This window comes from Bos grunniens, chromosome 19 (assembly GCF_055505025.1).
Source record: "Bos grunniens cultivar Pamir isolate PY7600 chromosome 19, Bosgru_T2T1.0, whole genome shotgun sequence".
NCBI lineage: Eukaryota > Metazoa > Chordata > Mammalia > Artiodactyla > Bovidae > Bos > Bos grunniens.
Genome location: NC_141183.1, coordinates 47901368 through 48043797, shown reverse-complemented (window position 1 = coordinate 48043797; position 142430 = coordinate 47901368). Strand labels below are relative to the sequence as shown.

Sequence of the window (142430 nt, the reverse complement as noted above, 5' to 3'; positions counted from 1 at the left end):
GCCTGTATAATCCAAGAGCAGGAAGATGCCAGCTAATTCTGTGCTGGGCCCGCCGATTCCCAGTGGAAGATGTTGAATAAACGTCAATGTCTCTTAGCCCTGTGCATCTTGGGGTTGTGTGAGGGGCTTGGGGAGAATGAATCCTTCCAGCCTTGGAGGAGGCAGGTGGCAAAGACTCAAGTGAACCGAGGGACAGACAGTTTCACAGGACAGGACTGTGGCCGCCTTCTCCCCCACCATCTCCGCCCCCCTCCCTCCCTTTAGCTTGAACCTGCCTCTACAGCAGCCACAGTCAGGCTGAGCCAGGTAATGCTGAGCATCTGGACGAAAAGCAGAATCAGCCAGCCCATCACCCAGATGTTTCTTCTAAATACCTAGAGCTTTGTGCAGAGAAAAATAAAACACTCTGACAATGATGATCTTTCACTTTTCATCCAGATGTTGGATGTCAAGTAAATACAGCCTGGGGGGGCTCTTAATTGCTCTTTCCTAGAATCTCCATATTAACTCAGGTCCCACAGCCCCTGTGAGGGATTTACTAGAAGGGAGAAGGCAGTTGTTCTTGCTGGCATATACCCCTTGGGTACCATGGGTCTGTGGCTGCCAGTTGACTCTGAATATGTTCTGCTAAAAATTTCTCTCGTCTCCCTCTCCCTCTCCCTCTCTGTCTCCCCTCCATTCTCTCTCTCCCTCCCTTCTTCTTTCCCTCCTCTCCCCCCTCTCTCTCTGTCTCTCTTTCTGTTACACACACACACACACCCCCTCAGTGTTGGTCTAGACCCTCTGAATAGAAGCATATGCTGCGATGGAGAGAAACATGAGGCTATAATTACCGTGATAATTGGGACCACCCGATGGAAATTTCCCTCCTGCCCTGGCCTGCCTCCCACCACCCTCCCTCACACTCTCTTGTTCACAGTTGGGTGATCTTACAGGTGCTTGGATGTGACAAGTGGTTGGTGTTGGGAAGCGGTTGGTGTTTGCCGCTTCCAAACACCAACTCAGACTGTGGCCCAGGTGACGCTGGCTCCTGCCTTCAGAAAGCTGAAGACCTCATTCAAGGGCTGTGCGGCTATGCGCCAGATACTGTTGGAAACTCCAAGAATGGAACAAAATGGATGAAAGCCCTGCCCTCGCAAAGCTTGTTTTGGGACAGACAAACAAATGCACGCATCCGTTAGAACAAAATATACTTGATGGCCATAGATATTAAGGAGAAAAGGCAAGAAAGGGTGGTCGGGCAACTGTGGGCTGACTTGCGATTCTAGATTGTGTTCCGGACGAGAAGAGGTGAATCAGCGTGTGAGGTCTGGAGGAGGTGCAGGAAGAGGGAACTGCAATTGTGGAGGCCCAAGGGCAGAACTGGGCCTGGGGTACCTGAGGAATAGTGAGGTGGCAGATGTGGCTGGGAGGAGCAAGCACCGGGGACAGAACAGGGCATGAGGTCAGCGAGGTCACAGGGCCCTGACGGTCATCTCAAGATAGTGGGCTTTCACTTGGATGAGCACCAGTCCCACGGAGAGTCCCCCTAAGACCCAAGTTCCAAGGAGAGAGAAGCTGCATTTTCCCACCTGCCAGAGCCTCCTCCCTCTCCCCCTCCTCCATCAGGGCAGGACTTTATGGAATGGGGACAAGTCCATCCTTGGCCCTGGCACGGCCTTGTGGTTTAGTCGCTAAGTCGTGTCTGACTCTTTTGCGACCTCATGGACTGTAAGCCTGCCAGCCTCCTCTATCCATGGAAGTTCCCAAGGAAGAATACTGGAGCAGGTTGCCATTTCCTACTCCAGGGGATCTTCCCCATCCAGGGATTGAGCCTGCGTCTTCTGTATCGGAAGGCAGATTCTTTACGGCTTCCATCTAACTTTACTTTGATGCCACCCAACCCCATGGTTGGGACCACGCCCCTCTTCTGGGTCACGTATCTGTCTTGGCCTGGGAATGGCTGGGAACACGCAGGCAGGGCCAGCTTCCAGGGGAAGAGAAGACAGGCCTGATCCCAGGTAAGCGTCTGATCTGCTGATGCTGCCGGCTGGCATGCACCCTGGTTGGCCATGAGGTCAACCACCTGCTGATTTGCATGGCCCCGGGCACTCCTGACAGACAGGATTTTTTTTTTTTTTTTAAATTAGTGGAAAGAATGGTCTTTCAGTCCTATTCTGATTCTGCCCCCCGGCTCCTTCTCGGTGGTGGAACTCTAAAAAACCTAATTTGAGAGAAATATGGGGAAGACTGTGGAGTCTGGAGCCAGGCAGCTTCTGATCCCAGATCTATACTTTATACCTGCTGTGTGATCTTGAACAAGCTACTGGGTTCCTCTGAGCCTCAGTTTCATCATCTGTAGAGTGGGCACAATGGAATGTGCCCACATCCAGCCTCATGGGGTCATTGGGAAGGCTGGATGTGGCTGTGTGTGCAAAGGGCCTGGCACCTAGTGAACCTCCATGAACTTCGGGCTCTGTGATGACAGCAGCCAGACGAGGAGTAGACCCCGGGATCCTGGCCTCACCCGGAGCATCAGGGAGGCAGAGGCATCAAGGCCACTATTTCTTAGTGCCCAAGACCCTGCTTAGGTGCCAGGGGGCTCCAGAGGCAGCTGTGGTTCTAGTGCTGTCCCCCAGGGCCCAGTCGCCAGCTCTGGTCCTGCAGGGACTGTCCTCCTAATTGTGCTGGGCTGGTCACTTCCAAATAAATAACAACAAAAGAAAAAATCTGTTATGAGCAGATTGCTCTACAAGAAATAGTAAAGGGAGTCTTGGCTTTTGCCTTTTCTTGTACCGTGCTTAGTTACTCAGTTGTGTCTGACTCTTTGCGACCCCATGGACTGTAGCCCACCAGGCTCCTCTGTCCATGGGATTCTCCAGGCAATACTGGAGTGGGTAGCCATTCCCTTCTCCAGGGGATCTTCCTGACCCAGGATGGAACCCTGGTCTCCTGCACTGCAGGCCGATTCTTTAGCATCTGAGCCACCAGAGAAGCCCTCTGCCTTCTCTTGGGTGATGCTCATTGGTCTAGTTCTCTCCTGTTTTTCTGTTTAAGCACATAGTTTCTGCTAGTTATAAAAAATGACCATCTGCAGTTGAAAGAGGGGAGTGCAGAAGAGGGATGTCGGGGGACCTGGGTCCTCAGCCCACCTGTGCTATGGTGCTGTGTGACCTTGGGCAGGTCACCTCTCCTCCTGGATCTGAGCAATTATTTTTGTAAAAGCTCTAGCTTCGTCCAGAGGATCAGGGGGTCCCTTTGGCTGGGAAAAAGAAAATTCTATTCTGAAAATCTATTTTGAAAAAAAAAGATCAAACAATAAATAAATCAAATTCCAGTTCTAGTGCCCAAATTGAAAGCCTCTCATCTATGGAAAGAGGATTGATATCACCCTGTGCTTAAAAAAGAAGAGAGGGGAAAAAATGAATGGGGTCTAGAATGGAAAGTCCAAGTCAAACCCTGCTCTGTAGACAAAGGGAGTGAAGGTGGGCAGGATTATTATCTTTAGCTTCTGAGCATTTTGACTGTGATCTCTGCTTTAAAAGTCTTTGCAGGTGTGGCAAGGTGGTGGGAGAGGAACCCCCACCTGAGTTCCAGATTAGGTGTTAAGAAGGGGAGGGGGTGGGCTCCAGAATGAGAAGCTGGGGGAGATGGGGGCCCATGGGGGAGTCTGGCTGAATCGGTCTGGCCTGAAGGTGGGAGGTTAGCTTGAAGGCTGGGCTGGCAAGGATACACTGTCTCATTCTAGAGAGGGGGTCATCTTTGCTGTGGAAAAGCCTGGTGGGTGGTTTTTCCCAGTAAGAGCCTCGCCAGCCTGACTGGGTCTCCAGAACTTGCATTAGCTTTTCCTTTACTCAGTCCGTCTGGACATCAGTGCAGGGCATGGTAGGGGGTGGGGTCAGGGTGGGGAGATAGACCGGGGTGAAAGGTGTGGTGCTCGGGCAAACTGGGGCTGGGCAGGACCAAATCCATGTGTGTGGGAGGGAAGCCCAGACAAACCAGGAGGGAATCACTGGATGAGGCCATTGGTGGGAGAGGTGGGAGAGGGGGCCATCCCAAGGTGTTGAGGGTCGGGGGTTGTTACCCAGCTGGAGGACTTGGAGAGCTACACCATGAAGATCTAAATCATACTTGGTCTGGACCACGAGGGACAGAGATCTGTGGGCAGGGTGTTCCAGGCAGAGGGGACAGTGAGAGCAAAGGCTGGCACAGATAGGTCTGTGCGAGGATCAAGAAATGGCCCAATGTCAACCGTGGTTCTAGGCTCGCTGCCCATTCTGAGAGACCGTGGACCCTTAGACAGGACACAGTCCTATGTCCAATGAACACAGTTGCTTTTCAACGGAGCTGATTGGACCAGGCATGGACACGTGACCTAATGCTGAGCCAATCAGAGCCCTGCTCTTGGGAATTTGAACCTAGAGACCTAATCAGATGGATGGTGGTGAGCAGGTGAACAGACAGGAAGCTCATCCCAGGAGCGGGAATTGGTGCCAGCTCAGGGAATGTGAGTAGGCAGAAGAAGCGGGAGTGCTTGAGGAGCAGAAGGGAGCAGAGAGAAGCCTGGGTCCCCCCATGAGCTGTCCTGTGTGTTTCCCTTGCTTGGTTTAGTCACTAAGTTGTGTCTGACTCTTTCGCAACCACATGGACTGTAGCCCGCCAGGCTCCTCTGTCCATGAGATTTTTCAGGCAAGAATACTGGAGTGGCTAGCCATTTCCTTCTCCAGGGGATCTTCCCAACCCAGGGATTGAAGCCACATCTCCTGTGTCTTCTGCATTAGCAGGTGGATTCTTTACCATGTGTTCCCCTTAACCTCCCTTGAATGAGAATGGATGGCTTTATGTTCCTGGCCACCAATGATCCCTGCGTGGCTGTAGGATGGGGTGTGTGTGCTGGGAGGTGCTAGATGTTAGAAATGAAACTCAGGAGTTTGGGGCCCCATTGGGCAGGGCTTTGAATGCTTGGCTGAGAGACCACAGACTGTGTGTATGTGTGTATGTGACTGAGGTTTCTGAGCAGCCTTGGGAGCCCCAGTAGTAGAAGAGAAGTCCCCAAAGCTTAGACCCTGAGTGTCCCCAGAGAGAGAGCTTCAAGGGCCAGGGGACAGCTCAGAGAGGCTTGCTTGGGTGCTCCCTATAGGGCTTGGGCCAAGATCATGAGCATGAAGGGGTCTGATTCCCTAGTATCCCCTCCCTCCAGTATGGTCAGTCTCAGGTAGCTGGCCCCTCAACCTCACAGCCGGTGATCACCTACCACCCATGGGTCCATACCTGCCCTGTCCAGCCCGAGAAAATAAGACCCTTCTCCACCTCCAGCGTGGTGGCCTCAGAGGAGCCCAGGGTTTGGATTCCGACAGATCTGGGTTCCAGTTACAGCTCACGATTCCAGTGGTGTGACTTTGAGCAAATCCCTTAACCTCTCTGAGCCCCGGGTTCCTCACATGTAAATCATGTGCAGTGTTCTTCCTCCTAGAGTGGTCATGAGGACTAAACCATACAGTGAATGTAAGAGGTCAGCATACGCCTGGCACCTGCACATATTCAGACAACTTCCTTTCCTCCTCCTTCTTCCTCATTCAACGGGGTAAGTCTGGCAAGTGGACACAGCTCTTACTGCTGTGCTCTGAGTTCCGAGAAGGCAAAATGCTGGTTCTCATTCATTCTCCCGCCCCTGATGATGAGAGTGATCCTGGCACTTCAGAGACAGTTAAAACGTGCTCATTGAGTAAATGAACTCATGGAAAAATAGTTCCTAGAGACCCAGCACCTGGAAGCCAGAGGCTGCCGCTTCCTCCCCCAACCCTTCCCTCTCCCCACCATGAGCACCTAGTCTGCAGAGCGGGCCCTCTGCCCACGTCCTGTCGATCCTAACCTCACAGGGTCCCCTGGGGCTACACACAGAGCTTCCAGCTACTTCCCATCCTCTGCCCAGTGCCTCTCCCACTGGAGGCGGGGGACCACTTCCCCCGTCCCCACCCCAGGCCTCTGGCTAAAGCTTCCTGCCTTGCCGGTGTGGGGTCCTCCCCCGCTCCCCACTGAGTGTGTGGGTGTTTGCTTCCTATCTTATAACTTGACACCAGTCTTGCTGACACCCTATCCTTTCCTCTTTCACCCCCCTCAACCCTCTCTCCTCAATGATAACCACTATTCAGAGCATTGTTGTTGTTTAATTGCCTACTTGTGTCCAACTCTTTGTGACCCCATGGACTGTAGCCCGCCAGGCTCCTCTACCCATGGGATTTTCCAGGCAAGAGTGCTGGAGTGGGTTGCCATTTCCTACTCCAGGGGATCTTCCTGACCCAGGGATAGAACCCGGGTCTCCTGTGTTGGCAGGCATGTTCTTTACCACTGAGCGACAAGGGAAGCCCATTCAGAGTATACCGATATCTTTTCAGACATTTTCCTACACAGAGTTCAAAATCCTTCAGTAGCAACTCGTTAACATAGCATTCCAATGCCACACCATAGCTGCAAAGCCTTTTCTGATCTGGCCCCTGCTTTCCTCTCTGCCCAACACAGAGAGGAAAATTGCAATTGCTCCCAAAGGCTTTCTGTCTGTTCCAACACAGCAAGCTCATTCCCACCTCAGAGCCTTTGCCTAAGCTATTCTATTTTTGCCTGAAACAGTCTCACCCTGATTATCACACGACTAGCTCATCACTTAGGTTTCAACAAAAATGCCACCTTCTTGGAGAGGTCTTCCCTGGCCATGACATTTCTTGTTGCTCCCCATTTTATTCCCCAACATGTATTATTATTTGGAATTACCAGTTGCTGATTTATTCGTCTGTGACCCATGGCTCCTTCTGAAATGTAACTTCCAGGAGAGCAGGGTCTTATCTGTTTCCCCATCCTGTATCCCTAGTAACCAGATGAGATCAGGCACATAGAACTCTCTGTAAACACCTGTTGAAAGAATGGATCTTTCTACGTGCATTTGTGTAGTGTTCACTCAACTGAAATGGGATCACGCTGTAGAGATTTTTCAACTTGCCTTTTTCACTGAGCCCTAGGGTGGTTGCTCAGTCGTGTCCGACTCTTTGCGACCTCATGAACCGCAGCACCCCAGGCCTCCCTGTCCATCACCAGCTCCCGGAGTCCACCCAAATCCAGGTCCATCGTTGGCTACCTTCAGCGGTCACTATTGGCTCCCCTGCCTGTCAGTCACCATTCGGAGAGTTTCTAGCGGGTCCGCCCACGGAAAGGGGAGGGCCTACCTTTAGCTTCTCGCAGAGCTGGCTTTCCTTCCGCCCTCCGCATGCCCTGTGGCCCCACGCAGGTTCCCTGGGAGCCTCTGTTGTCTCAGCCATGATCTTAGGGCTCCCATCTTCCAGCTGCTGAGAGTGAGTGACGGTGTGTATTCAAGGCCAAGCCCAGCGGCTTGGATTCGTGCTCCACAGAAGGGGTTTAACCGGATCTGCAAGCCCGCCGCCCCCGACCCCGCACCAACACCTCCCACCACCTGCGAACGCTCAGGGTGGCCCCAACCTGCAGCTTAGAGCTGCACCCTCTGGCCTCCTTGCTCTGTCCCCTCTAGGATAACAGGCAGGAAGGGGACTTCAGAGGCCCGGTGGGAGAGGAGGACTGCCTCAGAGAAGGCCAGACGGGCCCTGAGCAGTCAGCCTGGCCCACTCTCCAGCACCTGCCCTGTCTTCTGGGAAATATAAGAACGAAAATAAGCCTTGCTGTCATCAAGCAATTAGGCAGAAATCAAATAATCCCAAGGACAGAAAAGCCAATTAATAAAGGAGCAACAAAAACTAACAGAACCACAGGGGCTGCGGGGAAATACTGAGAAAACACAAACAGGGCCAGGAGGCTGGAGGCTGTCAGGAGAGGGCTGGGCTCTAGAATGTGATGTCTAACCTCAGAGGAGGCCTTGCAGGGCCCTGAAGTAGCTCACACGTGGAGGATGCTCTCGTCTGATGGGGGAGATGCAGGCACCCCCAAGAGAGCTCCTGGATCCACCAGGAGACATGGCCTCTGCCCTGTTAGGGATTTCGGTTTATTAAGCTACTGCTGTGTTTCAGCCCTTGTGCTATGTATTCTTACAGACCATTAATTCCTGAAAGGTTATTATTCTCAACTTCACCATCTCAATTAATGTAAAACCCAAAGAGTCCTCCCCCATAGCCCACCAGGCCCCCACTGTGACCCCATTACCTCCCCACAAAAAAGTGAAAAATGAAAGTGTTAGTCACTCAGTCATGTCCAACTCTGTGCAACCCCATGGACTGTAGCCCACCAGGCTCCTCTGTCCATGGGATTTTCCAGGAAGAATACTGGAGTGGGTTGCCATTTCCTTCTCCGGGGATCTTCCCGACTGAGGGATGGAACCTGGGTCTCCTGCATCGCAGGCAGGTTCTTTACCCCTGAGCCACCAGGGAAGCCCTTTGTCTCTCCAGGGTCCTCACAACTGGCTTCCTTTCACCACCTTGGTCTCCTTGCCGCTCCTCAAACTCTCCGGGCACACTCCTGCCTTAGGGCCTTTGCCTCTGTTCACATCTGCCTGGAATGTCCTTCTTGATATTCATTCACAGGCCCTGATCCATCCACTCACTTTTTCCAGCTCAACTGTGACTTCTTCAGAGAGGCTTTTCTCGACTATGCTTCCTAAAATAGCTTCCCATCCTACCCTTCAGTCCTTATACCCTTACCCTGCTGGTCTACCTTTATAACAATTATTCCTACCACCTGACATTTAATATATTGATTTGGTTCTTTTCCATCTCCCTCCCACTAAGACATAGTTCCTTGAGAGGAAGTCTTTGCTCAGCATACCTAGGTATTCCACCATCCTTGTTGAGTGAATGAGACAGCTGAAGCACAGAGAGGTTAAGTCACTTATCTAAGGTCACACCAGCACTGCGGGGCAGAACACTTTGTGAGCCGAGACCTCCGTACTCTCCAGCCCACACTCTTTTGCCCTCAGTATGCTGCTTCCCTGGCTTCCGTGGCTGTTGGCATAATGGTGTAGGCAGACAATGGCCTCTCAGAGACGTCCACATCCTTATCCCCAGGACCTGTGGATGTGTTAATTTACGTAGCAAAGGAAATTAGGGTTGCAGATGGAATGAAGTTTGTTAATCAGCTGACCTTAAGGTAAGAAGAATGTTTTGCATTATCCTTGTGGACCCCAAATAATCACAAGGGTCCTTAAATATGGAGAAAGGAAGCTGAAGAGGCAAAGAGGATATGATGGCAAAAACGAGGTTGGAACGATGGATGGTGAAGACTCGCCCTCGAGATGGAGGGGTCACAAGCCAAGGAATGCGGGCAGCCTCTAGATACTGGAAAAGGCGAGGAAACAGATGTTCCTCTAGAGCCTCCAGAAGGAGCACAGCTCAGCTGACACCTTGGTCTTAGCCAAGTGATATGCTTCTGGCCTCTAGAACCGTAGAATAACAAATGTGTTTAAGCCACCAAGCTTGTGGTGCTGTGTTATAGCAGCGATAGGGAAACAGTCATGGCAACTCCCTCCAGTATTCTTGCCTGGAGAATCCCACGGACAGGGGAGCCTGGGGGGCTGTGGTCCATAGATAGCCTCGCAAAGAGTCGGATATGACTGAAGTGACTCAGCATGCAAGCGGGGAAGGAGTACGTGTAATGACCTCAGGCTGGGAGCCCAGCCACAGGACTGAGACCGAAGGGGTGGTTGAACCTGGGGACGGCCCAGTACACAGACCGTCAGTAAACCCGAGACCCTTTGGGGTTTGGGAAGGCAGCTGGGGGAAGGCATTGCCTGTGGACTGGGGAGGTGCCCAGCAGGAAGACGTGGCCAGCCTACATTCCTGGTGATGCTCCCCCTGCCAGGACTAGGGCCTGTTGGCTATGAATGCAGGCTGGGTGGAGAGAGCTTTCCAGAGCCCTGGGAAGCCATGCCCCCGATCCACAGTCCTTGTGTCATGGCAGGGCTCTCAGCCCTCGTCCCATCCCCCCCATGCCTGCCTCTGGCTCACAAGTAAGCCCACACAGGCCCCCAGGGGTGCTGAGCTGTAGTGGACCTTTGACCCTGGCCTGCGTGAGGCCTGGGGGAGGGACATTGTCTGGGAGATGGCCTGGGCTGGGAAGAGAAGCCAGCCAGGCAGGCAGGTGGGGGGCAGAAAGGACAAACCCCTGGAAAGGTTGCTGCAAAGGTCACGCCCGAGTCTTGGACTTAATGCCTTGTTCACAGACATTAAACCTTGCCAGTTTGCCACTCAGAGGTTGCCAGGATGGAAAAGAGGACTTGATAGGAAGGCGCTGGATGGGAGGCAGAAGACAAAATTATGTGCTGATCCCTCTAAAAGGTAAGGTGGCTGTGGAAGGCCTCAGGTCCCAGATGCAGTTGGACAGACCTCAGCCTGGGCTGAGGACATGGGCTGGGCATCTTGGGGCAACAAAGCCTGAGTCCCCTCTCTTGGCTCTGTCACCGCATCTCTTAAATGGGGACAGTAATTCAGTGTACACGTGTTTAGTCACTCAGTCGTGTCTGACTCTTTGCGACCCCATGGACTGTAGCCATCAGGCTCCTCTGTCCATGAGATTTTTTTCAGGCGAGAATATTGGAGTGGGTTGCCATTTCCTATTCCAGGGTATCTTCCCAACCCAGGGATCGTACCTGCATCTCCTGTGTCTCCTGCATTGCCAGTGAATTCTTTACCTGCTGAGCCAGGGAACCTGCAATTCAGGAAGCTAAGGATGCCGGAAACCCGAGCTTTGTTTCAAAACTCATTTTGTGGAGACTTTGACCAGAAATGGAGGGCTTCCCTGGTGGCTCGGATAATTTAAGAATCTGCCTGCAATGTGGGAGACCGGGTTTGATCCCTGGGTTGGAAAGATCCCCTGGAGAAGGAAATGGCAACCCACTCCAGTATTCTTGCCTGGAGAATTCCATGAGCAGAGGAGCCTGGCGGGCTGCAGTCCATGGGGTCACAAAGAGTCAGACATGACTCAGTGACTAACGCTTTGACCAGAAATGAGGCTGTAACCATACTGTTTACTCATGTTGCTTCCTGTCAATAGTCAGGTGATTCTCTGCAGATACATACATGAGTGTCTTTGACTGTGGCGTGCATCCTTGGGATCAGCATGAAAGAAACAGAATAGGCAATGAAAGATTTTTTAAAAATCTGATTCCAAGAGTTTTGGGAAGTGGATTTGTACCTGTTTGTGGGGCTGACTTGAAGCACCCCCCATGGCTCCTTGGCCTCACTAAATACCCAGGTGGCCCTTGTAAGGAGGCAGTAGTATTCTCATTTTACACATTGGAAAACAGAGGCTCAGAAAGGTTAAGTAACTGTCTCAGGGAGCCAAACGGCAGAGCTGCAGTCACACAAAATTTACAATCTTAGACACGACGTAAGGCACTAAATTGAGATGTCTGTTAACCCAGAATGAGTTCTAGCCAGTGACTTGTGCCCTGCCCACCCTCCTTGGCTGTGGCTGCTGCTGGACACAGGACTCAGGGAAAGGCTGGCTGGAGTCCTGGGATATTCTTCTGTGTTCAATTTGACACAGGTGGAATTTGGGAAAGCTACCACATCCCTGGGAGACCGGGGCCTTGTGCCGAGAGCTGTTAAGTACCAGCGCGTGGAAATGATCTGCCATCCAGTAGCTCCTCCTCCCACAGCCGTTCTCATCAAGGCCTCTGGACATCAGAAAGGCAGGCTCTTGCTTCATCACAACTGGTGGGAGGGTGCCGGCTCCTGATTTGCTGTTTGGAGCCTGTGTGACCTCTGATTTCCTCGAGCCAGGGAACTGTGGGGTCCGAGAGGGATGAATGAAGGTGACTCAGCATCAGTGGACCATGCTGGGCCGTGTGGGGGCCTGCCCAGTGAAGCCAGTGTCCCCGCTCTCTGGCATAGCTAGGCCACTATGTGTAGCATGAGTGGGCACTTGAAGGCGGTGGGCAGTTCAAAGAACCAAAGCATTACACACATAGATCACCACTGAGGAGCAAGGGGAGACACAGGAGCCTTGTGCTTAGCGACACCCAGAGTGTCCCCAGCAGTGCCCCTGAGTCCAGCCCAGAGGTTGAATGGAGCCCAGAAGGGACTGCAAATAAGCTGAGTGCTGCAATCAGGATCTAAGAGCATCTCGGTTGTTTGTAGCAAAGACTAGAATCTGACAAGATGAAGTTTTACAGGGACAAAGAGGACATCCTGCTTTGAGGCTCTGCCAGCAGGATAACGAAGATTTGGGGGCTTTAGCAAATAAGTCAGCTGATACGTAGCAGCAATGGGTTGGTAGGGGAGGTATGGATACCCAAGCAGCTAACTTCTGGGATTTTGTCATACAAAACAGGAGCCAAAGTAAGTGGAAGGCGGTTCTTCTTTGGGCAAGTCTGGTTCCAAGTGAAGATTTAGGAGGGATATTGACAAAGTGGGCCAGTCCAGAGATGGGCACACAAGGGGCCTTGAAACTTATTTAAAAGGAGGGCCTGGGGCTGATACTAGACATTGAAATCCAGGGATAGGAAACTCCCTGAGAGGTCACCGTTTTCACACAGCTGGGAAGACTCAAATCTAAAGGCTGGAAGGCGTGGAAAAGCCTGAGAGACTCAGGCTAGTGACAAAGAAGAACTTTCTAAACCCATCAGAATACCAGTGCCAAGGTTTCACCTCCCTCGGGCTTCTATTAAGAATAGGATACTCTCTTTCCTCCACCTCCTTGATACAACCACTATGGAGGACTGTATGGAGGCTCCTTTAAAAACTAAAACTAGAGTTACCAAGGGAAAAAAACTGAAGGTTTCTCAGTTGTCTGACTCTTTGCAATCCCATACACTGTAGCCTGCCGGGCTCTTCTGTCCATGGAATTCTCCAGGTAGGAATACTGGAGTGAGTAGCCATTCCCTTCTCCAGAAGATCTTCCCAACCCAGGGATCAAACCCAAGTCTCCCACATTGCAGGCAGATTCTTTACTGTCTGATCCACCAGGGAAGAGCTACCATGTAACTCAACAACTCCACTGCTAGGCATATACCTGGAGAAAAACAGAATTTGAAAGGATACATGCACCCTGATGTTCATTGCAGCACCATTTACAATAGCCAGGACATGGAAATAACCTAAGTGTCCAACAACAGATACATGGATAAAGATGTGGTACACACATATATATGATGGAATATTACTCAGCCATAAAAAGAAATAGCATTGTGCCATTTGCAGAGATGTGACTGGACCTAGAGACCATCATACAGACTGAAGTAAGTCAGAAAGAGAAAAATAAATATTGTATAATATGGCTTATAGATGGAATCTAGAAAAATGGTACAGATGAATTTATTTGCAAAGCAGAAAGAGACTGACAGATGTAGGGAACAAACTTAGGGTTACCAAGGGGGGAAGGAGGGTAGAATAAACTGGGAGACTGGGATTGACATAAATACACAAATCTGTGTATAAAGTAGTAACTCATGAGAGCATAATGTATGGCACAGGGAACTCTACCCAGTGCTCTGGTGGCCTAAACGGGAGGGAAATCTAAGTATAACTGATTCACTTTGCCACACAGCAGAAACTAACACAACATTGTAAAGCAATTATATTCTAAAAAAACCTATTAATAAAATTATGAGTACACTTTAATAATAATAAAAAGAATCAGATGCCCTCTCTGTGCAGGTGGCTGACACAGTGCAGGGCAGAGATCGAGGTGTGGTGCTACAAGCCCCAGGGTGTGGCTATGGGGAGTTGGATGGAGGGCCAGGAACCCGGGCCAGACAAGCGGCCTCTGCTGGCTCCCAGGCCGGCAGGGGAGGAGGTGGGCAGGGGGCTAGCAGGCATACTCTCCCTTTTAATTACCCCTCTGCCTAATTGGTCTTTCAGCCTCCCCTCCCGCTGCTAGGAAAAGGTCTTTGTTGGCTGTCTGCATGTTTACCAAGCAAATGGTTTTTAAAAGCTTTCATAGACACAGAGAACCCATTTAGGAGGCTTGGTGGATAAAATTATTTATAGAGATTAGTGGTTATCGTTCTCATGCCTTTAGGAAATCAGGAGCCATGTGGGTGGTGGGGCTGGCGGGGCCAGGATGCTTCTGCGGCTGCCCTTTCTCCTGCTGGCCCCGCTCCCGGTCCTGACAATCCTCCTGCTTCTCTCTGTCCGCTCTCTGCTGCTGTCTCTTCTGCATCTTGTCCGTTTTCCTTTTCCAGTTTCCCTTTCGCTCACTCTGTTTTTCCCCTCCTCCCTTCCCTTCTTCCTCTCTCTTGCTGTAGATGATAGGTTCCCTATTTTCTCACTGCCTGTCTTCCTCCAGGTCTATATTTGGATTTGTAGGTGTATCTCTGTGTGTGTGTTCTCTGTCTTGGTGAATCTCTTTAGCTCGCTCTCTCTTTCTCTGCTTCTTTGTAAGTCTCCATCTCTCTCTCTCTCCTCCATCTCTCTTTCTCTCTGTTATTTATCTCCCTCATCTGTCTGGTCTCTGTCTCTATCTTTCCCCCTCTTCTCTCCAGCTGGATCCTGTGAGCTTTGTCCGGATAACCACATCAGGCCCCAGGCGTTGGTGGGCAGCTCTTCTCTAAGGGCCTTTCATATGTGTCTCCTGCCCCAGTGCAAGGGCATCTCAGTGGGTGGTGGGGTGGGTGTTCCTGAGAGTCTTGGACCCTTTGCCTCCACTGGGGTGGGTTCCCTTAAGGGTCATTTCGTGTGGGGCCTTCAGGGTGGGACCCTCTGCTTCTCCTGCAGAGACAAAGCCTAGAGTGAAAGAACCTGCTGCCCAAGGTCACCCGGGAGTGGAGGGGAGCAGAGAGAGGCGAGACTGGGAGGCAGTGCCCCCCTCAGGCTGAGACCATGAGGCAGAGTGTAGATCCTAAGTGGGGGTGCAAGGGGGCTCCCAAGGGTCAAGGGTTCCAGAGGGAAGTAGGACTGTCATCTCCTGGGAAAATCTGACTCTACTCTCCTTTTCATCCCTCCATCCACCCACCCATCCATCCATCCATCACTCCCTCCCTCCATCTCCAGTCGAGCCTCAGAAGCTCTTTACTGAGCCTTTGTGGGGGCTTTCAGATCACCTGCTTTCCAGGAAACCAGCTTGTGGATTCCAGCAGAGCGGTGCCCGCAGCGGCGGGTGGGGGCGGGGTGGGAGGTCATTCCGAGCAGCGGGTGGAGGGGTCTCTGCCCCTACGCTCCCTGGAGGGGGTGCCTGGAGCACTAAACCTTGGTCCCAGGAGCAGTTTGCTTGCCTACAGGGCCCCCTAACTACACTGAGGTGGGCATAGCAAACTGGGCCCTGGACTCCTGGGATTTTGATGGCCAGGACTTTGCAGCAGCATAATCCTTCTGCCCCATCTGCTTATTAAATGGCCCTGGCCTTTTTCTTTCCTGGGGAATTGATGGGGGGAATTCAAATTGGGGTGGGTGGGGGTCCTCGGTTCCTGTTTTCTGGCTCTGTACTTGAACTTACATTTGGAGACATTTTGAATCTCCTTATCATCCGGATTTCAATTTGCCAGTTTATAGGATGGAATGAACAATGCTGACCTCACTTGACCTTTCCTGGGGGGATTAATAATTAATAAAGACAATGCTAGCCGCCAGCATTTATTCAGAGCTTACTGTGCTCTGGGCCCTGGGCTGAGATTTCTCAGCATGGTTCTAGTTCATGCTCACAGCCTCACGGGGTGAGGTCCTGTCCTCTGTGTGGGAAAATAACAGGTGAAGCCCCCGCACAAGGCCCTCAGAGACTAACAGGTGTGTGATGCGCTGCCCGCTTCTCTTTTCACTGACCCACACCAGGGGCCCCAAAGAGCCAGAGGTTTGCCAGGGGCTTTGGTGGGAAAAGGTGCTGATCTCCTCCCTGGAGAAGGAAGCGCCGATGTAAGGACGTCTTCCCTGGGGTTGGGGAGAGTGGCCGCTGAGGCAGGTCAGCTGCCCAGGAGTCCAGAAGCCCCCACATCCCCTCGAGGATCTGGGGGACCACGCTTGCTCGGGGTGGAAACAGAGGGCCTGTCTGGGCCCATCTGAAGGCGGGGCCGGTTGGGAGGTGAGTGACAGCAGGGCTGAGGCCTAAGGAAGGTGAAAGAGACCAGATGGGGGCCCTCCTGGTGGTTTCCACTCTTAGAGCTCCTGGCACGCAGCAGGTGCTCATTTAATGCTGCCTGAGGAGCCCAGCGAAAGATCCCGAGTGCCCGTTTTCCAGAGCCCTCCTCTCTGAGACCCACGGACTGGGCAAGACTGGGAAGACGGCCCCTTTCTGCTCAGAATGTGGGACTGGGGCTTCCCTTTAGGAGGAAGCACTGACGTCTTTCCACGCTTCTGTTAGCAAAAACATACTGGACCAACTGTCCAGAAGAATCACTAGGACCCCTCTGGCCTCGCTCCCCACCTGTCATGCCTGATGACAAGGGAACAGCTAGCCAGGAGCAGCAGTCCTGGGGCCAGTCAGACCTCTGGGGTCACACTCTTGTCACTTGGGGGCACCCTGCCCCTAACCCCCACCATCCCAGGGTCCAGATGCCAAGCTGGCCGCTGGAGTATTAAAGGATCATTTATTTTGAAAAAGTACCATCATGACTCTCATACCGAAATAAAATGAACATGTGTCAAGGATTGTATTTAACTCATTAATTAGTGAGGGGCCCCATGAGATGATACAACCTGTTCGAAGGAGAATTCAAAGTACCTCACGTATAGAGTCAAAGAAGGCATCCTGAAATGAATTTACAAATAGATGCAAAACCTGGCAAATCTAGTCTGTAGCCACGGAACAACAAGCAATGGCATTTGGCTGAAAACAATTTGCATTTCTATGGGCAAGAATTATTTGCATTATTATCAGTTGGGATGTGAATGACAGCAGGGCAAGGGTCGAAGGAAAAAGCTCAGACAAGGGGCCCTGCATTTGCATGTTTGCATGGCAGCCTCCGGCTGGTCTGGCTTGTCCAGACAGGGCATCACCTGCAGGGTCTGTGCGCTGCACACCTGTGCCCAGTCCGGAAGTGGGCTGAATCAAGCTAAGGATCTGAGACCTGTGTTTACCTGCCGATGAGCAGTTCGTGACCTGAGCACTGTACGTGGACTTGTAAATGAGCTCTGCATCATGGACAAAGCACACAAGAGCTGGCAGGGCAGTGAATGGAAGGCCAGATGCAGGAGGAGATGGAGAGATGGGGAGCCCTGGGTGACAGGAGGTTAGGAGTTTCCATAGCTGGTGGGGTGGGACAGGGAGGGGAGGAAGGGGTTTGCAGGGACTGAGGGAGATGCGGAGGGAAAAGGAGAAAAGAGGGGAGAAACAGAGAGGTAGCTTGCCATGGGAGCAAAAGTCCTGGCCTGGAAACCTGGGGCTGGGGTCCCACACTCAGCTCCAGCTGCCTGGCCTTTGGGGTGGGGCCCACTGGGGACTCAGCTTCTCACTGGTTGGAGGTGGGGGTGACTCAAGAGAACCTGCATGGCCCCATTAATTCTGATTGCTCTTGGGTCTGGTATACTCAAGAGCTTGATGTTCCCCAGACCTGTCAACTCTTGAGTGTTCCTTGGACTGCAAGGAGATCCAACCAGTCTATCCTAAAGGAAATCAGTCCTGGGTATTCATTGGAAGGACTGATGCTGAAGCTGAAACTCTGATACTGTGGCCACCTGATGTGAAGAACTGACTCATTGGAAACGACCCTGATGCTGGGAAAGATTGAAGGCAGGAGGAGAAGGGGATGACAGAGGATGAGATGGCTGGATGGCATCACTGAGTCAATGGACATGAGTTTGAGTAGGCTCCGGGATTTGGTGATGGACAGAGAGGCGTGGCGTGCTACAGTCCATGGGGTCGCAAAGAGTCGGACACGACTGAGCGACTGAACTGAACTGAAACCTGTCGTGCACCTCTGTGCCTTTGTGCATGCTGTTCCCTTGCTTGGAATGCCCTTCCTTCCTTGGCTGCCTGGCAAAGTCCTGTTCATCTATCAAGGCCAATCTTGTTGGAACATCATCTCTTTTTAGCATTCAAGATGCTCCTAGGCATAAAGAATGGCTCCTCTTCATTCAGCTGCATTATAATGTAGTAGATGGAGAGCAAGGTACTTAAAGTCAGGCAGGCTGAGTCTAAACTCTGGTTCTGCCACCTCTTTGCAGAGCAAAGATAGTCTCTCTGAGCCTCAGTATTCAAATCTCTAAATTAGCAATAGGGGACTTCCCTGGGGTTCCAGTGGTTAGGACTCTGTGCTTCCAATGCAGGTGGCATGGGTTCGATCCCAGGTCAGCGAACTAACATCCCACATGCAGCATGTTGTGGCCCCAAAAAAATTTAATGGCAATGGGACCATTTCATTTAAGTAACGGCACCCACCTCAGAGTGCTGTGATATTTCCAGGCGATAATGCTTGTAAATCCCTCAGCCCTTCCCTGGAACCTGGATATGCTCAATAAATGTTAGCTGTTACTATGACCTATGAGATTACAGGTTATAATATAACAACTAGCTGAGGTGCCCTGGCCTGAGCCCCAAGAGTAAAGTCCCTGTCCATCCCATCATCAGGCTCCTTCTGGGCCTCAAACTCGACTTCCCTGGTGACTCAGATGATGAAGAATCCACCTGCAATGCAGGCGACCTGAGTTCTGTCCCTTGGTTGGGAAGATCCCCTGGAGGAGGAAATGGCAACCCACTCCAGTATTCTTGCCTGGAGAATCCCATGGACGGAGAAGCCTGGAGGGCTACAGTCAATGGGGTTGCACAGAATCAGACACGACTGAGTGACTAACACACACACACACACATGCACATGCACATGAGACAGCATATCAGCTTCCATCACTGGGGTCAGTTTTGTCCAGAAGCCCCACTGAGAAGGGCCGCGTCTCACTTCCTCGTGTGTCAGCCTTGCTTGGTGCAGTGCCTGGACCTCAGCGGGCCGGCTGCGAATCCCCATTGGATGTAATGACTTTGGAAACAGGATGACAGCAGTGGAAGGACAGGGAAGGACTGACAGAAGCAGAGAGACTTAGCCAGGCCAGGTGTGGCGGTCTGAGCTGCCAAGCAGAGCTGCCAGGGATGGCGATAATTGGCTTGGGAGGGAGGGAAGGACCGACCAGCTAAGGCTGGCTGCTGAGAGGAGGGGCGGGCATCTGCTTGGGAGCTTATCTCTCAGGACAAGGAGCCCCTGGACTTCCTCCAGGACACAGGAACTCGCCCTGGAGATCTCTGAGGATGGCTGGAGATGGTGAGGGTATGTGAAATTCAAGCCTCAGCTTCCTCTAAGGGCAAAAATGGAAACTTCGCCTTCCTTCCAGGCAGCTGCTGCTAGGAGATGCTCTTCCCCTTTTAGGGAAGATGGAGATGTGGGCTGGGAGGGGAGGAAGTCCTACACTCATCTTGTCCAAGCACTGCTTCATAGAGCTGAGGCACAGAGCAGGACCGCCGCACAGCGGGTAGACCCACATGTGAGTGTATCCTCTCTCGTGGTCTCATTTCACAATCACAGACTGTGGGAGGCAGGGCGGCCAGAGCTTATTCTTCCCATTTTATACATGGGAAGGTGGACACAGAGAAGGGATGCTCAAGCCCAGGTCAAAGAATGGAATCAGTGTTGGGGCAGTGAATTCAGGATCTAGACTCCCATCCAGCCTTCTCCATCTGGGGTGGGGGCTGTCCCTGGACATGGGCTGGGGCTGTGTTCCAGGTCAGTCTGTAGTCAAGTCTGAGAGCCCAGATGCAGCCTGGTGATGGGATGGACAGGGGCTCAGGCCTGGACACCTCAGCTCGTGGTGGCTGGCTTGGCAAGGCCCTGGGCTCCCAGGTTGCTCTGGAAACCGAGGGGCCAGAGGCTGCCAGGCTTGTTGGTGGCATGGCTGCCACACTTTGGGAATGGGGACAAGCTGGGACTTGGGAAGTGGTGATGGGCGGTGCTCCAGCAGCCCTTGGATCCCTTGGATCCCAGCTGCTCTGGGTTGGTCCTGCCACCACACAGGGTCCACCCTGGCGGCCTGGATGCTCCCAAGAGGAGCCACCTCTTCCCTACCCTTAGCCACACGCAGATGGGAACTGAGCCACTGAGTTCCTCTGTGGGCCAGGGAACTCAGGACTCCTGAGCCTCCAGCTCCTCTCTCTGCCCTTCACTCCCTGCTTTAGCTACCTGTCTGCTCTTTCTGGCTGGTTGCAGAGACTACAAGGCCAGGTGAGAGTGGTCAACTCCAGTTTTATGAGGATCCTGGACCTCTAAGCAAAGGTGGGAGGCATGGCGGGGGGTGGTGGTGTGTAGGGACTGACATTTACTCAATCTATCTGTGCCATAATTAATCATCACAAAACTCTACAAAGTAACTATCATTGTTCCCATTGTACTGACCAGAAAACTGAGGCTCAGACACAGTCATCCACCCAGCTAATGTCTTAGAGCTTCTAAGAGGTGGAACCAGGTCTCAAACAAAGCTCTCAAGCACACCACTCTTTCTCCATCCCCCTACACCCCAGTGGTAGGAAGCACAGAGGCAGAGACAAATGACTCCCCAAAACATGATATATGCAATGACAGAAATTCAGGGAAGGTGCGCTGGGAACTCAAGGGAAGAGGCCGAAAATTCAGATGGGAGACACCAAGGAAGATTTCACAAAGGGGAGGCGTTGGAGCTGAGCTTTGGTGAATGAGTCCAGGATTCTGTATTTGGAAGAAAGAGCCAGAAGAGCTTCTTTGGGGGAACGGGCGGCAGGAACAAAGGCTTGAGTGCCTGTCTAGAAAGTTTGGGCTGGATTCTGTAGGTTTTATCCCTTGCAGATGTGATTATTTGATTATCTTCTATCAATTACCAATAAGCCCCTTGAGGGCAGAGGGGACGTCTTTTATTCACATTTTCTCCATCATCCACCTGAACCTTAGCACACTGTGGGCATACAACAGGTACTCAAGAAGTATTTGTCAGTCAAATGAGCAGGGCTGGTTTTAGCTCACCGTCTCGGGACCCTTTGATTTGCCCGCTCTTCATGGGTCTCCTGCACACCTTGGACTTCTCACCTTTGCACTCGACTCCTGTGTAAGGGATTTCTCCACTGGCCTTCAGACAGCTGCAGCATCCTCTCCAAGGAAGCCCTGGAGGCTGAGTCCCACCAGCCAGACCAGGCTCCTGAACTACGGAAGGTGGAGGCTCCACTCTGCAGCAGCTCTGACCTCTGCGTCCCCTCCCTCCTCAGCCAGACCAGGCTCCTGAACTACGGAAGGTGGAGGCTCCACTCTCCAGCAGCTCTGACCTCTGCGTCCCCTCCCTCCTCAGCCAGCCCATGCCTACCATCGGCAGAGCCCAGGGCGAGTGCAAATAATGACCACATGCCACGTCTAAACACCGGAATGTCATTGATTCAGCAATCAGACAGGCAAATAAAGTGTATTTTCTCCCCCTCCCTTGGCAAACATACCCTCCTAATGACAAAACTGAAAAGAATATACAGAACTATAGTGGCAAATCTTGAAGAGTTTTTTATTACCATGAATGTATGTCCCGGTGTCCTTTGAAAGGATGTCCTGATGTTGGGATGAGGAATACAATGAAGATATATAAAAGAAGCCAGACACCAAAGTGATAATGCATGATTCTGATGATGTGACGTTCAAGAACAGGCCAAATGAATCTATGATGATAGAAATCAGAAAAATCAGTTTTCTCAGGGATTGAAAGGAGTATGAATGACCTGTGTGGGCTGATGAAGTTGTTTTATATCTAGATCAAAGGGTTGGGAATATGCGTGTTTACACGGATCCAAACTCATCCAACTGTATTCTTAAATGAGGACGTTTCACTGTATGTAAATTGCACCTCAAATGCTACCATAAAAGACTTGATAACATCAGAATCATGAGAAAGTTAGAATAGATTAGTGTCAAAATCATGTAAAAAACAAGATGTGAGTAATGCTTAAATGATCACATATTTACTCCGTAAAATTTATCTTTCTTGCCATTATGTCAGCAAAATCACTGATATTGTTGTTATAATCAGGATTTCATATAATTTGTGTTCTCTTGACAGTAATGATCTCAAGCAGTCTTATTGGATAGAAATATGTGAGCCACAAATGTGAGTCACGTATAGAATTTTATAGTCTGCATTTTCAGTTTAGTTCAGTTGCTCATTTGTGTCCGACTCTTTGCGACCCCATGAACCGCAGCATGCCAGGCCTCCCTGTCCATCACCAACTCCTAGAGTCCACCCAAACCCAAGTCCATCGAGTCGGTGATGGCATCCAACCATCTCATCCTCTGTTGTCCCCTTCTCCTCCTGCCCTCAATCTTTCCCAGCATCAGGGTCTTTTCCAAATGCAAAAAATAAGCAGGTGAAATTAATAATACATTTATTCAATCCAAGATGTCCAAACTGTTATTTAAACAGGTAATCAATATAAAATATTATTAATGATATATTTTATGTTTCTTTTTTTCATATAAGTTCTCCTAGTGGTAAAGAACCTGCCTGCCAATGCAGGAAACATAAGAGACATGGGTTCAATCCCTGGATCAGGAAGATCCCTTGAGAAGGAAATGGCAGCCCACTCCAGTATTCTTGCTTGGAAAATCCCATGGACAGAGGAGCCTGGCAGGCTCAAGTCCATGGGGTCACAAAGAGTCAGACACAAACGAAGTGACTTAGCACTAGCGTATCCCAGAATTTAGTGTGTGTTTTACACGTACAGCACATTTCAATTCAAACTGGCCACATTTCAAGTACTCAATTGTAATCTGTAGAGATTAGCTACTCTTATTTGACAGATCAACTAAAGAATAAAAAGATAAAATGTAATTTTATTCAAAGTATACAAAATTTGAACACATTGGAGATCAGCCCTGGGATTTCTTTGGAAGGAATGATGCTAAAGCTGAAACTCCAGTACTTTGGCCACCTCATGAGAAGAGTTGACTCATTGGAAAAGACTCTGATGCTGGGAGGGATTGGGGGCAGGAGGAGAAGGGGACGACAGAGGATGAGATGGCTGGATGGCATCACTGACTCGATGGACGTGAGTCTGAGTGAACTCCGGGAGTTGGTGATGGACAGGGAGGCCTGGCGCGCTGCGATTCATGGGGTCGCAAAGAGTCGGACACGACTGAGTGACTAATCTGATCTGATCTGATCACTAAACACTTAAGTTCAAATGATAACAAAAATTTAAAAGCTATATATGTTCCAACAAAGTATTAATAATGATCTATTAAAGTTAAAAGGTATAATCCATATTGTAATCAATGAATATAAAAAATTAAAATTATTTAAAGAAAGCTGAAATTAAAAAAATTTTTTGAAAAGGTATTAGAGTGTGTGCATACTCAGTCACTTCAGTCATATCCGACTATTTGCAACCCTATGAACTGTAGCCTGCCAAGCTCCTCTGTCCATGGGATTCTCCAGGCAAGAATACTGGAGTGGGTTGCCATGCCCTTCTCCAGGGGATCTTCCTGTCCCAGGGATCAAACCCAAGTCTCTTGCATCTCTTGGATTGCAGGTGGATTCTTTACCACTGAGCCACCTGGGAAGCCTTGAAAAGGTATTTAAGTATCATTAAATATTTTTATTAAAAAGATGTTCACAACTCTAGTGTTAAAAGTCCAATTTTTTTCCTTAATGTAATGAATTAGTACCATGCCTTTTACATCTAGACCTACATTTACACCGTATGATTAATAAGAATTGTTGAAGGTAGCAAAATGTTCCTTAGCTGCCCTGTCAACTAGAGCCAAGACTACAAATAATAACTTGATAATTGTGAGTACTTCCAGAACCATTAATTGGAACAGTCAGACAGCTAGAAAAGGACACTCGGCATTACTTAGAAATGATACTTTGTTTTTTTTAAGGATCTTTGGCATTCATGCTATCTGAGAGCAAGGATTTGAAAAGCTAATTAACTCATCTTCTTACGGAAGGGCTTCTGCAGCTCTCATGAACCCTGTGTTCTCCATCCCACCCAGAGGAGCCTGAGGCTGGCGGCAGCAGACCCCAGAAATCTTCTTAGTATTCTGACTTGGTCATCTCCGATTCTGCAAACCCAGAGCAAAAGTTGTGAAGACCCCCATTTCCCTGGAGCCTGAACAGTGTTATGAGAGCAGGGGTTTAGGGTTAGGGGCTGTGCCACGCCAGCACTGAGCATAACAATCCTGAGTGACAAGAGGGGCCCGTGTGCTCTTTAAGGTGTGTGTTTGCACGTGCGTGTGTGATATTAGAGTTCCAGCAGACAGCCGCCTGGTTGTATAGCTGCACAGCCACTCCCACTTGTTCAGGCATTGTCTGTGGCTGTTCTTGGGCTAAAAGATTGGAGCTGTTTTAACAGAAATCAGACCCTATAGCCTGAAAGCCTGGAATATTCGCTTTCTGCTGCTTTAAGACATTTGCTGTCCAGGGTCTTGACTGGGTCTGAAAGGTTCCCCTCCTTGGGGCCTGTTGAGGCCCCCAAGTTCAATTCTTAGGGGTTCAGTTGTCCTGTAGTGAGTCCCCATGTCATTTGGGATAACGTTCTCTCACCAGTGAGACCAAAGTAACTAAGTGGTTGAGAAGACCAGGAGAATGGTCCTCTCCCCTTCCTTCCTTCTGCCAGCCCCTCCCCAGCCTTGGTAAGAATAGCCATGAGGGAATTTCCCACAATCCTCCACTCTCCTTTCCAGGAGCGCATCTGGCACTAAGCTCTGTCTTCTGGTCCCAGTGTCCTGGGCAGAGGTGGTGACGGCCAAGAGATCTTGCTGTGCTGGGCACCTTGTCTGCCTGGGGGGGCCTGAGTGTGTGCCAGTGTGGCCAGAGATGTAGGGTAAATAGATAAAGGGCATAGTGTGGGTGTGGGGGTGCCCATCTCTGTTGCCTCACTGGTCATAGCAGCATTTTGTTTGATCTTGCACCTGTCACTTCTGCTAGATACATTGTTCTTGGTCAGCCCCTTTGTGGCTACACAGTGCTGGGCACGAGTGGACCCACCATCAAGAGATGCAGTCTGCTGTCTTGGCACGTGTTCTATTCCAGGCATGGTTGGGGTTAAAAAGGAGAATGAAAAGGGTTTGGCGCCTCAAGTAACTCACCCCCCACCCCAGGAAGAGGCAGAGGGGCCAGTGGCTGGAGCCCTCACTCTGAGGACAGACGCCTCAAGCAAACGCTCCCTCTGATGGTTCCAAGCAGGGCACATAATTCAGCTTGGAGGGATGGGGAAGCTTCGGCAAAGGGGTGACAAATTGAGCTACTTGTTGAACGAAAGCGTGAACAGATGAGAATGAGAGCCTGATGCTGGGGCTGTGGACTTTAAAAATGTGGAAAGGGATTGCTTCTGAAGTTTTAAATGGAATTCATTTAAAATGTCCCTCGGCTGAAAGGAGGGCAGGAGGAGAGGGTTGGAGGGGCAGGGCTGCTGGGAGCAGGAGGACCAAGGCAAAGGAGACGGAGCCCCCTGTCCAGGCTCTCAGTGGGCAATCCCTGCCTCAAGCTGCTGGCCCAGGAATCCCTCGCTGTTGAGCGAGAAAGGGATGAGCCATTGTAGCTTGAGGACAGATGTCTTTTAATTTTGTTCTTCGTAGGAGGGGGTGGGCCAGCGTTGGAGTGAGAGATTGGCTTGGTGAGGAACGGCTCTGCTGGCTCCACAAACACCCTCGGTGGGAGAAGAGAGAGAAATGCCCCCTCCCTTCCCCTTTCCTGGCACTGGAGGCCTGGAGGGAGGAAAGGACTGCTCTCCTGGGCACACAGAAGTAGTGCGTCTCAGAGAGTGAAGCTGGGGTCCTTGGTTCCATGGACTCTTTCATGGGCTTCTGACATAATCTGCCTGGAGTTTTAAGGGGAAGTCTGTGGGAGGGTCCTTAGGGGTCCTCCGCCCTCCCTGAGTAGTGTGTGAAAATTTGTATAAGTAGAAAAGTGCGGGGAGTGGACCCAAGTTAAGATTTCATGGATCCTGCTCTCTTGCTTAACAAATGGAGAGGGGAGGGGCTCGTCTAATACCACGCGGCAGGTCTGTGGATCTGGGTGCACGGCTGGGTGGTACCTCCCCACCGTCCAATGCCTACCTGGCTAAAGAGGGGCACTGAATGAGAGAACCAGGTCTCCTGGTGCCCCCCCGCATGCTCTTTCTCCTGGTGATCCATGGGGCAGAAGGCCTGGGGGGGCAAGAAGTAGGGATAAGACTAGGGGGTTTAAGCAAAGTCTTGGTATGTGTAACTGTGTGGATGAGCTGCCCTCCCACTTCCCCAGGAGGTCCTAACAGTGGGGAGGGGGGCACTGGTGATCAAGGACACACACCAGAAGCACCTACAAGGACCTCTCACCTGGGGCGGAGCTTATCTCCCCTCTCCCCACTGCAAACAATGCCTACCTAGGGCAGGGAGAGGGGCGGAGGGCAGGTCAGATACAGATTCGAGGTGATTCTGAAATCCAAGTCTGCAGTGGGGAGAGGTGGGCGGAGAGGCCAGGGAGGAGGGTGCTACGGTGGTCCCAGGGTAAGGAGGGGCTGGGAAATTAGATAGAAAGAGCACTGGAGTCAGCCTGTTCCTGCTGGTGACAAAGGAGCCAGCAGGGGCCTCACGCTGGGGCTGGGAGCTTTAAAAATGCAGAAAGGAATCGCTTCTGCAGGTTCAGAATCAATCTAGCTCCAGTCCCTGCTCCGACTTTGTGTCACCCTGGGCCAGACTTGGTGTCGGTCTCAGTTTTCCCATCTATTAAGCAAGATAAGACATTTGGACCCCATCTGTTAAATGAAATAATCATAGTTGCTGCTCTTCTTAGCAAGTGAGGTTCGGAGACAGAAGTGTGGACGTGAAGGCACTTTGCTGCTGAGAACAGACAAGGACTCAGCAAGAAGGTTGGTGTTGAAAGAAATGATGGGGCAGGGGTAGGGGAGGAGGGGAGCAGGGAAGGGGCGGGCCGGGAGAAGGCAGCGTCGACCCCACTCAAAGTGTCCAGGTGTTTTCCTGGAAGCACGATGTACTTGACACTGAGCCTTTGACAGAACATGCCAGGGGGTGGCCTCTCATCTCGGAGGGAAATGGGGAACTTTGGTTTTCTGAGAGTTCCAGCTGAGACCTTGATTGCCCTAGAATGCAGGTAACTCACTACAGGGAAAGCTGGGAGGAACAAGGCTCAGAAAAGATATGCCTGTGGGGTGGAGGTGGACACAAGTTATTCAGCTACCTAGAAGCCTACTTTAGTGGAGAACCTCTGAGTTCTGGGAGATAAAGCTGGGAGGATCTGGGAAGGCCCCTTGAAGGAGGTGACGTGTGTGCTGGTTTATGGGTAGGCTCCCCAGAGTCACATGGACTGGGGACCAGCCCAAGGCAGGAGACTGCTTGGGGGAGGGCACGGCTTCAGGAACTTGGAGGGGGCCCAGCCACTGCCCCCTTGGATCCATCACAGAAGTGAGAACAATTATGAAGCAGAATTTATGGTCCATCTCACTTGGTAACTTTTGGTTTTTGAAGGTGCCGTGTGACTCCACAGAAGGTCCCACCCAGTAGGTCTGCACCCAGGAGTCCTCCCAGCCTTGGGCACCCAAGGAAACAAATCCCAGTGCTTCCTTCCAGCCTCCCAGCCCCTGCGGGAAGCCTGCTGAGCTGGGCTCAGCTCCAGGCTGCTCTCCGAGAGCGCGCCTGTTTACCGCTTCGCTGCAGAGCGATGGATGACACGGAGGCCACATTTTTCTCCCCTCGCAGCAGGGAAATGAATCTCACCAAGTGCTGCCGACACCATCCTACCAGGTTCCACATCCATCGTGGGCCGGGGCTGCTGACAGGGCACAGGCCCATCCCTCAAGCCGGCTCTGAGCCCGGGGGGAGACCGTGGAGACGAGATGAACATTTCGCATCCCTCCTTCCTCAGCACTGCTCTTCCTCTCCCTTCCCTCCCCCGCTGCAGATCATCCACCCACTCGACCAGGTGGTGCACCCCCAGAGGCAGCACCCCTGGCCTCGGTTCTGACTGCACTTGGCAGCAGACGCTCCATGACATAGAAGATGGGTGGTGATCGGGAGAGAGGCGACAAGAAGGCATTGGGTTCAAACTTGATAACCCAACACAGTCTGAAAGCATGATGAGGGGCAGTCACGTCACTGAAACGCCTGGAGGTCAAGTCCGCCCCGGAGGGGGACAACTGAGAAGATGGGACAGAGGTCAGGAGACCCGGATCCCCATCCCAGTTCCTTTAATTGATGAAACTCTAGGAATCTGGGTGAATTGACCCATGGTTCTAGGTCCAGTTTTCTTCCAAAACTGGAATGGATTCCTTCCGGTGCTGGTAGTGGGTCATGTGCTGGGGATTTAAAGACACGATACTAATACTCACCCATCTGTTGAGCACTTACTATGTGCCTTCCATGGTACGAAAAGAGCATCGATCCTCACATGAACCTTGTTAAGAAGCTAACTTCCGCCTCATTCTACAGATTACGTAACTGAGACACTGACTTGAAGTCACTTGTAGGAAGCAAATGGCTGAACCAAGATTCAAACCCACCCTGTTAACTCCTAAGTCCTTTCTTCTTACTAGATGATGTGATGATCCCAGGGCACAGAGACTCTTGGGGGCATGGGCCCTTAGGGAATCTAATGAAAGTGAAAGTCGTTCAGTCTGACTCTTTGTGACCCCATGGACTATACAGTCTATGGAATTCTCCAGGCCAGAATACTGGAGTGGGTAGCCTTTCTATTCTCCAGCGGATCTTCCCAACCCAGGGATTGAACCCAGGGAATCTGGAGGAATAAATAATTGAAAGGAAGGATTTGAAACCTCAAGAGAGCCATTTGGGAAAGCATTTCCATTCTTGGCTTCAGTTAACACTTAGCATAGCTCCATCTCTCATCGGGCCCCAGTCCATCCTCATCTCTCTGCATCATAACCATCTTTCCAAACCCTCATCTTCTTTTCTTAAAAAAACTCCAAAACTATTTATTATTTATTTTTACTTATTTGGCTGCACTGGGTCTTAGTTGCACTTCGAGGGAACTCTTAGGTGCTGCACATGGAAACTTTGGTTACTGCAAGTGGGATCTAGTTCCCCGACCAGGGATTGAACCTGGGCCCCCTGCACTGGGAGTGTGGAATCTTAGCCACTGGACCTTCAGGGAAGTCCTGCAAAATCCAAAGCCCAGTCTTCTTGGACCACTCTGTACAAGTTTCCACTGAGGCACATCATGCCTGCCTTGCCAGTTTGCTCACGAGCTCATGGGGAGCAGTCTTGTGAGTTTCCAAAAATCCCCAGGACCCTCTGTTGCTTCTGAGTCTTTGCTCGATTCTGGGTTTCCTCCATTGCCAGCACAGGTCCTCCTTGTGCTGCTTCTGGGGAAAGTTCTGACCTTCCTGGTACCTTTTCCGTTTGGCCAGTTGGACTTTGTTCTCGTCCTTCCATCCTCATCCCGGCTCCTCCCTCCCCGGGGGAAACCATCCAGGTGAGACCGTAGAGCCTCTTTTCACAGGAGGCTGAGTCACAGGCAGGGGTGAGCCTGAGCAGCCCAGGGTAGGGCTCTTCCAACGCAGTCTTTGAACACAGCTCCGGTCATGCCTGCCTAGTGGCTGTGCGTTCCATTTCCGCAGTGCAAGGGACACGCTCCTGGTAGTGGACACCAGCCTGAGACAGAATCTCATCAGACCACCTCATAGACAGGGAACTGGATGAGGAAAGAGTCAATTCGACTGCCTTCCAAGCTGGATCAGATTGTCCAAGGTGACCCCCAAGCTCACCCGGGGTGCCCTTTTCTCCCAGCCAGCCTCTGCAGGGGTCTCTCCATCCACAGGTGTTTTCATAACCTCTCCAGGATCTCCACCTGGTGCTTTCCTCCCAGAAGTCTTCTTGGCTTCTACGTCAATCAACCCAGGCTCCAGGGCACACCCTCTGTGTGAAGGTTTCTGGTTCTACCTCACCTGGCATGATCCCCAAATAAATCATTTTGTTAGGGTTAATAACATAGTCCCTTTAACTGCAAAGTGTTTCCAAATAGAAGGCCCTCCAGTCTGCTTTAATGAACAGATAAGAATCTTTGTAATTAACTCAGTGATGGCTTGTATGTAAGTATTCTTCTGAATGCTGTGAGACTATTTGGTTATTGTTTCAAGTATAGGGTAAACATGCCCCATCCCTCTCTCCAACAAGCTCTTATACAAACAACTGCTCTGTAGGTTATTTATAGGATGGGCAGCTGCGCCTGGCTTCAGACACCCCGTGGGTACACTGGAACCTAGAGGGCTGTCTGTCTTTATTCCAGCCTCTCTTTGTTGGGTCCACCCATCCATCCTTGACCCACAGCTCTGGATCTGGCCCCCACTCCTGTGATCTCTGCCTTCCCTCCTGGCAGGGTAGAGGGGCTCTGAGGACTCTGCCCCTTTGTGTGATCAAGCACGCCTCCGGTGATCACTGCACTGGAGCTATGGGCTCCAGCTGCCAGTGTGCATGCGTAGTATGTGTGTGTGTGTGTGTGTGTGTGTGTGTGAGTGTGTAGGGGCATGCTCCCATCTGTGCGGTTGAAGGGCGTGTGAATGAGTAGGGGTGCTCAGAGAGTTTGCATTTGTGATGTGTGCTGTGTGTGCGGGTAGGGTGGGTGTGCACGCGTGCTCTGGGTGCCCCGCCCACAAGAGCCTGGTTCCTCCTCTTCTAACAAAGGCAGCACTTTAATCGCTGGATGCATCTGGTGCTTTGTCGTGTCTGTTCCTGGAGCAGGTTTGCTGAAGTGGAGGGTCGCCCCGTGGCTCTGGCATCTCTGGAGATTTCCTCGAGACACTGCAGCTGCTGGAATGTCCTTTCCTCCCCCTCCTTCCCTTCTCTTCCCTCCCTGGGAGATGTGGTCCCTGCCTGGTGCGCTAACCATGGTCCAGCTTCCCTCCCCTGGGCCGCCCTTTCCCTTGATAGAGAGCCATCTCATAGGGGATTGAAATCTGGAATGGAGCCCAGATGGGGTGGGGAACAGACTGCGGAAGGAGGACCCCGTGGGCGAGTGTGTGTGAGGGAGGAGACCCTGGAACAGCATCTCAGCTTCTGTCGATGCTGATGAATTGCATCTCATCAGGCGAGGGCTGGGTTCCACTCTGCCCTTTGGAGGGGTGGACTGTGTGTCGAGGTGGCGGTAAAAAATAAATCAGAAGGGGCAGAGAGGGGGAGCCATGCCAGACCCTTCCCTTGCTCCCTCCCACCATCGGCATCCCCCCAGGCTCCTTCGTCCCTGATCTGTCTGGGCTGGGGGTCTGCAAATGGAGTCCATTTCAGGACCAGGGCTCAGCTGCTGGCTTCACTAAAGAATGGAAGCATGGGGGTCCACTCTCAGGACACTGCTCACTTTACCTTCGCTTCCAGTCAACTCTCCTAACTGGCAGGACCCCTCCTAATGGGAGAAGCCACAGGAAGCAACCCCAGAAACCCTGCCCCAGGACAAATCGTAGGAGGTCTGTTGGGAGCTGTTGCAATGAAGGAGAAGGAAAGTCACTCTAGAACTGTAGAAGGTTGAGAGGGAGAGGGTACCTCCATGAAGCCCAAACCGAGCTGGGTGGGGGGCTGCCTGACTGTGCACAGGAAGATGGCAGCAGACCTGGGGCTCAAGTCCTTTTGGCCTCAATCTTCTGGGGTCCCCACAGCAGCCTGCCCCATGGGACAGGGGCCTGAAGACCCCTCTGTGCCCCAGGGAGGGGCTGGCAGGCACCGTGAGTCCTGTGTTTGAATCCACTTGACAGATGGGTTCACAGTTGGGCTCCAGACAAGGGCACAGAGGGTCAGTCCAGGGACAGACCTCAGTCAGAATCTAGTCCAGACCCTTCATCTCGCAGCAGAGGGCCAGAGACTCACGCAAAGTCACCCTGCAAGTGGTGGGGCACTCAGGAGACTGGGACCCAAGCAGCTCAGCAGCACAGGGCCTCTCCAGGGTCACCCGTGGGAGGGTCCCTTCCTCACCTCCCCTGCCCACGCCTCTCAGCCAGGCCCCTGCAGACCCCATCCCCCAGCTACCAGAGTAAATCCAGCCCACCTCCTCATCCCCAAATGTCTGTTTCTGACTTCCCAGCCATCTGGTAGACCCCTCCTAATGTCTTCCCTCAATGCCGCCTACAGCCTTGTCCAGGCTGCGTTTTTGGGAAATAAAATTTCCCAGCTTCCACGTGCACTTCACTTCTGCTCTGTGGGCTAAGTGTATGTGTAGGTTACTTTGTGCTTATTTGCACGTGTTCCTATATTTTGCCGAATGCTTGATGGCATTTCTTCAAGTGTCAGTCTCTCCTCTCAGACTAGGAGCTGTTACAGCACGGGCCCTGTTCCTTTTCCATCAGATGGGGATCTCCTGTGGAACAGACTCTGGGGCCCTTCCATCAGACTGAGAGCTCCCTGTGGGCAGGGGACTGACAACTGGAATGCTTAAGCTCTGTCTTAGCCCCAAGACTCGCTGCCTTTCTGGCACACACAGGGAAGCTCCATCCCAAGCTCCCCCCAAGCTCCATCCCTATGGACCCCTCGCCCACAATCCGGCAAATCCCAAACCTACAGAAGCAACTGCCAGCGGCAGCATCAAGCAGAGGATGGCAGAGACAGCAAAGCTCAGAGAGCCGCTGAGGACATCAAAGCTGTTACCCCCACCCCTGCCCGTAGCATCTCTCTAAGAGGGTGGAGGGAGAAGGTGCGAACTGGCAGGGCTGGTTGGTGCTCCAGGCTTCACACCTCCAGATCTGAGGACCATCACAACGGAAGGCACTGGAGGGACCATCTGGCTCTGGATTCTAGTTGAGGTCCTGGCTTGTCCCAGACATGGGCGGTGCCAGACTCATGGCCACATGACCAGTCAATAGCAGAGAGACAACTCCCACCAAACTACTGGACTCCTGGCCTTGTGCTCTTGACACACTGCATCAGAATGATTCTCTGAGCTCCTGGTCCCCACAGAGGGGGGCAGCATGGGGCAGAGGAAAGATGGGAAGCTTGAACCAGTGTAACCTAGGTTTGAATCTTCCTGCTGCTATTTGTTTGCTGTGTGGCGTGAGACAAGTCATAGAACTTCTGGGCCTCAGTTTTGTCATCTATAAAATGGACATAATGATACCACCTACCTTACTTGGTTATTGTGTAGAGTCAATGGAATGATGACTATAAAGTGGTTAGCATGGAGCTCCAATAATTTGGCCGCCTGATTCAAAAAGCTGACTCATTAGAAAAGACCCTAATGCTGGGAAAGGCAGGAGGAGAAAGGGATGACAGAGGACGAGATGGCATCACAGACTCAATGGACATGGGTGTGAGCAAACTCCAGGCGACAGTGAAGGAGAGGGAAGTCTGGAGTCCTGCAGTCCATGGGGTTGCCAAGAGTTGGATAAGGATGAGCAACTGAACAACAAAATCAACAGCAACAAAGAATGGAGTAAGCTCTCAGGAAATGTTAGTGATCGCTATTTAATCCTTTTGCTTCCTCTGTGCTTGGCACGCCAATGGATCCATGACAAGGGCTTAATAAATATCCACTGTGCTACCATGCCCAGGGTGGGAACATAAGGGTTGGCCTCAACTTCGCAATGTCTCTTACTTACTCTCCGCAGGCTGAAGGGACTGCCAGTTCCCCAAGGGAAAGGGCAGTACAACTCACACCCACTTCCTTGTCTGTGGGACCCGCTCTCCTAACAAGCCCAGCTCACCATCTTGCTTGGGAAAGCCCCGCTGGCTCTCTGCTCCTAGGGTGACCAAGAGAGGGTTGGATGGCGGTCTGTTGTGATGGTCAGCTGAGGGTGGAGCTCCTAGTAGAGGAGGGAGCGAGTCCCCTCTAACAATGGGAGAGGAACCATAGTGTTCAGCGTGTTCCATCTGCCCCCCAACAGTATCCACAGTCTATGCCTTAAATGGGAGTCCCACAGCCTTGCTCCCATCACATGCCGTCACTTCAGTCGTGTCTGACTCTTTGTGACCCCATGGACTGTAGCCCACCAGGCTCCTCTGTCAATGGGATTCTCCGGGCAAAGAATACTGGAGTGGGTTGCCATTTCCTCTTCCCAACCCAGAAGGGGATCTTCCCAACCCAGGGAACTGCACCCCCGTTTCTTCCGTCTCCTGCATTGACTGGCGGATGCTTTACCACTGGCACCACCTGCTTCCATCACCGAGCACATCAAATCCTTACAAGACCCTCCACCCTCCACCTTTTGGAGGCCCTTTCCACCTCCAAAACTCTCCAGCGTCACCTCTCCTTCAATTGTTAATATCATCAGTTGCTTCAGGTTGTAGCAGAAAGGCAGCAGGTTTGTAGCTGCCTGCCAACCTACTTCTAAGCTGGAGGTCTTGGGCAAGTTACTTGCCCTCTCTGTGTGCCTCTCTCCTCCCCTAGAAAATAGGAGTTAATAGTTCCTATCTCCCTGGACTTTTGCTTAATACAGGCGTTGAGCCCCTGCGGAAAGATCAGTGGATATTGTCTGGTATATAGTGGCAGCTTCCATGTTTGCACAGCTGGAGAAACGAGGGCCCAGAGCTGGTCACGTTCTGGCTGAAGGTCGCACAGCAAATGCACTGTCAGACCCCAGGGGTCCTTCTCACTTGTCTGAGGGTTTCATCCGTTTAAATGAGAATTTCCTTTTCTGGCCCCTATGTTGTATTTCCCATGCTCTCAGTTTGGCTCCAAGTCTCTCCCCCTTCTCTTAAGGGGGGCATAGTACCCGGTACACAGTAGGTGCTTGTTAATATTTAGTGAAGACAGGCTTGGAGGTGCGTCCCAGTGTGCAGGGTGTGACAGGGAGCACTGACGGGTGGGGGAGCGGGGAGAGCTCAGCATTTCTTTCTGCACCCTGACTCTGCCCTCAAGCGCCGCCGGCTGTTGGCTGCCTGAGAAATCTCATTTGGCCACTAAGCTGATTCATGGGCCGGGTTCCCCGCTGCTCCCTGAGCAGCTCTCTTGTCAATAACTGTTCTTTACAAGCTCCCTTGATTCGTTTTTGGGGTTGAAGACAAATTTTTAAAGCAGAGTTCAGCGCCCAGGCCATTCCAGAGGGGCTGTTAACTTAATGTCCTGCCTCGTTCCCTCCAAGCTTCCTGCCTCTTGATTCCTATGTGGGTCAGGACTCGCCATTTCCAGCAATTGCTTCTCTGGGTCCTTGCCTTAGAACAGGGAGGTGAAGAATGAAGAGAAAGGAACCCAAATGACAAGCCAGGGTGGCAGGCAGGGCTCGGGCTCTGCTGCTAGGGTGGCTGTGTGACTGTTGGCCGAGTGCTCCCTGTCTCTGGGTCCCCGTTTCCCTGTTTGTGAAAGCATGGATTCTGATAAACACCATGACATCGCTCCTGCGGTCGTCCCTGGAGCAGCCGGTACTCTGAGGCTCCTTTGGGAAGGAGATCTCGGTGTCAGTAGCATCTCATGGCTCATCCCTTCATCCTCACGTGGGGTGATGCAGCTGGCAAATTCTGCAGTGAATGCCATGGTGTCCACTGGCTCTCTGCTGCCCCTGCCTTTCTGCTGTAGCCTCCTCCTAAATGGTCCCCTTGCCCCTCCAACCCTTCCTTCCTTCACCCAGTGAGAGGGAAATGACCTGAACCTCAAGCCTAAGCCTGATTCCCCAGTCCATTTTGAACCTGTTGGCCTCCGCTCCTTGGCATATATGTTTTGTGTGTTTCTCCATCACCAGAGACCCATGGTCCAGGCACAGGGAAAGCACGTACAGAGACAAGGCAGCAAAAAAAAAACAAAAAAAACAATGCCCCTGGGGTGTCGAATATGCAGCCTCTGGGCCCCCACACCCACTGTTCTCCCTTCCAGGAATGCCCTTGGCCTTGTTCTCAACAAACTAAGTTTGAGTATGTCTGCCCCTCCCTTCTTTGCATCCCGCCAACCCAGGGCAAAGCTCTATCATCAATCATCCCAGGCGACTGTGGTCAGATGACATGTTCATCGTCCCTGTGGGGCTGAGGCTCCTTGGGGACAAGCCCACGCTTTTGCCTCCTCTCTCCCTGGCAGGGCCCAGCACACAGTAGGAGCTTGATGTGTTAAATAAACGAATTGGACCCTCATTCCAGATTCCACACCAGCACCTTCCATGCGGACACACCCCAGCTGACATGTTCCTCCTTCCTTGACACACACCTATGTCCTTCTTGTTTCTCCCTGAAACTGTGCGTGGATAAGTGGTGAAGTGGCAGAGTGGATGGGGATTAATGGAAATAAAAATGGGAAGCCATTGAAATGGAAAGCCATTCATAGCTTGCATCTGAACTTTAGTTACCAAATATTTGTTGAGCACTTGCCAATCCTGGGCACCATGGGTGAAAGAAACTGACAGACAGCCCCCTCCCCGCTCCTCTAGGACCCTCTAGGAGGCCACCATCAAGGCATATTGGAACAGCAGGTACCTGGTGTCCTGGACATTCCAGGAGCGCCCTCATGCCAAGCCCACCTATGGGTCTGCCCTACATGGCTTTCTGGCAGCTCCCGGCTTCCCTGCCGCTGAGCCACACCTGTTCTTTGTTGCCAGCACATCTGGGGCAGAGCTAGCCTTCTTTCAGGCTCATATATTACCTGAACACGAAGACCTGAATGTTGCAATCTCCGTTTACTGAACACCTCTGCTTGCCAGGATCTGTGCCCGCAGCTTTGTCTGCTGCTGGGCACCGTGCACAGCACTTTACAGACATGATCTCATCCAATCCTCATCCCAACCCCAAGGCTGCCCCTGTCGGTTGAGCAGAGGATCCTGGCTGGCAGTCTTCCTTTGGTCGTGGGCAACAGCCGTTTGGGGCAGTTGCAAACACAGCGCTCGTCTTGCCCCTGATCCCTTCTGGGACAGATGCAACCAGCTGGAGCCACCTGTTCAGGGTGCTGAAGGCTGGCCAGGGCGCCTTGGCTGGGCTCTTGCTCCCCCCAGGCTTCTGGTGGTCCCCAGGGCTGCGGCCTGCACTGGAGAGAGGTCTCACAGGGCCAAGGGAGGCTGTGAGTAGCTGCGGAGGGGCTCACCCAGCAGACATTGCTCTCTCCCATGTGGTTTTCTGACCCAGAGACCCCCAGATTGTCCCCATCAATCCCTGGAGAAGAGAGGCTTCCCTGGGAGAAGTTGATGGTGACAAGGAGGGTCACCCTCTGAAAGGTGGACTGAAGGCAGAGGAGGAAGCTGGTGTGAGCTCTGCTGTGCACACAGCCCTCTCACCTCTCTCCTTATTTTTCTGTCCCCCCTACCCCTCTCCTAGAGGAGGCATCTCTTTATAAGGGCACACTTCTGGGTCTAAGAGTCCTCCATCCCCGTGTGGACATCCCTCCAGCATCAGAGGATTTAAAGGGACCCGGATGTTGGAGAAGGAGGCGCAGAACCCCAGGCGGCTCAACCTGTTTCCATCTCACGTCATTTAGCGTGATCTCCGTGTGTGTGTGTGTACACGTGCGCGTGTGCACGCACCTGCAGGGCAAGGAAGGGACACAGAGCCAGCCACCACGTGCTGTCTGTTCTCCGGGAGCTGTTGCCCCACCCCCAGTCTTGTTGCCTCCGTTTATTTAAGAAAAATCTGACACAGTGGCGGGTAGAACCCCAGAGAAGGGCGGCCGTGGGATGGGGTCAGGGAGCCGCGGTTCCCTTTGCCTTGCTCATCCCACAGTCCTTCCCAGCAGATGCCTGGTGCCCTCGCCCCCTCTCACGGGACGCTGCCCGGTGGGGGAGGCGGTGGCCACCCCTACAGAGAGGAAGGAGGGGGTGGGCGGAGCGGGAGTGGGGGCTAAGGCGTGGTGTTGATCTTGCTGAGGGGTGGGCGGGAGGCACCCAGGGCTCCTGGGCGCCCAGACCACAGTGCTCTGGGGTGGACCCAGGACTCCTCCCCCTGAGGGCCTGCCCACAGCCCTTGGGGGCAGAGGATGGAGTCCTGAGATCTCAGAGAGGGGTCTGGCTTGACCCCAGACTTCTCTATAGAGTCAGCTCCCAGATCCTAGGAAGGGACTTGATGGGGAGTGGGGGCACCCGGAAGCCAGCAGATGCTACAAACATTCCCTGCCTCCCACCACCCCCCCCCCCAATGTTTTGTCCACAGCAAGATCCTCGGCAGGGCAGGCAGCCGCTGCCTCCCAACCCTGCAGGACAGAAATCCCTGAATAGTGGTTTGAGAAAAGTCTTTGTGCAGCTTGTAACACAAGGCTCCCCCCAGAACCCCTCCCCCTGAATGGGGGAAGCAGGAGACATGGGGGGAGGCGGGGCCCTCTCGGCCCAAACTTGACTTCCGTGCCCCACCTTGGGGCAGGGGGGTTGTCTAAGATGGGAGGAGGGTTGGAAAGGGGAGAAGGAGGGCTGGGATCGCTTTCCTCTTAGCCAGCTCCAGGAGGAAGGCGCCTCCACCTTTGGGGGCAGAGGAGGGGTAGGGGGAAGCGGGGAAGAACCACCGTGAGGCGGGGGCGGCCTTCCCCACCCCGGAGGAGCAAAGCTGCAGGGGCCGGACTATAAAATCCACTCGCTCGCTCCGGCCCACATCACATGTGAGCAGGGTCCCGGCTGTGAATCACAGAGCCCACCCTGCCCTGGTCGGGCTGGGGGAATCGGGACGGCACCTCTACGCAATCTCTTTGATTCTGCGCATGTAATTGTGCAGGTCAGGGGGCGGGGCGGGCCGCGTGGTGCCGGTCACATCCGGGCAGCCCCATCCCAGGTCCTCTTCGTCTTCCTCGTCCTCTTCGCCGGCGGGCACCGAGTCATAGGCCAGCTCCTCCGAGGGCAGCGTGGTGAAGGTGGTGAACTTGACCCGCTTGCGCTTGGAGGTGGGCGAGCTGGCGGGGTCCTCGGCCTGGTCCCGGGCCGAGCCGCCGGAGGAGCCGTCGCCCCGCCCGTGCACCTGACTTTGGACGCTGGTCTGCGAGCTGCCGCTGCTGTGGTGGTCACCGTGGCAGCAGGCGGGCACGGTCTCCATCGGGTTGCTGGCGGGCGGCGACAGCTCCCCCTGCACCCGCAGCGGCTGCCCGTTGCCCAGAAACACCCAGTGGTGAGAGTGGTCCATGCTGGTCTGGCCCTCGGGCGGGATGCGCTTGTGCCGGTAGCGCAGCACGAAGACAATGCAGTTAATGAGGAAGACAAGGATGGCCAGGCAGAAGACGCCCAGCAGCGCGTACATGCCGATCTCCAGGTCCGTCAGCCCCCGGGGCATCTGCAGGAAGCCGGTGGGCAGCGGCAGGAAGTCTTCCGTGGGTGGCACAGCCGGGCTGGCAGTGTCAGGGCCCGCGGCCTCGGGTCGGGGTCCCGCCGTGCCCGGCGGGCCAGCTCCCCGGGCCTCGTCCTCGCCCCCGCCGGGCCCTGGCTGGCTGGGGCCCGGGTAGTCGTAGGTGGGGTCCTCCTCGTCCCGCCCAAAGTGCACCCGCAGGCCCACGCGGGTCGTGGCCAGCACACTCTTGCGCTTGGTCTTCTGGCAGCTCTCGGCGATGGTGAGCTCTGCGCGGAGCAGCTCCCCGGCTCCCTCGGCTTCGGCCACCACCAGCGGAAAGGCCCGGTCCTGGGTCACCGTGGCCACGCGCTCGTCCAGACTGCTCACCAGCAGCCCGTAGTCCCGGGGGCTGTAGAGGGAGAGTGGGGCCGTGGTGCCATCGCTGTAGGAGAGCCAGAGGCTCAGGAGGGCTTCCTGGAGGTGGAGGAGCAGGAGAGGACGGGAGTCAGAGAACTCTTAGGGCTGGCTTCCCTGCTGAATCTTGAGCTCCCTGCTATTCCCAATGCTGGAACAGAGCCTGGTGGGTGACCAGTGCTGGGAACCATTATTTGCATGGGAGTTCTCCTTTGGAGGTGGTGGAGAGGGCACACAGAATAGACTCGTACCTCCCCGAGAGTATCCTCGCCCATTTCACCCTTCTCCCCTGGATGAGTTGATGGTAAATCCCACCTTGGGTCTAACTCCAATCCTCCTTCCTGCTCTAGGAGCCACACCCCACCCCCTGCCTGACTTTGGGATCACCCCCAGCAGACACATGGACATCGAGAACACAACATACTCAGCCTCAGCCTTGTCTTCTGTGTGTGACACCTCCTGAGAACTAACCTCCTGACCTCCTTGTGGATGGAGACGCAGGGCCCAGAGATAAGCCACTGGCCTGGGGTCACAAAGCAAGTTGAAGCCGAGAACTCCTGAGTCCTGACTTCTGGCTTGGTGCTCAATACCCACCTTTGCCCTCCCTGTGTCCCCACATGTAACTTTTCACCTTAGACCATGGCCAGTGTCCTGATATATCTGTGGGGAGGGGCAGCTGTAGTTGATTGGTGGGGGGCCATCCAGAGATGGGTGAGGGTAATTCCTGGGGGTGGAGGAAAAGTTAACGGGCCTTCTGAGAATCCAGGAGGGAACCCTCTGCTGGAATGCCTTGTGGTGGCAGATGCAGGAAGCGAGACCTTGGCCAGACTCCTATGCAGCTGGCAGGGTGATGGGGTGGGACAGGCTTGCTGGGCATGAAGAGTAAACGGACCTTCCATTATCAGAGCCCCAATCTGGGGGGACCTGCAGCCAGAGCCTGCAGGTTCTCCTTCCACACTCCAAGCCCCCAGGCTGGCCAGTTGGGCATCTGGTTACCTGCTTGAGGAAGCTGAGGGTCTGCTGGGCGGCAGCGGTGGCCAGGATGGTGTGGCTGCTCCCAGGGCTGGGTCTCAGGGAGAGGGCGAGGCTGGCCACCACCTGGGCCTGCAGCTGTGTGATGCTGACCTTCTCCTCCGTCACTGTCAGCAGCGTCTCCCCGAGCACGGACTCCGTCAGGGGGGACACCACCTGCAGCAGAGTGGGGTGAGAGTGGGTGAGAGCCAAGAAAGCAGGACGGCCCCCCCAGATCCCCAACCAGGGAGGAATCCACAACCAGGAGGGTCCAGAGGCAAAGTGAGGGTCAAGGGCTCACAGGAGCACAGACGAGAGGGGTAGGTTGAGTTTTAAAGAAAACAACAGTCCTCCCCCCAACCCCCACATTGGTAAATAGCAATTGGTGGTCAGCCTCGATGTCAGGGAGACAGAAGGGAGTGGTGGGGACTGGGGCAAAAGGGAGAATTCCTGCATATGTCAAAAAGGCATCAGTACTGACTCTGGCTGATGAATGCCAGGTCAGAATGCAGACCCAGTGTGGCCAGATTCATACTTTCTAAAATCAGAAATTTACATTAAAAAAAAAAAAAAAGGGAAACCTCCCAATTTTTAAATGGTGGATCCATTGGTTTTTAAACCAAATATGTCTACAAGCATATTTCAGCCCATGAGTCACTATTTATAATCCTTTAGGTGGATGATATCTGCCCAGGCACCCAGTTATCAAGGAGGAAGGTCAAAGTTGAGTTCCTAGATCTCCACAATTCCCTTTCCTGGCCTCTGGGTTGGCTGAGCCCTCCCCCCGCCCCACCCCCTCCTCACCCCCATCTACTCTCAGGGACCACACCGAGCCATGCGAGGTTGATGAGCCTGGGAGAGAGAACCTTCGCCAAGGTGAAGTTGACCTTGACCTTTGATGATGGAATTTCCAGCAAAAGGGCAGGTGGGGAAGCAAATGTGTTTCGGGGGCTGTCTGGAGTTACTCCCTGAAGCTGAGGCCCCAGAAATCCTGTCTTGGGGATGTCGGTATCATGGTGCACTCCCTACCACATGCATACCTTGAAGGGAGTGGTGCCCGGCTCCAGCCCAGCCAGCGTGCTGCTGTCTACCATGCGTGCCACTCGGGGGTCACCCACCCGCATGAAGTCGCTGACCAGGTCGGTGACCTCCACCAGCCAGTCCGGGCCCAGCATGGTGACCACCTGGTCGGTGCCCTCCGATGACGTCGTGTGGAACTGGGTGAAGACCTGCAGGGTGGCATGCTGGTACTGCAAGGTGCAGCCGCGACTTGCGCTCTGCGGCCGCTCCTCCTCCTCGTCCTCATCCTCGCTCTCCCGGGCTGACCTGGGTGGGAGAAGCCGGAGATCAGGGCTCCCCACCTTGGCTTGGACCTGCACAGGTCCCACTCTCTCCGTTGCCCTGCCGGCCCCTCCCCGGCTCCCGTGGGTAGAAGCCTGGGCTCAGCCCTTCTGTCTCTGCCAAGCTTGAAGCCCAGAGTCTCAGGCTTTGCTATCCCAGATGGGTAGCTTCTTGACCCTCCCCATCCACCCCAGGTCCCTCTCCACCCCTGCTTGGCTGAATCCACACCTGTGACTAGCTGGCATCAAATATCAGCAAATGCTGCCTCTTTCTCAGCACTAAGCACGTGCTGGGGCCTGGGCTCAGCTCTAAATTGGAGCAAAGGCGATCCTTGCTCGAGTGCCAGCGGGCTTAGCTGCCTCCTGTCCTACAGCTGTGTGGCAGGCAGAATTTGGATGTTTAGTTGATGAGATTTCCAAGTCGCCACTTGGGAGGTGTGTCCTGGCTTCCTGTGACTGCTCACAGCGAAATGCAAGAGGAGAGGGATAAATGGAGGGAGGAACTGGCAAGCAAAAGGGAACCCAGACTTGACAATTGGGGAAATTCTCAAACTCTCCAGATTGCCAAAAAATGTGAAAATCAGGAGGTTCACCCAGGAAAGCAGGCTTTGGAGAGAGAGGAGGGTGTGGCTAGTGCTTCACAAGGATCAAACCACTGGAAAATTCATTCACATAGAGGGTTCTTTATGTTAACTAATTTAAGCCTCACAGCAGTCCTCTGAGTTAAGTGTTAATGTGCCCATTTCAGAGATGAGGAAACTGAGGCACAGTAGCCTCAGGTTGCCCAGTTAGCAAATGGCAGAGTCAGGATTTCAATCCAGGCCATCTGGCTTCAGAATTCTGGTTAATTCTGACAACAAATGAGAGTCTGGCATGCTAACTAGTTATGAGACCCAGGTGGCCAGTGTTCAAACTTTGTAGGGTTAGGGTCCTCACTACTCAAAGCAGCTTCAGCATCACCCAGGAGCTGGCCTGAAATGCAGGCTTACAAGCCCTGTCCCAGGTTCACAGAATCAGAATCTGCATTTTAACAGCATCCTCAGGTAATTCATGTGCAAGTTTGAGAGGCTCTGGTCTACACCCCCTTGCTTTTCCAAATCTCTGCAGAATTGAGCTGAGCCCAACTCTCACTGTGCCACCTGCTTCTCTCCCCAGCCCCACCCCTCCCGCTCAGCTGCCTGCCATTCTGCCTCTCTTCTCTTCTCTGCTGGCTTGTCTCTCCAGCAGCAATGAGTGGGTGAGTGAGCATGTTGAGTACCCATGAACCTGCCCCACAGATGGGCACACGTCCAGGTGTGTGAGCCTGGATCCCAGTGAGGGGGCCTAGTGTAAGTCACTGTGTACCTGGCTGACATACTCACAAGTGTGTCCCTATTGTGCCCAGGCTGGGGCACGCATGTACAGTTGTGGGTATGCCTGTGGTGGTGTTTCTACTCCATTCTGTCTTCTCCTTGACTGCTACTGGGCCAACTCCTTTTTCACTTATCCTTTAAAACATAGCTCCAGAGTCACCTCTTCCAGGAAGCCTGCTTTGATTTCTCCTGGAGGAAGAGGTGGCTTTCTCCTTTGTGCCATTTGATTCTCTGCACTCGGGGCTTCCCCCATCCACTGCTCAGCAGCATATATATGACGGCTTCCCTGATGGACCCAGAGCTTGGCTGGGTCAGGCTCTGGCCACACTGACCCCATCCCCGCCTCAGAGCCTGGCACACAGTAGCTGCTCCATAAAAGTTTGTTGATTGCATAACCGACCTGCAGACTGTGTACACCTAGGATCATAACACACACATGCAGACGAGTCTCCCCAACATCCGTGGTGTGTGGTGGGGCTGTACCTTCGGTCGGGAAGGATAGGAACCCTCCAGCCCTTAACTTGGCTGAGGTGGGCATCCGAGAGCTCGATGTGCAGGGGCAGCTTGGGCACCCAGACGGTCATTTCCAGGGGGGCGTTGAGGACGTCGTAGCGAAAGGTGACCCTGGCGTTCATGGATCCGCGGGATTCCTTTCCGCTAACAAACACATAGTCACAGCTACTGGATACCTGGGGGGTGGGGGGTGGGGAGAGAGCTTGGTTGGCCTATTTTGCCCTACAGGTCATCCTAGGGGCAGAGCAGGGGAAGGACTTCAGTCTAACCAGGAAAGTCAGCCAGAAGCCCATTGGATAGAGAAAGTGCTAGTCACAAGAGGCTGAAGGGGCGGGACTGGGAAGGAAAAGGCTCCTAATTTAGCTCCTCTGGGAAGAAGTGAAGTGAAGTCGATCAGTCTTGTCCAACTCTTTGCGACCCCATGGACTGTAGCCCACCAGGCTCCTCCATCCATGGAATTTTCCAGGCAAGAGTACTGGAGTGGGTTGCCATTTCCTTCTCCTCTGGGAGGAGGTGTCAGCTTTCCTTGTCTCCAGAGATCATCTCTTAGTGGCTCCTGTGGGAGGTTTTTTGCTCCCTGGCAAGAAGTCAATGTGCCATTCCTTTGAAAGGGGCTGCTTCTGATGTGCCAGGCCACACCGAGGGCAAGTCTGCAGGCTGAGGGTCCCCTGCACTGGCTCCCCTCCCCAGCATGACCGCCTGGGCTCTGGAGTAGGTGTCTGATGGCAGAGGAGTGGCCTGTCCTGAGCAGGACACTGGGGTGTGACTGGGTGGGGAGGAGGTCATGGAGGAGAGGGTGGCGGAGGGGCAGGCCAACGGCTCCTCCAAGGTGCCTCTGGCCCCAAGGTTCCGGGCAGATGGGCCAGCTGGTTAATTTCAGGAGGGGGCTGTTCCAGCCAGAGGTGGAGGTGAGGGAAAGAGAGAGGGAATTTCAGGACCAGAGAACCCTAAGCACAGACAGGTGGATGACTGCCACCAATGGGAGGAGCTTTTTTGCAAATGCATGCCCACCGGGACACCACCTTGCACTCTTAGAGGTTCCCCGGTGAGCATATGCTCACTGAACACATCTTGGCGGAGAGCTGTGCCCACTCACCGAGGTGTCCGTGCTAGTACTTCAGGGTAGATGCAATTGGTGTATGTGGAAGTGCCCATGTATACACCTGGCACGCCTGGAGAGAATCCTGCGTGCAATGCAATTAGGTGCTTCAACCTGTGCACACCCAGGGGTGTCCATCCCTGCATTTGGAAGAGGGTGTATCAGGCAGCCTGTAGGCTGAAGACACCCTGAAGGCTCCGGTGGGGGGTGGTGAGGAGGGGGCTGGGATGGCGGCTCATCTGTAGAGAAGAGCCCCTGACGGTCCCAAGCTCCTCCAGGCTCTCTTAGTCATCTGGCAGTGGGTGGTGGGTGAAGGGGCGTGGGATGGCGACCCCGCCAGAAATGCTCATTTCCCACTTTGGAAGGCAGAGAATCCCAGCTGAAGGCTGGCAGATCCCATTTAGAATATTGGCAAACTCCAGAAAGAACCTGAGCATATTTCGCTGAGAATGGAAACTAATTCCATTTAGAATCTTTGCTAATTCCCTTTGGTGTCTAAGCCACGGTGACTCTTCTGGTCCACTCTGGGGTGGGGCTGGGGGAGTCTGGGTGGCAAAGGAAGGTGCTGGGTGAGGGCTCTTGGGGGCAGGCCCACTTCTCCCCATCCTAGCCTTCCAGCAGTGGAGAGCCCCACGGGCCTGGGCAAGGCTTCTGGTCCTCAGGAGGCTGTGGGCGTGTGGTACCAAGCCATCTGCTCTGGCTCACTCTGGGGACATTATTCCTGAATGTGGGGGAAGGAGGAGGTGAGTCTCGGGCACCCCCATTCCTGGAGGGATCTAGTGTAGAGCGTGGAGAGAGACAGCACACATTCCCAGGGAGGGAGAAGGAAACTCATATCCCCGGTGCCCCCGCTGAAGGATTTGCAGGAACAGAGACAGATCCTGCTGTCTGATCATTTGATTTTGACACCAGCTGGCAGCTGCATAGCAAGCAGCTCGCCCACTTCCAGGTACCAGAGCTGGATGCCTCTCGCATCACTGCCTGCTCCGCTGCCTTCTCCCCACATCTCACCTCTGGCCACAGTCTAAAGCCAGGGGAAATCTGAAGGCCTTCCGGGGGGAGATGGCAAACTGGGTGGGATGGCCTTCACTGACCATCCATGGCCACCATCCATGGAGGATGTTCGGCCCAGATGGGGTCCCTGGGGAGGAGCTCAGGGAGAGCTCTTCGGGAGTTGGAGGGATTGCAGTGGGTGTTCCCAGAGTGGGTCCTTTCATAACAACCTTCACTCCTGGCCTAACTAATGAGCTGCTGCTTCTTCATTTTAAAAATATTTGTAATATTTATTTTTTAAATAATTTTTAATAATATTAAATCTAGTATTTAATATTTACATTTAAATAATATTAAATTTTATTTATTTTTAAGTTTATTTTTATTTATTTATTTATTTTAATTTTATTTTATTTTTAAACTTTACATAATTGTATTAGTTTTGCCAAATATCAAAATGAATCCACCACAGGTATACATGTGTTCCCCATCCTGAACCCTCCGCCCTCCTCCCTCCCCATACCATCCCTCTGGGTCGTCCCAGTGCACCAGCCCCAAGCATCCAGTATCGTGCATCGAACCTGGACTGGCATCTCGTTTCATACATGATATTTTACATGTTTAAATGCCATTCTCCCAAATCTTCCCACCCTCTCCCTCTCCCACAGAATCCATAAGACTGTTCTATACATCAGTGTCTCTTTTGCTGTCTTGTACACAGGGTTATTGTTACCATCTTTCTAAATTCCATATATATGCGTTAGTATACTGTATTGGTGTTTTTCCTTCTGGCTTACTTCACTCTGTATAATAGGCTCCAGTTTCATCCACCTCATTCGAACTGATTCAAATGTATTCTTTTTAATGGCTGAGAAATACTCCATTGTGTATATGTACCATAGCTTTCTTATCCATTAAATAAAATATTTTAAATAAATATTTAACAACATTATTAAATGTTTTAATATTTATTTGTCCGCATCGAGTCTTAGCTGCTGTGTGCAAGCTTCTCTAGTTGCTATTCGTGGGCATAGCTGCCCCACAGCATATGGGATCCTAGTTCCCCACCCAGGGATCAAACCCACGTCCCCTGCGTTGCAAAGCGGATTCTTAACCAATGGACTATCAGAGAAGTCTCCTAACTCATGTTCTTCTGGAGGCTTCCACCCTGGGCTGGATCTCCATCTGTTCACCAGCCCCCAGGTTTAGGGCCTGTCTCTGAGTACCCCCAGGACCCCCTCCCCTATTGCCTTACCCAATGTTTGCCAGATAGCAGGGGTCCATAGCGACTTGGGGATTGAATTCAAGTTGTCAACGCTGCCGTTTCCCATCAGCCTGCCAGAAGGGCTCTTCTAGGGCCTCCCCTTGCTCAGGCTGGACGTGGGATGCTCTTCCTCCCCCATCCCCTACCACTTCCCTCCTCTTGTCTACCAAAGGAGCCTGTCTCAGATGTGAATTGCCCTCTAGATTGGTGTCCTACTCCCCCTGAAGGTCTGAGGCCCTTCTCCCAGGGCCCCCACCTCCAGGAAGCCCACCTTGATGATGTCCTCATTGTCAGATTCGCATTCCACCAGGGCAGAGACGTCTAGGACAAGGCCGGTCACCTCGATGGCGATGACCTTGACGGGGATGGCCACTGTCCGGCCCGTCAGGATGGCGGTGTTGATGATCTCTGTGTCCTGCAGGGAGGAGAGGAGGGTGGGCTCTGTGAGTTGCCTGAGGCCCCCTGCTCTCCCAGGACCACCAGCCAAGGCCCCCAGCTCCTGGCTGCCCCAACCCCACAGATGGATGTCCTTCTTGGAAGGACACCGGTACACATGCACAGACAGATGCATCTACCCAGCCTCATGTGTCTTCTCTGATGCTCTGCTCACGTGGACTCCCATGGGTGCCTTCAGGGTCTACCCCATTCTGCTGCCAGAAAACAATGCTTCCCTAATCCCGCACCATCTTTTCAACATCTTTGATGCTTGTCCAGGCTCAGAAGAACATCCAGCACATTTGCCTGGCTCTTCCACGTTCCCCTAGGCTGGCTCCACTTCCTCCTGGCCATTCCAGATGCCCCTGGGCTGGTCCCAGACAATCATTCCAGTGCACTCTCCCTAAAACCCATTGCTTCTTTGAATAAACTATTCCCTTTCCCATCACTGCACATTTGTGCACAAGATCCCCTGCCTAGAGCACCCTCATAATCTTCGCTGTGTGAGTTCTTCCTCCATGAGTCCTTCAAGGCTCCATTGTATGCTCACCTCCTCCAAGAAGCCCCCCATGGTGACATCTCTCACCTCCGTGCCCCTCAGCAGTCACTGTCCCATTCCAGCACCAGGCACAGAGTTTGCCTGCCTTCTGCGAGGGAAACTCACCATGGCCAGGGGCAGGATGGCCTGCACATCCCGCTGGATGACCGTCAGCTCAGTCACGGCCCTCTCCAGGTCCGGCAGGGCTCCATGGCCCCGGTAGTCAATGTGCCACATGATCCTGCGCTTGACTGACTGGCTGGTGAAATTCTCCATCTCAAAGTCCAGCTGCAGAATCTCCAGGGGCCCCTGGCCCTCCCTGCATGGTGGGAGAAGGGACGAGAGCCCAGGAAGAAGAGCTGGGAGCAGCTCAGGGGCTCCGAAACCTTTGCTGGGGACTCTATCCCTCCTCAACGGCCCGCCCCGGGGCTCTTTGAGCCCTCCCCAGCCTGGGGAGTCCCTAGAAACTAAGCCCCAGCCCTTCTGCCGGCTTGGCCTCCTCCATCAAGACTTCCCCTCACACTCCCCCGTGGTATCCTGCAAAAAGGTGGACAGAGGAGCCACCCTGGCTCACCAGGGGGGCAGCGGTGTGCCCTGGGCCCAGGACACATCCACGGTGGCTGTTGAATGCTTGGCCCCGGTCAGCAGCTCTGAGGTCACGTGCCATTGGCCACTCCGTGACTTGGTTCCTAGAAGGGTCACACCCTTCTTGGCCTTCACCCTGGGACAAAGCAGGAAGAAGAGGGAGAGGGTCAGCCTGGGGTCCCAAGGCTGCCCACCTGGCTACCATGCTTAGGCTGCAGCTGGGAGAAGGGGGAGCGGCTGAGTAAGTTACCCCAAGTTCTAGACTCAAAGCTTGAAACTAATCTGGGGACTCTGGTATCACATAGCTGCAACCTCTGCCCTCAGTGGAAGCTGTAGTCCCTTCTATTATATCTCTACCAGGTCTTGCCATACGTCCATTTGCATACCTTAGTGACAGGGGACTCACTACTTCGGCACACATCACATTGCATTTTCAGAAAGTCCCTGAAAGGAGAAGCCTCTTCCCTATAATTAGCTGAAATAGAACAGTCATGGGCTCTGTTAGGGCAAGAGAGAGCAATTCTCCACCCGAATAGACACCTGGGGAGGTGAGCAGGTATTCTCTGAATCTTCTTTTCTTCAGGCCTAAAAGCTTCAGGGCCTCCAACTGTCAATTTTGGCCATAGTTTCAAGTCGCCCGTAGCCTAGTCACCCTCCTCTGGACACTCGGAGATATATCTAAAGTGTAGTGTCTTCAGCGGTGCTCTAATTAACACTAACTAAAGCAAAACGATTATCACCTCCCTAATTCTACACCGGAGAAGGCAATGGCACCCCACTCCAGTACTCTTGCCTGGAAAATCCCATGGATGGAGGAGCCTGGTAGGCTGCAGTCCACGGGGTTTCGAAGAGTTGGACACGACTGAGCGACTTCACTCTCACTTTTCACTTTCACGCATTGGAGAAGGAAATGGCAACCCACTCCAGTGTTCTTGCCTGGAGAATCCCAGGGACGGTGGAGCCTGGTGGGCTTCCGTCTGTGGGGTCGCACAGAGTCGGGCATGACTGAAGCGACTTAGTAGTAATTCTACACTCTCTACTCCCATTAATGTAGCCTGAGATCTCTGAGGACTGATTTAACTCACATTCACATTCAGGTATTAATCAATGAATTAGGTATCACCCTGGGCATGGCAACCCACTCCAGTACTCCTGCCTAGAGAATCCCATGGACAGAGGAGCCTGGCTGGCTGCAGTCCATAGGATCGCACAGTGTCGGATTCGACTAAAGTAGCTAAGCAGCAGCTCTCCAGGAATATCTGTACTTCAGGGTAAGACATTCAGGAGAGAAGGCAATACTTGAAGAAGCTGGAGGTTAATGGTGCTGTTTCGGGCCCCATGTATCGTGTGCTTGGGTTGGTGGGGAGCATTTTGGTGGGGCTTTTCTTATATCCTCAGAATCACTCAGTAAGGCTCAAACCATGGATTCTGCTTGCGAGACATCATTATATTTTGTGGGGATGTGATATGATTGAAGGCAATTCTGAATCTGTGAACTGTATCATTCTCAGGGTGTAGAAAAAGCTGGGACTCCCCCCAACTTTTCTCCTAACCCCAGGATTAACCAAATGTCCTGACACATGGACACTCTCCTGTTCCTATTTTGGCTTGCAGTCAAGGGGCTGCTCTCAGATGTCCATGTCTCCTCTTTGGCCTCAGTCTCATTATTTGTAAAATGGGGGAGCTGCACCCATTAACGTCTAAGGGCCCTTCCAGCCCCAGTTCTATCATTTTGGATGTCCTTGCTTGTGAAAATAGATATTTCCTCTCTATCATGACACTAAAGAAAGCTGAGCGCTGAAGAATTGATGCTTTTGAACCATGGTGTTGGGGAAGACTCTTGAGAGTCCCTTGGACTGCAAGGAGATCAAACCAGTCAATCATTCTAAAGGAAATCAGTCCTGAATATTCATTGAAAGGGCTGATGCTAAAGCTGAAGCTCCAATACTTTGGCCACCTGATGTGAAGAACTGACTCATTGGAAAAGATCTTGATGCTGGGGAAGATTGAAGGCAGGAGGAGAAGGGGACGACAGAGGATGAGATGGCTGGATGACATCACCGACTCAATGGACATGAGTTTGAGCAAGCTCCAGGAGTTGGTGATGGACAGGGAGGCCTGGTGTGCTGAAGTCCATGGGGTCACAAAGAGTCAGACACGACTGAGTGACAGAACTGACCAACCATGACCCTATGTCTGTGAGATAGGGAGGTCAGAGCTGCTATTTTGTGGCCATGAGGCAGAAGAGAACACTGAGGCTCATCAGTGAGTTGTCTTTCTGAAGTTGCTAAGTGATAACAGGAAGAACTGAGACTAGGATATTGGAGGAGCAGGTCTGGGCGCGCCCCCTACAAGGTTTTCAGGTGTACATCAGATCTTGGGAGGAAGCCAGCCAGCTCCCGCCCAACCCTCCCCCCTCTACCATGCCCCACACCCCACCTCCCAGCCATAGCCCCCTACCTGAGAGTGAAGTGCTCCAGGCTGGGGCTGGAGGGAGAGGAGGAGTTGGGGGCCAGGTAGAGCACGATGCTGAGCACCTCCCCCGGCTTGAGGGGCCGGTCTGGCAGGCGGATCATCAGGTTGCTGTCCAGCCTGTGCTCCTGCAGGGTCCTCCTGGGGGGCGGGCGGAACAGGCTGATGCTTCCGATGCGTAGCAGCGGGTGCTGGGTGGGGCTCTCGGCCCGGGCCCCGACTCCGGGTCCGGCGCCCCGTCGGGTCCCCCCACACCCACCAGACGCATCGGGGGCATGAAGTGTGTAGTAGAGCTCGGCTTGCTGACTCTCCCCGGTCGCCTCGGGTTCCAGCCCATCCGGAGACTTGCGGCGGGCGCTGGGCGGCGCGGCCGGAGCCGGGGGCCCGAACCAGGCCAGGGGCAGCTCGGCCCGCACGAGACAAGTGGCCAGACCCCCGCTGAGGCGGCAGGAGCTCTTGACCTCCCGGGCGTCGCGGAAGGCGTGCAGGCGGACGCAGGGCAGTCGCTCCGTGACGCCGAAGTCATCCCAGTCGCGGCCGGCCACGTAGAACAGCACCTGGGCCACGGGCTGCGAGGCGGGCACGCGGGAGTGGACGATGAAGGCGCGCACCTTCCAGCTGACCGTCAGGCGCTCGGGGATGTCCAGAGTGCTGGACGGCTGCAGCAGCTCCCGGGCTACTACCTGGCTGGTGCTGAAGGGCCCCAGGGAGACGTTGAGGACGGGCAGCTCCTTGGTCTGGAACACCACGAAGGGCTCGGAGCGCTGCAGGGAGCCATTGGCCACCGTGGGCGGTGGGGGCCGCGCCTCGCGCAGGAAGAAGGCCAGTCGCGTGTGCGACAGACGGTAGCTGATCGGCAGCACCGGGCTGGCCTGCGGCCCTGGCGGACTGGGGCTGGCCGGGTGGGAGCGGCCAGAGGCTGGGGACAGACAGAAGAAAGACCCCAGAGTGGTCAGGAGAGGGGGCTCTCGGACCCCAGGGCACCCCAGCCTCTCACCTTGACAGAGGGCTGGCCACTCCCTGCCAGACCATGCTCTCCATCCTTGTGGCTCCAAGCCTGGCCCCACCTTAACTGGTGTGTTAATTGCCCTCTTTGCTGATTCCTTCATCCCGGAGGTAAGGGTAAAGCTAATCCCTGTACAAAGCACTGGGAAGCTTTAAAGAGGCTTTTTCCTCCCGCATCCTCATTTGTAAAATGACTATAAAAATTGTTTCTGCCTCCAAGTGCTCTTGTGAGGACTTACCAAAGTCATGTGTGTAGAGTGCCCAGAGCAGAGTGTGGTGCTGAGGCAGTAAGTTTTCTCTTACTGTTATTAATGGTACAGTGCAATACATATTACCGGCTTTCCCAGTGGCTCAGCGGTAAAGAATCTGCCTGCAGTGCAGGAGCCTAAGGAAATGTGGGTTCGATTCCTGGGTCAGGAAGATCCCCTGGAGGAGGGCATGGCAACCCAATCCAGTATTCTTGCCTGGAGAATCCCATGGACAGAGGAGCCAGGTGGGCCACAGTCCACAGGGTTGAAAAAAGTCAGACATGACTGAAGTCACTTAGCACGCACACGCAGTACATATTTAATGGTTTAAAATTGTTTATTAAAATCAAATGATTATTTGTGTATTATTATGACAGGCAGTGACTTATTTGATCCTCCAATTAAGCCTTTGAACCAAGTATTATTATGATCTCCATTGATTCAACCAGTTTTCTATCAGCAAGTTCTCTTTGTTGAGGGCCTATACTTATCCAATACTTATCTCTTAAAAATGAAGGGGCTGGAAGCTTAAATAACTTACCCAAGTCCACATGAGTGAAAGGGGCCAGCAGTAGGATTCGAACCCGGGGCTACCTGGCTTTCAGACCCAAGCCTTTATGGCTCCAGCTGCCTCAGGTGGTGCAGGGTCCCCAGCGATTCCATATGCTCCCCCCCAACTCCCTTTATGCTTACATGAATGCTCAGTTGCTAAGTCGTGTCTGACTCTTTTGTGACCCCATGTACTATAGTCCACCAGGCTCCTCTGTCCATGGGATTTTTCTAGGCAAGAATCCATGAGTGGATTACCGTTTCTTTCTCCAGGGGATCTTCCCAACCCAGGGATCGAATCCACATCTCCTGCATTGCAGGTGGATTCTTCACCACTGAACCACCTGGGAAGCTCTACCAGCCCACAGATACACACAGGGAAGTGGATCGCCACTCCCCAAACCCACACGTGGGCCTTCGGGTTTTGGGCTTGACTTCCCCCTCCTCTTGGCCCCTCTCCCCATCCTCACAGGATTGCGCCAGGTTCTAGCAACTCCACCCCTTGGTGCTCCGTTTCTGGGTTTGAAAGCCAGGTGGGCGCAGGTTCAAATCCTACTGCTGGCCCCCTCCCCAGGTTCCTGCTCCAGCTGTGGCTTCACTCTTGTTGTTATGACAACATAACAGAATCTAACTGGGTCTGTCCTCTCTCCAGCTCTTCTCTCATCCCCTCCCTGCATCGCAGCCAGAGGGATTTATTTCCCCCAAACACCAATGCTTGGCTCCTCATTCCCAGCTCAGCACCTGTTTGACACTGTCAGGGGGCAAGAAGGACCGATGTGGGGAGGTCTGAGGTTTGAGAATCGGTTCTGGATCTTCCGACGGACCTCTGAGCTGTGTTCTTCACTTTTGATGTTGTGTTGTCATTTGTTTTTGAGAATCAAGAAATTCCCCTATAATTCATGCAACACAATGCAAACGTGTATACTGTTAAAGACTCTCTTCTTTCTTCTAACAGAATAAAATTCAAGCTCACCTTGCGCCTGAGCATGGCATTCAGGGTCCTCTAACAGTGGGCTCTAGGCTTCCCATTCCCCAGCATTCCTCTTCCTAAGCCCCTGCTGCTAGCATAACGAAACAACTTCTGGTTAGTGCTTGCTGATGCTGCCTTCCCTGGAGAAAGGCATGGCAACCCACGCCAGTAGTCTTGCCTGGAGCATCCCTTGGACAGGGGAGTCTGGCAGGCTACAGTCCATAGGGTTGCACAGAGCTGGACACGACTGAAGCGACTTGGCATGATGCTGCCTTATCGCACCTCCTATGCTCATGCTGTGCTCTCTGCATTGGATTCTCTCCTATCTGCCCACATCCAAATCCAAACCGTCCTCCAGGGCCCTGCTTGAATGGCGCCTCCTCCATGAAGCCCTCCAAGAAATGACTTACACTTCTGGGAATTTCTTCAGAGTTCTGCCCTTCTCTGTGGGGACCTCTTATCCTGCCTGGTGGGACAGTTATCTGTGAGGCCTTGCACTCAGCAAGCCTTTAACAAATCACGATTGATTGACACTGAGTGATTCACAGAGACCTCGAGCCCAACGAGGAGACTCCCAATTGATTACACGGTGGTTACTGCCACATATGCATATTATTATTTTACTACCGTCAAACCTTGACGGTTTCACAGACATTCACACCCAATTCCTCATAAACCCAACGAACTAAAAATTCTCTGCTCTTGAAGTTCTGATGTCTGTGTCTGATTTTTTATTTAAATCTGTGGTTTAATTTTCTAATTTAACAAATGAGGCAATGAGCTAGGGGCATGACAAAGACCCTGGGTCAAATGTCCTAAGAGGAGTGGAACCTGGTATCTGTGACCCTTTAGGGCCCCTCCCAAGCAGCCCTTCCCATTACCTGGGGAAACCTCTGGTCCCTGGTCCTCTGGACAGCCTGTACTTTAATCATCAGACTGCTCCCTCCGTTTCCAAGAGAACTCTGTTCTCAGGCCACCCTTCCCCACTAGACACTCTGCAGTGCTGCAAAGTAAGCCAGTTTTCAGTGATGGGGTGGAGGTGGGGGCCGGGTCCCAGATGAGGATGGGAAGGTGTCTGGAGAGACGACAGAGACTTCCTGGCTGGTGCCTGGAATCCCTGCCCCATGGTTACCACTGGAGTCTCTGAGAAGGTGTGTGTGTGGAGGGGCTGGTCCCAGGCACACAGGTGGGATCTAGGATGGTGACCTGGGTCAGGGCACACAGCCAACCAACTGCTTTGGAAGTAGCAGGAAGCAGGCAAACAGAAGCTTCGAGACTCAAATTCAAGGCTTATCCTTGCCACACTCAAACGGCAACTTGCTTCCCATTTTGAGCCTCAGTGTCCATCTCTAAAATCGAGGTGGTAACATCAGGCCCCTCATGGAGATGTTGAGGGGAGCTGAAAGACCAAAGGTGGGGGCACTGCTACACGTGATGGGATGTCCAGGGCCTGTGGGTACTGAGCCGAGATGGGCAGAGGCCACCGTGCCCGTCCTGCGGGGGTGGAGCAGGGCAGCGGCTGTCAGGACTGTGCTCAGGCTGGGTGGACAGGGCGGGGACATGGATGTCAGAACCACCGGCCCCACCTCGCTTATCATCCCCAGGAGACCCCGAAGGCTGCTAAGTGGCACTTAATCCCCTTGAGCCGCTCACCGTCCCAACCTGAGGGCTGGCCATCTGGACCCCCCCAGAGGCACAGTTGGGGCGGGACCGTCAGATGGGCAGCAGACGTGGAGGGGCGTGGAGGAAGGGGCATGGAAAAACATGCCTGCCTGCCCTCCTCCACCCTCAACAGATTTTAGCTGGACGAATGCAGTTCTCTGAATGAACCTCTCAGCACCAACTGGGAAAGCACAGGCTAATGAGAGCACCCTCAATGGGGCTTCCAGGGGAGACCTGATGGCCAGTGGGCAGAGGGTTGCTGGCCCTAGGCTTGGGACTCCTGACCCTTCCCAGCAACCTTGCAGATAAGGAGACTGTGCTTCTGAAACGGGAAGCAACTTATCTTAAGAAACCAACTAGCATTTAGAAAAGGGAGCCAGGAAAGAAGATAGTGTGCGGGTACCACAGTTTTTGTACTGATGGCATCACGACACACAAACATGCCCCCCATCACTACCATGAATCATTCTATCTTCTGGGGCCCTGAGGACCTTCTGTGGGCTGAGCGGGGATGGAGGTGTCCCCGAGACCCCCGCGCTAATCTCTGCTCTCCGGCTCACTAACTCTGGAGCCTAAAGGAGGTGGCTTGATCTCTCTGGGCCTCAGTTTCCCCAGGGAGGTGGAGAAGGCCCTGGAAGCAGTCTGGTGGGGCTGCGGGGAGGAAGGGGAGACTGGTGGAGCTGCCAACAGATCAAGTTTTCAGGGACACGGTGTGTGAATGTGTGTGCACGTGTGCATGTGCCGACGTGCACGCTGGCCTCCACCTCGAGCTAGGTCCTGAGGTGGGGAAGGGGTCCTGCGGGGGTGGATGTGCCGGCCTGGATTCACCCTGCCTTGGAAACAACTCAACTCCCTCCAGTCTAGTGGGAAGCATACACACACACACACACACACACACACACACACACACACTCGTGCTCACATAGAGCCGGGCACACACCTGTCTGTCAAGCCCCACAGCAGGCACCCCTTGACAGGTGGTTCTGAACCCCTGCTGCCCCGGCTCTCATCGGTTCCGCTCGACTTGCCAGACCCCAAACTCCACCTGCTGACTTCTGATTCGGCTCGGCTTGCCCTGTGGACCAGACAGCATTGTCTTCCTGTAAGTGGCCTCCCCTCCCCGAGGAGCATCACTTGGATTGTCCCCTGCCCACCCCACCATCCACACAGCCTTGGGCCTGCAGAATCATATGGGTCTGCTCCTGACCCCGTTGCTGTTTCCCTAGGAAGGCGGTTCTCCCTGTCTCATCATATCTCATGATCAGCATTATGGGCTGAGTTGTGCCCCCTCCAAGTCCCAACCCCCGGCACCTCGAAATGTGACGGTGTTCGGAGATGGCGATCTTTGAAAGAGGTGATTAAATTAAAATGAGGTCATACGGATGGGCCCTAATCCAGTAGAACTGGTGCCCTTAAAGGAGGAGATTAAGACACAGACACACATGAGATGAAGACCCACGGAGAAGGCGGACATCTACGGGCCACAGCGCGAGGCCTCAGAAGGAACCCACCCTGCCATCACCTTGATCCCAGACTTCCAGCCTCCCAAACTGCAAGGACATAAGTTCCTGATGCTTTGCCACCCTGTTCTGGCAGCCCAAGCAGGTTAATGATTGGAGGGATGGGCTATTTCCGCCCCTCACATTCTCAGTTTCCCCAGTGAGATGTGGACACACTGTAAGGGGGTGGAGGAGGAAGACAGGCTGGAACCATGCAACTTTTTTTCTTGGCCGCTCGGCGTGTGTTCCCCAACCAGGGATCGAACCTGCAGCCCTTGTGTTGGAACTGTGGAGTCTTAACCACCGGACAACCAGGGAAGTCCCTGGAATCATGCAGCTTTTGTCTTCGGTGATAATGAAGGTACATTCCCAGCCCCCTCCCCTGACTGTGCCTGGCCTGGGACCCTTCCCAGCTGAGCTGAAATCACTCCTTCCTCCCGCAGCCCTGGGAGGGTGCATACAGGTCTTTACCATTTGGGGACTATGGATGGGGCTTCCCTGGTGGCTCAGACAGTAACTAGGATGGGGTGTCTGTGAATGTAAGAGGTCTGAACTCCCATCCCCAACCTCCATCAATCTCCCGCCCCCTCCCCTGGGCTCTGAACCTGCCCAGGCTTGGGGACCCTTGGGAGCACCATCCTTGAGGCCGCTTCTGGACGATGCCCAGCTGGGAGGCAGCAGGCTTCATTCTTCCCCTCTTGTTCCAGAAAGAGACTAAGGCACCACTGGAGTGAGAAAGACACTGGACCCGCCAGCACTGAAGAGAAGATTTGCACAGGGTGTGGGGGGTGGGGTAGTGAGGACCCCCATTCTGCCATGCCTGGCCCAGGCATCACCTCCTCCCTGAAGCCTTCCTGTATATCTCCGCTGGCATCACCTGGGTAGTAAATTGTTCTGTGCAGCTCCAACTCTGGCTAATCTGGAGCTTAGCCCTGGTATGAGCGTGAGATGCAAAATCGATGTTGTGTCTCATTGGTCACCTCTGTGAATGCTCCCTGCGGGGTGGGGTGGGCAGGATGCTGGTCCACGTGCCTCTTCGTCTCTCAAGTCACCTCCAGGACCAGAGGGCAGGTACTTATTTATGCTTTCGCCTTTCCAGCTGGCTTGGGATCCGGGCAGATACTGGACTTAACCACTTTCACATAGTGTGCAGAGTGGTATGCACGTAGGTGTGTGTATGTGCTTAACGAATGTCAATTCTATCCTCTTCTAAGGCTTGGGGCACATGCTTAGGGCCACTGGCTGGGACATAGGCCCTTCGTTTTCGCCTCAGCCTGGCCCCAGGTGTCTAGGAGGGCAGCAGGGGCCTTTGCTACCCCCAGATATGCGTCATACCTTCTCCCCAGACACAAAGGCCATCCTTCCAAATCTATAAATGAATCTGCGTGGAGGCTAGGGCCAGGGGAGGGGGCACCTCTGGCCATCTCCCTGCCTCTAATCAAGATCAGATGCCTCCTGCTTCTATCTCTAATTGTCCCCAAATTAAAACTAATCACTTGCAAATCAGAAAGAAAAAAAAAGATTGTCATTAGCTTTATGAATTTGAGGCTGTGGGGTCACAGCAGGGCATGTCAGCAAGGCCAGAGGGTGCAGGTTTGTGCTGGGAGAGCGCCTGCTCACATGTGTGTGTGTGTGTGTGTGTGTGTGTGTGTAAGCACCACACCCAATGTCTGGTGCTTAGGGATCCTTCAGCACTTACTCTTGAACTTGCCTGAATGTAAGACACAGCCACAGAAAATAAAACAGCCACAGCAAACAGATTCTAGAAAGGCTGGACTCAGGCTGACACAGTCACAGTGTTCAGGGAGAGACCTGGCCCCTTGTATGCTTATTAAGCCTCCCAGGCGTTGCCATTATCATCGGAGTTTGGACCACACAGCACTAAGCAGGCGGGATTGGGAGATGCTGAAGGGCTGTGGCCTGCATGCCATCAGGTGGCCATGCTGACGGTGCAGGATGAAGCGTCCGGAGCCTAGAACAGTGCCAGGCACACACTGGTGCCAACTCTAGAAACAGATGGGTGACACAAGAGAGGAAGCAAGAGGCGGGGTTGACGCAGGTGGTGAGGATGCTAGTGAAGCTGAGCAGGACCCTGTAGCACCCTTCTGGGTACAAAAGCCTTTCCCTGCCCCCTCGTTTCTTGTCTGTAGGGAAAAGGCTTCAGTCTCCTAGTTGGAACTTGGGGAAATCTTCCCTGAGTTCTAAAGAGCAGGCACAAGCAGTTAACGATTCGGAGAATAGAGTCACAGAGCTCCTGGGTCCTCCTGCAAGGATGAAAACAACAGTCTGATGCATGTCTTTGAGTTGTTCTGCAGAAACTAAGACTCCCCTCCTGACCCAGGTGGAGGATGGTGACTATATGCTGACCACAAGCACGCAAACCCCAGAGTGGCTGGGACTAGAAGGCTGAGATTCCCAAAACATCACCCTATGACCTCACCACCAGCCAATCAGAAGAAGGTCTGTGAGCTGATCACCCATCCTCCAAACCTCCCTCTTAACATCATCTTTAAAGACCCTCACCTGAAAGCCATTTAGGAATGTGGGTCTGTTGAGCACAAGCCACCCATTCGCCTTGCTTGGCCCTTGCAATAAAACTTTCTCTGCTCCAAATGCCAACCTTTTAGTTTGTTTGGCCTCACTGGGTATTGGGCACATGAACTAGGGTTTGACAGCACTGGAGGCCATGTGGTCTAGAATCAAGAGCCCATGGATGGGCTATATCCAGTGACCCCTCCTAACCCTGACCTCCAGGCCCACAGGAGGGGTATGACCTACAGAGTACACTCCCCTGGCCCAGGAGTTGGCAGTGGAGGAAACTCTCCACTGAGGCCCTGAACTAGAAGAGAGAGGAGGGATGTCTGGCTGATGAGTGGATCTGATCCAGTGCAAGCGCATCATTTCTGCATTCTGAGGCCCTACTTCCCCATCAGCAAAATGATGATTTAGCAACCAGTGTACTAGTTACTGGGCTTCCCTGGTGGCTCAGACAGTAAAGAATCTGCCTGCAATGCAGGAGACGCAGGTTCGATCCCTGGGTCAGGAAGATCCCCTGGTGAAGGGAGAGGTTACCCACCCCAGTGTTCTTGCCTGGAGAATTCCATGGACAGAGGAGCCTGGTGGGCTACAGTCCATGGGGCTGCCAAGAGTTGGACATGACTGAGCGACTAACACACACACACACACACACACACACACATACACACACACACTAGTTACTCCAAAGTGAATGTTGGAGTAGGAAAAACCTACATCTTGAGAAAGACTTTGTTTTTTAAATTAGTGATATGTGGTGTCAGTAAGGGTTTTAAGATATAAGATGTTCACATGACCTACTATTGGGGGCTGAACTGGGCAAACTTTCTAGAACGCAATTTCAAAATATGTTTTAAAGGCTTTGAAATCATTCATGCTCCTTGCCCCAGTAACTCTGCCTTTGGGAATCTATTAAGCAGAAACTGGTTCAAAGATTTTTGCTGAAAGATATTCACCGCAATGCTATGCCTATTAGTAAAAAATTAGAGACAACCTAAATGTCCAAAAGCAGGGTATTGTTCAATAAAAGCAAATGCCTAAGCATGGAGGTTTTCAAAAAATATTTACTCAGGTGGGAAAATGCTCCCCAAATAGTTTGAACTGAACAAAGGAGGATGCAAAGCTGGCAATATGGCAGCATATCAATTTTTTATAAAAATATGTAGACACTGGGAGGAAATGCATCAAAATGCTAATGGTGGTTATCTCTGGGGGTGAGGATTATGCATGATTGTTATTTTTTACTTTATGCTTTTATGTATTTCTAGTTGTCTGCAAAGAACATGTATTGCTTGTAAAATTAGAAAGAAAACAATAAATGTCATTAAAAATGAAGGAAAGTGTTTGAAGCTGTTCCAAGAATTAAAAAATAAATAAATAAATAAGGACATTAAAAAATAAAAGGAAGAAGAATCTATGTGGTTTGGGAGCCACACAAATTCACATACAAATCCCAGATCTGACACTTCTTAGCTGTGTGAACTTGAGTCAGTTATATAACCTCTCTGAGCCTCTATTGCCACATTTGTAAAATGAGGACGTGTTGTGTTGTGCTTAGTCATGTCCGACTCTTTTCGACCCCATGGAATATAGCCCTCCAGGCTTCTCTGTCCATAGGAATTGTCCAGGCAAGAATACTGGAGTGGGTTAATTATCACGCCCTCCTCCAGGGGATCTTCCCAACCCAGGGATTGAACCCAGGTTTCCTGCATTACAGGTGAATTCTCTACAGTCTGAGCCACCAGGGAAGCCCCAGAATACTGGAGCGGGTCGCCGTTCCCTTTTCCAGGGGATCTTCCCGACCCAGGAATCGAACTGGGGTCTCCTGCATTGCAGGTGGATACTTTACCAGCTGAGCTATCAGGGAAGCCCAAAATGAGTGTAACAGAATCTATTTCATAGAGTTGTCATGACTAAATAAGCAAATTACTTGGCATAGTTTCTGAAACAGAGTCAGTGATCAGTGCTCATTCATTCATTCATTCATCACTTATTGGTTCTTTGGTTCTGAGAGGAGGGAAGTGCTGACCTGCTTTTCCCCAGAACTTGGTGCATTGTTTAGCTCCTGGCAGGTTCCCTGTCAACATCTGTTAAGTTAAACAGGACAAGTGCTGAGGTGACAGGCACATGGAGCAGAATGTCTCGAGGACCTGGAAAGTGGCATTGAGGCTGGAACGAGGGCTCGCTGTTGGGGTCCCTGGAACCCAGCCCAGGAACCTGACCTCAGCAGTTTCCTCCTCCCTCTGGGCATCAGTGTCCTCACCTGGGAGAAGAGGCTAGTCCCTGCCCTGCCTGCCACATGGGTGACCTTGGGCTGGGCAGGGGCCATGTGTGCAGGGAATCCTGGTGGGTTCTCATCCAGGCAGGGATGGCCGGATAAAGGGGAGGTGACAGCTGGGCCCAGCAGGCCCCAAACACCCCCCGCCCCCACCCCTCCGCTAGGGTAGGGCTTCTATGTACTCTAGAGCAGTCTGGGTCTTATACAAAGATGCTGAAACCCAGCCCCACCTCTGCTCATCAAACCCAGCCCCACCTCTGCTCATCAAACCCAGCCCCACCTCTGCTCATCAAACCCAGCGCCTAGTGCGAGGCTGTTTCTGTCTCTTTTCAAACTGACAAAGATGCTTTATAGGCTGGTCCATACAGGCAAGACCGCACCCGAGGTGGGACGGTGATAATCCACCCCTTGGAGAAGGAGTCCAGCAGAGGAGAGCTCCCTGAGGTCTGGGGCCTGAGACAGATGTCCACCTCCGCTCCGAGCACTCCTGCACCTCCCTCCTCCACTTAGCTCTACCCCTTCCCAAAGCAGCGCCCTTGGGGCAGGGCTGTGTGTCCCCCCACCAACCTGGAGGCTCCCTGTCCTCTAGCCCCTGTGTCCCCAGCACTGAGGGCCCCTGTGTGCCGGCAGCCTGGGCTGGGCTGGGAGCAGCAGGAGCTGGTGGGAAGGACTTCCATTCAGTGAGTATGTTAATAACTCACTGCAGGGGCGGGGGCAGGGTCAGGGTGGCCCCTGAAGTCTCCAGTGGCCCCTGTAGCCCCCAGGGGCTCCTGCTGCCTCCTTGGAGGCTGCAAATCCTGGGGCAGCAGCTTCCCAGTACTGTCCCATCCCCGGTGGGGCTGGAGCACAACACCAGAATAGTGAGCTGGGGGAGGGGCAAGTAGGAGGGGCTCCCTTCCCCCACGTTGCCCTAAATCCTGTTGGCCTGCTTAGTCCCAACAGCACTGGGTGATTGGCCAGGTCATTTCCGGCCATCTGCCTGGGAACTCCCGGAGTCTTACCTGAAGGATGGCAGGGCCCCTTCCCCCATATTTTACAGATAAAGCAACTGAGGGTCAGACAGGCTCTGTCATTTATAAATTGTGTGACCTTAGGCAAGAGGCCTAACATCCTTCTATTGGATTTCCTGGCTTCCCTGGTGGCTCAGCTAGTAAAGAATCCGCCTGCAATGCAGGAGACCTGGGTTTGATCCCTGGGTTGCTAAGATCCCCTGGAGAAGAGAAGGGAAAGGCTACCCACTCCAGGATTCTGGCCTGGAGAAGTCCATGAACTATACAGTTCATGGGTTTGCAAAGAGGTGGACATGACTGAGCGACTTCTACTTTCATTTTCACTTTCACATTGAAAAACTGCAAAACGAGGTGATAGCAGTCTCCTTTTTAACTATTAAAAATATTTATTAATTTTAGCTGTGCTGGGTCTTTGTTGCTACCCACGGGCTTCCTCAATTTGCGGAGAGCGGGGGCTACTCTCTAGCTGCGGTCCTTGGGCTTCTTGTTGAGCTGGCTTCTCTTGTCACAGAGTTTGGGCTCTCGGGTGCACGGGCTTTGTAGTTGTAACCCATGGGCCTAGTTACCCCGTGGCATGTGTAATCTTCCCCGACCAGGGATTGAACCTGGGTCCCCTGCATAGGCAGGTGGATTCTTAACCCCTGGACCACGAGGAGAGTCAGAGATGCCTCTCTGAGAGGCTTACTTTGATAATTAAATGCTACTGTTATAAGAAGCAAAGCATTTCAATGGTGCCTGACACCCAGCTATTGTTTAGTTGCTAAGTCGTGTCTGACTCTTTCGCAACTCCGTGGACTGTAGCCTGCCAGCTCCGCTATCCATGGGATTTCCCAGGCAAGAAATACTGGAGTGGGTTGCCATTTCCTTCTCCAGGGGATCTTCCCAACCCAGGGATCGAACCCACATCTTCTGCATTGCAGGAGGTCTCTTTACCACTGCACCACTTGGGAAGCCTAACACCAGTTAGCCCTCCTGAAATGTTAGCTATTGTTTGGGTGTTACTACCTGCGTTATTAAATGGATCCCCACACAGCCTCCTGAGTCCAGGCCCGGAGATCCTTGGAAACCCAGTGACGGGCTCCCCTTCCCCATACGTGAACCCCTACCCTAATCGTCTCGTGCTTTGACAGGTGGCTGACTTGGTGCCACTGAGGGTGGGTGCCTGTTGCTTTCTTTCTCCCTGGCACCCTGCACAGAGCCATGAATGAATGAAACAACGGCTGGGGTGGCCCTATCCCAGGCCATCTCTCCTGACCTGGCCATCTCTCCTCTCCTGACCTTCTGCTTTCATGGCCTAAAATCCATCCTTCCACTGGACCAGATACTGCAGGAAATCAGAAAGACACAGGTGAAAAAGAGCGGAGGGAAGGAATAGATGCTGGTGGATGAAAGAAGGAACCAAACTCAGCTAAGGTGGGAGGTAGGGATGCTTCTTGAGGGTCAAAAGAGGACTAGGACACCAGAAGATCAGGCAGCCATGGGCCCCCAAGGAGGTGCTCCTGGGACAGCCCCTGTGTGCTAGGACCATCTAGTCCTGCTTCTGGGCCCAGGGGAGGGCGCCTGAGGCTCCAGGATGGAAGGAAGACCTGCTGGGTACACAGAAGAGTAGGCCACAGGCCCAAGGGAACAGGGTTCTTATTGCCCTGCTTCTCCCAGGAGCATCTTCTTACCGGCCCCAGAGCCTCGATGCTAGACAGAAGCAATCCCAACGGGAGACTGAGGAAATGTCTCCTGGTCCCAAGAGACTGGTTGGGCTGAGATCACTCCTTCCCCTCCAGCTTCTGCTCTCAAGGAATCCTGTGAGCTGCTTCCCTGATAGCTCAGTTGGTAAAGAATCTGCCTGCAGTGCAGGAGACCCCGGTTTGATCGATCCCTGGGTCGGGAGGATCCCCTGGAGAAGGGAATGGTTACCCACTCCAGTGTTTTGGAGAATTTCATGGACTGCATAGTCCATGGGGTCGCAAAGAGTCTGACACGACTGAGTGACTTTTTCACTTTCATACATGACACCAAGGTGCAGAGCCTTGGGACCCACGACATAGAGGGAGGGTGAGAAAGGGTAGCCCGGGAGGTGAGGATGTGGACCTGCTGGGGGGCGAGGACCTTGAGAAATGGACCACTCAGACGGTGAACCTGGGCTGCAGGTGGCCACCTCCCTAGGGCCTGCTCCGTGAGCCTGCCCTTGTGAGCTGTGAGCAGGTGTCTGTCTCTTTGTCTGCATCTGTGACCTCACGATCAGAACCAGAGGCTCAAAACAGGCTCCTGAAGACAAGGAGGCCTGTATTTTCAGGCAAGCATCGCTCACCGCCCCCCTCCCCACCCGGAACAGCTCTTTCATTTACTTCTGAAAATCTGGAGGGGCCCCATCCTCACCGCTGGCCCCGGTGACCACCGGCAAGGCCAGGGCACGACCTCAGCCCCAGACCTCAGTCTGCCCCGCCTAGTGGGCCGGATGTGACGTCTTTTCAGTGACGCAAAGGCTCTGTGGGGACCCAGCCCTCGGGGAGCCCCCGCCTTCACCCCAAACACACTCGCCTCTCCTGCAGCCCGGCTTCCCCCGCTTCAGGAAGCCCCTCCCTGAGTGAGTGAGGGACGGAGCCTCACTGATGTGGGAAGGGCCTTTTCAAGACAAAGGGCTGCCTTTGCCAGTCCAGTCCTTGAGCAAGCATCAGGAGCCTTGGGCAGGGAAGAAGGGCGGACAGCCGCGGGGCGGGGATGGGGTACACTCAAAAGGAGCAAGCCTGAAGGAGGTCACACCACCCAGGAGGACCGACCCCACCCCAAGGGCATGGAAACCCGGCCTTGAGCCGCTCACTGACCGACCTAACCAGACCACTGGTCAGGCTGCCAAGGAGGGCTCGGGGAGGGAGAAAGAAAGAGCAGAAATAAGGCAAGGATGGCAGGAGGTGGGGGGGAAGAGCGGTGCGGGGAGGGTGGTGGGGGACAGAGAGGAGGTAACTCCATCTGAGCGGGCGGCCAGTGGGTGGAGGAGGTGAGCAGAGGGCAGGGGATGAGGCGTGGGCATAGGACGGAGGCTGGGGGCTGGGGGCCCAGGCCCAGGACCAACCCCCCAACCCTGCCTGACCCAGGAACCTGGGCAAACCTGTACAGCCCAGTCTGGGGCTGCGGCAGGAGCGATGGGGGAGGGGAGCCCGGGGGAGGGGGCTGCTCTCCGAGTTACACTAAATGACTAATGTGCATTATCCTAATTATAGCGGAGCAAGCTGAGCCTTCCCACTGGCGCAGCCGCCTGCATCTCCTAATAAACAATTAGCCGCAAACAACAGAAAAAGAAAGTGTGTGTGTGTGTGTGTGAGAGAGAGAGAGAGAGAGCGTGTTCCTGAGTGTGCCTGCGGTGAGTGGGGGTGGGTTTGGAGCTGGGCCTCCCTCGCCACACACACATACACACTCTCCTGCTGCTCCCGAGGGGAAGGCTCTGGGGGAAGCTGGAGAACCACGTCACTGTTCTAGCTCATTCCATCAGGTTGGGGGTCAGGGCTGCAGCCAACAGCAGCCCCCTGCCCCTCCGGAGGTGGAGGGTGGGCCCGGGGTTCATATTTAGAGGCTGCTTATGGAGAGCAGGCACTTGGACTGGGTCCCAGATTCCTCACTGATAACCCTGGGGACTAGCATCCTTGCTTTTGCCTATGAAGGAACCCAAAGCTCCCAGAGGCTAAGGGGCTTGCCCAGGGACACACAGCTGGGGTGAGGCCCCACCTGCCCCTCTGAGTTCCCTGAGCTCATTGAGAAGGAGCATTGGAGCCTGGAAGTTGGAGACCAGGCGATCAAATAAACTATGTTCCCAGACTGGCACTGCAGGTGGGCATGACTTTTGCTCAGTTGCTAAGTCGTGTCTGACTCTTTGTGACCTCATGAACCACCGCATGCCAGGCTTCCCTGTCCTTCACTCTCTCCCAGTTTGCTCAAACCCATGTCAACTGAGTCAGTGATGCCATCCAACCATCTCATCCTCTGTCACCCCCTTCTCCTCCTGCCCTCAATCTTTCCCAGCATCAGGGTCTTTTCTAATGAGTTGGCTCTTCTCATCAGGTGGCCAAAGTATTGGAGCTTCAGGCATGATTATGAAGGTAAGATTTTGTTGCTGGGCCACAGAAGCATCCCTAATGTCTTGACAGCAGTCCTGAGATGGGAGCCTTTTTCCTTGCACTTAGGCGGTTGGGAAGGAGGAAAGTGTGTGTGTGCTGGAGATGGGAGAAACTCAAGGACCAGGGAACCGCCACCTGCAAGGAGAGATCTGGGCTCCCATCACCTGCAGAATGCACGGGGTACCAGTCCGTCTTGGTTTGCTCAAGACTGTCACGGTATAATGGGCTTCCCTGATGGCTCAGTGGTAAAGAATCCGCCTGCCTACATCGTGCTGCACCTTCCTTCCCCTCTGTACTGTTCGTTTACAGATTTTGCTTTCTCTTATTTTTTCCTAAATAATTTATTTAGGCTGCACTGGGTCTCGGGTGCTGTGTGTGGGCTTTCCCTAGTTGCAGTGAGCAGGGGCTACTCTCGAGTTGCGGTGCATAGGATTCTCACTGAGGTGGTTTCTCTTGTTGAGCAGCATGGGCTCTAGGCACGTGGGCTTCAGTAGCCGTGGCGCGGGGCTCAGTTGCTCCACAGTGCTAACTCCTGGACCACCAGGCAAGTCCTCTGCTTTCTCTTAGACTGAAGCCTTGCTGAGGGCAGGGAGCGGGCCCTTCACTCTGCAGCCTGTCTGCCTAGTACCGTATCATAACCAACACTCAATATAGTCAACAAATAAATATTTATTCAGCCCTTTCTCCGCTCACAACCCTGCTGGGAACTGCCTAGGGAGACAGAGATAAAGAAGCTGGTTTCTGCCCTTAAGGAATTTGCTGGCTACCAGCGAGACCAGACAAGTACATAAATAACCATGCTACAAGGTAGGAAGTACTGTAAGGCTTCCCAGAAGAGCAGAGCTCCCTGGGCATGGGAAGAAGGGTCAGATGTCTACACAAGCAACGTGGGAAGAAGGAGGAGGAGGAGGAGGGATGAGAGCACAGTGTCTTGAAGAATAAGTGGGAATTCAACAGCTGCCTGGATGTGTTGGGGACCTTTCAGGTGGAGAGAAGAGTGTGGCAAAAGGGCCGGGGGTGTTAAAGGCCGCTTTGGATTGAGTGCCATGTCCCAGGGAGAGCTGAGACTGGGTGGGCATCAGGGAGCAGAGGGTTTCGAATGCCAGGCAGAGGCATCTGAGGATTTCATCCTAGGGATTTTCAAACTGAGTTCTGTGGAGCTCTGAGGCTCCGTGGAAGCATCCAGGCCCAGCGCAGGGAGGATTCACAGCCATCGTCATCAGCTTTGGTAGTCATGAATTTCCACCTAGGAAATAATGGCTCCTGCGCCTTTGAACGTCTGCCCACCATGCCATGGGCGAGGGGGAGCCGCCAGGGTTCTTGAGCAGTGGGGAGTGACACCAGGAGGTGGTACCTGGCCCTGTCTCCCTGTCCCCTCCCCCCCATATACCCCCAAGACAGCAGGGCAAAAGCAGGGGAGATGAATAAAGCTGCTGCTGCGAGAGGCTGATACACAGCGTGAGAAGCGAGCACTATGATTAATTTCCTGAGCTTCTAAACAACCTGGCAGGTTGGCCTGGGCTCCCTGCCCCGGGCTCAGCTCCTGACATCCTTAGGTGAAGGGGCAGAGACTCCCGGCAGGCACCTTCCCCAGCTCACCCTCCTCTCACCTGATGATCATTTCTGCTCACAGTCGCTTTCCCCTTCTTCCTTCTCCCATCCCCATTTCACCCTGCTTTAATCCATCCCCTCCTCTGTCCTTGCCCAGCACCTGTTATGAGAGTGCTGAGACAGCAGAGTAGCCGAGAGGCTTGTCCTCCAGCCCATGTGCAGAACCGAGCACAGGACGCTCCCTAGACATCCCCCCAAACTCCACACCTAGATCACGCTTTCCCCACTTCCGCTCACTGTGATTCACCCACCATTTTAAAAGATGCTGAAATCCCACCTCTTCCAGGAAGCCTGTCTGGGCTGCTATAATGGAATCTGAGCTGAGAGTGGTTCAGAATCTGAGCCCTCACTCAGGGAAAAAGAGCGATAATCAATGAATGATGTCTGCTCTGAGTGCCGAATGGGAACAGCGGTTTCAATGTCACATCTTCACGGTCTTCACCCTCCTGACTCCTGGCATCAGATGGTTGTACCCAACTAGACATTTTTGACGTCCCTACAGCCCTGAGATTCCAGAAGAGGCTGTACAAGGACAGAGGATATCCTCTTCAATGCTGAGTCCATTTGTTCCTTTGTTGTCCCCCTCTCCTCCTGCCCTCAGTTTTTCCTGAGAGGCAGAACCAAACCAGAACCCTGGGTACCCAGCTCTGCCTAGCGTCTGCTGTGTGACATGGGCACATCCCCTGCCCTCCCGGGGCCTCAGCTTCTGTACCTGTGACCTCTCGGGCCCTTTCCACTTCAGACTCTGGACCACTCTCTCCCTGCACGGTAGACAGAATTATCGTCTCTATTCTTCTGGGCTGTGCAATAATATGACACAGCTGTGCCCCTGCCCCAGCCTGTGGGGAGTGGATCTACTTCCCCAAGTCCTGATTCGGGGCTTTGCCATGGGATTTGTCTAAGCCAATGAGATTTTAGCAAATGACACACACAAAGAGGCTTGAAATGTGCTTGCACAATTGGGCCTTTTCATCAGAATAATAAGCCTCAAGTCGCACACGGTCCAAAGATGCAAGAAACATGAACAAAAGGAGTAACCATCAGCTTGGAGTCCTGCCAGCCAATCCCAGTCCAGAACACCCAAACCCCAGACAGCAGAAGTCTTGCAAGAAATAAATGTGTAGTATTTTATGCCACTGAATTTGGGGAGCAGTCTGTTATGTGGCGTTACCATGGTCATAGCTGACTAATACATCTTTCCTAGGTGCATGGAAACCCGGTGCTGAGGAGGGGCTCTGAGGGGCTGGCTCAGCCCCTCTGCCTGTAGACAAGGCCACAGCCTGTAGGAGGCACAGGCGGTTCCCTGCAGCCCAAGGTGGGCAGCAGGACAGGGGCAGGCTGCTTTTGGGCTGGGGTGTCTCTGGGGAGCCTGGCCCAATGGAGCCTGTTCTGGATAATGCAGAAGAAGTCACCACTGAGGCCCCTCTCATTCCAAAAGGAGGCATCTTTGCTGGGCTGAGCTTTGAAGAGCCATGTGGTTCTGGAGCCGTGTGGTCTCTCTCATCATACAGTTCATGCTCCGAGGGCCTCAATTGCCCGTGTGACAGTCAGGGACGAGGGACCTGAGTCTGCTCACTTAGGGCTTCGCGGCTGATTACATAAGGAAATGCAAGCAGCTCTTTAGACAGCCGGGGACAGGCACAGCTCTCTCAGTGCTGCCTAAGCATTTGCCGGCCCTCCGCCTTGGTATTCTGGGCAGTGGAGATGCAGGCAGTAGAAGTCTGCAGCTTAGCTGCCAGACTCAGATAAACCTGGCTTTGAATACCAGTCCTGCTTCTTTGCAGCTGTGTGACCCTGAGCAGACAGCTCACCCTCGCTGAGCCTCTGCCATCTCTCCTCTTAGGGCTCATGACAGTAGCAGACACTCCATGGGGTGGCCTTGAGGATGAATGCAGGTCCTGTGCGTGAAGCCGGGCACAGAAGTGCTCGGTGACACATGTGAGCAAGGGCTATTAATAATAAGCCAGGAACTTCCCTGGTGGTCCAGTGGTTAAGAATCCGCCTTGCAACGCAGGGGTCACAGGTTCGATCCCTTGTTGAGTAACTAAGATCCCACGTGCCATGGAGCAACTAAGCTCATACCGCGATTATACAGTCCAAGTGCCACAATGAAAGAACTCGAATCATGCAATGACAATCCCCTGTGCTGCAATAAAGTCCTGATGCTGCCAAATAAATAAACACTAAAAGTAATAAATCATCATTATTAAATAATTTTATAATAATTCAGTTCAGTTCAGTCACTGAGTTGTGTCCAACTCTTTGTGAGTCCATGGACTGCAACACGCCAGGCTACCCTGTCCATCACCAACTCCTGAGGCTTGCCCAAACTCGTGTCCATCAAGTCAGTGATGTCATCCAACCATCCCATCCTCTGTCGTCCCCTTCTCCTTCTGCCTTCAATCTTTCCCAGCATCAGGGTCTTTTCAGTGAGTCAGTTCTTTGCATCAGGTGGCCAAAGTATTGGAGTTTCAGCTTCAGCATCTATCCTTCCAGTGAATATTCAGGGCTGATTTCCTTTAGGATGGACTGGTTGGATCTCCTTGCAGTCTTATTTATAATAATTAAAAAATAATAAGTCATTGTCATTAGACTCGGGAATTTATCTTCCCCAAGAAGCAGTCATTCCTTTACTTGGACTTTTAAAGGCTTCCCAGGGGCCGGATGGGACACAGAGAGGTCACGGTTAATCTCTGAGGGGGACGGATCCACAGGCAGCTAAGATGCTGAAGGTGTGCAGAGCAAGGAATGATGGAGTTGGCCTGGAGAGTCAGCAGAGCCCTTAGCTGGGAAGGTGAGTAGGACTCTGCCAGGAGGAGCAGGGGACGAGCGGGGCGGGGTGACAGCTCAGAACTTGGTGTGTTCAGGCACTAGTGTGGGGGTGCACTTTGAGTGTGTGTGTCTGGAGGGGAGAAGGCAGGGATGGGTGATGACACAGGAGAATAAGCAAGGCCAGATCACGGGGCGTCGGTATCACTATGGCGAGCTCGGAGGAGCCATCCTACACACGCGACGGGAGATGGGAGCTATTAAAGGTGGAAGGGGAGTGGTGACCTAGTCAGCTTTTCAATTTGAAAAGAAGCGCTCTTGAGTTCCCTGATGGCCTAGTGGTTAACATTCTCAGCTTTCACTGCCACATCCTGGATTTCAGTCCCTAAGATCCTGCAAGCTGCATGGCAAGGCAAAAAGAAGAAAAAAAAAAAAAAAGACATTCTCCTGGAGGGTGATCCCAGGAGAGAGCTTGGGACCAGGCAGAGCACGATGGATGTGACTGCAGTGGTCCAGGGGAGAGATGCGGGGGCCTTAGTGGCATGGTGACAGTGAGGAAGGAGAGGACCCTTCCCGTAAAGCCATTCATTCTGAAGACTCCAGGGCCTGTCTGCCTGAGCCGGGTCTTGGCTCCACACTTTACTGCTACTGTGTGACCTTTGGCAGGTTACCACCCTCTCTGGGCCTGCTTCCTTGCCTGCTAAGTGGAGACAGCACTGGGACCCACCTTGGAGGGTTGCTGTAAGGATTAAATGAGCTAATGTGCAAAGCCCTTAAAAAGATGCTTGGAAGTAGGTAAGCACATGAAAGTGATGACTACTTTTACTGTTACTTTAAAACAGCACAGGGCTTTCCTCATAGCTCAGATGGTAAAGAATCCACCTGCAATGCAGGAGACCTGGTTTGATTCCTGGGTCGGGAAGATCTGCTGGAGAATGGATAGGCTACTCGCTCCAGTATTCTTGGGCTTCCCTTGTGGCTCAGCTGGTAAAGAATCCACCTGCAATGTGGGAGACCTGGATTTGATCCCTGGGTTGGGAAGGTCCCCTGGAGAAGGGAAAGGCTACCCCACTCTAATATTCTGGCCTGGAGAATTCCATGGACTGTATAGTCCATGGGGTTGCAAAGAGTCGGACATGACTGAGTGACTTTCACTTTCACTAAAGCAGCACAATTGACCAGACCCAAGGCCAGGCGCGGGGAGGGGGGGAGAGGGAGAGACCGGGGGTGACAGGCGAGTGTCCCACTTTGATGTTTAGATGGAAGGAGGGCAGCTCCACTGGGTGAGACGGGGGAACAGCAGGGGGACCAGGCCTGGGGAAGCCATGGGAACACAAAGGAGATGGTGGATGGGGCCAGGCCTGGCACTTGGGGCTCTGAGCATGGCTGAGATGCCACAGGGCAGGGCTGCCCACAGAGGCCCATGGCTGAGAGTGGTGGGCATTGAAGAGGAGCTGCACTGGGGCTGAGAAGGCAGGGTCAGAGGGCACGGAGACACTCAGAGGGAAGAGCTGGCCAGAGGAGGAGCATGCTACAGACCACACCAGGGAAGGACTGGCCCCTGAGGGCTCCCTCCGGGGTCCTGGCCAAGGTCCGCTCAGCATCACCACCTGTGTCATCCACTGCGTGTCCTGTCCACTCTATACCCACGCAGGGGCAGGCGGGGCTGGACGCATCCCCGTTTCCCATGGTACCCGGCATGACATGGTTGTTCAGTTGCTCAGTCGTGTCTGACTCTGTGACCCCGTGGACTGCAGCACACCAGGCTTCCCTGTCCTTCATCATCTCCCAGAGCTTGCTCAAATTCATGTCTTGAGTTGGTGATGCCATCCAACCATCTCATCCTCTGTTGTCCCCTTCTCTTCCTGGAGGAAGGAAAACAGCCTCAGGGTGTTTTCTAATGAGTCAGCTCTTCGCATCGGGTGGCCAAAGTATTGGAGCTTCAGCTTCAGCATCAGTCCTTCCAGTGAATATTCAGGACTGATTTCCTTTAGGATTGACTGGTTTGATCTCCTTGCAGTCCAAGGGACTCTCGAGAGTCTTCTCTAACACCACAGTTCAAAAGCATCAGTTCTTCAGCACTCAGCTTTCTTTATAGTCCAACTCTCACATCCAGACATGACTACTGGAAAAACCATAGCCTTGACTAGATGGACCTTTGTTGACAAAGTAATGTTTCTGTTTTTTAATCTGCTGTCTATGTTGGTCATAGCTTTTCTTCCAAGGAGCAAGTGTTTTTTAACTTCATGATTACAGTCACCATATGCAGTGATTTTGGAGCCCCCCAAAATAAAGTCTGTCACTGTTTTCATTGTTTCTCCATCTATTTGCCATGAAGTGATGGGACCAGATGCCATGATCTTAGTTTTCTGAATGTTGAGTTTTAAGCCAGCTTTTTCACTCTCCTCTTTCACTTTTATTAAGAGGCTCTTTAGTTCCTCTTCACTTTCTGCCATAAGGGTGGGGTCATCTGCATGTCTGAGATTATCGATATTTCTCCCGACAATGTGGATTCCAGTTTGTGTTTCATCCAGCCCAAAATTTCACATGATGTACTTACTCTGCATTTAAGTTAAATAAGCAGGGTGACAATATACAGCCTTGACATACTCCTTTCTCAATTTGAAACCAGTCCATTGTGGCATGGCGTGGAGGCTTATGAAATATGATCAAGAGAGCAACACTTGGCTGAGCCTTGGGGTCATCAGCTGGCCTCCAGGGAGCACCTCTGTATGGTGTGACCTCAGACAGGCTGTGTACCACTGGGCCTCAGTCTCCCCACCAGTAATAATAGGAGGGGGTTCCCTGAAAACCCATCCAGCCCTGATGACCTCTGCCCTCGGGCTCTGAGTGGTCTTTCACCCTGCAGCCTCTTTCCGTGGTGGCCCCTGTACCCATCGGCTGGGGACTCTGAGTTCACACACGTTTGAGATGCAGCACTGGCTTATCCTCAAAGGGAATAAACCAGGAGACAATAAACAGGAGGGAACGGTCTCCTCCATTTGTCACCATCCTGCACCCTGACCCTCCCCCATCCCACTATCAGCCAAGATGCAGCCACAGAGATGAATTAATCTAAGAAATTAACCCTCGGAAACTATTTCTGGGCCCTGCACAGACCATCCGGTCCATCTCCATCACATGCAAGCCAGGCCTCGGCCAGGGGGACGTATCTTGCAGAAGGACCCCCCTCCCTGGGAGACAGTTCTCCCACTCTGCCTCCTGTAGCTGCTGCTGGTGTTTTGCACCAGCATTTCCAGGAACATCTCCTGAGAGGTGGTTCTTTTCTCTCTGCGGACAGTCGGATAACTTCCATCCCGCTTAGACCTGCTTCCCCACCTTCTGCCCTTGATGTACATGATTCTGGTCGCAAGATGGGTTAAAGGCAGCCAACTGGCAGGGTCTGAAAGGGCAGCTTAGCTAATTCCATAGTGGACGCTGGCCCTGCTGGTGCATGGTTCCCAGACTCTCTTCCCCAGATGACCTCCTCAGGAACCACTTCCTGGGTCATGCTGTCCCTCTGCAATGAGAGTTAGGTTCTAACTGGTTCCATGGGGCTGAAACTTGAACTCAGCCTCCTGAAGAGGACACTGGAAAGCTCTGGATCTTCTTCATCCCTGCCGGTCTCCCGAGGTGACACGTGTCCCCCCTGCTCACACCTGTTGGGAATGGACATAGAGAGGGAACACTTCACTTCCCAGCCAGTGGTTCCCAAACTGCGTTCCTGGGAACCCCTCTGGGGGCCCACAGACAGAGCACCTGGAGGTGATCACGGGGCCCAAATGACGCAGGGAGAGGAGGACTGGCCCAGGGCACAGAGTGCTGGGTTCAGATCCTTTCTCGTCCCCTAACCTAGAGACACTTCCTCCCCGGAGGACCCTCAATTGCTCATCTGCCTGAGGAGGATTAACCCTGCCTGACCTGCCTTATAGGGCGGTTGCAGGGAGGAGAGCTGTGGAGTCTCCTGGGCAGTGTCATGGGAGGGGTCACAGGTTCAGAAATGTCCCTGAACCTAGGGCTTTGGGACAGGAAGGGGGAGAGAGGCAGCCCTGTAGCCAGGGCACTGCCCCCTCATTCCCTCCTTTCCTCCTCGGAGGCCCCAGAGGGGACAGAGCCATTACAGAGGAGGGACTTCAAGTCGACAAAGACAAATTGGCTTAATTGACCCAAATTAGCAGCAGGGACACCGCGATGGCCCAGCTGCCGGTACATTTAATCATTGTCACCCTGTGTGGTCAGGGCCGGCCCCCTCCCCCAAGGCCATTAGGGTCATCTCCCCTAATGAAAGCCGCCTCTCTGGAGTGTCCTCTGTCAGCAGGAAGTAGGGCTGCGACTTTGAGGACAAAGACAGCCTTAGTGGCCAGGGGTCGGCGCGCCCTGCAGTGCGGAGCCTGGCTTCAGGAGAGACAGCCTGATCTGAGACGGGGCAGCCCCAGGAGCTGGGGCTTCTTCCGAAGCCCCTCATTCTGAGCTCCACGGCCACCCCTTGGAGCAAGAGGGCTCCGCTGGGGCTGGCTGACCAGCACGCCTTCTCTGAGATGCTGCCCAACGCATGCTCCCTACGGAGGCTCACTGACAGGCAGGTGGCCCAGGCCTCTTGACAGGCTTTGCTTCTCTCTTTCCACTTTCCACCATGACGGCTGGGGTGATGCTGGGGCGATGATCAAACTGGAGTCTCCTGCAAACCCTTAGAAGGTTTCTAGCTGGAGCCCTCCTTGGCCTCTGGTGACACTGTCACCAGAATCACTTTTGGCTGTTACTGCCGAAGTCCCACACCAAGACAAGGCTGGCAGGACACTCTTCCCCCCTCCCCCAACCCCCTCCTGGTGTCTACCTGCTGCTTGGTGGGGACTGTCCCTCCTCCCTTCCCTTCCCTTCCCGCAGCACCCACTGGGAACTGGGCCTGGGCTCAGCTGGTCCTGTGACCGGGTCACTGGTCTTGAGACCTCAGGGCCTCCAGCTCATAGCTGCCCCTCTCCACCTGCACCTGTCTTTCTCTTGCTGGGAATCTCTGATCTGCCAGGACTGTCCTTGCATCGCTGACAGAGGCTGTGTGGCAAGTACCCCAACACTCTGTGCACTCCACAGATCCTTCCTGGGCCCCTACTCTAACCCCTGCCCCTCCCTTCCACAGGTCTGCCTTCCCTTAAGGACCAACCCTTCCCTGGCTCTTCCCTCATGCTTCTCTCCCCAGCCATTATTCAGGCCCACCTCCCTCCGACCATATTCCTCTCTTCATCTCCATAAACACTGTTGGGTTCAATCTGGGTGCCGGTATTACAAAGCACAGACCCCCAAGGGTGGAGTCCATGCTTGGCTCAATGAGGCCAGAACATTCTCTTTCTCCCCCTCTCTCCAACTTGTCCATGGGCCACTTGAAAATTGGCTGTTAGAACTTGGAAACACAATTCCACCCTTTTCTCTATAGAGATAATATTATCAATAGCAGCTACCTCCCAGGGCAGCCCACCAAAAAGCTGTTACTTATCATCCATCCCATAAATATTTATGGAGCATCTACTATGGGTTATCATGAGACTGAACAGTGGTTCTACACTGGGACAGAGGACTAAGTGAGGGAGAGAAAGGGAAGGAGAGAGAAAGAAGCTTCCCTGCAAATCATTTAAAAATAGGACAAGTCCAATCATCAACACCTTTTCCACATGCCTCCTCCTTCCCAGGGCCCCTCTCCTCTGGGGCTTCCTAGTCTCCCCTCCCCAATGGAACCCCCAGCACTGGGATGGCCCCTCTAGGATCATCCCAGTTTCAGGGAGCTTTATGAAATGCAGGTTCCCAAGCTCCTCCCCAGCCAAATTAATCCAGAATTTCTGGTGGGTCCTGAGAGGGGACTCCTACTATTTCCACCCCCTCTACCACATTTAGAGAGTCTTGCTCTCGTTGTTGCTGTTGTTCAGTCGCCAAGTCATGCCTGGCAATTTGCGACCCCATGAACTGCAGCACGCCAGGCTTCCCTGTTCTTTACCAGCTCCCGGAGTTTGCCCAAGTTCATGTCCTTTGGAACAGTTCTCAAAGTCTCATATTTAGGGAGAAAAAAACCCCTGAATAACTTGCTAATACAGAGCTTTTTTTTGAAACAGACTTTAGGATTTTTTTTAAATTAATTAATTAGGCTATGCTGGGTCTTAGTTTTGGCACTCAGGTTCTTTGATCTTCGTTGCGGCATGTGACCTTTAGTTGAGACATGTGGGATCTAGTTCCCTGACTAGGGAACAAACCCGGGCCCCCTGCATTGGGAGTGCAGAGTCTTAGCCACTGGACCACCTGGGAAGTCCCTAGGCTTTAGTTTTTAGACCAGTTTTAAGTTCACAGCAAAACCAAGTGGAAGGGAAGTCCGTATACCCTCTGCCCCTACACTTGTTCAGCTCTAGTAGCGAGCCTCAATCATGGCTTCCCTTTAGAATCACCTGGGAGACCAGACTGCACCCCAGACTAGTGAATCCAGAATCTCTGGGGCTGGGATCCAAGGCACGTGCATTTATTAGAAAGAGAAAACCAAATATCGTATATTGACACATGTGTGTGGAATCTAGAACAGCAGTACGGAGGAACCTAGTTCCAGGGCAGGACCAGAGTGTGGACATGTTGGGGGAAGGAGAGTGGGGGATAAACTGGGAGATTAGGCTTGACATATATACGCTACCGTGTGTAAAACGGATAGCTAGTGGGAAGCCACTGTGGAGCACAGGGAGCTCAGCTCAGTGCTCTGTGATGACACAGAGTGGGGATGGGGGTGTGTGAGGGAGGCCCAGAGGGAGGGGAATATGTATACACATAGCTGATTCACTTTGTTGTACAGCGGAAACTAACACAACTTTATAAAGCAACTATGAAAAAGTGAAAGTGTTAGTTGCTTAGTTGTGTCTGACTCTTTGCGACGCTTTTTGACTGTAGCCCGCCAGGCTCCTTGGCTCCTCCGTCCATGGAATTCTCCAGGCAAGAATATTGGAGTGGGTTGCCATTCCCTTCTCCAGGAGGTCTTCCTGACCCAGGGATCAAATCCGGTCTCCTGCATTGCAGGAGGATTCTTTGCCCTCTGAGCCACCAGAGTAAGCCCAAAGCAACTATACTCCAGTAAAAAGCAACACCTGACTGTGTAGGCAACCCTGAGAATCACTGCTTGGGTTGTTCTATTTTTCACAGAAGCTTTCCCTTCCCTACCCCTGCATCCACAGATGACCAAAACTCATCCCTGCCCTCTCTCCCTACTCCCCTCCACCTCTCTGTTTCTCCTTGGGACTCAGGTCCGTGCCTCCACGATGACACTATTTCCATCTGCTGGGACCTGGGATGGCAGGTCCACACTTCGGTCAATGCCGTGTGTTTCAGTGTGGTTACCAGAGGCTGGGGGCCCAAGGCTGTGCTCCAGCAGCAGAGGCTGGACTGGATTGCTCTGAAGCTCTTCCCACAGGGTGGGGTGGTCAGGAGTTCTATAGGTCACCCCGTGGAAACCCTCAATTGCTGGGCCAGGGCCGGGTCCCAGCCTGGGTCCCACAGGCTCACGCTGAGCATGGGCTTCCATCCTCAGGTGGCTGGAAGGTGATTTCACATTTGTAACAATTACTCACTTAATTGGGTTCCAATTAAATCAGAGAGGGAGTGGAGGGCTGTGTCTGTTCCCCCACCTTCCTCCTTCTGCACATCAAAGAGAGTGCAGGGAGGATGACAATGGGGCTTCGTGAATCTGGAACAGTCCTGCCTTCTTTTGGGGTGGGCGGGGCTCTCCTGGGCTGGGGCCCCCTGCCCCTTGCTGAGCGACTCTCACGCCTGCATTTCTAACTGGTTGCTGGACTCATTCAACGGTCCTAGTGGGTGCTGGGTGCTCAGGCAAGAGCCGATTCTTCTTATGCGCTCCCTGCCCTTCGAACTGAGTAGGGTCCTAAAGAATCGGTGGCCAAAGTGAAGGGACCTCCGCCCATCAAGCAGCACCATCCAGATTCCTTCAATGGCAGAGCATCAGGGCCCCAGGGACAGGTTACAGATAGGCTCACCGCGGGTCTCCAGGGCTGCCACCGGGTGACAGCGTGGGACAGATAACAGGGAGACACTGCTGCTCTCCATCCAACCAGCGGCTCTGCTCTCATCTACATTATATACCACCTATACTCTACATAATAGGTGCATGCTGTGCTAAGTCGCTTCAGTCGTGTTCAACAACCCTTTGTGATCCTGTGGACTGCAGCCCTCCAGGCTTCTCTGTCCATGGGATTTTCCAGGCAAGAATACTGAAGTGGGTTGCTATGCCCTCCTCCAGGGAATCTTCCCGACCCAGGGATTGAACCTGAGTCTCCTGAGTCTCCTGCGTTGCAGGTGGATTCTTTACTGCTGAGCCACCTGGGAAGCCCAATATGTTGTATAGTATAATGTATTATATGTTATATGTACTCTGCATTTTTCTGGTTAAAAAAAAAAAGAAAATCAATGATTGAGTGCCATCCTATCACATCTCAGAAAAGGAAACAGACCCAGAAAGTGGAAGGGACTTGCTCATGTCCACACACCACCACCATTCTAGAGGTTAGGCTGCTTGGATCAAGGTCTGTTGGCCCTGATCTCACTCCCTAGTGGCCAGGAGATGGTGGCACTCCAGGGGCAGGAAGTGAGATGGGGATCAGATGGAAGGGTGAGCCAGGCTGGGGTCTTGTAGGAAGCACCTACCTCCCACCTCTGGCCTCTGCCCTCCAAGAGGGACCCCTCTCTGGTCCACCCTGGAAAGAGGCCAGGAGGTCATGGGTGGTGACCAGGGGCTGAGGCTGGACTCATGTCCAAGGGGCCCTTTGGCTGGATGCCCTACTCCATGGAGAACCAGGTCATGTCTGGGGGCTTTGGTCATAGGAGCACCTCAAAGGGGCCACATCTACAGAAGGACATATGTCTGATCAACCTTTGGAACAGAGCAAGTATTAAAGAAAGCTTTGTAGAATGAAGGAAGGAAGGAAGGAAGGAATAAACAAAGCAGATCTCAGTCTAGAAAGCAAAACCTAGATTTCTAATCCAGGATGAAAGAAATGAGGCCCTGTTAGGGAGCAGGTTGCAGAACCAGGAAAGTTAGAGTCAGAGGAGCTGCTGAATGCCCCCCGCAGCCCTGCCCAGAGAGAATCCCCTGGCACGCACAGTCTCTCCTGGGGAAGCCCCTAGTCTGATGAGAGAGGCACGGCATTCTCTGGAGGTGCCCCAGAGTGATGATGGAACCCAGCTGTCTCCTGGGAGAGTCTGCAGTCTGGTGGGGGTGAGGGAAAGGATGGGAAAGATGCTGCTGCTTGGGGGGAGCTCCCCGTCTAATGAGAGACACACGTGGGCAGCCTCCTGCCTGAGGGAGGAGGCGAGGCTGGGGCTCAGAGGCCATGCACCCCTTCCTGGGTTTGGAGCGGAGGAGCATGCATCTGGGTGCCTGGCAGCAAGGTGCTGGGAGCTGCGGCCAGGCAGGAGGGGAGCCATCAACATTCCGGTCAGGCAGCCAGTGGCTGAGTTATTATTATTTCTTTTTTTTTTTTTGAGCTACTTAGAGCAATTTACAGAAATCATTTAGGGGCCGTTTAGGGAGAAGAGAAAAGATGAAGACTTTTAAAGGCAGGGCCTGGGGATGGCTTTATGCAGATGGGCTTTGCAGGGATATGGAGAAGGAAGGAGAGTCTGGATTCTTAAAGGTGTGGGAAGGAGGGGAGGACTCCGGTCTGATAAATTTGGCTGGGAGCACCCCCCTGCCCCCGCCCCAGGCAGCAGCCAGGGACTGAGAAAAAGGGATGGGTGGGGAGGGTGCCTTGAGCAGAAATGGCTGAAATGCAGGAGGAGGTGAGAAGGGTCATGGGTGGGTGAGCCAGGCGCTCTGCCTCAGCTTCCTCTTCTGTAATCAGGACACCTGCAGGTGTGAACGAACCACACGGGGACCAAGCTGAATGGGTGTGTCACTTCTAGGATATTGGGGCCCAGAGGAGGGGCCCTGGGACCTAGAGCTGCAGACTCAGGAGATTAGGGCCCAGGGGGAGTGGGAGTCACCGTCTCTCCACCTCCTCTCTTCTGGGACCCGAGCCCACCACTTCACCTCTCGAAGTCTCAGTTTCCTCATCCATCCACATGACTGGCATGTCAACCTCACAGGTGAGGCTTACCTGTGATAAGGTCGTAAAGTGTAGCCATTTTTTCAACTGCCAGTGGCTCCAGGAGCCTTGGTCATGGTGGAAAACAGGGGGAAACTTCAGAGTTGAGGACCTGACTTTCAAATACCCGCTCCTTGAGCCCACTCCCAAGATGGAGAACTCACACTTCTAGGGCTAGACTAGGACAAAACTGGCCTTTCCCGAGCCGGGATCAGAGGCCTGATGGGGATGCCTGGGGAATTCAGGGGTGTGGGTACGTGTGTGTGTCCACACGCACGTGATGTGGAAGACGAGTGGGGATCCTAGGGAGGGAAACAGAGGGAAAATGAGAAAACCGGCCATACATTTATCAAAGTCTTCCCCGCAGTTTATATTCAGGCTGTTTGTGACGTGATCATTGGAGACGGAATCTGGTTACGCCATGTAAACAGCATGCCGGCTGGCTCATCCCTTGGAAACGCTCCTGGGGAAGCTGAAGGTAGGGGGAGTGGTGGGGCGCTCAGATCTGTGACCAATCAGTTTCCTCTAACTGTGGCTGGCCATGCTGACTCCCCCTCAACCTCAAACACCCTCATGTAAAACCTCTGAAGACACAACAGCAAGCCCACTGGCCTGGGAGAAGAGACCTGGGCCTCAGGTCTGGCTCTGCCACTTCTGACTGCTGTGTGTGCTGGGCTAAGATCGGTCCCCTCTCTGGACCTTAGTCTCCCCATCTTCCAAATAGGAGTGTTTCCAGGACAAGAGATGCCGGGAGCGCCCATCTATCTCCCCTGACTTTTAGTATCTCCCCCTCACTGAGCGGCCCCTCTGTGCCACAGTCTAGAGAGGATTTCAGGGTGCAAACCAGCTTCCAGTGCATACAACAGGTGCTGATGGAGGGCCAGCTGCACTCAGGCACTGCCCACGGAGTTTCACACGCTCTCTTCCCTTTGGCCAGTACTTCAGCAGGGAGGGGACTGATAGCAACTCCTGTCTATCCAGCCTCTAGGCAGTGCTGGGCACTCTACACACATCGGCTCACTGAAGCCCCATGATCTGAGATGCAGGTGGTATTTGCTATTCTCCCACTTTACAGATAAGAAACCTGAGGCTTAGGGAACAGAAGTAACTCCCTCCGGGTTGGTGGCAGAGTAGGGGTTCCTGGCTGCCATGCTGCGGACTTTTCACTGCTGTAGCAGGTGGGCAAAGGTCACCCCTTGTGGCTGCTGGAACTCATCACACCAGATCACAGAGATTTTGGCACTGGTTGCATTCTCTGAAGTCCAGGTTAGCCAGTCTCTGGTTGCCTTCACCTCTGCCCCCCTGCACTGAAGTTATCTGCATCCTCTACCCACATCAGCCGGTAACCATATCTTCTTGCCACGTGACTGGTATTTGTCACAGTGCTTGGCCTGGAGCAGATATTCAAAACCCCACACTGAAGCAACCTGTACCTACTTTTTATTGAGCACGTACTACAAGCCAGGCTCCGCTCCAAGCACACTCCATGAATTAATTATTTGTTCATTACTACAACCCTATGAGGAAGGAACTCTTATTATCCCACTTTATAGGTGTGGAAACTAAGCCATGGCATTGTGAAGTCATTTTCCCAAGACCTCAAAGCCAGGACATGGCAGCTGAATGTTTGAATGAAGGCAGGCAGGTTGGGGGGCTTCCCAGGTGGCGCTAGTGATAAAGAATTTGTCTGCAATGCAGAAGACACACGAGATGTGGGTTTGATCCCTGGGTCAGGAAGATACCCTGTAGTAGGGAATGGCAACCCACTCCAGTATTCTTGCCTGGAAAATTCCATGGATAGAGAGGAGCCTGGCGGGCTTCAGTCCGTGGGATCCCAAAGTGTTGGACATGACTGAGTGACTGAGCACAAGAAGGCGGGAAGAAATAAACATCACCCCTCTGGTCCCTGTCATCCACTCGGTACCCAGATGTTTCTTCCTGGTGGTGCCCTGGGAAGAAACACTGAGAGAAGGGGAAGGAGCAACCTTTCTGTTCATTCATTCCACACAATAGATGCTGAGTATCTCCTCTGGGTGAGGCGCCAGTCCAGGTGTTGGGAGTACAGCTGTGAACAGATGTTGCCCTGTTCTTGGGGGCTTCCATTCCAAGGGGAGTGGGTGTCAGTTATGAACAAACAGAGACATAACTGTATAGTTTGTCAGAAGGAGGAAGATAGAGCAGGGTCGGGGCAGAGGAAGGGGTGGGCAGGGCTGTTTTAAGTAGAGGGTGGCCGGGGAGAGCCGTTCTGGTAAGATGCACTCGAGCACACACCTGAAAGAGGGAGGGGGTGGTGAGTCATGCTTCTGTGGGGCAAAAGGTCAGGCGGAGGGGTAGCAAGGACCTGAGGCTTGGTGCCTGGCATGGGTATGGACTGCAGAAGGGACAGTGCAGCTGGAGCTGAGTGGGGGAGAGGAAGATACGGTCAGAGAGGCATTGTTGGGAAAAGGGACAATCAAGTGGCCTTGTCCGCCCCGAAAGACTCAAGCTCTCACTCTCAGTGAGCTCAAGGGTTCTGAGCAGGACGTGACTTGATCAGACCTATACAGGTCTACAGAATCTCCCAGTAGAAGGGGAAGGAGCTGAGAGCTGCTGCCTGCCTGAATCGGAGCCCCCAAGGCCAGCAGGCACCATGCCAGGGCTGGGGAGGAGCTGAGTGAGCTCCAGGCTGGACAGGGAATCTCTGAGAAGGACCGCAGAGAGTCCCCAGGGCTCACAGGTCCCCAGAGCACTGAATCCTCGCCCCAGAAATTACTTCTCAAGGGAGAGAAGGTGGTAGGGCCCTTGGGGATCACCCAGGCCTGCACCTTCCAGGATGGCGGCCACTTGCCATGTGTGGCTACTGAGCAGCTGAAACGGGGCCAGTTTGGAATTGCGATGAGCTGCTGATAGTGTAAAAGGCATGGGGGATTTCAAAGATGTAACACAAAGGGAAAAAAAATGAATGTAAAAATCTTTGCATATTGAAATGATCGCCTTTTGAATATTTTGGTTGGAATATACTGTTAAAATTCATTTCACCTGTTTCTTTTTACTTTTTTATGTGATAACTAGAAAAACTGAAATTATATATGAGGCTCATGGTACATTTCTGTTGAACAGCACCGGCCCAGCATGGCAACCCTGGTCTCATGGGTAGGGAAGCTAAACTCTGAAAGGAGGAAAGGATTTGTCCAAAGGCAAGTAACTGGCTGAGAGAACACCCAAGGCAGAGGGAGAACCTGGTAGGGCGCTGGGGAGACGAGGGCCCACTGGGTGGATTGGGACATTTGAGGACTCCTAAGGGTTCCAAACAGGAAAAGGAGTACATCAAGGCTGTATATTGTCACCCTACTTATTTAACTTCTATGCAGAGTACATCATGAGAAACGCTGGGCTGGAAGAAACACAAGCTGGAATCAAGATTGCTGGGAGAAATATCAATAACCTCAGATATGCAGATGACACCACCCTTATGGCAGGAAGAGTAGATGAACTAAAAAGCCTCTTGATGAAAGAGAAAGAGGAAAGTGAAAAAGTTGGCTTAAAGCTCAACATTCAGAAAACGAAGATCATGGCATCTGGTCCCATCACTTCATGGGAAATAGATGGGGAAACAGTGGAAACAGTGTCAGACTTTATTTTTTTGGGCTCCAAAATCACTGCAGATAATGACTGCAGCCATGAAATTAAAAGACACTTACTCCTTGGAAGAAAAGTTATGACCAGCCTAGATAGCATATTGAAAAGCAGAGACATTACTTTGCCAACAAAGGTCCGTCTAGTCAAGGCTATGGTTTTTCCAGTGGTCATGTATGGATGTGAGAGTTGGACTGTGAAGAAAGCTGAGCGCCAAAGAATTGATGCTTTTGAACTGTGGTGCTGGAGAAGACCCTCAAGAGTCCCTTGGACTGCAAGGAGATCCAACCAGTCCATTCTAAAGGAGATCAGCCCTGGGTGTTCTTTGGAAGGAATGATGCTAAAGCTGAAACTCCAGTACTTTGGCCACCTCATGCTAAGAGTTGACTCACTGGAAAAGACTCTGATGCTGGGAGGGACTGGGGGCAAGAGAAAAAGAGGACGACAGAGGATGAGATGGCTGGATGGCATCACCGACTTGATGCATGTGAGTTTGAGTGAACTCCAGGAGTTGGTGATGGACAGGGAGGCCTGGCGTGCTGCGATTCATGGGGTCGCAGAGAGTTGGACACAACTGAGTGACTGAACTGAACTTAACTGAAGGGTTCATGATGAATTATAAATGGTTATAGAGACTGAGTTCTGACTATTTTCCATTGTTATTGAATAATCAATTTGTGTCCAACTCTTTGCAACCCCATGGACTGCTGCTTGCCAGGCTTCTCTGTCCTTCACTGTCTCCCAGAATTCTCTCAAATCCATGTCCATTGAGTCAGTGTTTCTATCTAACTGTCTCAGCCTTTGTCACTCGCTTCTCCTTTTGCCTTCAATCTTCCCCAGCATCAGGGTCTTTTCCAATGAGTTGGCTCTTCGCATCAGCTGTCCAAAGTACTGGAGCTTCAGGTTCAGCATTAATCCTTCTAATGAATATTCAGAGTTGATTTCCTTTAAGATTGACTGGTTGGCTCTCCTTGCAGTCCAAGGGACTCTCAAGAATCTGCTCTAGCACCACAATTTGAACGCATCAATTCTTTAGTGCTCAGCCTTCTTTATGTTCCAACACTCACATCTGTACATGACTACTGGAAAACCATAGCTTTGACTATATGGAGCTTTGTCGGCAAGGTGACGTCTCTGCTTCCAGGCCCCAACAACCATACAGGATGCTTTTGCTTTTCTTCCCATTCGCAGATGAGGAATTCGAGACTGAAAAGCAGGAGGAGTCAGCTCTGGGATCGGGGTCTCCACAAGCTTTCAGGCTGCAGGAGGCACCAGAGGAAGAAGATCAGGGGCCCCTGGGCTCTGTCAGAAACTTCTTACACCCCTAGATCTTATTTCTGGCAATGGCACCGGCTGCCTGCTGTGATGGTATACAGGCAGCTTTTACGCCCAGCTTGGGGCTGCTGTGGAGGAGATGCAAATATTGAGATGCCATAGCCTTGATGGCCAGGTACCACCTTGGCATTGCGTGGGCTGGGGCTAGCTGCGTTCCCAGGAAGGCCTCCTCCACTCAGGGAGGCAGAGGTCCCGAGAAGGCGGGGCGAGGCTTGAGACTGCTTTCCTAGGAAGGGAAGCCCTTCTGCTCTCTGGACTTCAGCTGCTAAAATAATAATAATAAACAAAAAAACTCCAACTACTAAGCCACACGCTATGGACTCCCCATTTGCCATCCAATGTTGTGCTAAGTCACTTCAGTCGTGTCTGACTCTTTGTGATCCCATGGATTGTAGCCTACCAGGCTCCTCTGTCCTTGGGATTCTCCAGGCAAGAATACTGGAGTGGGTTGCCGTTTCCTTCTCCAGGGGATTGTCCCAATCCAGAGATCAGTATCTCTTACTTTTCCTGCATTGGCAGGTGGATTCTTTACCACTCACAGTACCTGGGAAGCCCGCCATCTGGTCTTACAGAGGCAGAAACCAAGGAGTAGAAAAGAGAGGTCAGAGCTAAGAGGTAGAGCCAGCTCTCAGATCCACCTCCCTGCTTCTCAGAGTGGGCCTTCTGCCATGCGGTGGCACCTCTGATGACTTCCAGTGGTCATCCCCCATCCCAAGAGCCCTTACTCTCAGCCCCCAAGATCAGCTCCTCGAATACCTTTCTTAGCATTGCTACCATCTGCAAACTGCCCCCAGTCAAGTCACTGTTGTTTGATTTCTGCTTTGATCAAGCCACTCCCTCGCTCCACAGTGCTCCACAGCTCCCTCGTGCTCCATGGAACACAGGGTCAAAGTTCTGAGAAATCTTAAGAGATCATCCAGGTTACCCTACACTTAGCCCCCTGGCCTGCTATTCCCTCACAGGCAGCTGTGGCTCTTTCCATGCTGGACTCAGAGCTGGTAAGCCGGGGACCACTTTTGTCCTGTGTTTCTGTCTCCCTCAGGGTCTTGAACACACAATGGATGCTGATCGATTAGTCTTGAGAGGCAGGATTCCTGAGCTTGTTAAAGCCATCTGCAGTGGCATCTCCTCCCCGAAGCCTCCTCTGATTTCTCCAGCAGATTCACGATTTCTCCCTTCACGGACTCTGTATCCCTTCCAGCACATCCGAGGCAGAATTTCATCACAGTCTGTGCAGAAGCGGCTCATCTCCTCAGGACACCACCTTAGAAGTTCCTCGTGGGACAGGACTTGTATTGTCTTCATTTTCACATTTTTAACACGGTGTCTGGCAGGCGCTGATAATATCAGTAACAATAATACTGAGAACTATCATTTTCGGACACTCTGTGCCAGGTGCTATTCTAAATATTTGACTTGGAATAATGACTCAATCATCACAACAGCCCTCTAAGCTGGATGTTTTTATAATCATTTTCAGATGAGGAAACAGGCATAGTGGTTAAGCAACTGGCCCAGAAATCACAAGGGGATGGACAAAGCCAGGCAGTTTGGTGTTAGAGCTCAGTACAGGGAGAGGGTGGGGGTGGAAAAAGAGAATTTTGAGCTTCAGGAGAAACCGGACAGCCGACTGCTGGCTCCAAGGGTGTCCAGCACAGGCCATGACACATATCAGGTGCTCTGTTAGTAGTAAGTGACTGTGAAGGTAACTAGATAGTCCAATTGCTGCTCAGACCCATGTGCATGGTCAGCGGGGCTGGGTGGGGAAGGGCTTCCCAGACAGGAAGGCTGCAGCCAAGTGGTGAGCCCAGTCCTTTGTGCCAAGCCAGCCTGGCCCCCACCCCTGCTTCTCATCTGACCACCCCCTCCAGTTCCAGCCCCCTTTGCCCAGCATCAGGCTTCATGGAAGGGCCTGGTGGCTGGCAGTTTTTCTCCCGCAGAGAATAGCCACAGAAAATTTGAGATCATTTCTCTGCTGTGTTGGCAGCTGAGAAAATGGCAAAATTTCCTATTCCCTATCCAAGAGTTCCTTCCTATTGGACAAAGGCCCCACATGTCTCTCTGTTCCCAGGGGAGGCAGGGCAGGGGAGAGTGTGGGTCAGCCTGGAGGCAGTTCACCGTGTTGGCTAAGAGGCGTGGGCTCCTGCAATCTCATGACAGCAGGGGGCTGGACGTGGGAGGAGGAGGTGACCAACCGAACCCCGGCAGACATGCTATGGACAAGCAGAGGGGGTCAAAGCAACAGGTGATCTGGAGTTGCCCCTGGGACTTCTCAGAGATCTGAACAGACTGGGTTTGGTTGCAGCCGCATTTTATAGACAGGAGGCCTGAGCCCACAGAATAGGCCTATGGCCGTTGCCAATTTGGCCGGATGTGTCTGGAAGCCAGCCTTGCCAATCGTTGGGTGGTCTCTGCAGCAGCCTGCCCCCTGCACACCGTGGTCCTGCCTCTGACAGGATGGCCGCAGGATGGCAGGAAAGACAGTCACAGCCAGGATGGTGAGGGGCAAGGGGTTATAAAGAGAGCAGAGGAAGGTCCCTCTCTGTGGCGCCGGGGGTGGGTTCTCCACCCCCACAGGTCTGGAGCTCTGCAAGCTTGCAGCTCCCAGCAGCTCAGGTCACTCCCACTCCAAAGCCTGCTACGGCTCCCCATTTCACTCACCAGTTCATTTTCTCCCAAGGGCCTCCCTACTCCCCTAACCTCCCGGCACCCTCCCCAGCCCACAATACCTCCCCCGTGCTCAGCCCCTCTGGCTCCTTGCTGTCTGGAATGGTACTCAGCCCTGCCCTAGGACTGGTCCAAGTGTGATATTCATGCATTCGCTTAGTTTGTTCTCTTGACTCATTCATGTCTGCTTAATGACACTTAATCAAGTAACCATTCATTTATAAATACTGCACAACCCCTTCCCACAGACTCACACACACTGGAAGCCCCAATTCCCATGCCCTACCTTTTTTCTTATTTTCCTTGGTTCTCGTTGCCTTCTAACACATCATATAATTTATTTATCATATGTATTTATTACTTGAGTTTCCCTTGTGGCTCAGCTGGTAAAGAATCGGCCTGCAATGCGGGAGACCTGGGTTCAACTCCTGGGTTGGGAAGATCCCCTGGAGAAGGGAAAGGCTACCCACTACTCCAGTATCTTGGCCTGGAGAGTGCCATGGACTGTACAGTCCATCGGGTCACAAGGAGTTGGACACGACTGAGCGACTTGCACTTTCACATTTATTTCTTACTATCTGCCTCCCTTCCACCTGCACAGGAATAAGGCTCCAGGAGTACAGGACTTTTTGCTACATTGCTATATTCATGGATTAAGACCAAGTAACTAGAACAGTAGCCACTAGCTGAATACTTGCTGAGAGACAAGGAAGAGGTCTCTGCCACATGTATTTGAGTGACTGTATGTCCATTGACTCATCTGACAAACCATTAAATGCCTACTTTATTCCTAACATCTTGATAGGCCCCAGGGGATACAGCAGCAGGCAAGTGATCCATACCTTCAAGGTCCATCCAAGTTTACAGCCAGCAGGGAGGCCAGGCAGTGCAGTTTACAAAAAAGGCAAAACGAAAGGGTGGCAGGGGATGGTGGGTCTGTGTTCAACTCAGAATCTGGTGGGCTTCCAGGAGGAAGTGTGGATACACTCGGGCCTGGAGGCTGAGTAGGAGATGGGGTGGGAGAGTGTTCTGGTCAGAGGGAACAGGATGTACAGAGGCTCTGACATAAAAAAGAATGTGACTCATTTAAAGGACTGGCAAGCTGAGTGGGGTGGGATAGGTGGGCCTCACTCAGGTACGTGGGCATGTGGCCATTGGTGCCTGTCTGGGCTGATTCCCTATATGCATGAAACAGAGGGGTAGGGGAAGAAGACCTCCATATTCAGGGTCAGAAAACCTGACGGCAAGAGCTGGTGTGGCCAGGACTCCGTTGGGCCTCAGCTTTGCCCTCTGTAAAATGGGATCATAGTTGCTGCCTTTACCTGGCGGCTGCTGGGAGAATCAAATATCGCGAAGCTAAACTCCAAAGAACTGTTGGGAGCCTCAAGCATCCAGGTGAGTGCCCGTGACCGTGTGGGCGTGCATTTGAGCGCACTGCACTGCCAGCTCCCACCGACACCGTTCTCCTGCCGTGACAAGTCTGCAGCATCATCTGTCCCAAGATGCCAAAAATACACTTGCTTCTGGCCCCGAGCCAGGCTCGTCAACAGCCTTGGAGGCTGAGGGGAAGGAGAAGGGAGGCCTGAAAAGTGGGGTCCTACAACTGCTGGGCCAACAAGGTCATCTTGTTTCTCACCATCGGACCCTCAATGTGCAGGAGGACAAAGGCCACCCTTGAGGCCTGGGGCAGTGCCCCTCCCATCAGATGGGGGCCTCTCTTGTCAGACTGGGGCCTCCCTCATCAGACTGGGGTCTCTCTGAAGATGAGAGTGTCTCCCTTGCCATAGGAGGCACTCCCTGTGGGCAGGAATCATTTCCCCTCTTCCCCCAGAATAGCAGTGAGGCTGTCACTCAATGTGACTCTGGCTGATTCTGTTTAAGGGCTGACCACCTCCAGGGTGGTGTCCCTGGGAAGGGGGTCAGGCTTAAGGGTGCCCTGGCTGCCTGTTCCCTCCCAGAGTGAGGGGCCCATCCTATAGGGTCTGATGATGTTCAGACCTGGATCCTTGGATGAGATGCCTCTGAGAACCTGGACCATTTTGAGCATCATCCTCTATCCAGGTGACTCTCCTAGCCCCAAGGATCCTAAATGGTGGGCTCAGGAAACAGACACAAACTGAGAAATTCCTCCAGCAAGCACACAGCCTGCCCACTGCCCTACAGCTTGAACGGACCAGGAAATCACACAAGAGAAGACAGTAACCAGTTGTCCACCCTCATGGGCCAAAAAAAGTGTGGGCGAGAATGAAGCAGAAAGGACTCAAGTTTGAGTAAAAGCAGAACTTTGCAAAAGCAGATAATTATCTAGATAATTTGGACAAAAAATTTTTTCTTCAATTACCTTTTTTTTTTTTTTTGCACTGAATTATTCATTCTTGCATTCATTCATTTGTGTAACAAGCATTGAATAATCCAGGTAATTGCTTCCATTTTCCACTTCATCCTGCTGGGTTGTCTGCCAGCCAGCAGGGCCTGGGGTGGAGGTGTGGGAAGGCGGAGCTGGGGAGGTGGTGGTGGATCAGAAAAGGGTGAACACAGCAGAGGAAAGGAGATAATGACTTCTGGACACTCGGCCTGTCTCCCGCGAGGCCACACCTATCTTAGGGCATCCTTTCCCACCCTGGCAGCCCTGTGATCCTCCGGAGATGGATGCGGTATCTGACAGAGCGTTGGTGCTCCCTGATACACTGCCCCATCCTTGGGGACTGCTGGAGTATGGCATCGCCAGGTGAATTGATGATAAGGAGGCCCACTTTTCATTTAAAAAGACAGAGCAGGAAAATAGAAAAAAAAAATTTTCCAAAAAACAAAAACACAACAAACCCACAACTGGTTCATTAATCTCTTATTAAAATTCTGTGCTGAGCACTGGCAAAGAAGAAGTAAAGACCTGGGGAAGGGCCAGAGAGGAAGAATCGTATCCAGTCGTTAGCATCCGTGGCTGGTCTCCAAGGATGGGAAGACCAGGGAGGTGACCAGAGGCTTCTCTGTGGCACAGCCAGTGAACTGGAAGGGGGGCAGGCTGGGCATCACCCGCTGTCACTCGGCAGAGGAGAAAAACAAGACTTGGAGGAAGAGTGACTGTTCTGTGGCAACACAGCAGGTGATGACCAAGTCCGGATTTGAAGCCCTATCTGTTGGATGCTGGGGACTCTGATTCCAGACTGCCTCGAATGTCAGAATCAGAGTCTTTTTTCTCCTCTCCCCAACTGGACTTCAAGCTCATGAAAAGGAGTTGACGACTAGGTTTTGAGCCCATCCACGTGCCCTCTGGAGTACTTGGCAAGGTTTGTTAACACTACTGGTGATTGGTTATCTTGACTGTGTGGGACCCGAGGCTAGCTTGAGGCCAGAAGTGTATCTTTGCATGAAGCCGAAGCCGCAGACAGAGGGTATGACAGAGGAGGTGGAACCTCTGCCACGGGGCCAGGAGCAGACTGCCAGTCTCGAAAGCTGGACTCCGGCACTAGTTCTGCTTCCAGAATGAACTGGCAGGATGACCTTGGCTGGTCCTTGCCTGAGTGTCCATTTCCACCTCTACATGAGGGCTGGATTGAAGCTTCTGCAATCTCTTTTAGTTTCAGGGTTGTGAATGGACATCACTGTGGGCAGGGCAACAAAGAGAGACCCCCTCCACCGGCCACTCCATCCCTCTGCCCTGGTGCCTCTCTGGGTCTCAGTCTGCAGCATCACAAGTACTTACGACTGATCTCAGGCTTGAGGGGTCTATCGGTTTCAGACAGGCCCCCACTGAGGACCTAGGAGATACCCAGGTCCCGCCCTGGTACTCCAAAGTGGCCTTACCTCCCGCAGCCAAGCATTGAGCTATCTTCAGAATGGATTCCAATAAAGCTCATTTTCTGCCACCAAGTTTATAACACATCCCCACCTACTGGTCTTAAATGTTAACAAGGCTGTGTTGTGTAGGGCTCCATGTGGCCTGGAAGATGGGTGTGTGTGTTGGGGGGCGCAGGGGAGCATCATTTCTCACTTCCAGCAGCGAGGGGGCCTCCCAAGACCAGCAGTGACCCTGTCCTCCTGCCATGTCCTTCCTGCATCTCCAAAGGAGCCCAGAGCCTGGGTGATCAGTGGGGTGGCGAGAGCACAGATACAGCCTGGAAGAGAAGCCAGGCTGGTGACCACAAAGGTGAGGACAGAGGCACTTGGGATCACGTACTCGGAGCATCACGAGACATTACCTTCACATCTGTGTTATATAACATGTCACCCCAGACATGTGTATCCTGTATATGCCACTTAAGGGGTGTGGTACAGCCCTGCCCCACCCCCTTGCTCTCTTCCTGGTGTCTCTGTCTCTTCCCTCTGCCCTCTTATGCTCCACACCCCAGAGCTCCCTTTGCATACTGTGAGAACCCCACAATAGAGTTGTCTTCCCACATCATTCATCTCTTCTGAGTGCCTACTATGTGTCAAGAACTGGAGAGTTGGGCAAAAACAAGACATGGCTCCTGCCCTAAATGCAAGTATGTGGGGATCAGGAGGGGTACACATATAAATATTACCACAAATATGCCCACACATACCCTTCACACACACACACACACACACTGCTGTTCCTGAGGAGTGCTGGGAAGGCAGCATGAGGGGCCAAAGCAGCACCAGAAAGAGACCAATTATTTCTGTTGGGGGTTTGATGCTGCTGATAAGCCAAGGAGTAATCTAGGCAAACTCCCTGGAGGAGGTGACATTTCAGTTGGGCTTTGAAGGCAAGGTAAGGATTTCTGGAGGCAAGGTATTCCAGATAGAGAGGGGCTGGTGGGTGCAAAAGCAGAAAGGCAGAAAGGTGAGAAGAATGATATCTCAAAAGAGGCACAGAGGATGAAGAGAGGACAGTACCAGAGAAGTGACGATGTAAATTGAGACATGAACAGAAAAGGCTTTGTATGTTAAGAAGGCAAAGGGTATATCCTTGATCGTACAGGCAGTGGGGAACCAGTGAGGGGTACTGAGTGGGAAGCTGACATAATCAGTCCTTGAATAGGTTAAACCACCACCATGCCTCACTAAACTCCTATCCAAGCTAAAAATGGAGCAGAAGGCCTCCCCAGAGAAGTGGCCTTCTCAGACGCCTTCTGGCAGAAGCCTTGACGGTGACAGCAGCGTAGGGACTGCCACCCCCGGGGCTGAGCTGGGCCCTGAAAGGTAGCAGGACGCTGTTCCCAGACGCCATTGGCCCAGAGTCTTGACAGACAGTGAGGATGGGAGGGATGGGCCAGAGGCCACACTGCTTGGGAAAGATGGGGAACATGAGGGAGGCAGCCCAAGGTCACCCCACTCGATGGCGCCAGAGTCAGAAACCCAGGCTATTTGGCTCCCAGTCTGGCTGTGTGGTCAGAGCCCTGCGGCCTCAGGAGCCTGCCAGGCATGAAAAACTGCAATTACACCCCCACCTCCACCCCAGCATCTTCGAAGAGCCCAGAACCCAACCAGCTTGAAATGAGACTAAATCCATGTATCCTTTTCCTGATAGAGGCATGCTTCCGGTGGGCGGGTTTTAGGTATTCCTGAAGGAGGAAGGCCCAGGGGAGATGATATTTTGGGGGGAGGAACTTCTTTGGCCTTATCCATCTGGGGGTGGTTCCCAAACTTTGAGCATCTGCTGGTACCCTCCCCTAAGGAAGCGGAGACTGAGGCATGGGATGGGGATTCAGGGAAGAAACTTGGAAAGGGAGACAGAAAACCAGGAGGGGGAACTGCCTGCTCCATGGGGGGACCCTGCTCCATCTCCTCAAATTGCTTCCTTCTGACCACCTGTCTAGGGTTTCCCTGTGGCAGTGGGAAAGAACCCGCCTGCCAAGGCAGGACGCTAGGGTTTGATCCTCGGGTTGGGAAGATGCCCTGGAGAAGGAAGTGGCAACCCACTGCAGTATTCTTTTCTTTTTTCAGCAAAATGTGTCCACGTTACATTTTTCTCTTTTTTAAAATCTATTTTTAATTGAAGGATAATTATAATATTGTGATAGTTTCTGCCATACATCAACATGGATCAGCCACAGGTATACATATATCCCCTGCCTCTTGAGCCTCGTGCCCCATCTCCCACTCCCTCCCACCCCTCTAGGTTGTCACGGAGCCCCAGTTTGAGTTCCCTGAGTCGCACAGCAAGTTTCCCCTGGCTATCTATTTTACATATGTTAGTGTGCATGTTTCCACTCCAGTATTCTTGCCTGGAGAATCCCAAGGGCAGAGGAGCCTGGCAGGCTACAGTCCATGGGGTTGCGAAGAGTCGGACATGACTTAGCGACTGGACAACAACAAATCACCTGTCCACCCAGGGCCCTGAGTGTCCCGGGCAGTGTGCTAAGCCCTGGCGGTGTGGGGGACAGAGCAGAAAAAGCCCACCGCCTGCCTGCACTACTCCAGAACTAACTGAGCACAGAGAAGACACCGATATCTAAGGAGAAGGCAAGGTAGATAGATTTACTCCAAGAGAAGCAAAGCCAGGACACGGAGGCCCTAGTGGAGCTGGGGTTTAGTAAGCAGGTGAGATTCTAGCAGGTGAGGGAGGCCAAAGGATCCTTAATAGGAGGCTCAGGGGTGAGGAGGGTGCACCGTGGGAACTATTGAGAGTGTCTGAGCTGCCTGGAGGTGGGACCCTCACTGGGCTTTTGGAAGGGAATTCTGGTAGCAAGACACAGTGGGTGGGGGCAGAACCGTGCCTAGACCCAGCCTTGAGCTGTGTTTCCTTCCTACTGCACCCCCAAATGCCCTGGGAACAGGCCACAAGCACAGCCCCTGCGGTTCCAGTGCTCAGACATCCAGAGGCCCCCCTCCCCATCTCCCCCCCCGCCCCGCAGTCTTGCACGCAGAGCCCCAGATTTCTTGTTCCCAGCTGCGTTCCCCCAGCCCATTCTTCTGATAAAGCACTGAGATTGGCTGTTCTTGGTGAAATGAACGCAAAACAGCTCCCCTACCCTGAGCCACCCCCTTCCCCTGAAGCCGGGGAGAATCAATCTACTAGTAGAGGGAAGTCAGACCGTTCCCCACCCACTCCTAGCCCCAGGACCCTAGATTCCCAGAGCCTGTTCCTGTTATTCTTTCAGGGTAAGAGAGGCCGCTGGTTAGAGACCTTGGCCGCGCTCACGGCCCGCTTGGTCATGTTCCTAGGAACCGGGTCGACGTGGGCAAAAGCTGAGTGCGGCACATGGATGGTCCTCCGCCCATGCGGAGAGCCCTCCGCCCCCTCTATCCTAGCCCCTCTCCAGGCTGGCCAGGCTCACCCCTCGGCGTGGGGCAACCAGGTCCCCCACCCCCTTGCGGGTTGGCTAAGGGTGTCCCAGCTCCGCTCGTCTCCCGTTGGGAGGGGTCGGAGCATCTCTTTCTTCATTCTTCCTCCCCACCTCCAGCTCTCTCCCTCCCTGCTTGGTCAGCGCCCCTGACCTCCTGGAGCGCCTCCAGCTTGCGTAAGGCCCGCTGCAGCCTCCTTCCGTCGGATCTGAGTTCCCACTCCGGGGTGGGGGGGTGGGTGCTGTTCCGCGACCCTCGGGCCCCCATCCGTATCCCTGCCGTCCCACTGCCAAAGCGCGCCAACCCCGGCTCCTCCCTCTCCCACCCCCTTTACCGCGGAGCCCGAGGCGAGCCTGGGGAGCAGACGCAACAGATTGCAGAACCCGAGCGAGAGAGAAAGCACGGAGCCCGCTCCCTCCGCCCGCCGCCCCGGCCTGCACCCGCGGCCCAGACCCCCGCCCTCCGGCTGGGCTCAGCCGGCCATTTAGATGCAGCTCACAGGACGGCGGGCGGGCGAGTCGCGCGGCTCCCCGGGCCCCTGTCAGTCCACTCCCCTTCTCCAACACCGCCGCAGGGAGCGAGGCAGTGGGCGGCGCGGCCCCGCACCCGGCTGCGCGCCAGTGGCGGGGTAGACACAATCCCCGCGGACCCGAGCAGCTCCCCCGGGGCCCCGCCGGTTGCCAGGTTGGGAGCGACGGGAGGGGTGGCCCGGACGCGATCCGCCGGATCCCTCGGGTCCCTTTAGATTTCCGTGGGTGGACACGCCCCCAAGACTCCCGGGTTTGGACCTTTCTTTCTAATCCGGAGAGGGTTGAAGGGATACCCCTGCACCCTCCCGTCCTTTTCCAGGGCCGGATTCGGCCCCCAGGGCGGGGCTCGCAGCCTCCGCTCCCGCCAAAGGGTTTGCGGGGGCTAGAGGTAACTCGATCTGCAGCCCGAGATGCTAAGCTGGGAGCGGCGGCTGCGAGTCCAGGGGGTGGGGGTTCGTCTTCTCCGGGCTCCTGTCTGCCGGCTCCAGCGGTACCCGCCGCATCTTCACTCCCGAGTCCGCGCCGCGACACTTACCGTGGGCGAGCAGCGCCGAGAGGCAGAGCAGGGCGGCGCCGCCGCGGCCCGGCATCCCTGGGGCCATGGCCGGCCGAGGAAGGGGCGGCAGGGGGCAGCGGTCGACGACGACTTGGTCCTAGGCTGGGCTTGGTCACATCCAACTTCAGGTGGCCGTGGGCGCCCGGCTGTCTCTGCTGAGGCTCCGGGGGCCAGGGAGTGCAATTGGGGGTACTTTGAGGGGAGGGGGCGTCCCAGGCGCCGCCGGCTACACCCTCAGAACTGGTGGGGGCGCCGCTCGGGGCGGGAGGAGCCTCTAACTCCCCCCGTCTGGTGCCCCCTGCAGGATCAGTGCGGCTAGTAGGGGGGGAGTCGCACGTGCGGGCCCCGGGCCGGGTGGCCACTAGCGTCTCGCAGCCTTGCCTAAAGCCCAGTGTCCGTTTCCCCAGCCCCGCGGCCCAGCTCGAATCCGAACTCGCTGGAGGGTGCAGATTTCCAAAGCAAGCCCCAGTTTCTTCGGCTTCGGTAGTAACCCCACATGGATAGCGCGGCTTTCTTCCTCCCGAACAGCCTGCAACAGCAGCAGCAGCTCCAGCATAAAAATCCCAGGTTAGGCGCAAATGAATAATTTCTTTCGCAAATGAAAGGGAAAATCCAAGCAACTTTAATCCATCTAGAGAAGGAAAAGTTTCCGTGCAGTGCTGAGACCGGCGGCGCGGGTCGCCACGACCCTAGACAACGCCCGCACTGAGGGCCCCGGGGTGGGCGGCCAGCGGCTGGTCCCTTCGCCGAGCTCCCTTGCTTGGCTCTCTCTCCAGTCTCGACCAGGGCCCGGGCTCCACACGGGCAGGCTCAGCGCCGCCTGCCCGGGCAGCGGCACCGCGGCTGGGGCGAGGGTGGGGCGGCCGGAACGAGCTGCCCCATGAAGATGGGGTTTGGAGAAGCTACGGAGCGGGAAGGCGGGCTACATCGCCCGAGCCCAGCCTTTCCTGCCCCGAGCGCCGACTCCAGCCTCCTGGCCGCGAGCGTAGTGGGATGGAGAGGGCTTCGGCCAGCTCGCGGCAACCCCTGGTCGCCTCCCTGTCCTCCCGGGTCTCGCTGTCTCAGCCGAGGGGCGCGCTGCTCCGCCGCGCTCCTCGCCTTCCCCGGGGGAGCCTGCACAAACCTTGAACTTTTCCGGGGTTCAGAGTCTCCGACGCCTCCTTCTCCCCGCCGCCCCCGCCCTGCCCCCGGACGCCCGAGGTCTCGGTGCAGCCGGGCATCCGCTCGTGCTCTCTCTTCCTCTCGCGGAGTCAGTTTGGGTGAGCGGAGCGCCGCGCCAGCCTGGGCTGCGGGCGGCGAGACCCGGGCGCCACGCCAGGGGCCGGGGCACCGGGCGCCGGCGCAGCCCGCGGCCGGGGAGGCGGCAGCTGGTGCCTACCGGGCCAAGCGGAGAGGAGGTGCCGGCAGGAGGGCCGGCTCCCCATGGACGAATGTGGGGAAGGGGGTGGGGGGAGAGAAGAAAAATCAAGGAGCAAAAAGGAAGAGGAGGTGGGGGGGGGGGCACAGTTGCACGAAGCAGCCGCCGCCGCCGCCGCCGCCGCCTCCTCGGCGATCGCGCCGGCTGCTCCGCCGTAAATGACTCGAGAGAGACACACACACTAGCGCTCGCCCGCCCTCCTCCCCCGTCCGGGATCGAGCGCCCACCCCGGCGGCGGCAGCGGGCGCCGAGCCGGGCGCGCTAGCTCCTCTGCCCTCCCCTCTCAGATTCCCCGTGGTCACGTGGCCTCGGAGCGCGCGGCCCACGACTCGCGCGCCACGGAGACCCCCCCACCCCCGCTCGAACTCCCCCTCCCCGGTCCACGTGTCCATTCCGCATTCCCAGCCTGGGGGCGCGCGCGGTTCCTTAATGAGACTTGGGCGAGGGCCGACCTCGCGATTCCGCGGTTTTATTTTTTTCCTCCCCAGTGTAGGCTAGCGCTGGGGCCCGAGTGGGGCCCGCCGGCCGGCTGCGGCGGTCGCGTTTCGCCCCGGGTAGACGCCAACAGCAGCCTCCCGCTGTCCCTTTTCAAAGGATGCTCGCTCTTCGCTGGGCGTCAGAGCCGTTTTGCAGCCTCTCGGCCAGATGCGCGGGGCGAGGGTACCCTATCCACACCCCCAGAGTCTGGGCGTGGGGTCTCTCCAGAGCTCCGGGTAGCAATCAGCCTGGGCGCCGCGCCCAGCTTCGTTTGGGGATGGGGTCCGGGGCGCCGGTCCCCGGAAAACCTCTGCGTTGCTGGGGATGGAGGGGGCGCGGAGAGGAGGAAACGTGCCTTCCCACAAGTTGTTTTGCAAATCTTTAAAGGGACGTGGCGTGGGGGTGGGGAGCTGCCCTCCTGCACACTCACCCAGGCACCTGCTAATGGGGGGTGGGGAGCGGGGCTGGGGTGGCGTTCTCTCCCACCGTCAGGCCCGTTCCATTAGAGCGCAACCCAGATCAGACCAGACAAGTCAACCGTCAGCTGTCAGCCAGGCATCAGATCAATAGAAATGATTTTACAGCCTCGTTGGGTATCAAGCCCCAACACTCCAAGGGCTGGGTCTCAATCCCACTCTACTTTGGAGGAAGTGGGTCTTCAGTCCTATGGACATAGCTCTTTTGGGGGTGGGGGCGGTGGTGTATGGACCTTTAGGGTCACCCCCCCACCAAAGTTCTTCACCCATCCTGACTGAGAATGTGGGTAGAGGCAGGTCAGAGCAAGGCCCCCTGGGGCGCTTCCTCTCTGTCCCTCAATCTGCTTGACTGGTCCTAGATCTACGACACAGTGAGTTTCCTTTTCATCTAGAAAAGTGACATCTCCTGTTTGGAAAATGGGCTTGGACGGGTCTCAGAAGCCTTCCTCCTCCCGGCCTGCTGGCTGTGGCTCCTCAGCTTGGTACTGGGGCCTGTGGAGAGCAGCTCCCCAACCCCACATCTGTGTGGAGCTCTGAGGTGCAGCCTGGGGCCAGCTGGCCTGGCCCTCGGAGGCCCTGGGGATGGAAGGTGCTGGAGTCGTCAAGGCAGGCGATTCTCATTAGGCCCCTAATGCCTGCTGGCAATTAATGTCACCCAAGGGCTTATTAACCATCCCACTGAGAGGCGAGCCAGCAATCAGGCTCTGTACGGGAGAAAGGGGGAAACAAACTGCCTCCTGAGACCCTGCTGGGGTAGAGGGAGGGGGGGGTGCAGGGAGGTCTCCCACTTCTGCCCACCTCCCCCCAAGGAAGGGGCCCAGTCCAGAGGACAGACATGTTTGCTTTTCTGAGCCGAGGACCCACTTTCCCCAGGATGTGGATCAGCAATCTCAGCCCACTCTCCTGGCCTCCTCTGGAGACTGGGCACTGAGCTCGGTATTCTGGTTCTTCTCTCCACTCCCTGCCACCTACAGCCCTTAGGTAACAAGAAGCTAGTCTCTCTTGGCCCACTCAGTTTCCCCTGCTCCCTCCTTCCCTCCCTCTGTCCCTACAAGAGATGGTGCATATTTCTGATGTCAAGCCCCTGCTCAAAACAGTGAGCAAGACAGACCTAGCCTGTCCTTATGGAACTTCCATTCTGGGGGTGGGGGGAAGGCAGACACTAAGCATGGAATTGATTACAACTGTGATAAGATATGCTGCATAAAAACATATGCATTTTTTGCTCATCTTACAGAGAAGACTGAGGCCCAGAGTCAGGGAGGGTTGTGGGGAGGCAACTCGCTGTCATCAGAGAATGTAACTTCAGCCTCAGATTCTTCCAGTTACCTTCTATGTGGGTCCACCTTCATGGGCCCTGGAATAGTCCTAGCCTCCTGCCAGGCAGCTGGGCTGAGGTTGGGCCCAGTGCCCTGCATGGATGCCCACCAGGGACCCACACAGAATCTGGCCCCCACTTCCTCTTCTGCCTGACTTGCCACCATGGTGGACCTAGTGACATCTGCCCCTGTTTTTCAGGACCCCTGCTCATAGAAGAGGACTTCTCAGGTGGCACTAGTGGTAAAGAACCCGGCTACCAATGCAGGTAGACGTAACAGACGTGGGTCCCATCCCTGGGTTGGCATGATCCCCTGGAGGAGGGCACAACAACCCACTCCAGTATTCTTGCCTGGAGAATCCCATGGACAGAGGAGCCAGGCGGGCTAAGGTCCATAGGGTCACAAAGAGTCAGAAGCGACTTAGCATGCATGCACGCCCATAGAGGAAGATAGGACAGGCCAATGTGGGCCTGAGGGAGCTCACCATTTGCGCGGGGCTCCTGGGATCCTCCTGGAATCCTAGTCTGGCTCAGCTGGGGAGGACCTCAGGGATTTTCTAAGATAGCTCTCTCATTTTACAGCTGCAAATACCTTCATTTTCTTAAATACCTTGACTTTTTTTTTTATTGAGCTCTAAATTGTGTGTGCAGCATTGTGCTAGGTAGCAGAATACATAAGTTGAATAGACAGACAAGACCCCGGTGGGGAAGTTCAAGGGCTTAGTTCCACAAACCCATATTGAGCGCTGAGTCCTATTAATAGCTAACATTTACTGAGTGCTTTTTACGTGTCTGGTGGCTCAGATAGTAAAGAATCTGCTTGCAATGCAGGAGACCTGGGTTCAGTCCCTGGGTTGGGAAGATCCCCTGGAGAAGGAAATGGCAACCCACTCCAGTATTCTTGCCTGAAGAATTCTATGGACAGAGGAGCTTGGTGGGCTACAGTCCATAGGGTCCCAAAGAGTTGGACATGAAAAAGGACTAACACTTTCACTTTCACTTTTTACTTGCCAGGCACTGTGCTGGGCATTTTGCATGCGTTATCTGGACCCTGTTAAGTAGATACTACTACTTATTACTATTCTTACTGCTGTTTTTCAGATGAGAAAGGTGAGGTTCAGAACAGGTAAGTTTCTTGCCTAAGGTCACACATCTGGAAAGTAGCTGAGCCACAGCTCAAGTATGTAACCCACTGAATCACTTTACTATGAGGTGTAAGATCCCAGGATTACATAGATGACAAAGCTACCACTCCCGGCTGGAGGGGGTACAGTGAGTAGCCCTCCTTTGTGACTTCAGCATCCACAGGTCGTTCAGTGTGGGGAGGGGGCAGTGCTGTGGAGGCCAGCATGGGGATCTGGGGGTACAGGAGCCTGCGATGAAAGGGTTGCGCTCTCTCCACAGCCTCTCTGTCCTCAGCACCCACACTCAAACCTTCATGCTCTTAGATATGTACCCAGTTGGGACTTCCCTGGAGTCCAGTGGTTAAACTCCACACTTCCAATGCAGGAGGTTCGGGTTTGATCCCTGGTCAGAAAGCTAAGATCCCACATGCCATACGGTGTGGCTAACAATTAATTTTAAAAAAGATATACACCCGGTTAATACACAGTCTTGCATGTGTGTAGCTATTACAATAATCTCTTGCCTCAACCCTGCAGGCTGATCTCCCAGCTCAGATTCCAGGACCCGTACCAATCCTCAAGGGCTTCCCAGGTGGCGCTAGGGGTAAAGAACCGCCTGCCAGTGCAAGAGATGAGACATGGGTTCAGTCCTTGCGTCGGGAAGATCCCCTGGAGGAGGGCATGGCAACCCACTCCAGTACTCTTGCCTGGAGAATCCCATGGACGGAGGAGCCTGGCGGGCTACAGTCCATGGGGTCGCAGAGAGTTGGACATGACTGAAGCAACTTTGCACACACGCGTGCATGCACTGATGTGTGCATCAAGCCGGGAGACTGGGAACCTGTCAGCAGCTAAGAGCAAATGCTCAGGGCCTCACATCTCCAAGCCTTAGTTTGTTTCTTCATTGGTTAAATGTGGATAATCATAGCAAGCCCTCGTCACTTACCAGCTAATGCATACTGATTGCCCAGTAGTACTGGGCAAAATGCATGCTCTGCAACGTTGGCTGGTACTGTTATTGAAATCACACAACTCGCTATGGTCTACGAAGCCCTAGATAATTTGACCCCTAGCTGCTTTCCCAAACTCATTTTACCACTCTCCTGTTTTATTACACTGGAGCCGCAAAGGCCTCCCTGCAGTAATAGGAAACATATCCCAGCCTCAGGGCCTTTCCGCTTCCCGTTACCTCCACCTGGCACGCCCTTCCCCTGGAACTTGTGTCTTGCTCTTTTACTTCGTTCGGGTACTGCTCAACTATCACCTCCTCTGAGACACCTCCCCGGGCCACTTGATTTAAAATAACACAACTCTCACCCTGCCCCATCGCGCTATCTTCATGCCCTGCTCTATTTTGTGGGAATCCAAGGATCGAACCCACATCATCTGCGTTGGAATCGCAGAGTCTTGACCACTGGACCGCCCGGGAAGTCCCACCCTGTTATAGTTTGATCCACAGCAGTTGACATTTAATTTTAGAATTTGTTTAATCTGTCTCCTGTAATAGAATGTAAGCTCTTATGAACTGTTCACCAGTGTACCCCAGTGCCCAGAATGCCTGGCATATGCATTCAAAAAAAATAAGTGGGATTATTTATCCATATTCATTGATTTCTGTACTCAGATCATTGATCATACCCAGTCTTTATAGTCAGGTTTGGGGCTGAGTTCACTTAAGGGCTCTGCCTGAAACCTCATTCCCCAGACTTTCTAGAGCCTAGGAGGCCACTGACCCGGTCACCTTTGTCCCTGATGCTCCTTGTGGTTGTGCCAGCTCCTACTGTGTCCCAGCTCCAGTCTCTGCTGAGGCTGGAGTCCCTTCAGCTGTCATGCCAACCTCACCCTGACTAGTCAGGGCTTGGGCTATGACGCAAGAACTATCTGCGTCTCCTACTATTCCCCAGCCTGAATCCTCTGTCCCAGCCAGGCCAGGCCGGCCACCAGCACCACCAGGCATGTCCCTCTTCCTGCCAGACCCATTCCTGCCTCCACGCTTCTGCTGTGCTATACTCCCTGCTGCAGCGATGTTCTTCTCCGCCAAATGAAATCCCACCCATCTTAACTTTCCATCTCAAGAGTCTTCCCAGACTCAGTGTGATAGTGTTACATGGCTTCTTGGAGAAAAAGAAGTGAACAGAGTCTGGGGAATCAGTCAGGGTTCAAGTCTCTATCTCGTTGCCCTCTGCTCCAGTTTTCTCTGCATCTTGAGCACCCAGTCATCAGTTCAATTCAGTTCAGTTGCTCAGTCGTGTCTGACTCTGTGACCCCATGGACTGCAGCACGCCAGGCCTCCCTGTCCATCACCAACTCCCCGAGCTTGCTCAAATGCATGTCCATCGAGTCGGTGATGCCATCCAACCATCTCATCCTCTGTCGTCCCCTTCTCCTTTTACCTTCAGTCTTTCCCAGCATTAGGGTCTTTTCAAATGGGTCAATTCTTCGCATCAGGTAGCCAAAGTATTGAAGCTTTGGCTTCAGCATCAGTCCTTCGAATGAATATTCAGGACTGATTTCCTTTAGGATTGACCCAGTCATCACTACCCAGTAAATCTCCTCTGGGATGAGGTCATGTTCTCCATTTGGTCTGTAGGTCAGAATTTACCCTCCTCCTATTTGATACATTGAAAAAACACAGGGCCCAGAGAGAGCTAGTGACTGGCCCAAGGACACAGACAGGAGTATACCCCCAGGCAAGGACAGGCCTGTCTCCCTCCCCACAATGTTCCCATTCCCAAAGTTTCAATACCTGGCTCAGTTCCACCATGGACTTGGGAACCAATCTTCCATTTGATGGAGGGGGTGAGGCTCCCCAGGTCATTATTTTGAGAGTTCAATCCTGATTCAGTGTGGCTGCTGCTTTAGCTCAAATCTTGGACTCCAGTTTTAGGAATTGCCTTTACATCCTCATTCACTCATTCCATTTCACTTCGGACATGTCTTCTTCTCTGGAGCCTTCCTCGACGCTGCCCACATCCCATCCCTGTTCTGTGCACCTCTCAGGCCCCGATTCCTGCATCTAAGCACGCATCAGAGTGTGTTGCTTTGTCTGTCTCCTGTTTTAAAGAGTGTCCCTGTGGTGTGCCCCTCACCTGACCTCCGTTTGTTGTTGTTCAGCCGCTAAGTCATGTCCGACTCTTTGCAACCCCGTGGACTGCAGCCAGGGTCCTCTGCCCTTCACTATTTCCCAGAGTTTGCTCAGATTCATGTCCATTGAGTCGGTGATGCCATCTAACCATCTCATCCTCTTTTGCCTTCAATCTTTCCCAGGATCAGTCTTTTCCAGTGAGTTGGCTCTTCGCGTCGGCCGTCCAAAGTACTGGCACTTCAGCTTTAGCATCAGTCCTTCCAATGAATATCAGGGTTGATTTCCTTTAGGGTGGACTAGTTTGATCTCCAAAGGACTCTCAAGACATCAGTTAATGGTTATTGAATAAATAAATTATTAACCAGCTACTATGTATCTGGAGCTATGGTAGCTAAATAAAATGGTCTCTGTCTTCAAGGAGCTCACCACTGTGTAAAAGAGGTAAGTGGGCAGACACATGGGATTATGACACAAAGGTGGCTGTGAGGGATGCGGTAGAGGGAAGCATAGGCATTGCGGGGCCCGGAAAGAGGCCATCTGGCCTAGGTCATGGGTGTTGCAGGAAAAGGAAGGACTTCCTGGAGGAGGTGAGCTTTGAGCTCCATTAAAGGAAAGACAAGTCGGTGTGGGCCAGGGAGATGGGGAGGAGAGGGAAGGGAAGAGGCTGTTGAAGGAAGAAGGAGCAGATTATTTATAAAGGCTAAAGTGGAGGGGGGAATACAGTGTGATCAGGAAACAGAAGTCCGGAGCATGGAGAGCTGGGGGTCAGGTGCTGGGGAGGGAGCTGGCGAGATGAGCAGGCGCACAGCCTCTGCACACAAAGCTACGTGCCTGTGATGACACTTGCCCCTGGGTTATGATGCTCAGTTGCACCAAACTTCACATGTACACTGGTCAAAGACTCAGAGATGCTTGTAAAGCATCTTAGCACCTACGTGTGCAGACACACACACACACACTCACACACACACCCCAACTCTTTACAAAATGCGTTGCCCCCTGAACTGTCTGTTTACAGCTTTTCTACTCTCATTTCCCTGGAGCACCCCACCTTGAGTTCTTCAGCAGGCAGCGCACTCTGTGCCACCCCACCCCCTACCAAACCCTGATCTAGCCATCCATCCCCCATCCCTCCTCCCTCTGGCACATGGAGACAGTGAGCTAGCACCACCCCCCAGGCACCCAGCCAAGGGAGGATTTGGACTCAGGCCATGCGGGCTGGGCTGTGCTCTCCCGTCTTTTCCTCCCCGCCCCCACGCAGCTCTGCTTAATTCCAGGGCAGAGCTCTGATCAAATGTGAAGCGGAGAAGTACAGAGCCAGAGCCAGAGGGAGAGAGAGAGAAAGATACAGATTGAGCAAGCACGCTGTCTTTGCCACAGCCCAGCAGCTAAATGGCAGTCAACTTGTGATGTTCCTACAACTTACTCAGCTTCTCTTTCATTCACCAACTTGGCTGCCAGACACAGGGGAAGAGGAAGGACCCAGGGACCCAACTTCTCCCCAGAGCCTCCCCAGCCATCATCTGCACCCCCACAGAATTGTCGAACCAGCTCTGCCCGGCTCCTGGGGTTGGCAGCGCCCAGGAGTCTTGCTTTGGGTAGAGATCGCCTGGCTGGGCTGCCGGGGAAGATGAGAGGGGAGCCACGACTGGAGAGAAAGTCCTTGCACCGTTGATGTGTGTGATTGTTAGAGGCCATCCAGGAAATCAATGAGTGTTATAGGAGGGAAGGAGAGCAAAGCAGTGAGTGATCCCTCTGGGGGACAGAGGGAACTCATTTCAGGGTTTGGATCAAAATCCAGGTTCTGCTTCCTGTTCCCTTAAGATGGGAATCTTCACTTTAGCTTCCCACCCCACCTCTCAAATCTGATTCTCAGTTTCCTCCTGTCTCACTCTTGTTACCAAAACATTTATGGCGACCTCCCTGATGGTCCAGTGGTTAAGCATCTGTCTGCCAATGCAGGGGGGCACCGGTTTGATCCCTGGTCTGGGAAGACCCCAAATGCCTCAGAGCAACTTAGCTCATCTATTGAGCCCGAGGAACGAGAGCCTGTGCTCCACAACGAGAGAAGTCACTGTAATGAGAAGCCCTCGCACCGCAATGAAGAGGAGCCCTTGCTTGCCACAATTAGAGAAAGCCTGTGCACAACACCGAAGACCCAGGGCAGCCAAATATAAAGAAACATTAAATTACAAATTATCTATGGCACCCCACTGCTTAGAGGATTAATTCCCAATTCTTCAGATTTGCATTCAGTGCTTGATTCATACCTTCTCCCTCTTTGAGCATACTCATGCTATATTGCTCAGTCGTGTCTGACTCTTTGTGACCCCATGGGCTGTAGCCCTCCAGGCTTCTCTGTCCATGGAATTCTCCACGCAAAAATACTGCAGCGGGTTGCTGTGGCCTTCTCCAGGGGGATCTTCCCGACCCAGGGACTGAACCCTTGTCTCCCACATCTCCTGTACTGCAGGTGGATTCTTTACAGCTCAGCCATTGGAGAAGCTCCCCACTCCCCGCCCGCCTTTGACCACTTTTCCCTAAACAGGCTGTATGCTTCTTTGCCTTGGTGCCTTTCGCCTGCCATAATCTCTGCTCGGAATACCTGTTCCTCCTTTCCAACCTCCTTGTGGAGCCTTTTCTGCAAAGCCTTATTCATCACTCCAGACGGAATCAATCACTGTCTGCCTTGTAGTTGGAATTCACCTGCTCTCTTAGCTTCTGCGTATAAAATCCTTAAGGACAAAGCTTATATCTTATTCATCCTTCAATCTCCCACAACACTGAATGCAGTCCCATACAAGCCTGTAAGTGTTTAATAAATCTCTTCTGAATGAACGAATGAACGAAGGGCAAAAAAGGCCATAGTCTGGACACCAGTGTCCTTCAGTATCTCGGGTACCTCCTGTCTCTTACCTTTTTGAATCTTCAGTATAATTCTGACCAGGATATGAATATTATCTCCCTTGAGGGATGAGGAAGCTGAGGATCAGAGAGACAAAGCAACTTGCTCAGAGTCACACAGCTTGAAAGTGAGAGAGCTGGGATTCAATTCTGTCTTCCCCAAAGCCTGTGTTCTTTACACTTGTTCAGAGCACATAGGATTATATATATACCCTCTCAAATGGTCTCCCCAGGACTCCTCAAGCCCACCTCAGAATCAGGCAGCAGGGGAATCCCAGAAAGACTCTGAAGTGACTATAACGTTTTCCTCGGAGATTGGCCCCATCCTCAGGCTAATTGGAAGGCATCTTGGTTTCCACCTCACCGCCTGTCTCTCAGAAACTCATGGGCAGTTACCAGGGGCTGTCTAGTGGGGAAAGTGAAAGTGTTAGTCGTTCAGTCATGTCCAACTGTTTGCAGTTCCTGGCTCCTCTGTCCATGGAATTCTCCAGGGAAGAACACTGGAGTGTGGAGCCATCCCCTTCTCCAAGGGGATCTTCCCGACCCCGGGATCGAACCCGGGTCTCCTGCATTGCAAGCGGATCATTGACTGTCTGAGCAAGTCTAGAGGGTGATTTGGGTCTAGTTCCTGGAGTCAGATTGCCTGGGGTCAAATCCCGAGCTCTGATGCCACTATCTGTGTGACCTTGATTTAACCTCTGTGTGTCCAGTTCCCCACCTGTAAAATGAGAACAGGGATAGTACGCTCCTGGTAGCATGGCCAAGCACCTGGGAGCAGTAACTGGTAAACTCTCTGTGTGTTTTATATCATCGGTATCAGTTTCATGTTCCTCCCTGAGAGGCAAACCCTCTGGGGTTTCTGTGAAGAGTGGTCTTCGTTTTTTAATTTTTATTCCCCTGTGTGTTCTTAATGGACCCCCAAACTCCCTAGGTGTCCTGTGTAAGATAAGCAAGCAAAATTGGGCAGGGAGGGCAGCTCCAAAGAAAACCAAATCAAAGTGACTTTTGTGGTGACAAACGCTTAATAATAACTTTACAAATCCAGTTGAATTACTATGAATAAAAAAATCCCTCTCTCTTTTTTTTTGTATGGATACTGCTCTTGTCTCCCAGAAAGCACGCAGCCACAACCCTGAAATCCACCCGAAAGGATCATTACTGGGAAAACAAGCTAAAAATAACCCCAAGGGAAGCAGTGCCAGCCCCAAAGCTGTTCCTTGGAGGTGGGGGCGTCCAAGAAGCCTCCGCTGTTGCTTCTGGGGTGATAGATTCTAATTTACAATCTGGAGTTGCTTTGGGTGGTGGGTCCTGGCTCCCTGCCCCCAGACTCTAAGCTGCTGGGTCATCTTCAGTATGCTTGTGGGCCTCTGGCCTTATGACATCTTCTGATGCCCAAGGAGGGCTGTTGGGGCTCCGTTGCTTATCTCACTGCTGGCTCAGTTACTACCTTGTGGGACATGGGCTCCTTTCCCCTCTCTTGAGGGCCGGGTTTCCTGAGCTAGCCAGGCTGCCTCTCTGCCCAGTCCTGTGAGTTGACCTGTCCTGGAGGCCACAGCCCTCCAGTGAGGGTCCCTCTGTGCCAGACACTCCATTGGGTGCTTCACATACACAGCCTTCCCACCTCCTCCTCAAGGCAGGTTCCCTGTTCTGGGTTAAAGATCGGAGGCTCAGAGAGGTTGAGTCACCGGTTAAAGGACACACAGGAAGGAAGGCAGATAGTTGGCATTTAAATTCAGGTCAAGCCTGCCTGATGCCAAGGATCTTTCGGGAAGCCCTGCATTACGGGCTCTCCATCCCCAGGGCCCACGAGGTGGGCGTGCAGGACACGTGTTCATGAGCAGAGACCAGGTTTAGCCATTAAATATGTTTCCCAAGGCGGGTGTTGTGTCTGCCTTTTTACGCCTGGGGTGGCAGGTCCCCTGGGCAGGGACTGTCTCTCAGATTGGGTTTTCTACAAGGCAGGGTTATGTCTCCCCCTTCAGAAAGGGGTGTCCCCAGGGCAAACCTTCCTCCTAATCTGGGACTCCCCTAAAACAAGGCTGTCATCAGTCTGGAAGAGGCTCTGGGGTAGTATCACACCCTCAGATTGGGGGCTCCCTTATGGAAAGACTGAAGCTGCCTCATTAGGGAAGAGCACCCCACCCAGGAGCCCTGCCCTCCCACAAAGAGGTCCCATCAGACCCTGTCCTAGGTCTCCCTTCCCCCTGCTGGCCCCTTCCTGGGATTTCAGAGTTCACGGCTGGCCCGGCTGGCTGGTGACAGCCCGACTAATGGGAAGGGCAGAGGCATAAACTCGGGGCTCCCCTTGGCAGGGACCAAGGCTGTTTTTCTCCCCCTGTGGAGATGAATGCTTGTCCCTGGGAAGGCTGACGGCTTTTCTTCCTGAAAGTGCTGCCATTCCCCCTGATTGAAATGTGTCCCTGTCACGCTGAGGCCAGCTCTGGTGGGGAGAGGGTGGGAGACTTCTGGTCCCCCGTGCCTGGCCTGTAGGCTCCTTCCGTCTGCGGAAGATAGATGACGTTATTCCAAGCCGAGATGATGCAACCAAGGTCAGAGTGAAGTGTTTAATTGGAATGTCAGGGGCCGGGGCCTGGCTCTGCTGGGGTGATTGATTTCCCAGTGGTTCTTGTCAAAGGTGCAGCCATGGCGGGGTGGAGGGAGGAGTCTGTGAGTGACCCTGGGGAGGCCAGGGTGGTGGGAGGCTGCCAGTCCCTGACTGCTTCTTCAGGGAGGGTACCCAATGGGCTTCTGTCTCCTGCAGAGGGTAAACTGAGGCACAAGAAGAGAGGGTGACATAAGGGAAGATGTTATTGGCATGCGGATGCCAGAGCTTCAAACCTCTGCCTTCATTTCTTTTCTTAAAAACGTTTTATTTATTTATTTATGGCTGTGCTGGGTCTTCATTGCTGCCCAGGGTTTTCTCTAGTTGAGGCGAGCGGGGGCTCCTCTCTAGTTGCGGTGCGCGGGTCTCTCATTGCAGTGGCTTCTCTTGCTGATGAGCAAGGGCTCTGGGGTGCACGGCCTTCAGAAGTTGTGACTCCTGGGCTCTAGAGCACAGGCTCAGTAGTTGTGGCACACAGGCTAAGTTGCTCCAAGGCATGTGGGAATCTTCCCAGATCAGGGATCGAACCTGTGTCTCCTGCAATGGCAGAAAGATTCTTTTCCACTGAGCCTCCAGAGAAACCCTCTGCTTTCGTTTCTGGCCAATAGCTCTGTTTCCCTCCTTCTCTCCATCCCCTCTGGTCCCCGGCCAGTCCCGACTCTTTCCTGTGCTGAGAGGAGGGCCGTAGAAGAGGGCATGGATATCCCAGGACACAGATAAGACCCAACCCATCCTTCAGCCTCCTGTCACTCTGCTGGCTCCAGTCTGCTGAGGACTGGCCAGGGTGATAACAGAGTTTGGAAGCCACTGACCCTCACCTGTGCCGGGCAGGAAACTCTTCTCACTGTCTCTGGAGACTAAGAGGTCACTTCTTTGTGGGGAAACTGAGGCAGGGGGCTGGACCTGGTGGTGTCACCACGTGAGCATCCCTCTTCACCCAGCAGTGGTCCCAGGGGGTGAAGGAAGAGCAGGGTGGTGGGGGGCAGGTGGGGGGCAGCAGGCAGGGCCCTGTCCACCTTTCCTCCCATCTTAGAAAGCTGGCTGCAGGCCGGTGGGGAATGGAGGAGGCCAAGGCAGTAGAAATGTGAGGTGTTCCTGGGTATAAATAGCTACAGTGAGCGTGCTCCTTCTCCTTGCCTGGACGTAGGAGTGAGTCAAGGGAAAGAACAGGCTGGGAAGGTGGCTGGGGAAGGGGAAGCTGAGGCTGCGGAGAGAGAGGTGACACACAGGCTCGGGCTAGTGTGGCATCTGCAGGGGAGGAGCTGGAGGAGACGGGAAAGCTGGAGACCTGGATCTACAGCTTGGGGTGATTTAAAGGGGAAGTGGGAATTGGAGGGGGTGCTCTCGCGCCAAAGAATACATCTCAGCCCCAGAAGGCTGAATCCAAGATGATCACCGTCAACACCCCTGTGACCACCAGAGTCACTCTCATCACAGCCCTCATCATCGTCACCACCGTCACCATCGTTACTACCATCAGCATCATCTCCAGCGTCATTCTCATGACGTCACCACTCTCATTATCACCAGCATCACAGCTGTCGTCGGCGCCATCACCATCATCCCAGTGCTCGGCACCATCTCCATCACCACCACCACCATCGCGCTCTTTACCATCATCACGGTCACCACTCTCAGCACCACCAATACCAGCACCACCATCATCACCACCGCCACCATTGAGGTCATCACCACCATCATCATCGTCACCATCCACGTCAAGGGTTGTCATTATCACCATCATCAGTCCTTTCCCTTGTCCCGCCCTCCAGGCCTGCCTGAGGCTTTACAGTTTGTTTCAAAGCACTTCTGTATCCTTTGTCTAATAAAAAATTAACCAGAGGCTGGTGAAACAGGCAGCCTTGCTCTGATCATCTCCATTGCACAGCAGAGAAAACTGAGGCTTGATGATGGTGTGCTGAACCATGACCAAGGTTCAACAGCAATCTCACCGACAAGCTATTACTAGAACTGAGCTCTGGCCACTGGCTCAAAACTCTTCCTGCCCCCACCTCGCTGCTGGAGAACCACCATTTTCCTCTCTCCTGTGCTTCCTCCTCCTGCTTGGCATCAGCATGAACTGGTGAGGAAGGTTCTAGCTTTGATACAACAAGAGAGCTTTGGCTGTCATAGTACAAGCCCAGGTGTCTGCCCAGGGGCACTTGCCTTCCCCTTGGTGGGCTCCAGTTTTCTCATCTCCACAAGTACCTTTGGGACCTGATGAAGTCTGAGGGCTCTTTCTACCCTTCTAGACTGTGATGGTGCTGCAGAAAAAAGTCATCAGAACAGAGGAAGCGATAGAAAAAGACAGTGAAATGGAGACGTAGACACGCATAGACCAAGACAGAGATCCAGACAGACCAGAGAAGACATAGCTGAAAGCCTCATTAAGATCCAGGAAGATACAGAAATAGAGACAGAGACAGAAAGCAAGAGAGCGACCAAGAACATGTCAGAGGAGATTTCAGAGGCCGAAGCCCAGGAGGAAAAGCAGGACGGGTCGCCTGCCGCTCTGTGTGGTGGTCTCTTCACGTGGCTCCTGTCCTGTTTCAGGGTGAAGACTACCTGGAGCAGGGACAGGTGGCCTCCCAGGCGGCTCAGTGATAAAGAATCTGCCTGCCAAGCGGGAGGTACGGGTTCGATCCCTCAGTCAGAAAGATCCCCTGGAGAAGGAAATGGCAACCCACTCCAGTATTCTTGTCTGAGGAATCCCATGGACAGAGGAGCCCGACTTGTGCTACAGTTCGTGGACTTGCAAAAGTGTCAGACACGACTTAGCAATGAAATAACAAACAACGAAGAGGGGACAGCCTGTGCTGCCTTGAGGTGCTTCTAAAGGGCTGTGACTGTGAGCCCGGCTTCAGGGTGTTTTTGTGTTCATGCATGTGCGTCCCCATGTGTTGAGTTACAGGTTGTGGGAATCTTCTGTTTGGACAACAGGAAGGATGCTGGGACTCCCACCCTGGCTTTCTAACTCTCCCCAGCCCTGCCCTCTCGGCAGCCAGCGAATGGTGCTGATCTGGCTCCCTTTGCCTTTGTCACGTTAAATCCAGGAAAATGGGGAAGTGGAAGCAATCGGGTGGCAGGTTCAGGCTGTGTTCATAAGGGAGCTGGGGTGGGGCCTGTGGGGCTCCCTGTGCTCTTGCAGGGGGTCACGAATGGCTTCTTCTCTCCCTTGAGGCCCCCGGGTCAGTTCTCGGCCACAGAGGCTCCGCTACCCTGGCCTGGAGACTGGGCGCCTGCTTAGTTCACGTACCAGCTCATACAGTGACCTTGAGCTTCTGATGGACGTGAAGAGGTGGGAATGAGTGAGCCTTGCCTCCTGCAGAGAAGGAAACTGACTTCTTTCAAGTCTGGCTCTCATCAGTGCACTCTGTGCCTTGTGGGCAGACGGGCCAGGGCTGCCCCCCTACTGAGCGGCCCAGCAGGCTCTTCTCGCCCAAGTACTCCGTGGGGCCATCACTTACATCTTCCCATCATCTGTTTAATTGACAGATCCATCACTGTCGCATCCCTCTCTAAAACCTCTCTATGGCTTTGCATCACCCTCGAATTGGGGTCCAAGTTCTTCCTTGGATTTTCTCCAGCCAGACCTGGAGGTGGCTGGGCTGCTCACTCCCACCCCCACCCATATGGGGCAGCCACAGGCCCCCTCCCTAGATCTCAGCCAGCTGGACCTGGGGTGGACTGAACTCAGGGACAGGGAACCCAAGGCAGTAGGGGACTAGAAAAAGGTAGAGGCCACATGCATGCTCAGTCAGGTCCGACTCTTTGGGACCCCACAGGCTGTAGCCCACCAGGCTCCTCAGTCTGTGGGATTCTCCAGGCAAGAATACTGGAGTGGGTTGCCATACCCTCCTCCAGGGGATCTTCCCTACCCAGGGATCAAACTTACATCTTTTGGGTCTCCTGCATCAGCAGGTGGGTTATTTACCACCGTATTACCCGGGAAGCCAGGGGATTAGAGAGTGTGAAAGAGGCCAGGAAAATGAGGCAGAATCAGAGTCTGAAGAGGTCACGCGAGCACAGGCAAGGAGGAAGTGGGGTGCAGGTCGGAGGCTCCGGTGGCCCCAGAGCTCTGCTAGGGGATCCCCAGAGAGCTCCAGCTCCCCAGCGAGACCACCTGTCTCCCGTGTTTCTTACCAATGACGCCCCCATCAGTGGAGGGAGAAACCCAACAAGGCAACACTGAAATACGCGACCCCACTTGTTTGCACCCTTCTTTCCCCTACTCACTCCTTTCGTGCAGGCGTGCATCTGAAGTCGCTTCAGTTGTGTCCAACTCTCTGTGACCCTATGAACTGTAGCCCGCCGGGTTCCTGTGTTCATGGGATTTTCTGGTCAAGAATACTGGAGTGGGTTGCCATGCCCTCCTCCAGGGGATCTTCCTGACCCAGGGATGGAACTGCGTCTCTTTAGTCTCCCTCACGGGCAGGCAGGTTCTATACCATAGTGCCACCCGGGAAGCCATCCTTTCATCCAGTTTGGCCCTAATGCTTTCGCCATGGAGGACTGTGTTCTTTGAACACACCATGCTGTTTAGCATTGTGCTATTCCCTTTGCCTGGAACGCCCCCTCCCAGCTGTTCCCGGGACACTCATCCCTCAGATGGCTTCTGGTGGGAGTTTCCTGACCACCCCCTGCCTCATCTGCAAAGTCGGTCCCTCCTTTGCCTGCCCCACGAGCCCCTGCAATTGCCCTGGAGTTCTTGCTCCCGGTCTGTCTTCCCCTTTAGACAGAGACCTTGCTGGGGGCCGAGACCATGTCTTTCATCTCAGCATCCCCAGCTCCTGGCAGGCAGACAGTATTACAACCATGTTGAACAAATGAATAGCTTCAGAAGTTCCTGCACAGACATAGGGATTGTGAGGGGAAGACCAGGTTTGGGGCAGGCTGGGGACAGACAATGAGTGGGGTTGGCAGGTTGAATTGGGGTTGTCTGTGGACTCAGACACAGGGGTGCCCAGGACAAAAAGGGCATCTGGGCCTGGAGCTTGGGAGAAGGGATAGAGAGAGAAGATAAGGAAGCTAGGCAGGGATGGACTTGTAGAGGACAAACTCCCCCTTCACCGGGTACCTGAGCTGGGAGTTTCCCACTGGCCCTTCTGTGGAGGTTAGGATGCTCAAGATCAGGGTATCTGTGCTGTTTGGAACATCTTTCTCCCTCTCCAGTCCCTAGGTTTCAGAGATGACTGTTTTCCTCATTAATGAGCATGCACACCAGCCACTGAGGTTTCCTTCGGATCACCCTCTGCCAGGTAGCCAGCATCCCTGTCTCTCCTTCCATGGGGGTGGGTACCACCAGCAGAAGATGGGTCAGCCTCACTGCAAAGCATGATGGAGCTGTGGAAACCCATGCCAGCAGGGGGCTCATAGGGTAGGGGAGACCCAGGGGGCAAGGCTGGAGCCGGGTTAGAGGATGGGTCTCTTTGGTACCTGAGCCCTTGGGAGGAGAAGCCACCGTTAATCCAGCACCTGCTATGGACCAAGTGTGGCGGCAGGCACGAGACAGGCGCAATCTTTGTGACATGTTTCTGGCAGGGAGTTTACTCTGTTTTAAAGAAGGAAACGTGCTCAGAGAGTACAGAACTTCTGTGATAGCATAGCATGGAGTCACAGAGCCAGCGTACAAACCCAGGCCTCTGGGTCGCCACAGTCCATGGCCTGCTGGAAAGTCACTGGGAGGGGATGATTCACAGGACTGGGCGTGCTTGCCACGCAGGTTGGGTCTCCCTGGGAGCTGCGGCTGCGGGGTGCCGGGCACCCTGTGTCATCACAGCTGCTCCGCCTTCCTCCTGTGGTCACCATCAGGACTGCGATCCAGTTATTTCCAGCTGTCTCCACCTACACGGTAGGATCGCATTGCCCAGTCTCCTCGCATGGGGCTCTACATTCATTCTGACTCCCGACTTGTGAGCGGAATTGATATCTGTCACTTCCAGGCCAAGCACTTAATTGCCAAAGTGAGACCCAGAGCTCTCTTGTCCTTCAAGTAGTGAGTGGCGACAGGAGAGATGGTAGCTACTCCATTAGCCTGGATCCAGTGATGACCAGGAGCAGAACTCCCTGCTACCTACTGATGGATATCAGTGTGAGCAAGAAATACTCTGGTTTCAACCGCTGAGATTTTGGGCTATTTGTTGCTCCAGTGTAAGTGACCCATCCTGCCTGAGACATATCTTTCCCTCATTGCTGTAAAAAAGCATGTAGGCCAGTTTGCTTCTAAGGCACCTGTTGGACCCAGGACATTGGTCCATAAACGCTTCTTAAGAAGGACCCCAGTGTATGTGGACATTCCCACCAGAGTTAACTTGAGACCCTGAACCTGAAAGCCAAGGTTTCTGGGAGCTAGCTAGCTCCCTGATGCTGCCATCAATATCTATAGATGGTTCTACGGTTTACAAAGGCCATTTGTGCTCATGAATGTGCTCGTTCTATCCGAGGGAGACACAGTCATTCGCATTTCACAGATGGCCAACTGGGTGCCAGAGAGGTGTGGGAACTTGGCCAGGCCTTGGGTTTTTTGAGTCACAGACCTGGGAGTAGAATCTAGGCTCTTGGTTCCAGTCCTGTTGGGTTTCTCATGTCTTGGACCAAGGGCAAAGCTGAGACTCCTAGAAAAGAATGCAAACCAGAAAAGAGGTCTTAACAGCCAGTGAGCGAGGCCTCTGCAGATGGAGAGAGTAGGAGTCACAGAGAGAAAGCACAGGGTCACTTAAGGGGCCTGCAGTGCATGTGGAGGGTGGCTGGGGAGCAAGTGGACCAAGACGGCAGGCAGGGTCTACTCAGCTCTGCAATGACTCTGAAGCGGCCTCCTGCTTAACCCTTACTGTGTAGCTTGGGGCAAGTTACTCAACAATTTTATGCCTCAGCTTCCACAACTGCAAAGTGGAGATAATAACAGGGCCTCTCTCCTATGCTTGTTATGAGGATTGAATGCGATAGTATATAATGAAAGTACTTAGAATAATACCTGGCTTTCATAAACGCAGAATAAGTATCTACTGTTATATTACCATCAGCAGCAACATCCCTACCACCATCTTTGTCATCATTCTTATGACTTGAGACAAGTCATTTCCACTCTCTGGGCCTTAACTTCCTTATTTATGACGTAGAGGCAGTAATTATATATGCAGACTCTGTGATAATTATAGATAGAGTTTTCTGAGTGCTCACCACGTGTTGGGTACCATTCTAGGTTCATGAATTTGTTGAATTATTACATGCCCCCACCTCCCGAAGACCAGCTCATAAATGGCACAGGTGGGATTCTAACCCTTGCTGACTGATTCCAGAGTGAGTCTTCTAACCATTATCCTATAAACATTATGGGACTTCCCTGGTGGCTCAAATGGTAAAGAAACCACCTCCAATGCAGGAGATACAGGTTCAATCCCTGGGTTGGGAATATCCCCTGGAGAAGGGAATGACTACCCAGTCCAGTATTCTTGCCTGGGGAATTTCATGTTCAGAGGAGCCTGGCAGGCTACAGTCCATGGGATCACAAAAAGTGAAAGCTAATACTTTCACTCTCACCAAATAAACACACTTGCAGTATAAAGCCTTCCAGAGAGCGGTGAGTCACCTGGCAAGACAGCATGTGATGCTGCAGGACATATCTAGGGCCTTTGATAAACAAACTGTGCTTGTGGTTATGTCAAAGGTGTGTGAGCCCTTAAGTGTTCAATGCCTCTGTGTGTGTGCTTGCACTTATATGTATAAGTGACATGCTATGTAAAGTCTACTTTGATCCCTGGGAGGGATCATGTATACGTTCTGTGTACATGGTTGTCCTTCTGTGATATTGTTTCATCTATGATGACTAAGGGGCTTCCCAGCTGGCACTAGTGGTAAAGAACCTCCCTGCCAATGCAAGAGATGTAAGAGACCTGGGTTTGATTGCTGGCTTTGGAAGATCCCCTGGAGAAGGGGATGGTAACCCACTCCAGTATTTTGCCTGGAGAATCCTATGGACAGAGGGGCCTGGAGGTCTACAGTCCATGGGGTTGCAAAGAGCAGAACATGATTGAAGTAACTTATCATGCACGCATGATGACTGATCTCTGTGTGTTTAAGTCACAGGTACATTTGTGGTCATGATGCCTCATGAACCGAGTGTGTGTATGTATTATTGTATGAACTGTGTGGGCCACCATGGGTGTGTTTGTAATGATATGGAAACTATGCAGTTTGGTTGTGTGTGATATAGTGGGGCTGGTGTGTGTGTGTGTGTGTGTGTGTGTGTATAATCACATCCCCGTGTGCAGGGTGCTGGTGAGTGCAGGTATGTGTGTCAGTGGGCTGAGTGCCCTGTGTGTGTCTCTGAGAGCCAGAAGGCCGGTGCAGCGTGGGCTGGGGGAGCTGTGTGTTCCAGGGTTTAAACAGGCTTCCCGGCTGGCCTAGATCCAGCTCTCCCCTCCCAGCCTCTGCAAACATAGCCTAGCAGACGGGCTGAGTTTTTATACTCATGGAAACAGCCCTCTAAATATTTACCCACCAGCCTGGTGGAATGGCCTGCTTCCCTTTGCTGCCTCCCCTCCACAAGCAGAACCCAGTGTGTGAGCTCAGCTCTCCCGCCTCTTGCCCCTGCCCTGGGGCTGAGCCCTGTGAGTGGCCCCCACTACCCCCCAGGAGGTAAGGAGGAGGGAATAGAAAGACTGAGAGCAACCCAGTTCTAAGTCTGAGTTGACTCTAACCCATCTGTGCATCCCTCATATCTGCCTTCACATCCACTCAAATAAATAGACGTGCTCTTGCACACACTCACAGGTGTACACAGTTCTGCTTGCCTGACTCTTGCTCCAGGACCCCTAACTCATAGCCTCTATACTCACTGTATAGAGTGAGGCTCTCCACCCTCACTCTACTTTTATCCTCACTATGTCCCCAACCCATCCTATTCCCATCACTTCAGGCCCCTCCTATTCTGCCTTCATCAGTTCCAGGAGCTACTTCGCATCATCTTTCCCAGCCTCTCTATACCCAACCCACCCTGACCCAGAACCTCTTCCTCTGGGCCTGTGTGGGCAACATGAAACTCTGTCCATGGTTCTGAACCACCACCCCCCACCCCGCCCCCAACAGAAGGCAATTCTCCTTTATCAATCTTGGGTCATTGGTGGGAACTCTTATCCAGAAGTTTCCAAAAATTCTGAACTTAGTGAAGAGTCAGTCGTAGGAGAAATAAGACTGAGTATACATTCATGTGTACACACAGACATTCTCAGAGATAAAGGAGAGATAAAATAGAGACACATAGGGAAAGAGAGACAGAAAAGAACACAGAAAAGACACACATACACACACATAGAAAGAGAAAGAGAGAGAGGTAGATGGGAGAGGCCACTGGAAATTCAGAAATGCTGAGAGATTTCCAGAGAGGGGAAAAAAAATGGCATTTGTTTTGACATCACTTTCAAATAATCCTACTTACTAAGAAGGCATATTATTTTCCTCTGGGAAGTTGGGGGAGTACATGCCCCTTGATTCTATCTGCTGAAACAATAACTAATTAAGGGTAACCCTTAGATGTTGCCACATCCTGCCGGGGCTGATTCATTTCAAAGGAGAGGCTGGTGAAATCTCCTGCCTACATTTAGATCGGTGATGGGACCCCCAGTGCCCTCCTTAATCCAGGGCTGGCATTCTGGCTGGTCATTGTCTTCCCGTGCCATCCAGGTCGGCTAATACCCCACCTGCCCTGGCCGGGTCAGGTCTTTAAGGTCAGGCTTCATCTGGAAGAAAAGCCGGGGAAACAGGCAGACTTCCTGCTGGCTGCCTGACCGGGTTGACATCAAGGGATGTCACTTGGCTCCTGTTCCCTTCCCCTTTCCAACTGTGCTGGCTTTCCCAGCCTTGCAGGCGGTTTCTGGGGTCACTTTCCTCCTTCCTTAATTATCAGGCAGCTGTTTTGTTTGGGCACTCTGCCAGGCATAGGGATCATACTCAAGTCTCCCAATCACCTTGGGAGATCATGGTTATCCCCATTTTACAGATGAGGCAACTGAGGTACAGAAAAGTAATTTGTTCAAAGTCTTAGAGCTGGTAAATGGCTCAGCCAAGAGTCAGACAGCTTCTTTGAAAATGCGCCCCCTTGAGGTCTGGTGTGTAACATCTTCCCCTGGCAACTCCCCAAGGGTGGCACTGCTGGTTGTGAATTCCAAAGTCAGCAATCTTAGAGGTGGCCCTCGGGGTTCCCACGTGTTCTGGGGTTCCCGCATGTTCTGGCACCACCCAGCTGGGGCCTCCTCAGTCTGGCAGCTCCTTCTTGGGTCCTGAGCAGGGGTCCCCAGGGGGATTCAAGTCAGGAGAGGGAGATGGCAGCAGCAACGCAAGCTGGGCAGGCTGAGTGGGTTCAACCAACCTCGAAATGCCATGGCCGCCGGCTGCAGGCGCGGGTGCCCCTGCCCACCGCAGCAGAGCCCGCTTGGCAGGGCGGGAGCCCGGCTAATGGCCATGTTTATAGCTCAAAGCATTATTAGCTCTTAGGAGCACGCGGCCCTCGCTTGTTGTCAACAGCTGAGCTTATTGATTGAGTGACTTGATGTTTTTGCTTATTAAGTGCCCAGAGTGTCGGCAGATTGGGGCCAGCCTTGGCTGGGGGGAGGAGTATGTGAGTGGAGGGAGGCTATTTGTGCACACACTTCTGCCCTGCTCATTTGTGCAGACACATGTCTTGGGGTGATGGGTGCATGCGTGTGTGCCTGCAAGCTCATGTTTCTGAGGATGGTTTATAGGTGAAGGAGCCTTGGTTTCTGCACCCAGCAGTCACAATGCTGCCCTGGGGGTGCTGGCATTTGGATTTGGGAGGCCTGAAACTTTGAATCCAGGCCTTATCTTTCCAATAGCTGTGAGCCTGGGCAAATCCCTTACCAGCTCTGAGCCTTGGCTTCCTTATCTGGAAAATGGGGATTAAAATAATACCAGCTCTGCCTACCTTTGAGACAGAGAGTTAATGAGATAGAGTGGTTTGTAAACTGTAAAGTGCTGCACACAGGCCTGCGAGTGTAGCTATTATAACTATTGGGAGCTGAGCTGTGATGCCATAATCAGATTTAGGTTTGAGAGACAGGTTGGTGCAGTAGAAAATGAACTAGAAGGGGGACCCTAGGGAACTGTTAGGAACCCCAGTTCTGAGGGAGCTGGACCAGTCTTTGTAGCTGATATTTTAGGAGGTCAGAGCAGCTGGACACTGGAAGACCTGGCTTCCAGATCTGGTTCTGGCATCAAGGTGCTGTGCAGCCTCAAGAAAGTTATTTTCCTTCTCTGGGCTTTTCCCTTTATTTATCACAAGGCTGTAAGCTCAGTTGTCCCTAAGGCCCTTTTCAGCTCTGCCTTTTTATATAAATAGGAGTCACTAAGTCTTTTCCACACATGCGCACAGACATTTGTGAAATTCACAACTCTTTGTGTTCAACATACCCTGTGTAAGTTTCACTGTGCATATCCACAGGGGGCAAATGCGCCTGAGCTAGTGTGTGTATTGCCAAGTAAACAGCTCCCCCTGACCCTGGGTGCTGGACACACAGGTGCCAGCCCATTTGCTCTTTGTTGAGGCAGAGGTGCTGGAAAACCAGCTGCCTCCCTGGACTCCAATTGCTAATGGGGAAAACCCATTTTAATAGCTGATAACAAGATGGGTCCATTAAAAGAACAAATTAACTGCAAATCCAAAGATTACTTTTGTTCTGCTGGTGAAGGGCTGTGGAATGCCAGCTCTATTTGTTAAATGAGCACTCTAGCCCCTGGTTTCCCCAGGCGTGGCTGCTGTCAGGACAAGCGTGCCTGGCTGTCCTCAACCCCTCTTTCTCTTCCTAGGAAAGGGCTTCCTGTCCCCATCCAAAGCCCTGTGCAAAGCTTCTCCTCCATGAACACCTTCCTCATCCTCCACCCCTGGCTGGAGGAAGTCCAGAAACCCTCTCTCCTTGCTCGGAGTGTTCCAGGGCTTGACTGAACAGAGGAAGGTGAGGCTGGCTTTCTCTGACACATATTTCAGCTCTGTTTGGTTTTCCCTTTTGATTCTGGTCTCCATTAGGGCAGCACCTTTTTGTGGATCACTTGGTTGTCACAAGTGGTCAGTGTGTTCTGAAGAACCTACTGAGTGCCAGGGACTTTCCAGGTGGTTCACTGGGTAAAGAATCCACCTGCAATGCAGAAGATGAAGGAGACATGGGTTAGATATCTGGGTTGGGAAGATCCCCTGGAGGAGGACATGGTAACCCACTCCAGTATTCTTGCCTGGAGAATCACATGGACAGAGGAGCCTGGTGGGGCTACAGTCCATGGGGTCGCAAAGAGTCGGACATGACTGAAGCAACTGACCGTGTATGCATGCATGCCAGATGGTGTGTGGGGCCCAGTCTCTGCCCTAAAAGAAGGGGAAGCAGAAGTGAACCCCTTCGTGCTGTGCAGAGGGCCCTGTGAAGTAGTAGGAAAGCTGAGTAGAAGTGACAGGTCCTGCTTGGGGAGGCCACAGACAAAATGGTATCTGAGCAGCATCTTCAAGTATCGAGGGAGTTTTTTAGGTGGTAAAGGCCTCTATGCAGAGGGACCAGAATGAGCATGAGAGGTACAGAGTTTACTTAGAAGTAGAAGCTGCCAGAGCGCCTGTACACAATAGATGCTCAGTTAATGTTTATGGGAAAATAAAGTGTTTATTAAGTGTCTTTTATGGACTAGGCATTTGGGGCTTCAGCAGCAAAGAATCAGCCTGCAATGCAGGAGACCCAAGAAACACGAATTCAATCCCTGGGTGGGGAAGATTCCCTGCAGGAGGAAATGGCAACCCACTCCACTGTTCTTGCCAGGGAAAATCCTATGGACAGAGGAGCAGGGTGGGCTACAGTCCATGGGGTCGCAAAGAGTTGGACACGACTGAGTGATACACACATACACCCATGGACCAGGCATGGGCAGGTGCTGAGATAGTAGCCTCAGTTTTCTCATCTGTGAAATGGGAATCATAATGTTATTCACCTCCCAAGAAGAGAAGGTAACACCTGTGCCTTTGTGTCTGCTGTTTCTCCTGACTGGAATGCCCTTTCCACGACCTCATTACAGAAAATGCTCACTCATCCCTCGCTCTGCTAAATGTGCTCTGCCTGGGGAAGTTTCCAGCAAGTCTCCCTGGGGAGGAGGAGTCCCTGCCTCTCTGGGTTCCTGTGCATTTCCTCAACTGGAAGAGGCCATTGATTGTGAGATGCACCATCGATTTCATAATAGCTTGTGGGGGTGGGGGGAAGAAACCCTGCTTTAAGTACGCATATCTACATTTCAGAATTGGGCAGATGTTTTTAAGACTTGCCTTTTAGAAACAGGGCCATGCGGTAGGTGCTTGTCTCATGGCCTGAGGACCACAAGGATTGACTTTATTCATTTACTCATTCAATCCATCCATCAAGATTTATGGAATCTGTTCTAGCCACTGAGATGAAGCAATGAACAAAAACAAAATCTCATGTGGCTTGTATTCCATTGGGAGAAACAAAATGTAAACAAACAACCTAATAAAAACCTAATCTAAGTCACTGGAGATGAAGGTCGTAGTCAGAGTTTTGATGACATGTAAGGCAGGGTGGGGCTTCCTCAACAACAACAACAAAAATTGTGAAGTCGCTCCATCGTGTCCAACTCTTTGCAACCCCATGAACTGTAGACTGCCAGGTTCCTCTGTCCATGGGATTTTCTAGGCAAGAATCCTCACTAGCTCAGTGGTAAAGAATCTGTCTGAGATTCAGGAGACGCATGAGACTTGGGTTCGATCCCTGAGTTGGGAAGATCCCCTGGCAGAGGAAATGGCAATCTGCTCCAGTGTTCTTGCCTGGGAAATCCCACGGACAGAGGAGTCTGGCGGGCTACAGTCCAGAGTGTCTCAAAGAGTCGGACACGGCTGAGCACACACGTATACACAAGGCAGGATGGAGTGGACACGACTGAGCACACACGCACACACAAGGCAGGATGGGGGAGGGAAAGGGATAGGGGGTGGCTTTTAGCTAGGGTGATCAGGGAAGCCCTGTCGAGGTAGGGGACATTTCTGTAAGGACTTGAATGGAGGGAGGGAGGGAACCGTGTGGGTATTTGTGGGGGAGCACTTCAGACAGAGGGTATAGCGAATGCTAAGGCCTTGTGGTTTTACTGTTCTTGGGCTGTTTGAAGGAAAGTGTGTGTGGGGGGGGCGGGGTACATGTGGCAGGAGTGACCGGAAGGAGAGACAGTCCTGGCTCACGAGGTCAGTGTGGTAGACCACCCCCCAACCCCTGAGACCCCCGGGAAGGCTTCGGCTTTTGATGTGTTTCCAAGTAAGACCGCTCTGCACCTCAGGGCAATCAGATCGTCTGTTCTCTGGGGGCAGGGAGCTCAGCATACAATAAAGCGTTGTTGAATGAATACTGGATGGCTTGCCAGTAGTCCCCTCCCTGGGCTGATGGGTCTGGGTGGGGTCTCGGGGGCTGGAGGGAGGTCAGAGGCAGCGAGGGGGACCCTGGCAGGAAGGAACCACCTGCTGAAATGCACCGGTCTCCAGGGTGCAGAGCCAGGGGAGGAGGGGCCGTTCCCACTGGCAGCCCCAGAGCCAGTCACCTCTGCACCCTCCATGGCATTCAGAGGCACCTCTGGACTGGACGAGGCCAAGTCTTTGTTTCAAAAATAACGATGGAAGCAGAAAGCCGATACCTAACTGTGGTGCTTTCAATCCCCAAAGGCCTTTCAGATCCATCTTCTTATTCAACTCTTATCTCCAGCCCATCTGGTTCTCTTTTCACAGCTGAGGAAACTGAGGCTCAGAGAGTGCCAGCCAGATGCTCAGCACCCGGAACAATCTCTGTAGCCCATCTCTGCCTGGAGTCAGGACGCTTGGACTCTGTCCCCAGCCCTGCCACCAACTCCCTGGGTGACCTCAGGCAAATCCCTGCCCTCCCAGGCTTGGTTTCCGAGGCTGTCAAATGAAAGGGTTGATGGAGATGTTTCTCAGAGGCCCGCTCCAGCTTAGACACTGTAGCATTCACAGCCTGAACTTCCAGGGGAGGCCCTGGGCCTGTCACTGCAGCAAACTGGATTGAAGGCAGACTATGGACGGACAGACATCTCCTTTAGAAATGGCAGGCTCGGTGGCAAGTGGCCCCTAGGATTCTGGACTTGGCCTCTGTTTCAGTCACGAAGGTCAGTGTAAGTCTTTCCCGCCCGGGGTGGTGGCTTTGGGTGGCGGGCTTTCTCGGTCTGGGTGGCTCTGGAATGTTCTGCCCATCTTCCCTGTAGAGTTGTGGATGCTGGGACGAGTGGCTATTTTCTCCCCACAAGGTGTTTGCAACAGACCTAGTGCCTCTGCTAGGCATGTCCTGCTTCCATCCCCAGCAGTGTGTCCATCCGCCCAGCCACCCAAGACGCATGTCCCCCTGCATGTCCTGCATGTCCCCCTGCCTCCACGCCTTCCTCCCACATTCAGTTGCTGTGGCTCTTCGGCCCCTGTCTTTGACCCTTCCCAGTGTACATGTCCCGGTCCCTCCATCTCCTCACGGCTGTCTGGTCCAGGCCATCGCGTTCCCTGCCAGGATCTCAGTGCTGCAGCCTCCTCTAACTGCTCTGCCTGGCCCCAGGCTCCCTCACCTCGAATCCATTTTCCACGCTGCAGCCAGAGTGAGCTTTCCAAACTGCAATTCTGGTCATGTCCTTGCCGGGCTTAAAACCCTTCAATAACTTCCCTTTGCCCTCAGGATAAAGTCCAAACTCTTTAGCATGCTCATGTATCGCCTTGCTATCTGGCCCCTGCCCACGTCCACCCACCTGCCTCCCTCCCTGCTCATCTTCCAGCCCTAATTCTGTTCTCCAGCTCACAGAACTTTCCTCAGTTCTCTAAACTTGACATCCTCTCTCGCTCCCCTGCCCCTGCACACGCTTGTTTCTTTTGTCTGGAATCCCAGGCTCAGGTCAGTGTCACCTTCCAACCCTGCCCTCTCCCCCTCAAACTTAGCACTGATTTGCTCTCAGGACTCAGCTTTCTCCTGGTGCGTGGTGTGCACACTCTCAGTCGCTCGGTCGTGTCCGGTTCTTTGTGACCCCATGGACTGTATCCCACCAGGCTCCTCTGTCAGTGGGATTTTCCAGGCAAGAGTACTGGAGAAGGTTGTCATTTCCTCCTCCAGGGGATCTTCCAGACCCCAGGATCAAACCCACACCTCTTGCGACTCCTGCATTGGCAGGCAGATTCTTTACCACCAGTGCCACCTGGGAAGCCCCTTCCTCCTGGAAGCCCTTTTTGATCCTGCCCTTTATCCTTTTGGGCGCTCTCTCTAGTGCACATCAAACAGATCAAAATAATCTATCAGTTTTCCATTCCCCTTGGCAGTGAGCTCCTAGACAGCAGAGATCTTGCTTCTCTGCATCCCAATGGTGCTGTAGACACAATAGATATTTGCAGGGGGAAAACCCAAGGCAATTAATAAAAGGATGGGAAGCTTTCGCTCGCCTTCACCCATCCATTTGTTTATTCTGCAAATATTTGCTGATTGCCTGTTAGAAGCCAGGGGCCTGGGGAAGCAGAACTGTGTATGACAAGCAAGGTCCTGCCGTAGGGAGCTGGTGTGCCTGCAGGCAGGGAGATGAATATTGTCTCTTTTACAGCTCTGAGGTTTGGGAACTTAGCTATTATCTCTGCCTGGACCATTGAAGAAATGCTTTCGGGTAAGAAAGCCACACACAGGTTAGGTCTGGGGTTGATGCCGCAGCCAGACGTGGACCTGCCGCTTTTCTTGCTGTACCTTCCTTTCCCCGCTGAGGGCATCCTGTCCATGAGGGGAGGCTGCACCCCTTCTCCTGGCCCCACCCTTCTTTTTCCAACCCCTCTTCTCCCTCCTTCTTCCAACCAGGCAGCTTAACTTAGGCCTCCCAGTTGGGCTTTTAATTTGGATTTATTGCTGGCCGAGATTGTATGTTAAACAAACTGCAGGCAATTATTAAAAACATGATTATCATGGTTTATTGTCTCGCTAGGTCCGAGGTGGGTGTTTGGGGCTGAGAGCCGGCCAAGACTCTCTGATAGGAATGAAGACCCCCAGAGAGGGTCTGCTCTGGTTTCTGGACTTGTCACACCTCCTAGGGGAGGAGGGGGCCGTGAGGACAGAGGAATACTTCTGAAGGAGGACAGAGACCTGGGGAGGGGCGGTGATGTGATGGAAAGAGCACTAACCTGGCGCCTGGGAGGCCTTGGGCCAGTTTGACCCATGGCTTCTTTGGGCTTCAGCATCTTCTGTAAACTGGAGAATTGAACCAGGTGACCCAGTGCTCCGAGGGCTGAAGTCCAAGTATCCACTGCGGCTGGAGGAACTTCACTTTGTTCCGCAGAAAGACTCAAACCAGGGCACTGACAAGGCACACACAATCCAGAATATTCCATCATGGGAAATGGATGAAGATCCACCCAACCTAGTTACGCAGACCCAGGAAATGGTCCTCCCATGTCAGGCAGGCTGTCTGCTCGCTGCAAGGTCACCTCTGGTTTGGGAGGGGCACAGCCTTGTGAAAGTGTCATCAAGGTGAGGCCAGTGGAGAAGGAGAAGGCTCCCAGCCTGAGCCAGGACCCTGGGCTCATCTAGTCTCAACTCTGCCCCTGACTGGTCAGCGGCCTTGGGCAACTCATTTGTCCACTTAGTCTCAGTTCCATCATCTGTAAGATGAAGGGATAGATTGTTTAAGGATTTGCGACATTTGCAATGATCTGCAAGCTTTAAAATACTAAAGGTGGTCTTGTTTTCTAAAGAGAATCTTCTGTAGCAACTAAAGATTGAAGGGAGAGGAAAGAGGGAGCTTGGAAACCAGTGGTAGAGACCCTGACCCACGGCTTCTCTCTTACCCGGACATCTGCTCTTTGCCAATGACTCTCAAATGCCTTCCTTTATAGTCCACTAGGAGGGCTTCCCTGGTGGCTCAGACAGTAAAAATTCTGCCTGCCAATGCAGGAGAAAGGGGTTCGATCCCTGTGTTGGGAAGATCCCCTGGAGAGGAAAAATGGCAACCCACTCCAGTATTCTTGCCTGGAGAATCCCGTGGACAGAGGAGCCTGGCGGGCTACAGTCCCTGGGGTCGCAAAGAGTTGAACACGACTGAGCGACTAAACACATACACGCAGAGTCAACTGGGACGCTACCCATTTGTCTTCTGCAGAGAGTTGGGTCTTGCCCCTGCCCTGTGCATCCTCACCACCTGCTGTAAACCAGAGGGCAGACACAGGGGCTTCCACTCTAAGGACAGGAGTGTCCACATGCTGGAGGGAGGGTGCCCAGAGCCCGGGTGAAATACCCTTGGGGGGCCAGGGCGCCTCCCCTGTCTCAGTCCCGCTCCACCGAGTCAGTGAGCCAGGGCCGGCCAAGCCCCAGAGCAACTCCGAGGCCCAGGCGCCCGCCCAGCCTGCCGGCCCCTGCCCTCCTCTCACATTTCACCTCGACTTGGCTCCACAGGCAAATGCTTGGGCCAATCCCAAGCCTGATGAATCTTTGATGAATTCTGAGTAAAGGCATTTTTAAAAATTTAGAAAGGTAGGGAGGTGTTGGGACGCGGGAAGGCAAGATGAATCTGCTCCCCTCCTGTCCTTCTCCCCTTGTCGATCAGCTAACGAGCCCCAAGCCTGGGAGTGTGTGGCCCGGGGGAGGGCAGGACACAGCCAAGCCACCCAGACCAAGAGAGCCGGCAAAACAAGGCCAGCACTCTGGAGAAGGCTTCCCTCGGCCTTTCTGGTTGAAGCAGAGGTAAATTTTAGAACCAAAGGATGTTAGAGATGAGAAAAAGCTCACAAATAACCAACTGAGTCCAGCTGCCTGCACTGAATGGAGGTAGGAAATGGAGTCTCAGAGAAGAGTGGTACAAGCCTAAAGTGGTCAAGGCAGGCCTGGAACTCAGAACCCTGTCTCCCAGTGCTGAGCCCACGGGATACCTCTGGACCCAAGTGCCTGAGACAGGCTTTCGTGATCCCCATTCAGAGTTTTGCATTTCAATCCTTCCTGTCCCAGCACAGCCATCTTCAGGATGTGTGAGATCCAGGAGACAGCTTGGTCATTCATCAGTGAGAGCTGGAAGGGCAGAGACTTAGAGAAGAGGGAATATCACCCCTGCTGCTGATAACCGATCAAACCAACTCTTGTCCCTTCAGTCCTTAAGGCTTGGAGGAACTGAGTCTGTCCCCCTGCTCTGTTCATCCCTGAATCCTTCAGGTCACCTTTCTGTGGCATAATTTCCTCTTTGCATCTCTTTCTGGTGGCTCAGTGGCCCGTTCTTGCCTAGATGGATCCACATCCAGACAGATTCAGTCTTTCCAGTTAGCAGCTAGATAGGTGCTGGCATGGAGTCACTGCTCTGGGTTCCAGTTCTGGCTCTACCACTCCCTAGCTGTGTGACTGTAGATAGGTTACTGAAACTCTGAGCAATTCTCCCTGAGGATTAAATGAGACAAAACAGCTGAAATCCTAGCATGGTAGAGGCACCCCCTGGGTTCTGCACATATTGGTGATCTTCCTTTCACCTTCTAAAATCTGATCTCCAAGCCCTAAGGAAGTCAGGACATTTCCCACATCTTTCTTCCCCATCCTCCTTGGATGCCCACCCTGCTTGATGTCCTTAGGAATCTCCCTAACCTGAAGGCAGAGAGGGTTGCCATGCTGCACAGCTTTGGGGAGAGGGGTTGCCATTTGTATTATTGAACATGAAAATGGCACCCCCTGGAGGTGTGCACAATCTCTGTGACTCTGTGAGACGGTGCCCTTGGCAGTGAGGCAAGGATGGAAAATCTATATCCTTGAGTTCTCAGATGGAGAACTCTATGGGTTTATTTTTCTCCTGCTGAAGTTCCATTCCCTTCTCTTGGCAGTGATACCTGTTATCTTGTCTGGCTCGCTGTGAATTTTGAACTTTACTCCCAGAACTGAGATTTCAACTTGATTCCCATAATTTAGACTTCAGCTTTCAGAACAGCTTCTCCCTTCACCGATGTGTCCTGATTTGATTTCCAAGCACGTAAGATTCTAGAGACACATTTTTGGGGGGTCTATTTCAATTGCACATTCGCAGGACTTGTAAATATAAAGGAGGCCTGTAATCCGAGAGATGCTGGGTATTGGCTTCAAAAACAATATGTTTTGTATCAGAACCTGAAGAATAAACCCCTAAATTGAGCACCTGGGTTTGCATCCTGCAAGTCTTCAAACCCAAAACAAGATTCTACATGTGCATCAAGGGGGCAGCAGGGGGATCACAGTGCGTGAAACCCAGATGCATGCATGCATGCTAAGTTGCTTCCGTCGTGTCGGACTCTTTGCAACGCTATGGACCATAGCCCGCCAGGCTCCTCTGTCCATGGGACTCTCCAGGCAAGAATAATGGAGTGGGCTGCCATTTTCTCCTCCAGGGGATCGTCCCGACCCAGGGATTGAACCTGTCTGTCTTGTGTCTCCTGCACTGGCAGGCTGGTTATTTACCTCTAGTACCACCTGGGAAGCCCCATGAAACACAGAGCCTGGTTTTATACTCTTATTTATATTTGGAAGCCTACCTCTTCTACCCCAGCTGTGTGACCGTGGACGTGTCACAAACCTCTCTGAGTCTCAACTTCCTCTTCAGCAGAGCGAGGTTAATAATACCCATCCATCTCACAGTGCTGGGGAACAGCGACTTGAGATGTGTGTGGAATGACTGCTGTTTTCAGCACCCTGAGATGTTAATTCCTGTCCTGGCCTCCATTCCTGCCTGTATCACAGAAGAGAAAGTAGACGCTCCGAGAGGTCAAGACGTATTTGCCCAAAATCACTCAGACAGTTGGGCTTCATGCTCACACTTCCCTGACTCTGAAGTTCATGGTTCATCTCGCAGCCTAGCTTTATCGTAAGCATTTTGTGTGTGCAAAACTGTACATAACATAAAATTTACCATTTTAACTATTTTCAGTGGTGTCAGGTATATTCACATTGCTGTGCAACCGTCACCATCAGACTGAAAATTCACACCCATCGAACAATCACTTTCTGCTCCCATCTTCGTTCAGCCCCTGGCAACCACCGTTCTTACCTTCTGTCTCTATGAATTTGACTACTCACAGAATCTCAACTAAATGGAAACACACAGTATTTATCCTTTTGGGGCTGGCTTGTTGCACTTAGTATAGTGTCCTCAGGGTTTATCCATGTTGTATCCAACTACTGAGGCTGAATATCATTCCACGGCCTGCATATGCCATATTTTGTTTATATAAGGGTGCATTTTCACCGTGTGTAATGCACCTAGTACATGTGAGGTACAAGACCTGGGATATTGCCATTGTCATTATTCTGAGTGCTGCTGCTGCTGCTGCTAAGTCGCTTCAGTCGTGTCTGACTCTGTGCAACCCCAGAGACAGCAGCCCACCAGGCTCCTCCGTCCCTGGGATTCTCCAGGCAAGAGCACTGGATTGGGTTGCCATTTCCTCCTCCAATGCATGAAAGTGAAAAGTGAAAGTGAAGTCGCTCAGTCATGTCCGACTCCTAGCAATCCCATGGACTGCAGCCCACTAGGCTCCTCCATCCATGGGAGTTTCCAGGCAAGAGTACTGGAGTGGGGTGCCATTGCCTTCTCCGTTCTGAATGCTGAGTTGCTTCAATCATGTCTGACTCTTGTGTCCCCATGGACTGTAGCCCGCCAGGCTCCTCTGTCCATAGGATTCTCCAGGCAAGAATACTGGAGTGGGTTTCCATGCCTTCCTCCAGGGGCTCTTCCCGACCCAGGGATCAAATTTGTGTCTCTTATGTCTCCTGCATTGGCAGGTGAATTCTTTACCACTAAAGTCACCTGGGACGCTTTTGTCATTATTCTACTTGACTGTGATAAACACTTGCTATAAAATTCAGTTCTTCAGTGATTTAGTAATAGTCATGACAATAAGAAATACTCACCAAATAGAGAAGACTTTTTAAAAAATTCATGCCAGGATTTCTCTGGTTCATTGGGCTCAAATTCTGGTGTGCCTCAAAGCCGCCAGCGCAGCTTGGTAACCATCTCAGTGTCTGTATTCTCAACAAGCTAACAAGCTAACAAGCTCCCCAAGTTCTGATGTGCACTAAATCCTGAGTGCTATTATTCTGATCTTTGAATCTTTCCCTAGTGATATCTGGAAAGATGCCATAAAACCAAGGTCAAGAGGATGCGAGGGCAGAGGAATGCGAGCCCTAGAGTTTCTGAGCAGCTTCTCTGAGATCACAGGCTCTGGCTTTGTGACTGACCCTGTCCTGACCTTCCTGTGTTGGACAAGCATTCCAGTCCTTTCTGGGGAAATGCCTGAAATGACCTATTTGGACCTGTGATTGGAACTCAGGCAGACAGCTGTGTCCCTCTCACCTCTGCTTTCCCGGTGGGTCAGGATGGGGTTTTTGGCTCAAGGCTGGAATAATTAAGAGCTCTGATGAGCAGGCTGGATGGGGCTCTTTGTTTATAACCTGCTGCTATAGGCTGAATGTTTGTGTCCTCATCAACCCCACATTCACACATTGAAGCCCTAATCCCCAATGTAATGATATTAGGAGGGTGGGGCCTTGGAGAGATAATCAGGTCATGGGAGTGGGGCCCTAAAGATGGGGTTAGTGCCCTTAAAAAAAGAGACACATGGCAGATGACCTCTCTCTTTCTCTCCCTTTCTCTCTCTGTCGGCCATATAAGGATTCCACATAAGTTCAGGCAGAAGGTCAATCCTAGCTGACGTGGGTAACACATTGGCATCTTCAGCATCCCCTTGGCTAAACTCAGTCCAGCCAGGGGACCCAGAGCAGAGCAAAAAGAGTGTTTCTAAGGGGCAAATAGAAGGCATCTGGTGCACTGGGTTCTGTCTTTCCATCTGCCTGGAAGTCCTGTCACTCTCTCTCCCTTGGTGGGCTTCCAATCTCCTATTGACCCTTCGGGACTCAGTCCAAAGTCACCTCCTCTGGGAAGGCTTCCCTGATCTCTGCAGGCAGAGCTGGATACTCCTGCCCTGGGAAGCTGGCTGTTTTATTATTGTATCAACCACAAGGCTGTGATTGAGACCTTTGCTTTTCATTCCATCACCCAGGGTCTTTTTTGAGGGGGGAGGAGGCTGGAAACCTCAGATAGATTTATTCATATTATAAAAATATAGCTAAACAGTACACCGCAGCATTTTTATAAAATGATTGCATTTTTTCAATCTAAGAATCATGTTCTGATTAAGAATCTTGTGATTTATTGCAAGGCACATCCAAAATTTATGCTGTAGTTTGTCGCACTGGTCTAGAGATCCCCTAGAAATTTCAAATGGAATAAGATCTTGAGTGACTAAGATAAGGCAGATGTCACAAAATGCAGAATTCAGCATAATGCCTTCCATAATTTCCTTCCCACTGTCTTGTTTTCCTTGTAGCCTTAAGGTCAGATGTCCTGAATAATGTTCTGGCCATGAGCAGCTATATTCTTACTGAAAAAAATTTATTGTGTCACTTTCAAGTTAATAGTTGTGAAAAAGAAAAAAGAGGAGTCAAAGTCCACTTGCTTATTCAAAATGGTGATTCTCCTAAATCTTGTGATGTTCTGTAAATCCCACTCCAAATTCTCTTCTATGACTTTGTCACTGCCCAGGGACATGACATTGGCGGAAACTAGTAGAGACAAAAAAAAAAAAAAATCAAAAGATTGATTCCTGTTGATGTTGCTTAAAATGCCGCTAAAGAATGTAAACTGATACAGCCGCAGAGGAAAACAGGATGGAGGTTCCTCAAAAACCTAGAAACAGAGCTTCCCTATGATCTAGCAATCCCACTCCTGGGCATATATCAGAACAAAACAATCATTCAAAAAGTCACACACACCCCTATGTTCATAACAGCACTCTGCGATAGCCAAGACACGGAAGTAACCTAAATGTCCACTGACAGATGAATGGATAAAGAAGATGTGGTACATGTATACAGTGGAATATTATCCAGCCATAAAGAAGAATGAAATAATGCCATTTTCAGCAACTTGGATGAGCCTAGAGATTATCACACTAAGTGAAGTCAGAGAAAGACAAATGCCATATGATATCATTTATATGTAGAACTGAAAATAGGACTCAGATGAACTTACTCACAAACCACAAAAAGACTCACAGACAGACAGAACAGACCTGTGGTTGCCATGGGGAGGGGAGGGGAGGGAGAGAGAGAGTGGGAGTTTCCAATGAGCAGATGCAAACTATTATATACAGAACGGATACATCACAAGGTCCTCCTGTATAGGACAGGAAGCTATGTTCAATATCCTGTGATAAACCATAATGGAAAAGAATATGAAAAAGAATACATATATGTAAATTAACTATACTTCAATATGATACATTAACAACCCCCTCCAGCTTCCCACCAAAATACCCCTAAAGCACTTGGGGCTTCAGAGTCCATATCCTTTCTATATTATGTACAGTCACTTCTAAATGTCCCTTGAATGTCCATTTTGACCACTCAAGAATTATTTCAGCAGATATTTATTAAAAAGCCTATTCAGTAGGATCTTGTGGGTTACCCCTTTTAAACACAGCAGCCTGGGAACTCTTCTCGATATTATGTGGTAAAGGGTGGGCGGGAAGTTTGGGGGACCATGGATACATGTATATGTATGGCTGAGTCCCTTCATTGCCCTCCTGAAACTATCTCAACATTGTTAATCAAGTTTAAAAACAAACAGAACCACAAAACACCTGATAGGTGTCAGGGACTCTGTGGATGTGACTGGCGCCCCTTGAGGTTGCAAGTAGGAATGCAGCCAACTTGTGTCTCATGCAACGTGGAGGCAATTCTTGGAGCAAGGGTGGGGCTCTATCCGTGGATGACTTTTTTTTTTTTTATAAATAAACCTTTGATTATAAACCTTTGGTTTTGGAATACTTTTAGATTTATAGGAAGCTTTCAAATATAACCCAGAGAGTTCCCCAAAACTAGGTAGTTCCTTACCTAGTTTTAAGGTCTCTTCTTGAGAACCACTAAGAGAGGCATTTCTCTCAGGTCCTGGCACTGGGATTGCTGATGCATCTCTGGAGTTAGTCCCCTCCTTTATACTAAGGAACACTGTGAACTATACAAATTTGAGGGTTTCCGCCTTTGCATTGACTACTAGGAAGCTCACGGGCAAATTCATGCCTCGATTCTAGCCAGAGTGTAGACCTCTTGGCAGATAGTTTGGATGTTAACTTTACCCTTGTTTTCACCTCCATCTTCCTACATGATTTTTCTTTCCTCGTTTACTTCGTTTTCACTTGGTTTTCTGCACTGAGCTTTGCTGGCCTCTTCAAGTCATTTTTGGAATGAGGTGGAGGCATATATAACTCCATAAACAGAGAGACCGTTTCCTCTGTGTTCCCAAGATGCTTGATGCAGGCTTCTATTCTCACATTTATCACTTTTTTATTATGATTGTTTGTTTATGTGTTTGACTCCCCTACTGGGCTGCGACTGCCACCGGGCTTCCCTGCAGCTGGAGTCCTGTGCATGACGGAGCACCCCAGGATGGGCTGTAGCCTGAATTCCATTTTTCAGACCCTGAGCTCACCTCTGCCATCCCATCCCTTGCACATACACAGATATCCCACCCTTGCACATGCTCAGAAGCGGTGTTAGCGTTTCTGGGTGTCTGTCCTGCCTTGGTGGATATCCTGTATGTGCCAATGAGAGGTGCGGGCAGACACAGCTGGTCAATATCCAGAGCAGGAGAGAATCAAGAACCAGCATGAACCCACAGTTAGAAGACGGTGGCCTCAGAAGATGGAAGGGAAAGCAGGGTGCAGACTGTTTCCTCCTGCTCTACCACCCCTGGGAGGCACCTCTCCTGTCCCTGCCAACCATCCCCAGAGATGGGATGGAGAGGCCATGCATGACCAATAGCCTCACAGGATCACAGGTTGTTGGCTCAGAACTGCTCATGTCTCACCCAGAAACCCAACTGAGATTGTTCTCTAACCTAACTTCACTCCCACAAACCCCCTCATTGTATGGAAGGTACACCTGCAGCTCAGAAAAGGAGAATGATTCCTTCAAGGGCACACAGTGAACTCAAGGCAGACCTGTTCTCTACTTGGGAGAGGGGCTGGTGGGAGCTCTGTTCTTTTTGAGCATCAGGTAGAAGCTGAGCCGGCTGGGAGCATTTTAAGAGGCAGGGGAGCTTTCCCAGTGCCCTGGAGGCAGCCACCCACGAAGCCAGAGGGCTGGTCAGTCTTTCTGGGTAAACCCCTCCTCTCTGCCCCACCCCCAATTTCAGGAGGAATCCTGTAGACTCTAATGGAGGAAAAATAATGATAAAGGGGCAGTTTGGGATTGAGTGGAGGAAAAAGTGGGCTGGAGATGGCCAGGAACTTCCTGTGTGCGATGAGAGAGAGAGACTAGAAAACGCAGAGTAGGCACGGAAAACTCTAATGCCTGCAGGGACCCTGGGGGGTGTGGGGTGGGGGTGGGCAAGGAATGCAAGTCCTCACCCCTGTGTGCTGCCTGCTCCGTGCTGCTGCCTTCACAAGGATGAAGCTGCCAAGTTGCAAATATTTCAACTTTTCTTCTCCCAGGAAAAGTTGAAAATTTGATGTTTATGTGAAATCCACATTTTCACATGTTGACAACCAAATCAAAAATTTTAAAGCTCTGTGTGAATACAATGAGTAGAACTTATTTGGATCTGAACAAAACACCTGTATAAAGACATTTTCAAGATAATTAGGGAAATTGAAATATGTAAGAGGTACTGAATGCTAATAAGGAAATTATTCTTCATTTTGTTAAGATGGCAACGGTTGTGTTATTTTTTTTTAAGAACTTATCTTGCTAGAAAGAGGTACTGAAGTATTTATGGTGAAATAATGTGATGTCTGGATTTGCTTTAAAATGTCTCCCCTCAAAAAACATATCAGGGGAGGGGGGCAGAAATAGATGACATGGATTGGTAAAGGGTGATAGCTGCTGAAACTGGATGATGGGTTCATGTGAGTTCATTGTACTAGTTGCTGCTTCTGGGTGTGTTTTGGTGCTACTGCTGCTAAGTCACTTCAGTCATGTCCGACTCTGTGCGACCCCATAGATGGCAGCCCACCAGGCTCCCCCGTCCCTGGGATTCTCCAGGCAAGAACACTGGAGTGGGTTGCCATTTCCTTCTCCAATGCATGAAAGTGAAAAGTGAAAGTGAAGTCACTCAGTCGTGTCGGACTCTGAGCAACCCCATGGACTGCAGCCCACCAGGCTCCTCAGTCCGTGAGATTTTCCAGGCAAGAGTACTGGAGTGGGGTGCCATTGCTTTGGGTTACATGTGCTTTAAATGTCCTTAAAATAGAAACACTCTGTTTGGGTTGGGCACAACCTGTGTTGGGGTGGGCTGTATGTGGCTTAGACCACCACGTTCAACTTCTCATCTAGGACTTTCTCTTCTTGGTAAGCCACAGAATACTAGGGTGTGAAGAAACACTAGAGATTGCATAGGTTAGGAGTTGGCAAACTGTATCCTAGGGCCAAATCTGGCTTGCCACCTGAGTTTTTTATCAGTAAAGTTTTATTGGAATGTAGTCACATCCATTTGTTTTCATATTGTTTATGGGTGTCCCGGTGCCATGAGAGCAGAGTTGAGGAAATGCGAAGGAAACTATATCTCAAAGAGCCTAAGCTATTGAATATCTTTTCCTTTTACGGAAGAAATCTGCTGACCATCAATGCAGGTCAATAGCCACCCATCATTAGTGCTAAGGCCCTTGTGAGGTGTGCGGTCCCTTCCAAGCCCGAGGCTAACCTGGGCTTGGAGGGAAAGTGGGCCTGTTGATGGAGGGAAGCAGGAGACATGGGCAAACAAGGTCTTAGAGATTGAATGAGGGCAGTTGGCTAGAACGAAAATGTTGAGTTGAAAGCCTGTGCTGTATTTGGCTGACATTCCAGGGTGATCCAAGGACTACACTGACCAAGAGGCTGGATGGAGCAGGCAAAGAACTTGAGCTTTGGAGCCAGGCAGGTCTCATGTCTGAATCTAAACCCATCCCTTAGTGCCATGGCCCAATCTATCCTTCATTTCTTCCTCTGAAAGTTGGGAATAAGCTTATGTGGCCGATTAGAGGTACTGACATAAAGTTTGTTTATCACACAGAGTTGGTGTTTAATAAATGGCAGAGATACTGTTATTATACTCTTGTGCTGCAATCATTGAGCTTTTGGACAAAAAAGACTCAGTGTCACTAAGTTTTAATGTTAATCTTAGGTGTATCCTTTTAATGGAAGGAAATAATGCAGATTTTGAGAATTCACACAAGTTTGTTGAAGGCAAAACAAAATATGTATTGATCTTTCAAGTGAAAACCAAGGAGGAAACTGAATTCTTTGCATGTATAAAAATGTAGTGCCTCCTGTTGGTGGGAATGTACATTGATACAGCTACTGTGGAAGACGGTATGGAAATTCCTTAAAAAACTAGGAATAAAATCGTCATATGACCCAGCAATCCCACTGCTAGGCCTATACCCTGAGGAAACCAAAATTGAAAAAGATACATGTACCCTAATGTTCATTGCAGCACTATTTACAATAGCTAGAACTTGGAAGCAATCTAGATGTCCACTGACAGATGAATGGATAAAGAAGTTGTGGTACATATACGCAATGGAGTATTACTCAGCCATAAAAAGGAACACATTTGAGTTGGTTCTAATGAGGTGCATGAACCTAGAGCCTATTATACAGAGTCAAGTAAGTCAGAAAGAGAAAGATAAATATCGTATACTAACGCATATATATGGAATCTAGAAAGGTGGTACTGAAGAATTTATTTGTAGGGCAGCAATGGAGAAACAGATATAGAGAACAGACTTATGGACATGGGGAGAGGGAAGGAGAGGGTGAGATGTATGGAGAGAGTAACATGGAAACTTACAATATGTAAAATAGATAGCCAATGGGAACTGTAGTATTGGAGAAGACTCTTGAGAGTTCCTTGAACTGCAAGGAGATCAAACCAGTCAATCCTAAAGGAAATCAGTCTTGAATATTCATTGGAAGGACTGATGCTGAAGCTGAAACTCCAATACTTTGGCCACCTGCTGTGATGAACTGACTCCTTAGAAAAGACACTGATGCTTAGAAAGATTGAAGGCAGGAGGAGAAGGGGACGCCAGAGGATGAGATGGTTGGATGGCATCACTGACTCAATGGACGTGAGTTTGAGCAAGCTCCAGGAGTTGGTGATGGACAGGGAAGCCTGGTGTGCTTCAATCCATGGGATCGCAAAGAGTCAGACACAACTGAACGACTGAACTGAATGGGAACTTGCTGTGTGTCTCAGGGAACTCAAACAGGGGCTCTGTATCAACCTAGAAAGGTGGGCTAGAGAAGGAGATGGGAGAGAGGTTCAAGAGGGAGGGGACATATGTATGCCTATGGCTGATTCATCTGAAGGTTTGACAGAAAACAACAAAATTCTGTAAAGCGATTATCCTTCAGTTAAGAAATAAATAAATTTTTAAAATGGCGTGCCTCTATTTGAGTAACAAACTAGAAATTAACATTTAGATGTTGACTGTAAATAAGATTTTATATGTAAGTATATGTGTGAAACCACATTCTTTATATAATTCAGTTTTGATGGGAGTAGGAAGATGTTGAAAAACTTCAAGATACGTGATATGGAGGCCATGGTATGGTGTGGTCTCTCCAGGCTTTGCCCATAGAGGCATCGGTAACCTACCACATTGTTTGGGAGATAAATGACGTAACCCATGTAAAGTATCTAACGTGAAGCTTGGAGAATGTTAGGTGCTCAGCAAATCTTAATTCCACCAATCTATCCATCCTTCCATCAACCACTGTTTGTCTTCTGTTCTCCCCAACCCCAAATGCCCTAAATTTGGTCTATATGGTTAGTAGTTTGGTTTTGTTGTTCAGTCACTCAGTCATGTCTGACTCTCTGTGACCCCAAGGACTGCAGCACGCCAGGCCTCCCTGTCCTTCACCATCTCCTGGAGCTTGCTCAAACGCATGCCCACTGACATGGAAACTCATGTCTAGTTTCTCACTCAAGTAGTTTGATTTGCTGGCTATATATTCTCTCTGCATGATTTTTTTAGACCGTGTACTCCAAACTTTAATATGTAGACAGATTTTTATTCAGTAGGCCTGAGAAACAAGCTCCCAGGTGATCTTAGTCACACTCTTAATTATCAAGGGTATAGATATTGAGCAGGGTTGCAACCTTGGTACTACTGACATTTTGAGCCAGCTCATTCTGTTATGGCCTGTCCTGTGCATTGTAAGATGTTTAACAGCATCCCTCACCTTTTACTCACTCTTTGTGACAAGTCAAGGTATCTCTAGACCTTGTAAAATGGTGCTGGGTAGGGGGAGCCAGTCCAGTTGAGAACCACTGAGGTAGAGACTGATCCACGGGCAACTGCAGAGTCCACATAATAATCTAGAAATAGTTCCATCAATTGCCATATGCAACCAGGCATCTAGTATCAATGCTCTGATGATGGTGATGATGGTGACAGTGATGGTGATGAAGATGGTGGTGATGGTGATGAAAGCACCTACAGATTCTTATGGCCAGAGCCTGGTTTATTGCCTTTCCACCTCCTTAGGGGCCCAAAGCTCCTGCTAACCGTCCTCATGCTCCTACTCTCCTGATATTCCTACCAAGGCACCTTTGTGAAGGCTAACCATCACTCAGAGTACGCACGATGCTGTCAGTGCTGCTGCTGCTAAGTCGCTTCAGTCGTGTCCGACTCTGTGCGACCCCAAAGACGGCAGCCCACCAGGCTCCCCCGTCCCTGGGATTCTCCAGGCAAGAACACTGGAGTGGGTTGCCATTTCCTTCTCTGATGCATGAAAGTGAAAAGTGAAGTGAAGTTGCTCAGTCTTGTCCGACTCTCCGCGACCCCATGGACTGCAGCCTACCAGGCTCCTCCATCTATGGGATTTTCCAGGCAAGAGTACTGGAGTGGGGTGCCATTGCCTTCTCTGATATAGAAGGGCAGGTGTTGCTAACTTTGCTCTGCAGATAAGAAAGCTGAAGCTCTGTGCAGTGAAGAGAACTGTCCAGGGTCATAGGACATCATGGACCCAGAGCTGGGAGGCTAGCTGAGATGTCATAGCTGCCCCAGGGAGGGGATAGATCTAGTCATTCACCCCTGGAGGTTGAGTTTGCCATCTCTTCCCTTTCCTCCTGTTCCCTGGGTCAGGAGTCAATGGAGTAGTAGTGTCTGGCATTGAAGAGAACCATTCAAAGCATTTTACAAATATTATTCTACTATTTCCTCATGATGACACCTTGAGGATAACATAGATGAAGAAACTGAGGCACAGAGAATAAAATAACATCATCTAGAGCTCATAAATGGTAGAGTTAGTGTTCAACCTGGGGCTTCCCTTGTGGCTGAGCTGGTAAAGAATCTGCCTGCAGTGCAGGAGACCTGGGTTCAATCCCTGGGCCGAGAAGATCCCCTGGAAAAGGGAATGGCGACCCACTCCAGTATTCTTGCCTGGAGAATTCCACGGACAGAGGAGCCTGATGGGCTATAGACCATGGGGTCACACAGTCGGACAGGACTGAGTGACTACCACTATAGGGTTCAACCAGGCAGTCTGGCTCCAAACCCCATATGCTTTATTGCCTGTTATGACTTGGAAATAGAACCTGAGGTCCCTGCCTCCCAGGTTATCATGGGTCCGCATGGAGTCTGAGGAGACCATCACCAGTCGCCAGAGACACCCGTGATGAGGCCCCTCTGCCGATGTGGCTGCAGCTATGCCCAACAAGGCTTAACCCC

At 52.5% G+C, this 142430-nt stretch overlaps 1 protein-coding gene across 1 annotated transcript; it reads right to left on the bottom strand.

Annotated features, from left to right (window-relative positions):
* Positions 1–37250: 37250 nt before the first annotated feature.
* On the bottom strand, positions 37251–98396 carry TMEM132E (transmembrane protein 132E). The gene is made up of 9 exons (XM_086355616.1): positions 97233–98396; positions 50934–51864; positions 48463–48609; positions 48015–48207; positions 47187–47330; positions 43530–43735; positions 41395–41680; positions 40340–40531; positions 37251–39403 (listed from the first exon to the last, which is right to left on the bottom strand). The coding sequence occupies exons 1-9, from the start codon at positions 97297–97299 to the stop codon at positions 38348–38350; spliced, it is 3222 nt and encodes a 1073-aa protein (XP_086211742.1). The 5' UTR covers positions 97300–98396; the 3' UTR covers positions 37251–38347.
* Positions 98397–142430: the final 44034 nt, after the last annotated feature.

Coding starts and splice junctions, on each gene's coding strand:
- TMEM132E (XM_086355616.1), bottom strand. CDS start 97,299: ATGGCCCCAGGGATGCCGGGCCGCGGCGGCGCCGCCCTGCTCTGCCTC. Junction 47,331..48,014: donor CCATCCTGCCCCTGGCCATG/GTGAGTTTCCCT, acceptor TCCTCCCTGCAG/GACACAGAGATCATCAACAC. Junction 43,736..47,186: donor ACAATGAGGACATCATCAAG/GTGGGCTTCCTG, acceptor CCCACCCCCCAG/GTATCCAGTAGCTGTGACTA.